Source organism: Ranitomeya variabilis, chromosome 4 (assembly GCF_051348905.1).
Source record: "Ranitomeya variabilis isolate aRanVar5 chromosome 4, aRanVar5.hap1, whole genome shotgun sequence".
Classification (NCBI taxonomy): domain Eukaryota; kingdom Metazoa; phylum Chordata; class Amphibia; order Anura; family Dendrobatidae; genus Ranitomeya; species Ranitomeya variabilis.
Genome location: NC_135235.1, coordinates 547,643,191 through 547,770,302, shown reverse-complemented (window position 1 = coordinate 547,770,302; position 127,112 = coordinate 547,643,191). Strand labels below are relative to the sequence as shown.

Sequence of the window (127,112 nt, the reverse complement as noted above, 5' to 3'; positions counted from 1 at the left end):
GTGGGAGCGCAGTGTCTGTACAGTGCGTCCCACATATTGCAAACCACAACTGCATGTGATGACATATACAACATGATCACTACTACAGGTGAGTCTTTGTGGGATATCAAAGACATCACCAGTATTATTGCATTTGATATTTTTAGCTCCATGATCTAGGATCCCACAGGTACAACATTTTTTGGAGTTACATTTGAAAACTCCAGTGCCTTGAAGAACTCCACATAAAGTTTGATCCTTATTTTTATAAATGTTTTTTCTTTTTGAATCCAACTGTTTTTTTAAAGTCCTCATCGTCACTTTCTAAGCCTGTTTTCTATGACAAAATAAAGCTTTATAAGCGCTTCATAGATGATCTGATTATCATATGGAAGGGGACAGAGGAGGAAGCGGCACAATTAATAAAGGAGCTCAATAATAACACCTGGGGGATTACGTTTACATCACAAATTAATAAAGAAAAAATGGTATTTCTTGATTTAGAGATCAGCCATAGTGGGAAAAAAATCATCACGAAATCCCACTTCAAAAAAGTGGATTCAAATGGCTTTTTAGATTTCAATAGTGCACACTACAAGAAGTGGAAGGTTAATATACCCCACAGCCAATTTTATCGCATCAGAAAGAATTGTACGAGAGAATCTGATTATGTAGCTCAGTCTAAAATTTTAAAAAGAAAATTTAAGGAAAAAAGATACCCGAAAAATTTGATAAATGGTGCATATAGGGACAACAAAATAAAAACACAGGAGGAATGTTTAAAAGGAAAAACCAGGAAGGGGGATACTTTGACTACTGGTAAGGAAAAAAGTGATGATCGCTGGAAATTGAATTTTGTGACAACATTCAATAGGGGAAATAAAGTCATAAGAACTGTGCTTTCTAAATATTGGTATATCTTGAAGCGTGACCCTGTCTTGGGAAAACATCTCCCTGATAAACCAGGGATTACATATAGAAGGGGGAAAACTTTGAAAAATTTGGTGGCCCCCAGTAAATTAAAAAAACAGTTGGATTCAAAAAGAAAAAACATTTATAAAAATAAGGATCAAACTTTATGTGGAGTTCTTCAAGGCACTGGAGTTTTCAAATGTAACTCCAAAAAATGTTGTACCTGTGGGATCCTAGATCATGGAGCTAAAAATATCAAATGCAATAATACTGGTGATGTCTTTGAAATCCCACAAAGACTCACCTGTAGTAGTGATCATGTTGTATATGTCATCACATGCAGTTGTGGTTTGCAATATGTGGGACGCACTGTACAGACACTGCGCTCCCGCATTAATGGCCACAGAAATAGAGCAAAAAATGGCTTTTTAAAACATAGTCTCTCAAGACATCTGCTACTTAAACATAATAAAATTTTTAACATAAAAGTAACTCCAGTGGAGCAGATACCCTCTGGGGTTGCAAACAGGAATTCTCTTTTAAACAGGAAAGAAATGTTTTGGATATATCGTTTGGGAACATTATTTCCAAATGGATTGAATGATATTATAGAGAGAGTGTAAAGGTTGCTTTTTTTTTTTTTTTTCCCCTTTTGGGTTTTTATTTTATTTTATTTATTTTTTTTTTTCTTCTTCCTCTTTCTTGCATCAATGTTAACAAGGCTGTATCAATTAGTGGGTGTTTTCCTGAACTTGGTCCACACCCCAAATCAAGTTTCTGAGGCTGGGATAAAAGGTTTGATACTATATATAAGTGTAATTGAATTTTATACTAGTAGGATTTGTACTGTGTTTTTATGATACCTGAAGAAGGATATATACTGTATCCGAAACGCGTTGTATCTCTTATATTTTAAGTTATGAAATAAAAAAATATGAAATATCATCTTTGAATGTGAGTCCTGGGAAGCGCTGCCATTCATGGGCTGGATGTGCTTTTCTTGAATTACTCATCCTGTGTGAGCCTTACTCTGGCTCTTTCACTTGGATCCACCCGAGGCAAGCTGCAAGCCCTGTATATTGAAAAGTATCTCAGAGGGAATTCTGAGGATACATAATCTAAAGCCATTTCAGTCTTTTATCAGGTGAGTGCATAAAATTGTGCACCCTTTAAAGACTATAATATTGTGTTTACGCACTTAGGGCGCCGCGATTTGTCTGTTCTTCTTTCCCAAACAGGGTTTTTTTGTATATTGTTACCGAAAGGAGTTCTTCCTAATCGGTTGAAGATCGACACCCCAGACAACAAAGGGGAGCGAGCAGCCTGGAGTGAAAATGGAGTATTATAATAACAGAATTGAGAGGAGAAAGGAGCTGTTATCATCCATTAAGAACATGACTAATACAAGGTTGGATAATTCTTGTACTGAACCTGTGATTGATATTGAGACAAAAAGGACCATCACTGGTCTTTTTTTGGACTTTGAAAAACATATGAAGATGGAAATAAGACATCAGATTGATGCAGAATTTCTAGGTATTTGTATTCATCAAAAAATTGTTCCAAATGGTTTGAAGATACATTTTAATAGTACTTTTCCAGATGACAGTAATTTTACCAATAATTGGAATAATATTTTAAATGATTGTTCTTATAGTCTTATGAGTTTGTTAGTGGAAAAACGTTCTGAGCTAGCCAGTAAAGCTGCAATGATTTGTGAAAAGAAATTACTTGAACTTGAAAATTTTAAAAATTTGCATTTTTTTAATTTGGTGAACGATGACATTACTAGGAAACTCAAAGTATTTGAAAATGATCTGGTAGATGTAAAAATAAAAAAATTTCGTAGGGATACTGTTAAAACTAAACCAATGTCAAAGGAACCAATCAGGAATAAAAACCTGATAGGTATCAATGAACCAACAAAGAAAAATCCTGGTAATTTAAGAACAGAAGTCCGGGTCCCACAGGAATTAGGTTTAAAACAAACAAGGACTATAATTAATTCAAATATAAAAAATATGCATGATATTGAAACAACTATATCTCAAATTAAATTACCTCTAAATACGTCTACCCCCGAGAATATTCACACCATATTTAATAAAAATGCAAAGAAGAAAAAACCTCCACCCATTGAAAAAAACATTCCATTAGAGCCCAGGATCATTATAATGAAAAATGCTCCAACATTACCTCTCCCTAATCCTGGACTTCCCCCATTGGAAATTCCTACTGCTTCCCACAGGTTGGAAATTTCCAATGTTGAATTTGATATAAATGAACTAACTATCCATGATCACACGGAATCCTCATCTACATTTACCACAGTATTACAAGCACCCACTCCATCACCATCCTCAGTAATATCCAACATCTCTTTTTTAGAGATAGGTCCCACACGTCCAAGTGTTTCAGAAATAATTTTACCACCACTAATCAGTTCTTCACAAACAGCTCAAATTTTAAGTCCAATACAAAAGAATCCTATTACAAATTACTTTGCACCAACGGTAATATCAAGATCCAAAAAAAGAAAAGTAGAGCAAGAGGAAAAAGAGGAAAGGGATCTAATAGAAATCTGAGAATATGTAAAAAAACAAGGAACCCTGAAACTAATAAACAACTAAATCCGCCTCTGGTTAAAATATTTAATTTATCATCCCATATTTTATCCTCCTCAGAAATGGAAATTTTAAGTAGGGGACTAAACTTCTGCCCTGCTCAAGATATGAATGCATTTGATCTTTTTCTCGATTTAAATGCGTACACTCGCAAACTCACTCTTAAAAGGCATTTCTTGTTGAACGAAAAAAATGGGGACATTGGGGATGCAAAAGAAATATTGATCCCAATAGAGACAAACAAAGAAAGGGAATATATCCACAAGGAGGTACACCCAAAATCTCTATTTAATCCTCATCAACACAGAGGACCAAATATAGACACTTTTTTTTCATTAGTATCTGAAGAATTTAGGAAATGGGAAAATAATAATAATAAACATAAAATCCAAAAGCATGGAATTGGAAAAAATAAGATAAAAAAGGAGAACAATATCTCTAAAAGAGAAAAAATAGCATTGGAGGATTTGAGACAAAATACAGATATAGTAATAAGGCAGGCTGATAAAGGGGGGGGAGTAGTTGTGCAAAACAGATCTGACTATATAGAGGAAGCTTTGAACATATTGTCTGACATGAGATATTACAAAATTCTAAAAGAAGATCCTACACAATCCTTTGTTCGGGACTATCACCATATGATTAAGGAAGCCTATGAGAGGAACATTCTCAATAAAACAGAAAAAAGGTTTTTATCAAATCCTGCGCCAACCATGGCGTTATTTTATCATTTACCAAAAGTGCATAAGAACTGTGAAAAACCACCTGGCAGACCAATAATATCAGGAATAGGGTCTTTAACTTGTCATCTTTCTCATTATATTGACTTGTTTCTACAAGATCTAGTAAAGTCTCTTCCTTCATATTTGAGAGATTCCACACAATTAATCGAGGAACTGAGGGATATTGAATGGGAAGATAACTATTCCTTTATCTCATTGGATGTAAATTCATTATATTCCAACATAGATCACGAAATGGGGGTAAATGCGGTGAGTTTTTATTTAGCAAAGACAGAGATGCTCCCCGAACAAAGAGATTTTCTGCTAAAGGGTCTGAAATTCATTCTTGAACACAATGTGTTCATTTTTGAAGGCATACTGTACTTACAGTTGCTCGGCACCACGATGGGGACTCGGGTCGCGCCAAGTTTCGCAAACTTATTCATGGGGCGATTCGAGTCCTCATCGTCACTTTCTAAGCCTGTTTTCTATGACAAAATAAAGCTTTATAAGCGCTTCATAGATGATCTGATTATCATATGGAAGGGGACAGAGGAGGAAGCGGCACAATTAATAAAGGAGCTCAATAATAACACCTGGGGGATTACGTTTACTTCACAAATTAATAAAGAAAAAATGGTATTTCTTGATTTAGAGATCAGCCATAGTGGGAAAAAAATCATCACGAAATCCCACTTCAAAAAAGTGGATTCAAATGGCTTTTTAGATTTCAATAGTGCACACTACAAGAAGTGGAAGGTTAATATACCCCACAGCCAATTGTATTGCATCAGAAAGAATTGTACGAGAGAATCTGATTATGTAGCTCAGTCTAAAATTTTAAAAAGAAAATTTAAGGAAAAAAGATACCCGAAAAATTTGATAAATGGTGCATATAGGGACAACAAAATAAAAACACAGGAGGAATGTTTAAAAGGAAAAACCAGGAAGGGGGATACTTTGACTACTGGTAAGGAAAAAAGTGATGATCGCTGGAAATTGAATTTTGTGACAACATTCAATAGGGGAAATAAAGTCATAAGAACTGTGCTTTCTAAATATTGGTATATCTTGAAGCGTGACCCTGTCTTGGGAAAACATCTCCCTGATAAACCAGGGATTACATATAGAAGGGGGAAAACTTTGAAAAATTTGGTGGCCCCCAGTAAATTAAAAAAACAGTTGGATTCAAAAAGAAAAAACATTTATAAAAATAAGGATCAAACTTTATGTGGAGTTCTTCAAGGCACTGGAGTTTTCAAATGTAACTCCAAAAAATGTTGTACCTGTGGGATCCTAGATCATGGAGCTAAAAATATCAAATGCAATAATACTGGTGATGTCTTTGAAATCCCACAAAGACTCACCTGTAGTAGTGATCATGTTGTATATGTCATCACATGCAGTTGTGGTTTGCAATATGTGGGACGCACTGTACAGACACTGCGCTCCCGCATTAATGGCCACAGAAATAGAGCAAAAAATGGCTTTTTAAAACATAGTCTCTCAAGACATCTGCTACTTAAACATAATAAAATTTTTAACATAAAAGTAACTCCAATGGAGCAGATACCCTCTGGGGTTGCAAACAGGAATTCTCTTTTAAACAGGAAAGAAACGTTTTGGATATATCGTTTGGGAACATTATTTCCAAATGGATTGAATGATATTATAGAGAGAGTGTAAAGGTTGCTTTTTGTTTTTTTTTTTTTTGTTTTTTTTCCCGTTTTGGGTTCTTATTTTATTTTATTTTATTTTTTTTTCTTCTTCCTCTTTCTTGCATCAATGTTAACAAGGCTGTATCAATTAGTGGGTGTTTTCCTGAACTTGGTCCACACCCCAAATCAAGTTTCTGAGGCTGGGATAAAAGGTTTGATACTATATATAAGTGTAATTGAATTTTATACTAGTAGGATTTGTACTGTGTTTTTATGATACCTGAAGAAGGATATATACTGTATCCGAAACGCGTTGTATCTCTTATATTTTAAGTTATGAAATAAAAAAATATGAAATATCATCTTTGAATGTGAGTCCTGGGAAGCGCTGCCATTCATGGGCTGGATGTGCTTTTCTTGAATTACTCATCCTGTGTGAGCCTTACTCTGGCTCTTTCACTTGGATCCACCCGAGGCAAGCTGCAAGCCCTGTATATTGAAAAGTATCTCAGAGGGAATTCTGAGGATACATAATCTAAAGCCATTTCAGTCTTTTATCAGGTGAGTGCATAAAATTGTGCACCCTTTAAAGACTATAATATTGTGTTTACGCACTTAGGGCGCCGCGATTTGTCTGTTCTTCTTTCCCAAACAGGTTTTTTTTGTATAAAATACTTAATAAGTAACATTTCCCACATGTCTACCTTACATTAGCACAATTTTGGAACCAAAATTTTTTTTTGTTAGGGAGTTATAAGGGTTAAAAATTGACCAGCAATTTCTCATTTTTACAACACCATTTTTTTTTAGGGACCACATCTCATTTGAAGTCATTTTGAGGGGTCTATATGATAGAAACTAACCAAGTGTGACACCATTCTAAAAACTGCACCCCTCAAGGTGCTCAAAACCACATTCAAGAAGTTTATTAACCCTTCAGGTGTTTCACAGGAATTTTTGGAATGTTTAAATAAAAATGAACATTTTACTTTTTTTTACAAAAAATTTACTTCAGCTCCAATTTGTTTTATTTTACCAAGGGTAGCAGGAGAAAATGGACCCCAAAAGTTGTTGTACAATTTGTCCTGAGTACGCCGATACCCCATATGTGGGGGTAAACCACTGTTTGGGCACATGGCAGAGCTCAGAAGCGAAGGAGCACCATTTGACTTTTCAATGCAAAATTGACTGGAATTGAGATGGGACGCCATGTTGCATTTGGAGAGCCCCTGATGTGCCTAAACAGTGCCTAAACAGTGGAAACCCCCCAATTATAACTGAAACCCTAATCCAAACACATACCTAACCCTAATCCCAACGGTAACCCTAACTACACCCCTAACCCTGACACACCCCTAACCTTAATCCCAACCCTATTCCCAACTGTAAATGTAATCCAAACCCTAACTCTAACTTTAGCCCTAACCCGAACTTTAGCCCCAACCCTAACTGTAGCCTTAACCCTAGCCCCAACCCTAACCCTTGCCCTAACTCTAGCCCTAACCCTAGCCCTAACCCTAGCCCTAACTCTAGCCCTATGTTATGACCCCAATGGCGAGGGTCTCAGAGAAATAGGTAAGTCTGCGAAGTACAAAAATCCAGCTCATAGGGCAGTGGTAACTGGGTTGACCATATATCTACTCCTAACGCCAACACTAGAAGTAGCCGGGGAACATGCCTACGTTGGTCGCTAGATGTCTCGCGCCAGCCGGAGAACTAACTACCCCTAGAAGAGGAAAACAAAGACCTCTCTTGCCTCCAGAGAAAGGACCCCCAAAAGTAGGATACAAGCCCCCCACAAATAATAACGGTGAGGTAAGAGGAAATGACAAACATAGAAATGAACTAGGTTTAGCAAAGAGAGGCCCGCTTACTAATAGCAGAATGTAGTAAGATAACTTATATGGTCAACAAAAACCCTATCAAACATCCACGCTGGAAATTCAAGAACCCCCGAACCGTCTAACGGCCCGGGGGGAGAACACCAGCTCCCTAGAGCTTCCAGCAAGGACAGGATACAGATTAAGTACAAGCTGGACATAAATGCAAACAAAAACAAATAACAAAAAACAAGAAAGCAGACTTAGCTTAATCTAGCAGGAACCAGGATCAGTAGACAAGAGCACAACAGATTAGCTCTGATTACAACGTTGCCAGGCATTGAACTGAAGGTCCAGGGAGCTTATATAGCAACACCCCTGAACTAACGGCCCAGGTGAGCATACAAGGGATGACTGACATATCCAGAGTCAAATCACTAGTAACCACTAGAGGGAGCCAAAAAGCAAATTCACAACAGTACCCCCTCCTTAGTGAGGGGTCACCGAACCCTCACCAAGACCACCAGGGCGATCAGGATGAGCGGCGTGAAAGGCCCGAACTAAATCGGCCGCATGCACATCAGAGGCGACCACCCAGGAATTATCCTCCTGACCATAGCCCTTCCACTTGACCAGGTACTGAAGCCTCCGCCTGGAGAGACGAGAATCTAAGATCTTCTCCACCACGTACTCCAACTCGCCCTCAACCAACACTGGAGCAGGAGGCTCAGCAGAAGGAACCACAGGCACAACGTACCGCCGCAACAAGGACCTATGAAATACGTTGTGAATGGCAAACGACACCGGAAGATCCAGGCGAAAGGACACAGGATTAAGGATTTCCAATATCTTGTACGGACCAATGAAGCGAGGCTTAAATTTAGGAGAGGAGACCTTCATAGGAACAAATCGAGAAGACAGCCATACCAAATCCCCAACACGAAGTCGGGGACCCACACCGCGGCGGCGGTTGGCAAAACGCTGAGCCTTCTCCTGTGACAACTTCAAGTTGTCCACCACATGATTCCAGATCTGCTGCAACCTATCTACCACAGAATCCACCCCAGGACAGTCAGAAGGCTCCACATGTCCCGAGGAAAAACGAGGATGGAAACCAGAGTTGCAGAAAAATGGCGAAACCAAGGTGGCGGAACTAGCCCGATTATTAAGGGCAAATTCAGCCAACGGCAAGAAGGTCACCCAATCATCCTGATCAGAAGAGACAAAACACCTCAAATAAGCCTCCAGAGTCTGATTAGTTCGCTCCGTTTGTCCATTAGTCTGTGGATGAAAAGCGGACGAAAACGACAAATCAATGCCCATCCTACCACAAAAGGATCGCCAGAACCTGGAAACAAACTGGGATCCTCTGTCCGACACAATATTCTCAGGAATGCCGTGTAAACGGACCACGTTCTGGAAGAACACAGGAACCAGATCGGAAGAGGAAGGCAGCTTAGGCAAAGGAACCAAATGGACCATCTTGGAGAAACGATCACATATCACCCAGATGACAGACATGCCCCGAGACACCGGAAGATCAGAAATGAAATCCATAGAGATGTGTGTCCAAGGTCTCTTCGGGACAGGCAAGGGCAAGAGTAACCCGCTGGCACGAGAACAGCAAGGCTTAGCTCGAGCACAAGTCCCACAGGACTGCACAAAAGACCGCACATCCCTAGACAAGGACGGCCACCAAAAGGACCTGGCCACCAGATCCCTGGTGCCAAAAATTCCCGGGTGCCCTGCCAACACCGAGGAATGAACCTCGGAAATGACTCTACTGGTCCACCTAGCAGGCACAAACAATCTGTCAGGTGGACAAGAGTCAGGCCTACCAGCCTGAAATCTCTGCAACACACGTCGCAGATCCAGAGAAATAGCTGACAAGATAACTCCTTCCTTAAGAATACCCACAGGTTCAGCGACTCTAGGAGCATCAGGCACAAAGCTCCTAGACAGAGCATCGGCCTTCACATTCTTCGAACCTGGTAAATACGAGACCACAAAGTCAAAACGGGAGAAAAACAATGACCAGCGGGCCTGTCTAGGATTCAGGCGTTTAGCAGACTCGAGATACATCAGATTTTTGTGATCAGTCAAAACCACCACACGATGCTTAGCACCCTCGAGCCAATGACGCCACTCCTCAAATGCCCACTTCATGGCCAACAACTCCCGATTGCCCACATCATAATTTCGCTCTGCAGGCGAAAACTTCCTAGAGAAAAAGGCACAAGGTCTCATAGTAGAGCAACCAGGACCTCTCTGAGACAAAACGGCCCCTGCCCCAATCTCCGAAGCATCCACCTCAACCTGAAAGGGCAGTGAGACATCAGGCTGGCACAAAACAGGCGCCGAAGTAAACCGGCGTTTCAACTCCTGGAAAGCCTCCACGGCAGCAGGAGCCCAGTTAGCTACATCAGAGCCTTTCTTGGTCATATCCGTCAAAGGTTTAACAACGCTAGAAAAATTAGCGATAAAACGACGGTAAAAGTTAGCAAAACCCAAGAACTTCTGAAGACTCTTAACTGACGAGGGCTGAGTCCAATCATGAATAGCTCGGACCTTGACTGGGTCCATCTCCACAGCAGAAGGGGAAAAAATGAACCCTAAAAAGGGAACCTTCTGTACACCAAAGAGACACTTTGAGCCTTTAACAAACAAAGAATTTTCACGCAAAATCTTGAAAACCATCCTGACCTGTTCTACATGCGAGTCCCAATCATCAGAAAAAACCAGAATATCGTCCAGATAAACGATCAAAAATTTATCCAGATACTTCCGGAAAATGTCATGCATAAAGGACTGAAAAACTGAAGGCGCATTAGAGAGCCCAAAAGGCATCACCAAGTACTCAAAATGACCTTCGGGCGTATTGAATGCGGTTTTCCATTCATCTCCTTGCTTAATGCGCACAAGGTTGTACGCACCACGAAGATCTATCTTGGTGAACCACTTGGCACCTTTAATCCGGGCAAACAAGTCTAACAACAGCGGCAAAGGATACTGAAATTTGACAGTGATCTTATTTAAGAGCCGATAGTCAATACAAGGCCTCAAAGATCCATCCTTTTTGGCCACAAAAAAGAATCCCGCACCAAGAGGGGAAGAAGAAGGACGGATATGCCCCTTCTCCAGAGACTCTCTAATATATGAACGCATAGCGGTATGTTCAGGTACCGACAGGTTAAATAATCTTCCCTTAGGAAACTTACTGCCTGGAATCAACTCTATTGCGCAGTCACACTCCCTATGAGGAGGCAGTGCACTGGACCTGGACTCGCTGAAAACATCCTGATAATCAGACAAATACTCCGGAACTTCCGAAGGCGTAGAAGAAGCAATAGACACGGGCAGGGAATCCCCATGATTTCCACGGCATCCCCAACTTGACACTGACATGGCCTTCCAATCCAAGACTGGATTATGGGTCTGCAACCATGGCAACCCCAAAACAACCAAATCATGCATTTTATGCAAAACAAGAAAACGTATAACCTCCCGATGTTCAGGAGTCATACACATGGTAACCTGTGTCCAAAACTGCGGTTTATTTTCTGCCAACGGCGTAGCATCAATACCCCTAAGAGGGATTGGATTTTCTAATGGCTCAAGAACAAAACCACAGCGCTTGGCAAATGACAGATCCATAAGACTCAGGGCAGCACCTGAATCTACAAACGCCATGGCAGGATAAGATGACAGTGAACAAATCAAAGTTACAGATAGAATAAATTTAGATTGCAAATTACCAACGGTGACAGGACTAACAACCTTAGTTAGACGTTTAGAGCATGCTGAGATAACATGTGTAGAATCACCACAGTAGTAACACAAGCCATTCTGGCGTCTATGAATTTTCCGCTCATTTCTAGTCAGGATTCTATCACATTGCATTAAATCAGGTGTTTGTTCAGACAGCACCATAGGTGAATTTGCGGTTTTTCTATCACATTGCCTTAAATCAGGTGCCTGTTCAGACAACACCATAAGGGAATTTGCGGTTTTGCGCTCCCGCAACCGCCGGTCAATTTGAATAGCCAGGGCCATGGAATCATTTAGACCTGTGGGAATAGGGAAACCCACCATCACATTCTTAATGGCTTCAGAAAGGCCATTTCTAAAATTTGCGGCCAGTGCACACTCGTTCCACTGAGTCAGCACGGACCATTTCCGAAATTTTTGGCAATACACTTCAGCCTCGTCCTGGCCCTGAGACATAGCCAGCAAGGCTTTTTCTGCCTGAATCTCAAGATTGGGTTCCTCATAAAGTAAACCGAGCGCCAGAAAAAACGCATCAATATCCGCCAATGCCGGATCTCCTGGCGCCAGCGAGAAGGCCCAATCCTGAGGGTCGCCCCGTAAAAAAGACATAACAATTTTCACTTGCTGAGCGGAGTCTCCAGATGAACAGGGTCTCAGGGACAAAAATAATTTACAATTATTCCTGAAATTTCTAAACTTAAATCGGTTTCTGAAAAACAATTCAGGAATCGGTATCTTAGGTTCTGACATAGGATTTCTGGTAACATAATCTTGTATGCCCTGCACACGAGCAGCAAGCTGGTCCACACTTGTAATCAAGGTCTGGACATTCATGTCTGCAGCAAGCTTGAGCCACTCAGAGGTAAAGGGGAAAAGAAAAAAAAATGAGAGAGAGAAAGAAAAAAAAACTCAGAATTTTCTTTCTTATAATCCCGCTTCTGCAATGCATTTAACATTTAATACTGGCCTGGCAAACTGTTATGACCCCAATGGCGAGGGTCTCAGAGAAATAGGTAAGTCTGCGAAGTACAAAAATCCAGCTCATAGGGCAGTGGTAACTGGGTTGACCATATATCTACTCCTAACGCCAACACTAGAAGTAGCCGGGGAACATGCCTACGTTGGTCGCTAGATGTCTCGCGCCAGCCGGAGAACTAACTACCCCTAGAAGAGGAAAACAAAGACCTCTCTTGCCTCCAGAGAAAGGACCCCCAAAAGTAGGATACAAGCCCCCCACAAATAATAACGGTGAGGTAAGAGGAAATGACAAACATAGAAATGAACTAGGTTTAGCAAAGAGAGGCCCGCTTACTAATAGCAGAATGTAGTAAGATAACTTATATGGTCAACAAAAACCCTATCAAACATCCACGCTGGAAATTCAAGAACCCCCGAACCGTCTAACGGCCCGGGGGGAGAACACCAGCTCCCTAGAGCTTCCAGCAAGGACAGGATACAGATTAAGTACAAGCTGGACAAAAATGCAAACAAAAACAAATAACAAAAAACAAGAAAGCAGACTTAGCTTAATCTAGCAGGAACCAGGATCAGTAGACAAGAGCACAACAGATTAGCTCTGATTACAACGTTGCCAGGCATTGAACTGAAGGTCCAGGGAGCTTATATAGCAACACCCCTGAACTAACGGCCCAGGTGAGCATACAAGGGATGACTGACATATCCAGAGTCAAATCACTAGTAACCACTAGAGGGAGCCAAAAAGCAAATTCACAACACCCTAACCCTAACCCTAATGGGAAAATGGAAATAAATACATTTTTTTAATTTTTTATTTTTTCGCTAACTAAGGGGGTGATGAAGGGGGGTTTGATTTACTTTTATTGCGGGTTTTTTAGCGGATTTTTATGATTGGCAGCCGTCACACACTGAAAGACGCTTTTTATTGCAAAAAATATTTTTTGCGTTACCACATTTTGAGAGCTATAATTTTTCCATATTTTGGTCCACAGAGTCATGTGAGGTCTTGTTTTTTGCGGGACTAGATGACGTTTTTATTGGTGACATTTTCAGGCACGTGACATTTTTTGATTGCTTTTTATTCTGATTTTTGTGAGGCAGGATGACCAAAAACCAGCTATTCATGAATTTCTTTTTGGGGAGGCGTTTATACCGTTCCGCGTTTGGTAAAATGGATAAAGCAGTTTTATTCTTCGGGTCTGCACGATTACAGCGATACCTCATTTATATGTTTTTTTATGTTTTGCCGCTTTTATACGATAAAAACCATTTTATAGAAAAAATAATTATTTTTGCATCGCTTTATTCTGAGGACTATAACTTTTTTATTTTTTCTTTGATGACGCTGTATGGCGGCTCGTTTTTTGCGGGGCAATATGACGTTTTCAGCGGTACCATGGTTATTTATATCCGTCTTTTTGATCGTGTGTTATTCCACTTTTTGTTTGGCGGTATGATAACAAAGCGTTTTTTTGCCTCGTTTTTTTTTTTTTTTACGGTGTTCACTGAAGGGGTTAACTAGTGGGACAGTTTTATAGGTCGGGTCGTTACGGATGCGGCGATACTAAATGTGTGTACTTTTATTGTTTGTTTTTTTATTTAGATAAAGAAATGTATTTATAGGGACAATATACACTCACCGGCCACTTTATTAGGTACACCTGTCCAACTTCTTGTTAACACTTAATTTCTAATCAGCCAATCACATGGCGGCAACTCAGTGCATTTAGGCATGTAGACATGGTCAAGACAATCTCCTGCAGTTCAAACCGAGCATCAGTATGGGGAAGAAAGGTGATTTGAGTGCCTTTGAACGTGGCATGGTTGTTGGTGCCAGAAGGGCTGGTCTGAGTATTTCAGAAACTGCTGATCTACTGGGATTTTCACGCACAACCATCTCTAGGGTTTACAGAGAATGGTCCGAAAAAGAAAAAAAATCCAGTGAGCGGCAGTTCTGTGGGCGGAAATGCCTTGTTGATGCCAGAGGTCAGAGGAGAATGGGCAGACTGGTTCGAGCTGATAGAAAGGCAACAGTGACTCAAATCGCCACCCGTTACAACCAAGGTAGGCCTAAGAGCATCTCTGAACGCACAGTGCGTCGAACTTTGAGGCAGATGGGCTACAGCAGCAGAAGACCACACCGGGTACCACTCCTTTCAGCTAAGAACAGGAAACTGAGGCTACAATTTGTACAAGCTCATCGAAATTGGACAGTAGAAGATTGGAAAAACGTTGCTTGGTCTGATGAGTCTCGATTTCTGCTGCGACATTCGGATGGTAGGGTCAGAATTTGGCGTAAACAACATGAAAGCATGGATCCATCCTGCCTTGTATGGAGCATCTTTGGGATGTGCAGCCGACAAATCTGCGGCAACTGTGTGATGCCATCATGTCAATATGGACCAAAATCTCTGAGGAATGCTTCCAGCACCTTGTTGAATCTATGCCACGAAGAATTGAGGCAGTTCTGAAGGCAAAAGGGGGTCCAACCCGTTACTAGCATGGTGTACCTAATAAAGTGGCCGGTGAGTGTATATTTTTTTTTTGAATTTTTTTAAATATTTTTTAAACATGTGAATATTTTTTTTTTTACACTAACATTGGGGGGGGGCATCATGTTATAGTGTAAGATCGCTGATCTGACACTTTGCTGTGCACTGTGTCAGATCGGTGATCTGACGTGCACAGCTCCTGGAGGCTTCCCGGCGCCTGCTCTGAGCAGGCGCAGTGAGGCCACCTCCCTGCAGGACCCGGATGCCGCGGCCATCTTTGATCCGGGCCTACTGCAGGGAGGGGGAGGTAAGAGACCCTCGGAGCAACACGATCACATCGCGTTGCTCCGGGGGTCTCAGGGAAGCCCGCAGGGAGCCCCCTCCCTGCGCGATGCTTTCCTATACCGCCGGAACACTGCGATCATGTTTGATCGCAGTGTGCTGTGCTGGGGGTTAATGTGCCGGGGGAGGTCCATGGCCGATCCTGGCACATAGTGCCGGATGTCAGCTGCGATAGTCAGCTGACACCCGGCCCCGATCGGCCGCGCTCCCCCCGTGAGCGCGGCTGATCAGTGATGACGTACTATCCAGTCAGTGGTCATACGGGCCCACCCCACCTCGACGGGATAGTACGTCTAATGTCAGAAAGGGGTTAATGACCTGGCCGTTTTTTGCAAATCTGACCAGTGTCCCTTTATGAGGTAATAACTCAGGAGCGCTTCAATGGATCCTAGCGGTTCGGAGATTGTTTTTTCGTGACATATTGGGCTTCATTTTAGTAGTAAATTTAGGTCGATAATTTTTGCGTTTATTTGTGAAAAAAATTGAAATTTGGCTAAAAGTTTGAACATTTCGCAATTTTCAAATTTTTTATTTTTATTCTGTTAAACGAATGAGTGTTATGTGACACAAAATAGTTAATAAATAACATTACCCACATGTCTACTTTACATCAGCACAATTTTGTAAAAAATTTTTTTTTTTTGCTAGGAAGTTATAAGGGTTAAAATTTGACCAGCGATTTCTCATTTTTACAACAAAATTTACAAAACCATTTTTTTAGGGACCACCTCACATTTGAAGTCAGTTTGAGGGGTCTATTTGGCTGAAAATTCCCAAAAGTGACACCATTCTAAAATCTGCACCCCTCAAGGTGCTCAAAACCACATTCAAAAAGTTTATTAACCCTTCAGGCATGGGCGGACATACCGCCGGTTCAACCGGTGCGGCTGCACCGGGGCCCAGAGGCTCTGGGGGGCCCTGCAGGGCGGCTAATATAGAGGGCAATCTGGCCAGTCTATCCGGCCCTGAGGCTCCGGGGGCCCCCTGGCCAGATTGCCCTCATGTGCGGCAGGCAGGGAGCAACCCCTGCAGCTCCGCTGCCTGCAAGAGAAAATGGCAACGGATCTGCAGGGAATGAATCCATCCTGCTTCCTTTCTCACACAGACAGCAGCGGCTGAATGACATCATCATTCCGCGCTGCGGCTGGGCGAGACAGGAAGCTGCCGGCGTGCAGCTTCAGGGTAGGATCCGTGCGCAGAGGTGGGACATCTCCTGTCTTCTTCACAGCTGATCACCCCCCTTCTCCCTGCACACACTTCCAGCCTGTGCAGAACGGCGTCTGCACACTCATTGCTGGAAGGAAGCTGCAGCTGTGTGCAGGACCTCAATCACCCCCTGAACAGGAGGTAAAGAACGGTCTGAATGTGACGGATTGTTTGCAGAGTAAAGAGGGGAGGCAGGGGCTGCAGTCAGAGACTAGAAGCAGTGATTTACTGACTGTGACCCCCGGAGCTTTGTGTTCTCTGGTCAGTGTAGGATTCTCATCCACACACAGCAGGGACCAGAGAGCTCAGAACTTGGGAACACAGTCACTAAATCACTGGGTCTATTCTCTGACGGGACCCCAGTCATCACTGCAGTGTCAGATCCAGGCTGGGACTCACTGACCCCTGAGCCCATCCCCCAGTGAAGACTTTTTCACATATACTGCATCTGTTGCATTAAACACACAGGTACAATACATAGACACATATAAGGGTATGTTTCCACTGTCAGTAAACTCTGCGGATTGGACGCTGTGTACATCCGCAGCATCCAATCCACAGCAGCCGGATGTTACAGCATAGTGCATGAGATTTCAAGGAATCAAATGTCCACTATGTATGCAGCGGCACCCGCAGCTTCCCTGCGGAGACGGACATGCGGCGCATCTTTCTAGACCGTAGCATGTCTATTTATCTTGCGGAGACGCTCAGTCTCCGCAAGATAAATATCACTGTCCAATGTATAGGATGCGGTGATTCCGCATGGTTCAATGAACACATGCAGAATCATCACTCGTACAAAAGTCGGCAGCGCTTTGGACCGAGCGGACATGTGCTGCATCCAAAGCGCTGCCGATTCCTGACCGTGGAACCATACCCTTATACATTAATGTATAGTATGTCACATGTGCAGTATACACAGGTGTTTATTATACATGGGCATATTCTACAGTATATGTATGCATTTTATATAGGTATGTACTATGAGTGCACTTCATATATATAGTTATACACTGATGCATTGATATACTGTAGGCAGCTACATCATTTTTGCCTACTACTAGTTTTGAAAAATCTCCCCAGACTGTATAAGCCCTTAACGAAATATGACATACTGCATACATCATATGTTGCCTTCCTGCCTTCATGCAGGCTCGCAAGCTGATCCCGCATATTTCCTGACAAATGATGGCAGTGATATTCAGCCATCATCTGTCACTAACAGCCACTGTTCACCTATTAAACACCGCTGTGGATCTGTGACAGCAGCATTTACAGCATGTCGGCAGGGGAGAGTGTTGATCAATGCATCCATTGGGACTCTTGTGACATGACGGTGGGGAGCTGATGGGTTGCCATGATGGCCAGAGGCCTGTTGACAGCCTATGCCTGTCATGACAAATTTCTGTGAAAACCAGCCTGCAGCTGAGGACGTGGTGCAGAAGTGGAGTTTTTCCAAGAGTGGGCAATGAGACTGTGGAAGGTTCGAGACACCATCACCTGTTTCTCAACGCAGTGATCCAGAACACTGCCCCCATCCCTAATGGGAAATATGCAAATGCATGTAGAAAAGCTGCGGAGACACCATCACGTGTTTCTCAACGCAAGCAGTGAATAGCCAGGTCTTTCACCGGGAAGGAACAACCACGGGAAGGGCAGCATCCAATAAAGGAAAACCACCTATGCCAAAACATGTTATCCATTCACAGACAGCTGTTTCGGGGTATTTGCCCCTCATCAGTGTGGAGTAGGAAACTGGCTATTAGGAGCAGTGCCTAGTGAAAAGGCTATGAACATAAGGATGAATGACCTCGAGGAGATCAAAACATCCAACACCGCGGAGACACCATCACGTGTTTCTCAACGCAGTGATCCAGAACACTGCCCCATCCCTAAAGGGAAATATGCAAATGCATGTAGAAAAGCCGCGGAGACACCATCACATGTTTCTCAATGCAAGCAATGAATAGCCAGGTGTTTCACCGGGAAGGAACAACCACGGGAAGGGCAGCATCTGGATCACTCCGTTGAGAAACACGTGATGGTGTCTCCGCGGTGTTGGATGTTTTGATCTCCTCGAGGTCATTCACCCTTATGTTCTTTTATTACATAGTCCCCTCTCTTGTTAGATATAAAATGACTACTGATGGAGGAGCCGGTGACCAGACTACCAGTCCATCAGCTCCTCCTTTAGAAAAGAAGCTTTCTTATGCTCCATCAGCCATCATTGCATTTTACAGCTAACAAGACAGGACGGTATGTAATAAAAACACAGGGCTCTATAAAATCCAATATGTAAGCGACGGTGCAGTACATACAATACACAATAGGAGAGGGCACTGTATAATAAGGGACGGCAATATACATAATAAAGGATTGGCTATATATATATATATATATATATATATATATATATATATATAAATATATACAGTATATATTATATTATGTAGCTTTGTCGCCTTTAAAGGAGGGGGGCCCAGACACATTTTCTGCACAGGGGCCCCAAGCTGTTTGTGTCCGCCCCTGCCTTCAGGTGCTTCATAGCAGCAGAAGCAACATGGAAGGAAAACATGAACATTTAAATTTTTAGTCACAAAAATGATCTTTAGCAACAATTTATGTATTTTCCCAAGGGTAAAAAGAGAAACTGGACCCCAAAAGTTATTGTACAATTTGTCCTGAGTACGCCGATACCCCATATGTGGGGGGGAACCACTGTTTGGGCGCACGACAAGGCTCGGAAGGGAAGGAGCGCCATTTGACTTTTTCAATTAAAAACTGGCTCCAATCTTTAGCAGACACCATGTCGCGTTTGGAGAGCCCCTGTGTGCCTAAACATTGGAGCTCCCCCACATGTGACCCCATTTTGGAAACTAGACCTCGCATGGAACTAATCTAGATGTGTCGTGACCACTTTAAACCCCCAAGTGCTTCACAGAAGTTTATAACGCAGAGCCGTGAAAATAAAAAATCATTTTTCTTTCCTCAAAAATTATTTTTTAGCCCGCAATTTTTTATTTCACAAGAGAAGCAGGAGAAATTGGACCCCAAAAGTTGTTGTCCAGTTTGTCCTGAGTACTCTGGTACCCCATATGTGGGGGGGAACCACTGTTTGGGCACACCAGGGCTGTGGAGTCGGAATCGGAGTTAGTTTTGGTTGGAGTCGGAGTCGGTAGAAATGTACCGACTCCGACTCCAGCTTTAAAAAAAATGTATTAATATTTCATAATTGAACTTTCATATGAATTTTATAAATGTTACTCAAATATATATGTTCTATCAAACTATGAACAACAGTGATAAGCAGTTCTGCTGGAGATAGAGACATTTCTTACTTCATGTGTGTCACTGTTCTCCACTGCCCTTATCTAATCTTATACTTGGTTAACCTCATGGTGCCCCAACCCCCCTACTTACAATGTATGAAACTGAAAGTGAAAATGCTTTGCAAATTCTTAGTAGTAAAGCTCCTCCTCTAGACTAGATGTTTACTAGGTGTGCGTCTTCCAAGCATCTCACAGCTGCTACTCAGAAGAGGAAGACTGTAAGAAGTATTATCCTTTCAACAAACATTGCATCAGTTAACTGTGAGTACATGAGGAATAACAGTATTACTGACCACTATATCAGTTGTACGACCTGGCAATAATTTTGTACAATTGTTTTTAGGAAAAACAATTGTCATTTGGATTGTGAATGCAGAATTAAAAACCTGAGAATGTCAAAGAAGCGTCACATTAAATCAGCTGTATTTGAACATTTCACCATCACTCAAGATAGAAAACATTATCTGTCAGTGTATGACAAATGATCCAGATGAAAACAAATGCTGTGAAGCCAAGATCAGTGCATATTCAGGCAAAGATAAAAATGCTCCTACCAGAGCTTCTAATCTAAAGAGACATTTACAGCGCTTTCATCCTGAAGTACTGAAAGCAGTGGATGAGAAAGACTGCATCCAAACCAATGAACCAGTGCCCAGCTCTTCCAGCCAAAGGAGCAGAGAACTTTGCAGCCATCAGTTGCAAGATATTTTGTCAGTGACAAAGTTACTGTGACAATGACAGTAGATACATTTAAAAAACAGATCATAGAGCTTGTTGTAAAGGATAGTGTGTTAGGGGTCGAGTTCCTGCCTCTGCACAGGGGGAATCTCAGGCCATCTCCGCTGCGGTCTCCCATTCTTCTCCTGCCGCAGTGGAGCCTGCTCAGCAGAGACGTTAGTCCCAGCATCTCGCTCAGTGTGACTCTGTACAAACGGTTACTGCTGCTTTTCCAGCTTCTGCCATTGAAGTCAGTGCTGGGCAGCGGTGAGCAGACGCTTCTGGGACTAAGTCCTGCTTTTCTCGTTCTGAGCATGCCCAGAGTAAGATCTCTCAGTGGAGATCGAGGGTCACATGTTCAGATACTGCAGCTAAATCCATTGGTCTTCCAGGAAGGTCCTGAAGGTGCTCAGGCTCTGTAGCAGCCTCTCATTGGTCCTTCTAGGAAGGTCCTGTACTTGCTGCAGCTATTTAAGGCTCTCATGACCGCACGGCCATGCGCTAGTATTGAATCTGTTACGTGCATGCGCCAGTGTGGTCATTTATGTGTGTTCAGGGAATCGGCTGAAATAAGCCCCTAGAATGGAAAGTGGTGACCACGGCACTCAGGGATTCTTGGGAGGTGCTCAAGTTGGGGATCCAACCCGTAATATGCGACTGAAAATATACTTGGCACTCAAGAGAAATTTGTTGCAAGATTCAAAAGTAGATTTTTATTTTGGTGCATCCAGCTCAACATATAAACGTTTTCGGTCTCGACAACTGAGACCTTCATCAGATATAGTTGTCAAAGCTGCAATGTATATACAAAAAAAACAAGAGAAATGCTTTTAAATAAAGAGAATACTGTTGCACAATAACACATGAGAAATAAATGACAAATTTTGCGATCCATACTGTATTATTAAAGAGACAGTCTGCATAAAATACAAGTGATGGCATGCAGCACGGGTTGCGGAATGGGTGGATCCGGCCTAGACCAGCGTGAAGCGTGAGTCCTGTTCAAAAAGTGCTGGAGAGTGTACACGTGTTAAGGTTATGCTAGGTGGAAGAGAACATGAAAAGGTAACATTAAAAAGGTAACATGAAGGACTTAAGATATGACCTCGTGGTGGGTCTAACATTACGTCAAAAGCACTATCCTAGGTAAAGGATACGGGAAGTGGAAAACCCTCCACTAATGGGTGTGGGGATATGCGACTAAGGTGCACAGTGGGCTACCTGTAAAAGAGAGAATACGCATCAGAGCATTAAGACCAAAGAGCTACACAGTGAAGGGGCACAAAATGCCCTGTGGGATACATGCCAGAGAGTCTAACGGGGTGACCACCTGATAACCCAGACAACTAATATATGGTATAGGGTATAGGGCTGGACACGGCCCGAGGAGGAATACCTGGAGACCATGGGTGGTGTGTGTGGGTCACACACTGGGTGTATAGCCAGGGAGCGGGAGCGCAAGGCGCCTGTAGGATGGAATGAAAATACATATGACAGCTGCAGGGCTATAAGGAAAGGCTGTCCTGAACCTGGATGTCATACCTGAGACAATGAAGGGCAGTATGAGGCGCTTGTAGCAAAGCGAGGTACTCGCAGGGTGAGGAGCGCTGTGGACAACAGGTATGGGCAAAGGATTAGTTGGACTGGAGCCAGACTGGAGGTAAGGCAGAGCCAGCGCTGGGCTGGGACCGGCTGTAGTATTTTACCTGAACGATACCGCTGCCAGGGGTGAAGTAGACGCTGTGCTGCTGTGCAGGGAGACGCTCCCGGGGCTGCTAGGAGCGCAGCACTTCCGGGTATAAGAGCGCGCTGGGGTGCGTCACCTGACGCCCGACGTCATCGGATCATGTGACCGGAGGAGCCGGCGCATGCGCAGGAGAGCCGATGTGAGTGCCAGTAGGGATAAGCGCAGAGAGAGCCGGCGCTTGCGCAGTGGGCCCCAGGGAGCAGAGTAAATGGATATTGGGCTGCATCGCAGTACATAGGAGTGTACAGGCTGGATAAAAAGGGCAGGGGACTACAACTAATAAGGTGTTGAACACCCCAAGGGCATCTGGCAAAAGCCCCTAGAATGCCGGCACCTCTGGTGAGGAGATTGTGTGCATGGATTTAGGGCCCCGGCTGAAATAAGCCCCTAGAATACCGGCTCCTCCGGTGAGGAGATTGTATGTTTGCATGACCACTGACTGCTCTCTGATGGGCAGTTAACCTGTGCTCCTGTGAAGTCTAACAGGGCGCAGAGCTTTCCTTTCTTGGCTACTCTGTGAGGTAACAGAGCTAGTCTATACCGCCAAATAGTGCCACCATTTACTAGCAGCAGGTTCCCCTGCATGGTGGACCCCGGGCTGCGAACGCATCAATAATAATAAACATCTATATTTACTCGGTGCGTTCCGCTAGCCCTAACAGAATACTAGTGCCAGGGTCTGGCTAGTAAATGGCGGACATACAGCAGTCCTTGCGGTACATCCAGCAGCTGGAGGGTAGGTTGGCGGCTCTTGAGAGCACAACCTCAGCTGTGGATGTTACCGCAGTTGCTGTACAGGCTGCTAGCGTGGCTGCAGCAACCTTGTCCATTGCCACCCCTGTTCCGACATTATCTCGCCTCCCGCTGCCAGAAAAATTTTCTGGAGATAGTAAATCTTGTAGGGGTTTCGTGAGTCAGTGCTCTATATACCTCGAGCTCCTGGCTGCACGTTTTCCCACAGAGCGGGCAAAGGTGGGATTTATTGTGTCTCTCTTGTCGGACAGGGCGCTGGAATGGGCTACGCCGCTGTGGGAGCGTGGCGATCATGTGGTGCAGAGTGCTCCACTGTTCCTGAGCACTCTGAAACAGGTCTTTTTAGGACCTCGAGTCACCCATGATACGGCGTTCCAACTGCTGGCATTGACTCAGGGTTCGTCCTTGGTCAGCCATTTTGCCGTCCACGTCCGTACCCTAGCATCTGAGCTGGAGTGGTCAGATAAAGTCCTTATCCCCATATTTTGGAGGGGGCTGGCTGACCACGTGAAGGACACTCTGGCAACTAGGGAGATTCCCACCACACTGGAGGAGTTGATAGCTGTCTCCACTCGTACTGACCTCCGTTTTAACGAGCGGAGGTTAGAGCGAGCCCAGTTTAGGCAGAGGTTTCGGTTGGCTCCCACCTTCACCAAACCTCTGGAATCTCCGGTCCTGGTCCCTGAGTCACATGAGGCCATGGAAGTGTCACGAGCGGGATCCAAGTCCCAGACCGCTTGTGCACACAAGGTCTGTCATGTTTGCCAGCAGTCAGGACATCTTGCCACCAGATGTTCCCAGCGGTCGAGGAAACGTCAGCATCTAGTGATAGTAGGTGGAGGTACACTAGACATGGCGACGTTTGCCTCCAAATTGTCCTTTAAGGGGATAATTACTATAGGCTCATCCACCCACTCGGTGGAGCTCTGCATGGATTCTGGGGCGGAGGGCAATTTTATGTCTTCTGCCTTCGCCCAACGTCACGCAATACCCCTGGTGATGCTAGCTCAGCCAGTGACGGTACGAGTGGTGAATGGGTCGACACTGCCCTCACAGATAACACACCAGACCATCCCTTTTACTCTGTCCATGTCGCCATCCCATCAGGAGATTATATCTCTGCTCGTCATTCCTGAGGGAATTGATGAGGTCCTGTTGGGGATACCTTGGCTACGGTACCACTCTCCTCATATCGAGTGGTCCTCGGGCAGAATTCTGGGATGGGGTGAATCTTGTAGGGGTAGGTGGCAGAGAGAATGCGTTCAGGTTGCTACTACTGAGGTACCCGCAGATCTATCCTCTCTCCCCAAGCAATATTGGCCCTATGCGGACGTGTTCTCCAAAAAGGCGGCGGAGACCCTTCCGCCCCACCGCCCCTATGACTGTCCTATTGATCTCTTGCCTGGTGCTGAGCCTCCCCGGGGTCGAGTCTATCCGTTATCTCTCCCGGAGACGGAGGCAATGTCTCAGTACATTCAAGAGAATCTGGCAAGAGGGTTCATCAAGAAGTCAGTGTCACCTGCAGGGGCTGGGTTCTTCTTCGTACAGAAGAAGAACGGGGAACTATGTCCATGCATAGATTACAGGGGTCTTAACGCCATCACCGTTAAGAATAAGTATCCTCTGCCCCTGATATCGGAGCTCTTTGATAGGCTTCAGGGAGCAAGGGTATTCACAAAATGAGATCTGCGGGGTGCTTACAACCTGATTCGCATCCGTGAGGGGGACGAATGGAAGATGGCTTTTAACACCAGGGATGGGCACTATGAATATCTGGTGATGCCCTTCGGGCTCTGTAATGCCCCAGCCATTTTCCAAGACTTTGTTAACGATATCTTTCGGGATATGATCTCCACTTCGGTCGTTGTCTATCTGGATGATATTCTCATCTACTCTCCAGATATTGACTCCCACCGGAGAGATGTTGCCTGAGTCTTCGACATCTTACAAGCAAATTCCCTCTATGCAAAGTTGGAGAAGTGTATGTTTGAGCAGGAGTCTTTACCTTTCCTGGGCTATATCATCTCTGCCCAGGGATTGGCTATGGATCCTGCCAAACTACAGGCTGTGATGGACTGGCAAGAACCCCATTCTCTTAAAGCAGTGCAGCGCTTTATGGGGTTCATTAATTACTATCGCCAGTTAATTCCCTACTTCTCCACTTTGGTAGCTCCCTTGGTAGCCCTCACCAAGAAGGGAGCAAATCCCAAATTGTGGTCTGAAGAGGTCTCCAAGGCCTTCTCTTCTACTAAGCCGTACTTTGCTAGCGCTCCCATCCTACATCGCCCCGATGTAGATAAGCCATTTATCATGGAGGTGGATGCCTCATCCGTTGGTGCTGGAGTAGTCCTTTTCCAAAAGGATGCTCAAGGTCGGAAGCATCCTTGCTGCTTCTTCTCCAAGACCTTCACACCAGCAGAGAGGAATTATTCCATCGGGGACAGGGAGTTGCTAGCCATTGGCTTTCTCTGAGTGGAGACATCTCTTGGAGGGGGCTCGCTTTCCCTTTCAAGTATTCACACACCACAAGAATTTGGTTTATTTATAGACCGCCCAGTGGCTAAATTCTCGCCAGGCCAGATGGTCCTTGTTCTTCTCTCGGTTTCATTTCACCCTCCATTTTCTTTCTGGGGAGAAGAACATTCGTGCCGACGCTCTCTCTCGCTCCGTGGTATCATCTGAGGAGGAGGAAGAGGTGCCTTGGCTTATTGTCCCTTCCGAGAGCCTGAGAACTGTGGCCCCGGTTTCGCTAGAGTCTGTGCCTCCGGGCAAGACTTTTGTACCATCCAATTTGCGTCCAGAGGTTCTCTCTTGGGCTCACTCGTCTAGGGTGGGTGGACATTTCGGGACCAAAAGGACATCTGAGTTACTGGCGAGGACATATTGGTGGCCTCATATGGTCCGTGACGTCGCAGATTATGTTCGGGCATGTGTCTCCTGCACCAAGAACAAGTCTCCTCGTCAATAGCCAGCTGGGTTGCTTTACCCTCTGCCGGTGGCAGATAGGCCCTGGGAGATGGTCGGAATGGATTTTGTGGTGGGCTTACCCAAGTCTCGTAGCTGAACCATTATTTGGGTGATCACCGACCATTTTTCCAAAATGGTGCACTTGGTGCCTCTTCCACGGCTACCTTCTGCACGGGCTCTGGCGGCGTTGTTTATCAAACACATATTTCGTCTACACGGTATGCCGGACAAAATTGTCAGTGACCGGGGTCCCCAGTTTGCGTCTCGATTCTGGAGAGCTTTGTCGTCTACTCAGCATTGAGTTGTATCTCTCCTCAGCATATCATCCCGAGACGAATGGGTTGGTAGAGAGGGCCAACCAGACCCGGGTCACATATCCGCGACATTTTGTCTCTGCCAGGCAGGATGACTGGGCATCCTTGCTATCGTGGGCGGAGTTTGTGCTTAACAACGCTGTAGCCGACTCCACCGGTCAAACTCCTTTCCCCCTTAATTATGGCCAGCATCCGCGGATTCCTGTGCCTATGCCCATGTCTTCTGCTGACTCCAGGGTGGCAGACTGGGCAGTGGAGGCACGAGACATTTGGGACCGCACTCAGGATGCCATCCGGACCTCCAAGGAGAGAATGAGGTCCTCCGCCAATGCACATCGGCGCCCTGCTCCGACCTTTGCTCCTGGCGACTTAGTGTGGCTCTCCCCCCGTAACATCAGGCTGCGTGTTGAGTCCACTAAGTTTGCACCTCACTACTTGGGTCCCTTCAAGGTCCTCGAACAGGTTAACCCTGTGGTCTACCGTCTGGCCCTTCCTCCACGCCTAGGTATCACCGACACCTTTCATGTGTCTCTCCTTAAGCCTGTATACATGTCCCGGTTTTCTGAGTCATCTGCTGGGACATCGGGTTCATCTACGGACGATTACGAGGTGAACGCTATTTTGGGGTGCAAGGTGGTACGTGGCAAAAAAAATTATTTGGTGTACTGGAAGGGTTATGGTCCTGAGGACAGGTCCTGGGAGCCTGCTGAGCACATTCAGGCTCCGCATCTCATTGCTGCCTTCGAGCCTAGCGAGGCCCAAGGAGGGGGGGGGCCCTGGGGGGGGTAATGTTAGGGGTTGAGTTCCTGCCTCTGCACAGGGGGAATCTCGGGCCATCTCCGCTGCGGTCTCCCATTCTTCTCTTGCCGCAGTGGAGCCTGCTCAGCGGATACATCAGTCCCAGTGTCTCGCTCAGTCTAACTCTGTACAAAGGGTTACTGCTGCTTTTCCAGCTTCTGCCATTGAAGTCAGAGCTGGGCAGCAGCGAGCAGACGCTTCTGGGACTAAGTCCTGCTTTTCTCGTTTTGAGCATGTCCAGAGTAAGATCTCTCAGTGGAGATCGAGGGTCACATGTTCAGATACTGCAGCTACATCCATTTGTTCTTCAGGAAGGTCCTGAAGGTGCTCAGGCTCTGTAGCAGCCTCTCATTGGTCCTTCTAGGAAGGTCCTGTACTTGCTGCAGCTATTTAAGGCTCTCATGACCGCACGGCCATGCGCTAGTATTGAATCTGTTACGTGCATGCGCCAGTGTGGTCATTTATGTGTGTTCAGGGACTCGGCTGAAATAAGCCCCTAGTATGCCGGCACCTCTGGCGAGGAGATTGTGTGCATGGATTTAGGGCCCCGGCTGAAATAAGCCCCTAGAATACCGGCTCCTCCGGTGAGGAGATTGTATGTTTGCATGACCACTGACTGATCTCTGATGGGCAGTTAACCTGTGCTCCTGTGAAGTCTAACAGGGCGCAGAGATTTCCTTTCTTGGCTACTCTGTGAGGTAACAGAGCTAGTCTATACCACCAAATAGTGCCACCATTTACTAGCAGCAGGTTCCCCTGCATGGTGGACCCCGGGCTGCGAGCGCATCAATAATAATAAACATCTATATTTACTCGGTGCGTTCCGCTAGCCCTAACATAGTGTGCCTATTTCATTAATTTCACGACCAGCTTTTATGTGTCTGAAAGGGGAAATGGCCCGCAAGCTTGGTGTTTCTCTGGAGAGAGAGAGAGTGTATTAGAAAATTAGTAATCAAAGAAGCTTTTAAACAAAAGGAAGAACTTAAAAAAAAACTCTCAAGGGACACTTTCTGTTTCTTAAAATGGATGCCTGCACACGTTACAGTGAACTATTTTGCCATCAATGTCCGATTTGTTTGTGACAAAAATGAAATAGTTACCAAGACATTGGCAGTAAAAGACACCAAAGCTCATCACACCAGTGAGTTTCTCCAGGTCTTGGTGGAAAAGGTTCTGCAAGACTATGAACTTAAAGAGCAAGTTCTGTCGTAACTGACAATGCTTCAAATATGATAAGTAGTGTTGAGCGATACCGTCCGATACTTGAAAGTATCGGTATCGGAAAGTATCGGCCGATACCGGCAAAGTATCGGATCTAATCCGATACCGATACCCGATACCAATACAAGTCAATGGGACTCAAGTATCGGACGGTATTCCTGATGGTTCCCAGGGTCTGAAGGAGAGGAAACTCTCCTTCAGGCCCTGGGATCCATATTAATGTGTAAAATAAAGAATTAAAATAAAACATATTGCTATACTCACCTCTCCGACGCAGCCTGGACCTCACCGAGGGAACCGGCAGCGTTGTTTGCTTAAAATGCGCGCGTTTCCTGCCTCCCGCGACGTCACGGCTTCTGATTGGTCGCGTGCCGCCCATGTGGCCGCGACGCGACCAATCACAGCAAGCCGTGACGTAATTTTGAGGTCCTGGAAGCCTAATTCTAGGCATTCAGGATTTTAAAATTACGTTCCGGCTTGTGATTGGTCGCGTCGCGGTCACATGGGCGACGCGACCAATCACAAGCCGTGACGTCACGGGAGGCAGGACACGCGCGCATTTTAAAATTACGTCACGGCTTGTGATTGGTTGCGTGCCGCCCATGTGGCCGCGACGCGACCAATCACAGCAAGCCGTGACGTAATTTCAGGTCCTGAATGCAGAAATAGGCATACAGGACCTGAAATTACGTCACGGCTTGCTGTGATTGGTCACGTCGCGGCCACATGGGCGGCACGCAACCAATCACAAGCCGTGACGTAATTTTAAAATGTGCGCGTGTCCTGCCTCCCGTGACGTCACGGCTTGTGATTGGTCGCGTCGCCCATGTGACCGCGACACGACCAATCACAAGCCGGAACGTAAATTTAAAATCCTGAATGCCTAGAATTAAGCTTCCAGGACCTCAAAATTACGTCACGGCTTGCTGTGATTGGTCGCGTCGCGGCCACATGGGCGGCACGCGACCAATCAGAAGCCGTGACGTAGCGGGAGGCAGGAAACGCGCGCATTTTAAGCAAACAACGCTGCCGGTTCCCTCGGTGAGGTCCAGGCTGCGTCGGAGAGGTGAGTATAGCAATATTTTTTATTTTAATTCTTTATTTTACACATTAATGTTGTATTGTACACATTAATGTTGTTTCGATACCGATACCCGATACCACAAAAGTATCGGATCTCAGTATCGGAATTCCGATACCCGCAAGTATCGGCCGATACCCGATACTTGCGGTATCGGAATGCTCAACACTAATGATAAGTACTATTAAGCTAATGAATGAGAGTAATGATGGTGACCAGCAGCTAGAAGAACATTCTGGGTCCACAGACACAGAAATGTTTGAAATAGAGGAACACAGTATTGTAACTGAGGAGCAAACTGAAGTTGCTTCAGATGAACAGCAACATGATAGTTTAGATGATTTTGTTGAAACTGTGTCAATACGTTCTTTCATTCATCACATGCGCTGTGTTGTGCATACGCTACAGCTGGCTATAAGAGACAGTCTGCAAGGACATGCTGCTGCACTGATTGGCAAGGTGATAAAATTGGCTACTGTTGCCAGAACCCCTAAAGTTGACTCAATTTTGAAGAGACGTGCTGGAAAAGGGGCAATTATTGATCAAGCCACACGATGGGGCACTACTTAGTGATTCAGCGCTTGGTTGAACTGAAAACCTTTCTAGTAGGCATGGCTAACCCTCAACTGACGCTAAATGAAAGTCAGTGGAATCAGGTGACTGAGCTGGAAAAATTACTAGAGCACCCATTTACAATGACTAAAAAATTACAAGCAGAGGACTTAACTCCAGGTATTTTCTTAAAGGAGTGGAAGAACCTGATGTTTCGCCTGTCCCAAAGAGGAGGGTTAATTGCAACTGGCATTGCTACATCAATGAAACGGAGAGAGGAGCTACTATTACAAAATAACATTCTTTTGGCAGCTGTTTATGTAGACCCAATGCATTGGATTCTTCTAGATGATCAACAGCTAACTAAAGGAAAAGAAGCTCTGTTTGAAATAGCAGTAAGGGTGAAAGGGTTGCAGAACAGTCAGGAGGAACAAGAAGAATTTGGTTGTCCTGCCACATCTTCACCCTCATCAACTGATGAAGAATTTAATTTCGAAAAATATTTGGATCACAAGGACTGTGCAAAGCGTTCCCGCATAGAAGAGTCATCCCCATCAAAGAACACAGCCAGTACATTTCAGCAGAATTTTTCATGTGCACTAAAAGAAATTGAGAAATTTGACCGTTCATCAAATATAACAGTGCAACAAGCGATTCCTCTGTATCCTGACATTGTCAGAGATGTTGCCCGAGTGGTTACTGCTTTGCCACCAACCCAAGTTAGTGTAGAGAGGTTGTTCTCTGCTCTCAAAATAATTAGATCAGATTTGAGGGCATCTATGAAGGAGGATCTGACAGAGGCAATACTTTTTCTGAGGACAAATTTATAGATTTCTTCTTATTAACTGCATAACAGTGTTTATTGCATATTTACTTACAAGAGTTTAGAAAAGTTTATAAAAGTTATTTGCTATATTCTAATTGTATTCTAATAAATATAGTTTTTGCTCTAAGTGGTCTGATTACTTATATGATGGTGAGAAACTGAATAAGCACGATGTTAATATTTTACAACAGTAAATTTATTGTTACGAATTGGCCATTCATGAAGGAGTCCGAGCTGAAGTCGGAGTCAGAGCCGGAGTCGGAACCTGATAAAATCCAGGAGTCAGAGTCGCAACTGTGGCTTACCGACTCCACAGCCCTGGGGCACACGACAGGGCTCGGAAGGGAAGGAGCGCCATTTGACTTTTTCAATGAAAAATTGGCTCCAATCTTTAGCGGACACCATGTCGCGTTTGGAGAGCCCCTGTGTGCCTAAACACTGGAGCTCCCCCACAAGTGACCCTATTTTGGACACTAGACCCACCAAGGAGCTTATATAGATGCATAGTGAGCACTTTGAACCCCCAGGTGCTTCACAAATTGATCCGTAAAAAATGAAAATACTTTTATTTCACAAAAAAATTCTTTTAGCCTCAATTTTTTCATTTTCACATGGGCAACAGGATAAAATGGATCCTAAAATGTGTTGGACAATTTCTCCTGAGTACACCGATACCTCATATGTGGTCACAAACCACTGTTTGTGCACACGGCAAGGCTCGGAAGGGAAGGAGCGCCATTTGACTTTTGAATGAAAAATTAGCTCCATTGATAGCAGACACCATGTCGCGTTTGGAGAGCCCGTGTGCCTAAACATTGGAGCTCCCCCACGTGACCCCATTTTGGAAACTAGACCCCCCAAGGAACTTATCTAGATGCATAGTGAGCACTTTGAACCCCCAGGTGCTTCACAAATTGATCCGTAATAATGAAAAAGTACTTATTTGTTTTCACAAAAAAATTCTTTTAGCCTCAATTTGTTCATTTCCACATGGGAAATAGGATAAAATGGATCCTAAAATTTATTGGGCAATTTCTCCTGAGTACACTGATACCTCACATGTGGGGGTAAACCACTGTTTGGGCACACGACAGGGCTTGGAAGGGAAGGAGCGCCATTTTACTTTTTCAATGAAAAATTGGCTCCAATCTTTAGCGGACACCGTGTCGCGTTTGGAGAGCCCCTGTGTGCCTAAACATTGGAGCTCCCCCACATGTGACCCCATTTTGGAAACTAGACCTCCCAAGGAACTAATCTAGATGTGTGGTGAGCACTTTGAACCCCCAAGTGCTTCACAGAAGTTTATAACGCAGAGCTGTGAAAATAAAAAATCATTTTTCTTTCCTCAAAAATTATTTTTTAGCCCGCAATTTTTTATTTTCCTAAGGGTAACAGGAGAAATTGGACCCCAAAAGTTGTTGACCAGTTTATCCTCAGTACGCTGGTACCCCATATGTGGGGGGGGGGGAACCACTGTTTGGGCACACATCGGGGCTCGGAAGGGAAGTAGTGACGTTTTGAAATGCAGACTTTGATGGAAGGGTCTGTGGGTATCACGTTGCGTTTGCAAAGCCCCTGATGTGCCTAAACAGTAGAAACCACCCACAAGTGACCCCATTTTGGAAACTAGACCCCCCAAGGAACTTATCTAGATGTGTGGCGAGCACTTTGAACCCCAAAGTGCTTCACAGAAGTTTATTATGCAGAGCTTTGAAAATAAAAAATAATTTTTCTTTCCTCAAAAATTACGGTATGTTTTAGCAAGCAATTTTTTATTTTCGCAAGGGTAACAGCAGAAATTGGACCCCAATAGTTGTTGCCCAGTTTGTCCTGAGTATGTTGGTACCCTATATGTGGGGGTAAACCACTGTTTGGGCGCACGTCGGGGTCGGAAGGGAGAGAGCACCATTTGACTATTTGAACGCAAGATTGGCTGGAATCAAGGAATCAAAGGTGGAGCCATGTTGCGTTTGGAGACCCCTGATGTGCCTAAACAGTGGAAACCTCTCAATTCTAACTCCAACACTAACCCCAACACACCCCTAACCCTAATCCCAACTCTAGTCATAACCCTAATCACAACCTTAACCCCAACCCCAACACACCCCTAACCCTATTCCTAACCCTAACCCCAACACACCCCTAACCCTAACCACAAGCCTAATCTTAACCTTATTTCCAACCCTATCCCTAATTCCAACCCTAACTCTAATTCCAACCCTAAGGCTATGTGCCCACGTTGTGGATTCGTGTGAGATTTATCTGCACCATTTTTAAAAAATCCGCAGGTAAAAGGCACTGCGTTTTACCTGTGGATTTACTGCGGATTTCCAGTGTTTTTTTGTGCGGATTTCACCTGCAGATTCCTATTGAGGAACAGGTGTAAAACGCTGTGGAATCCGCACAAAGAATTGACATTCTGCGGAAAATACAACGCAGAGTTTCTGCGCGGTATTTTCCGCACCATGGGCACAGCGGATTTGGTTTTCCATACGTTTACATGGTACTGTAAACCTGATGGAAAACTGCTATGAATCCGCAGCGGTCAATCTGCTGCAGATCCGCAGCCAAATCCGCACCATGTGCACATAGCCTAATTCTAACCCTAACCCTATTTCTAACCCTAGCCTTAGCCCTAACCCTAGTGGAAAAATAAAAGTAAATATATTTTCTTTATTTTATTATTGTCCCTACCTATGGGGGTGATAAAGGGGGGAGGGGTTCATTTACTTTTTTTTTTATTTTGATCACTGTGATAGGTTTTATCACAGTGATCAAAATGTACCTGGAACTAATCTGCCGGCCGGCAGATTCGGCGGGCACACTGCGCATGGGCCCGCCATTTTGGAAGATGGCGGCGCCCATGGAGAAGACGGACGGACACCGGGATGCTCGATAAGTATGAGGGGGTGGGATCGGAGCACGGAGGGGCGGACAGGACTGGGGAGGAGATCGGTGGCAGTGGCAGGGGGGCAGATCAGGGTTTCCAGCCATGGCCGATGATATTGCAGCATCGGCCATGGCTGGATTGTAATATTTCACCACTTTTCATAGGTGAAGTATTACAAATTGCTCTGATTGGCTGTTTCACTTTCAACAGCCAATCAGAGCGATTGTAGCCACGGATGGGGGGGGGGGGGGGCGAAGCCACCCCCCTGGGCTGAAGTACCAATCACCCTGTCCCTGCAGATCGGGTGAAATTGGAGTTAACCCTTTCACCCGATCTGCAGGGACGCGATCCCTCCATGATGCCGCAATATATATATCCTTAAAAGGTATTATTCTTAGGGCAAAATTTCACACAAAAGAAAAAGTGCAAGGTACTTCGGACAAACAACACTAAAACATAGTGCAGTGCACATAAAAGAGTAGGGTAATCTTATGTATCGGAGACCCCTAAAGGCTTATACAATAATAGGTTCTTCATAGATAGGATCAAAGAACCTACAGTCCCTACAGAACTATATACATATACGATGTTCGATTCCGAAATAGAGGAACCAGACTTTGGAGAACAATCTCACAGCACAGTGGCTCAGTGGTTAGCACAGCAGCCTTGCAGCGCTGGAGTCCTGGGTTCAAATCCCCCCTTGGACAACATCTGCAAAGAGTTTGTATGTTCTCCCCGTGTTTGCGTGGGTTTCCTCTGGGCACTCCGGTTTCCTTCCACATTCAAAGACATACTGATAGGGAATCTAGATTGTGAGCCCCATCGGGGACAGTGATGATAATGTGTGCAAACTGTAAAGCGCTGTGGAATATGTTAGCGCTATATAAAAATAAAGATTATTAAAGATTATAACATATACAAATTCGACCAATTCGTGCAGACTCCACATTATTATATTAGTCTGAAAACCTCAATAGGAAGGCTATATAGACAATACATCAAACAGTATCGTTCACCTGGAACTCCTGCCCCGATGTAGGCAAGTATGACTAATACATCTAGTGGATCCTTTTATAGAGTCTCAGGACCGTCTACTTGCCACAAGATAGACCCTCTCTTAAAATCATGTCTAAATAGCCGGACATGCAACAAAACACCAGGGTCACCTATGACAGCAACCACTATCACAAAAAGGTATCACCTATTGATGCAGCATTTTTTGTCGGTGCATCCTCTCCGAGGTGAACCTCACTCCTATCCCTCTCTCAGGAGGGGATCAATGCAATATGAAAAATTGCCATACTTCACAAATTGGAAAGGTCTCACAAATTATGGAAGGAGCCAAACATTACGACTATGAGCGAGTATACTCGATGCTGGGGTTTTCCCAAGCACGCTCGGGTGGTCTCCGAATATTTCTAACTGCTCGGAGATTTAGTTTTCCTTGCCACAGCTGCATGATTTGTGGCTACTAGACAGCTTGATTACATGTGGGGATTCCCTAGAAACCAGGCAACCCCTACATGTACTCAGGCTGGCTAGCAGCAGTAAATCATGCAGCTGCATCAACAAAAACTAAATCTCCGAGCAGTCACAAATACTCGGAGACCACCCGAGCAACGAGTATACTCGCTCTTCACTAATTACGACCCTACATCCAGGTTCAGCAGTGGACACTTTCCCCCCTTCTCCCGACGTGTTTCATCATGCTCATCAGGTGAGTGCCATGGGGCCAGTATAACCATGTCATCAAAGACGTTGCAGTTATACGTGGACAAACCTGTGTCATCCGTCCTTATATTCATGCCCTGCTGTGAAATACACAGGTACTTCCGGCTTCCGTCATGTGAAGGTTCCGGTGTTACTTTCTGTAGCATGTCAATTCTTTGTGTGGATTTTTAGTGTTTTTCACCTATTGACTTCAATTGAGTCAGTCAAATCCGAAGCAAAAACGTCGGTATAAAAATGTTTGCAGATTTTTTTGCTTGTGTTTTTACTGGCTTCCTATGGTGTTTCCCATGCTGTCATCTGTCGGACAGCATGGGAAACACCGGCGCGGTGATTCTTATCGGTGGTAAAGTTACCGCCGGTAAGACCGTTTTGTCAGAGCGCCGTTTTTGTCAGACATTTGTCAAATGTCAGCGTGATCCCGCAGAGATACTGTGACCTGCGGGCCGGCCTCCGTGACTGAAGACCAGGTATTTCTGACAAATTAAAAAACGGATTATTTCTCTAGTTACAGCACCCAGAACTAAAAGAGCCACCTTGTCAGAATGCAGCATTACTGCTGCACAAGGTGGCTCTTTTAGTTTGAAACGACTGGGAGGGGGGGTGACAGGTTCCCTTTAAAAAAAAAAAAGTAAAATAATTGAATACATATTCAAATAAAAAACACATTATACTCACCTAGTACCAAATCCCCAATGCCCTCGTCTCCTATAAGTAATGTAAAATAAAAAAACATATACTCACCTTAAAGCCTAATCCCGATGCCCATGTCTCCTAGAAAAAATAATAAACCACCATCACCTGTCCGCCGTATTCCACATAATCCTGAGTGTCCTACAGCAATCTCATGTGTAGAACAGTCACGCCGGTGATACACTGACAGGAGGTAATCGCTCCCGCAGTGTATCACTGAGCTACCGTGAGACAGGTCACAGGAGTTCATCAGCTCCGATGCTCTCACTTATGGCACTGCTGCGTGAGAACTTTCTCACGGCACCTCAGTGATACACAGCAGGAGCGATTATCTCCTGTCAGTGTATAGCCGGCTGCCTTTGAGAGCAGTCACATCAATGACTGCTCTCAAAGTCATCAGGATCGTCATGGGACATTATGGATTATCTTCTCTGCAGACAGGTGAGGAATATCATGGTTTATTATTTTATTTTTGTTGCAGGAGAAGCTGGCTTTGATGGCTTAGGTGTTCGGTAAGTATGGTTTAATTTAGATTCAGTGAAGAAGTCTATGTCATTATTTCAATTAAAGGACTTTATTCTGGATGTTTTTTTTATAATATCACTATGGGGATAGTAACAGGGGCGTCGTATAGATGCCTCTCCATTATTAACCTGTGGGATTGATGTGATGTCACCTGATGATACAAAGGTGACATCAACCCCCCTCCAACCATTACCCCACTTGACACCTCTACAGTGCAAGTGGGAAGAGCAAAACTAAGTGCATGCGTCTTTTCTGGGGCGGCTGAGAGCTGATGTTTTTAGTTTGGGAGGGGGCCAATATCCATGGCCCTTTCTTAGGCTATTAAAATCAGCCTGCAGCTGCCTGCCTAGTCTGTGCTGGTTAGATTTTTCTGTGGTCCTCCTGTAAACTAGCCAGTAACGGCTGTGAGCTGATATTAATAGCCTGGAAACCTTTATGGGTATTGGTTCTGTCCCAGAATATTAACATCAGTCCTCAACTGTTGACTTTCCCTCTGCTGGTTATTAAAGTAATGCGGGAGCGCACGCAATTTCTTTTTCATGTTTTTGTATTATTAATAATGTTATAGGAGACAGGGTGCACTCTAGCCGTATATCAGAATTAGTTTTACGGCGTGCAGAGCCAAGTCCAATAATATGTAACCTGAACTGAAAAAGGAAGAAAAAGAATGGACTACAAAATGGCTCGCACAACCATGTATAATATGAAAATACACAAAATGTTTATTCAAAACACCACAACACAACAAATAAAAACATTAAAAACACACAGTATCTTGTATAAATCACCCACATATAGTTATATGCATCAAATAGGAAAAAAGATCCCAAATAGCCGTATCACAAATATCATGCCACGGACTCAATTAGACACCAGGTATAATACCTCAAAATGTCATGGCGGCTAAATAAGACAAGCCCCCATAAATATAATCATGCATAATGGCGAAGATACCCCTAAACTAGAGTCTGGATGAGAAGCTGAACAATAATAAGATGTAGATCTATACAGACCTAAGGGGTGAAAGAGCGCCAAATAGTCAGCAGATATAGCTAAATAGCACAGGAGCTAAGCCGTCACCCAAGCCTCAACAAACCATGAGGTCCTACATAGGAGTCCAAGTCAGATGTCCGGCATGTGGATACGGAAAAGTCAGGTGATAAGCAAGCACCCCACGCGTATCGCCGCCGCAGCGGCTTCGTCAGGGGAAGTAGGTGTAGTGGTGGTCAGAACCTTCATATATACAGACCAATCAACATCCGGAGTGTATGCAGCTGGATCGCCGCCATGCAGGAGGCGGAAGTAAGGAGGTGTGCGCTAATCGCATGAAGGCAAGGACAGACGCCGGAAGTGTAAGGGGTCTCCATGGAGATAAACGGCGTCTGCGCAAAGCCGACTCAATAGTGAGTCGCATTGCGCAAGCGTCAAAGGAACCATGCCCGGACCCAGGGAGATGGGCCGACCAGAAAGGTGAGAAATAAAAGATGAAAAAATGAAAAAAGGAGACTATACTATATCGTTCGAGTAGACATCCCTTGAGGGCATACATCAATTGCAAGTCTAGGGATGTCATCTATGCCCTCATTTGTTCATGCAAAATGATATATGTTGGACAGACGTCACAGGAACTCAGGAAGCGGGTCCAGAAGCATATATCTACGATACATTTAGCGGCCGCGGACTTAAGGAAAGGAAAGACCCTCACTCCAGTGTCTGAACACTTTTTGGAACACCATAGTGGTTCCTCTGCGAATCTACGGGTGGTTGGTTTACAAAAGATCACCCGTAATGAGAGGGGAGGGGACAAACATAGGAATCTCCTACAAGTAGAATCTAGGTGGATTTTCCTATCACAAACTGTGGCCCCCCTTGGACTCAATGAGGAACTTCTCTTCACGGGATTCCTCGGCTGTTGATTTATGGTCTTTTTCTTATTACTATCCCTTGTCCTGGGCGGTTAATGTATGTGATTTATCTGTAATTATCTTTTTCCTAGGATGGTGCAATTGGCTGAGATAGTTCTCGTCACCTAAAAATTATTTTTCTACCATCTGGGAATTTGTTGGACTGCCATCTGAGTATGTGTCTGGACCCTGCAATGGGAGGAGGGATTGTGGACTATGCGACAAGCTACCTCTTCACCTCTGGATGGGATTAAAATCTCTACATCGGGACGCCATATTTGTGGAATCGGGCCGGACACTCCTTTCATGTACATGACCTGATTGGCATGATATTTTTTTCTCTTTGATAGGGTGCATTATCTGCAGCGATCAGGCGTGGCGATGGGCGCGAAATGTGCACCAGCCTATGCGAACATCTTCTTGGGCTGGTGGGAGATTTGTGTTTACCCGTCACCCGCATTCGCGACCCACGTACACGCCTGGTTTCGCTTTATAGATGATGTTTTTATTCTGTGGAAGGGCACTGTAGAGGAGTGTGTGGATTTTTTTAATCATCTCAATTCCAATCCCTATAACATCTATCTCACATATTCCTTCTCTACTAGTGAGATCACCTTCCTGGACTTGAAGATCTTTCCTCAGGGGAATGGCTTGGCGACGAGCCTTTATCGCAAGCCAACTGCAACGAATTCGTTACTGGCATTTACAAGCTTTCACCCCTGGCATACCAAGGTGGGTGTCCCCACAGGACAGTTTTTACGTGTCAGGCGTAACTGCACTCGCGACTCTGATTTTTTGATCCAGGCTCGGGATCTAACGGATCGCTTCCAGCAGAGAGGTTATCCGAAACGCGTTATATCCACCGCCTATCAAAGAGCAAGAAGCCAGGATCAGAGATCTCTTGTGACCCCCAGGCAACGGTGTCAAGAGACACAAACCAGATTCATTACTGACTTTAACAGTAGTTGGACACAGGTCAGTAACATCTTAACTAAACACTGGCAAATTCTACGAGCAGACTCACAAACAGCAGAAATCACTAGTGAGCGACCCCTCATGACAGCAAGGCGGGATCCAAATCTAAGGGATCTAATCACTAGAAGTCACTTCAGTAGACCTACGACGAGGCTTAATAGAGGTATTATCATTAGGGGTTCGTTTCCATGTGGGGACTGCAATGTCTGTCCTCACATGGCAGTTACACGAGACGTTTTTGTCCATCCTACTCGTTCGAGTAGACATCCCTTGAGGGCATACATCAATTGCAAGTCTAGGGATGTCATCTATGCCCTCATTTGTTCATGCAAAATGATATATGTTGGACAGACGTCACAGGAACTCAGGAAGCGGGTCCAGAAGCATATATCTACGATACATTTAGCGGCCGCGGACTTAAGGAAAGGAAAGACCCTCACTCCAGTGTCTGAACACTTTTTGGAACACCATAGTGGTTCCTCTGCGAATCTACGGGTGGTTGGTTTACAAAAGATCACCCGTAATGAGAGGGGAGGGGACAAACATAGGAATCTCCTACAAGTAGAATCTAGGTGGATTTTCCTATCACAAACTGTGGCCCCCCTTGGACTCAATGAGGAACTTCTCTTCACGGGATTCCTCGGCTGTTGATTTACGGTCTTTTCCTTATTACTATCCCTTGTCCTGGGCGGTTAATGTATGTGATTTATCTGTAATTATCTTTTTCCTAGGATGGTGCAATTGGCTGAGATAGTTCTCGTCACCTAAAAATTATTTTTCTACCATCTGGGAATTTGTTGGACTGCCATCTGAGTATGTGTCTGGACCCTGCAATGGGAGGAGGGATTGTGGACTATGCGACAAGCTACCTCTTCACCTCTGGATGGGATTAAAATCTCTACATCGGGACGCCATATTTGTGGAATCGGGCCGGACACTCCTTTCATGTACATGACCTGATTGGCATGACTTATGTGCCTTGGACCTTTCTCGATGTTATTTTGGACTATGGATGAATTGATGAAGGGCTTCCTTTGGGACAATATTTATGGATTACTTTTGTATTATTTTGATTGGACAACATGAGATAAATATATATCACCCATGTTCAGTTGCACTGTGGATATGACGTAAGATACAATTGCATGTGATATGTGCTTGGTATGTTTATTCGTACACATATATTTATCTTATGTGGATTTGTATCCCGTCTGTATCGGGATATATTTATTTCCGGGGTTTATTCTTTTGCCTCATTTGTTGCATAGATTACTTGTCTGCTTTATATCTATAGACTTTCATTTCTATATATATGTATATGTTCCATTTGGTATGTGTTTTCCATCTAACTTCACTTTATTCCTTAGGTGCCCTACCGATTCTACTGCTACATTGTCCCGTGGGTTTCCTTTCCAGCTACTATAATACCCATAGTCCCCACGTATTTGTTATAGTCTCCTTTTTTAATTTTTTCATCTTTTATTTCTCACCTTTCTGGTCGGCCCATCTCCCTGGGTCCGGGCATGGTTCCTTTGACGCTTGCGCAATGCGACTCACTATTGAGTCGGCTTTGCGCAGACGCCGTTTATCTCCATGGAGACCCCTTACACTTCCGGCGTCTGTCCTTGCCTTCATGCGATTAGCGCACACCTCCTTACTTCCGCCTCCTGCATGGCGGCGATCCAGCTGCATACACTCCGGATGTTGATTGGTCTGTATATATGAAGGTTCTGACCACTACACCTACTTCCCCTGACGAAGCCGCTGCGGCGGCGATACGCGTGGGGTGCTTGCTTATCACCTGACTTTTCCGTATCCACATGCCGGACATCTGACTTGGACTCCTATGTAGGACCTCATGGTTTGTTGAGGCTTGGGTGACGGCTTAGCTCCTGTGCTATTTAGCTATATCTGCTGACTATTTGGCGCTCTTTCACCCCTTAGGTCTGTATAGATCTACATCTTATTATTGTTCAGCTTCTCATCCAGACTCTAGTTTAGGGGTATCTTCGCCATTATGCATGATTATATTTATGGGGGCTTGTCTTATTTAGCCGCCATGACATTTTGAGGTATTATACCTGGTGTCTAATTGAGTCCGTGGCATGATATTTGTGATACGGCTATTGGGGATCTTTTTTCCTATTTGATGCATATAACTATATGTGGGTGATTTATACAAGATACTGTGTGTTTTTAATGTTTTTATTTGTTGTGTTGTGGTGTTTTGAATAAACATTTTGTGTATTTTCATATTATCCATGGTTGTGCGAGCCATTTTGTAGTCCATTCTTTTTCTTCCTTTTTCAGTTCAGGTTTTATTATTATTAAGAATTGCTGTTGGCTAGAGCTTATGTAAGTTTGTTCTGTTAATGCTCCTACCTAGGCTGGTGACAATGTGTGTTTATGTTTGTGTTTACTTACCAGCTCAGTAATGAGGGTGTCTGGCTGACACCTCTTCATTACTAAACCTAGAGCTCGGTGTCAATGACAGCTGCTGACACCAAGCCCTAATCCCATTACCCTGATCCCACTGCACCAGAATGAAAAAGGTCGTGTTCAAACAAGAAATGGCATCACAAAACTTTTTTAAAATTATATTTAGCTCAAAAAAGCCTTCATTGCTGTACAAAAACGCATGAAAAAATACACGTTTCTCTACAGCGTTTTTACAGCCAAGAAATGCAGAAATTTCTGCACCCACATACTCACCGTGCGCACATAGCCTTACACTATTTCACCACACTGGGAGTTTTTTCCTGCTATTCAGGAAGGTAAAAGCAACTCATCCTGCGAAAACAAGGTCTCCCACGGGCATGTCTGAGGGAAAATAATACGTTATGGAGAAAGACGAGGCGAAAACATAAACCTGTCCGGTCATGAAGGGGTTAGCGAGGAGCTGTTCTCCCACCAGAGTGTTAAAAAATAAAAGCAGGCGAGCTGTGAATGCAATGTCCGCGCACTGCGGCTGCGCACGGCCCGGGGTCACGGGTACAGCACACGTCACCTTTCACCTTGGTAATAAACAATGAGATTTGCTTCGTAAACGTCGGGTCGGATTAGGGCACGCTATGGATTATCGGCTGGCGGATTATAGGGCTGTTCCAGGCTGGGCCCCACGTGACACGGCTCTTCCGGCACAGAGCCATTAGCACTCGTCGCAGAAGCCAGGGTAGTTCTGCCCTCGTCAATGTCATGACGTCAGAGCGCTGCTGCAGCCTGTGGGCGGGGCCCTACGTATGACATGGGTAGACTTAGTACGTGCTCCCGTCGTGTGGGCGGGGTTATGCTGTGCGTCTTGCAGCGAGTGGGCGGGGTTCTAGAGAGGCGACAGTCGCTCCCACAGTCGCAAGAAGATGGCCGCGGATAGATTCTCCCGGTTTAACGAAGACCGAGACTTCCAGGTGCGGGAGGAGGTTGGTGGGCGGGAGTGAGAGCGAGTGTGGTGGTCTTGTCAGACGGCGAGCGCTGCATGTAGCGGGGTTACCGAGGGCTCGTCACCTGTCTGTGTGCGGGGAGCCGGTCCTAGCTGCGCTCCGTAGTGCTGCGCCCCCTTCCCGTACCTCGGCCATGGCGTTACCTTATACGAACTCACAGTGTCAGCTCCTCCGCGGCTCCTCCCATCGCACCAGTCCGTCCTCCATTGCCCCGGCTCGGGTCGTCCCCAGCTTCTGCTACGGCTGCCCCCTGGCGGGATCGCCCGGTGTTGTCCCCAGCTGCCCCTCAGGAGAGATCATCCGGGATTGTCCCCATCCCCCCTGCATTATCTCTAGCTGCCCTCCCAAGGGGAGAATTGCCCCATATTGTCTCCCCCATCTGGGGGAGTCGCCCGATACTGTCCCCAACTTCCCCCCTCAGGGGAGATCTCCTGATATTACTCCCATCTGGGGGCATTGCATGTATTTTTCCCAGCTGCCCCTCTCAGGGTGCATCGCCCCCAGCTGCTCCCCCCCCCCAGGCAGGGATCGCCCCGTCTCGCCCCCAGCTGCCCACCTCAGGGTGCATCGCCCCATGTCTTCCCCAGCTGCCCACCTCAGGGTGCATCGCCCGTTATTGTCCCCAGTGTTGTCCTGTCCCTGAGGTCGGTGCTGCCATCGGAGCCCGTACCATGGTAGCCGTACTCCCCAGCAGTGCCCGCTGCCTCCATTCTGTGGCTCCTGCTCCCGTTATTTCCCGTGTTGATGCTTGGTGCTTCCGCCGTCCCCCTTATGTTTATCTCATCCTTTCCTATGAGTAATTTTTCATGCCATCATTGGATTGACTTTGGCTCCAGCTCTAGTGTTCACCCCCTGCGGCCGGCTCCTTCCAGGTGTCCTCTGCTCCATAGTAATGTTTACAGTCCTCCCAGCGCCGTCCGCAGTCTCCTGGTTACTGTTCCCTCGCTGCCGTCTCAGCACATTCGGCCTTTGGTCCTCTCTCCTTCTAATCCTGGGAATCTTCTCAGACCGCTCGCTGCCAGCGTCCTCGGCTATTTCTGTCCCCGCGCAGAGCTGACTCCATACATTGGACTATTTTTAGGGGGTCACTTCCTGTAGGAATATAGGGCTGTGGACGCTATGTATCGGGTAATGCATTAGGAATGAGGCTTTTTTTTTTCCACATTGGCAAATACAGATTCATTGACATCAGGACAATATTGTGCCAATTACAGAGACATTTCTAAAGTAGTGGGCACCATCAAATGTTAATGGGCTCACCTAATACATACTAAATATACATGACCAACCAAGAAAAAAGGTTATGCAAGAAACAGGGATCGCCAGAAGATATACATCTTTATTAATGAGGTAAACAAGCAGAAGTAAGATTAAAAATACTTAACAAAAAAACCCCATGGCTATAAAACCATATCCGAATAACCCATGATGGGGTTATATTCAATCCCTGCTATCCAAGTGAATATTTCCGCTCACCTATAATGAGGGTATCAATATAGGGTCATTCCATATCAAGTGATCCAAATATGAATATTTTTTTTACCTTACGTCTTTAGATTTTTTTTATTTTTTGTTTTTATGAAGTACAACTTTAGTTAATTACAAATTAAAAGTTTAAATTTTTTTTCTTCATCAGTTAATTTTTTACAGATTTTTAAAGTTTTGAAAAAGCATGGATTTTGGCCTGGTATGGCTTTACATTTTTTATCATATCTCGGGCTAGAATTAAGATATAGAGGTGGGAGAGGCATCATTTTTCTCAGAACGGTACTGGCTTTCATTTGATATGTCACAAGACTATGTTTCTTTATATTTTGTTTTGGAGAAATCAAATTAAAAATTTTGATGCGCAATTCTGAAAAAAACGTATGTTTTAAAATTGTGAAAACATGCATGTGTGTTACTTGTGTCCTTGTTTATATTTGTACATGGATTCAACTTGGGATCTATCACATTTGTATTTTTTTTTTTAAGCCTTGAATCATCTGATTTTATGTTTGTGTGAGTTTCTTCCTTTTTTCTTTTCAAATTACAACTTATTGCATTCAGCATTTATATGTAACAATAAAGAAACAAAAAACAAATACCGAAGTGCCAGAATAAATACATCTAAGGGTATGTTTCCACGGTCAGGAAACGCTGCTTGTTTGACGCTGCGCAGAGCTGCAGCGTCAAACAAGCAGCGTCCAGATGTTCCAGCATAGTGGAGGGGATTTTATGAAATCCCGTCTCCACTATGCGTGGAAACCCGCACGCGGCGGTCCTGCGACTCCGGACATGCTGCGCGTCTTTTCAGATCGCAGCATGTCCGTACACCTTGTGGGGACGCAGCGTCCCCGCAAGGCATATCACAGGGCGCTATGGGAGAGAGCGATCATCCCGGATGTGAAGAGTTAACACATCCGGCATGATCGCGTCCCAGAAAGGGGGCGGGGCTTAGCGCCGAGCGGCTTTGCCGCTGCGGCGATACCGCCGGCCATCCTGACAGTGGAAACATACCCTTAGGGTATGTGTCCACGTTCAGGATTGCATCAGGATTTGGTCAGGATTTTCCATCAGTATTTGTAAGCCAAAACCAGGAGTGGAACAATTAGAGGAAAAGTATAATAGAAACATATGCTCCACTTAAGCATTTATCACCCACTCCTGGTTTTGGCTTACAAATACTGATGGAAAATCCTGACCAAATCCTGATGCGATCCTGAACGTGGACACATACCCTTAATCATCATAACAACTTGCTCAGCATTTTCAACCTGAATTCATTGAACAAGCCAAAAGATAAAAGGTGATCACATCCTCAAGTGTGATTTTCTAAATACAGTCTCGTCCTAATTATGTTAAAAACAAGATTAAAAGAACCAATATTTTTACCACCTATTTATACATGGAACAATTTTTTTTCTACTATATCACTAAACATGTCATTTCTGAAGTGTTTAAGAAGAATAGTCCAGTAGTTAAATCCTCGTACTATAAAATATGAACTAATCAAACAATTAATAGTAGATTTTTACACTGGCCTGTTATCATCAATGTGTCCCTTCTAGTGGGTGAAATGTCATCTTGTCCATAAGCGCTCACTAGCAATGGCCGTTTCCTTCTGTGTCAGAGTATGTGCGGCTGTCATGGTGCTCGGCTCCACCTGAGTTAATATCTGATTTTTGTTCACTTTTACAATGTCTGATTTTCTTGGATAGACATAGGACGGCGCTGGACCAGAAGGTGCAGAAAAGTCACTTCTATGTCTAAATTTTCACAATCTTTGGAGAGTCCAGTAGCCGCCAGCGCCGATCATATTCACAGGTCACATCACCAGTTATGTCATCCATTGCCGATCTTGTGCCGCCTTCTACCACGTCATGGACGTCACTGTCTTTATTTCCACTACATGGGATGACAGTCCGGTATTGCGGAGTCCCTGTGATGGGTTCTGCTTCCTGTAACCGATGTTATAACAAACTCTCCTCCTCCCCGTAGTCCTGGTTTGTACAATACATGAACTGGACGTTAAGAGTATTTTTCTCCCTCCATTTGAGGAGTTGCCTGGGTGATAAGATTTGGTGTGAATATGGCCTCTGGAGGCCCGAGCTGCCGGCCTGTCATCTGCTCTGCAGTCACCGTCTACCCCTGGTCATTCTCAGCCCTAACAAAGCTTCTCCTCTGTCCTCTCATGCTTCTATGTGGTAACATAATAAAATAATACAGTAATATCTAACAATCATGGATTATTTGGTAAATCTAGACCCCACACTGTTAGACCACAGGCTGAACAGATCTGAAATCGAGATTTTTGAACTGACACTGTAATAGTTTTATTTTTTAAAATATGATCCCATCATGATCCCATCTTGTATTTTGGTACAGATGTGAATAGGAGCACAGCAGGGACATGTGCAGTTTTTGAAATTTTTAAATTAAACGTTTTTTTCGGAAATGCGTTTTAAAGTTTTGCGCCTGTGTTCGCATAGGTAAATTATTATCAAAGATACTCTTGTGACATATCTGGTGAAAGCCTGTACTGTTCTGAGTAGAATTGTGTTTATTTTGTTTCTCTATCTCTTTTCTAGCCTGAGTTATGGGGAGAAATGTAAAGGCAGGCAACACCGAAATTCGCACTTTTTCCGAACTTTGAAAATCAATAAAAAATAAAAAAAAAATCTAGAATTTTTCTTTCTTCGCATTTTGCATTCTCTGACACACTATTACCAAATAACAAAATCTCAAAAGAATTAAAAATATAGTGGTAAAAATCATTGGTTCACTTGACATGGAATGACCCTATAGTGAACGCGCAACTTGCCCAAAACACAGCGACTAAGGGTACTGTCACACTCTGCAACTTTCCAATGATCACGACCAGCGATACGACCTGGCCGTGATCGTTGGAAAGTCGTGTGGTCGCTGGGGAGCTGTCACACAGACCGCTCTCCAGCGACCAACGATGCCGAGGGCCCCGGGTAACCAGGGTAAACATCGGGTTACTAAGCGCAGGGCCGCGCTTAGTAACCCGATGTTTACCCTGGTTACCATCGTAAAAGTAAAAAAAACAAAAACGTACATACTCACATTCCGGTGTCCGTCAGGGTCCCTCGCAGTCTGCTTCCCGCTCTGACTGAGTGCCGCCGTAAAGTGAAAGCAGAGCACAGCGGTGACGTCACCGCTGTGCTCTGCTTACTTTCCGGCCGGCAGTCAGTCAGAGCGGGAAGCGGACTGCGAGGGACCCTGACGGACACCGGAATGTGAGTATGTACTGTTTGTTTGTTTTTTTTACTTTTACGATGGTAACCAGAGTAAACATCGGGTTACTAAGCGCGGCCCTGCGCTTAGTAACCCGATGTTTACCCTGGTTACAAGCGAACGCATCGTTGGATCGGTGTCACACACACCGATCAACGATGACAGCGGGAGATCCAGCGACGAAAGAAAGTTCCAAACGATCTGCTACGACGTACGATTCTCAGCAGGGTCCCTGATCGCTGCTTCGTGTCAGACACAGCGATATCGTATGGATATCGCTGGAACGTCACGGATCGTACCGTCGTAGCGACAAAAGTGCCACTGTGAGACAGTACCTTTAGGGTACTGTCACACAGTGCAATTTTGATCTCTACGACGGCACGATTCGTGACGTTCTAGCGATATCGTTACGATCTCGCAGTGTCTGACACGCTACTGCGATCAGGGACCCTGCTGAGAATCGTACGTCTTAGCAGATCGTTTGAAACTTTCTTTCGTCGCTGGATCTCCCGCTGTCATCGCTGGATCGTTGTGTGTGACAGCGATCCAGCGATGCGTTCGCTGGTAACCAGGGTAAACATCGGGTTACTAAGCGCAGGGCCGCGCTTAGTAACCCGATGTTTACCGTGGTTACCAGCGTAAAAGTAAAAAAAACCAAACCGTACATACTCACCATCTGATGTCCGTCAGGTCCCTTGCCGTCTGCTTCCTGCTCTGACTGACTGCCGGCCGGAAAGTGAGAGCAGATCACAGCGGTGACGTCACCGCTGCGCTCTGCTCTCACTGTACGGCCGGCAGTCAGAGCGGGAAGCAGACGGCAAGGGACCTGACGGACATCAGATGGTGAGTATGTACGTTTTTTTTTTTTTTTACTTTTACTCTGGTAACCACGGTAAACATTGGGTTACTAAGCGCGGCCCTGCGCTTAGTAACCCGATGTTTACCCTGGTTACCCGGGGACTTCGGCATCGCTCCAGCGCCGTGATTGCAACGTGTGACCGCAGTCTACGACGCTGGAGCGATAATCATACGACGCTGCAACGTCACGAATCGTGCCGTCGTAGCGATCAAAATTGCACTGTGTGACAGTACCCTTAGATGTCACATAAGATCTGTGTATACACAGAAACCACTTTATAAACAAACAGTCAATTTAAAGGATGCGCTGCCAGCACAGTGCATGCTAATAAGGTAAGTCACAAAGAGTATTCTAAGGTGCGAGAGGACCCGAATAGGGCAATTACATGGCGGCAGAACCATTCGCATGGCTAAAGGAGGGAAGGATAATACTTAGCAATCCAAGGTGGGGGTTCTCATGGAGCATTATGCGCTCCCTGATATCATCTAATAGCCATGGGCTTTTTAAACTGTCATTAATCTTGCTTCTGCTCTATTATATTTTTGGTGATTCCCTGTTTCTTGCATAACACTTTTTTCGCGGTTGAACCTTTATTACATAGCAGCGTCATATGCTCTCAGAGAAATCCTTCAAAAACTGGCGCATGTGAGACGTTGCCACTCAGCATGGCTGTTGGCTACTAATAATGATGGCGTAAAGGGCATATTTGCACCTCCTGTTCACATCTTCACGCAGGAGCTGCATACAGTGAAACGCATGGCAGGAACCACCCAATATTACAGAGCAACATAGTGGCCCAATGGTATGTTTTCCTGTACCAGATGGCTTAGGTTTGTTGCCTGTGAGCAATAACCATGCATCAATGCCTATTATTTCCGTGGTATTTCTGTGCTGTTTTTGCTCAGTGACGACAAACTACACAGAAAAACCCATATAACGTGTATATAGTATGGCAGCTTTTGTCTGCCTTGCATACTAGTAGTGCCATACAGCAGATCAGAATACACCTTTCACACATCCATCTTTTGCTGAGTACAGACCTGTAGTGCACAAACTCGCCTCAGGTCCCCTGACCCGAACTCAGTTGCAGACTGCAGCGCTTTGCTTTTTCCATCACTTATAGTGAATGAATGGAGCAATGGTGCACATGCTTGTCCACCATCCCATTCTTAGCAGTTGGACCCTTGTCAATCAGCAAGTGTCTAAATTACATGTGTGATTTTCAAATGAATTCCCACACGTTTGATCATTGACTAAGGGTCTGTTTACACGGAACAACCAGCAGCAGTGAACTTTTACCATTTGGCAGTCATTTAATAGCCTGCTTACACAGGCAGACCAGAGTAAACGATGCGCACTGAGCAATCTGTATAGAGCGCTCAGTGCGCGTAGGCTGCCACTGTTCTCTGCAGCGCGAGTCCTATTTATATAGGACGGTGCACCGCTGAGAATGATTTTGTGCTGTATGAAGCACCATTTCACCCAATTTGCGAGCCAATTTTGCTTTTTCTTTTTCTTTTTCACACAGAAAAATTACCGTGACATGAGCACTCTTGCCTATTGTGCACAATCTTTCAGTGTAAATGCCTTAGTCACCCCATTTAAGGTCAAAGGGTCTGTGGAAAACAAAGTAAAGTTGGATGGAAAGCAACTGCTTTTGACTCATAAAATGCAGTCATAATATAAATCCATGTGGATTTGCGAATATGAAATCTACCCATGGTCACTGCACTGGCGATGTGGATGACGCTTTCTCAGATGTTAAATCTGCAGGTTTTTGGGCAGGTTTTTCCGCCCTGTGTGGACACAGCCGAATGCCTCATTCAGAAAGTCTATTGGGAAGATTTGCACACTTTGGATGTTTTTGGCTTATGAATACTAATGAAGGATTCTGCTTGGGGCTAGTCTCGCTGGCTGATTGTGGCTTATCACCCTACTGACACTACAGGCTCAGTGGCGGCTCATGTGTTAATATAACACACTTTCACTTGGCAGAAGCTGCCCATTTTGCTTCTATTTGAGGCTCTTAGCCCTCAGCTGTTCACGGGTATGTCCCCTTTACCAGTAATAGTTTTGTGCTTTGACTTGTCAAGTAAATGAATGTCACAAGAGCTGGCGATGACCTGCAGTGTAATCTCCCCAGCCAGTGCCCCCTGCCATGCAACCATCTGTATAGTGGGGGGGCGGCGATCTGGTGGCCACGTTCCTCTATGTACAACTGTACTTTCCACCAGCTTATCTGCTCCATGGTTAGTGGCTAGTTCCTCTATGGAGCTCCAATAATGACAGCCATCAGCAGTTGTAGCTGTTTCTAGGGACTTGAGAGCCCTAGAGTGCTGTTTTGTGAGCACCGCGCACTCCAAAATTATGCAGTAGAGCGTGAGTAACCACAACCTCACTCCCATGTTTTCCAGGAGGTTCTTTTTAACATGAAGCCTAGCATTGCCACACTCCTGTCACATCTGTCCCATCCAGTGTGTACTAATCTTACACCGGTATCTAGGGGATGCAGCTTTGTTTATAAGAAGGGCCGAATCTCTCCACGAAGGGCAGCAGATGGCAATATTTTATCGGGAAATTGGTAGCGCAGTTCCCTATTGTGGCACCCAGAGTGATGGTTCCTTATGTGCTAGTGCCTTCAACCCTCTTGGTAAGAACCTGCAATATGTGCCAGAGAAATGGCCATTGGCCTCCCATTTATACCTGTTGTATGGGCCGCCCCAGAGTAATAATTAGGTTTCATTCTGAGCATTTTAAGACTTGGCAGTGCTCACTTGGTATTTTAGGCATGTAACACTAATGGTTACAGCAGGCGTCGCCTCTAAATGACAAAAAGTCATTGTTACATGGACCTGGCCGAGAGAAATCTGTTCCCTGTTGTTCTAGACACTGGAGCAGCTTGTGCTGTGGGCCGTGCATATGCGCTGGATTCCATAATCCTGTGGATTATATGAGCTTGCTTATTGAGCAGATACTCCTGCAGTTGGCCACTAATATGCTTTAAAGCCACTGGATTTCATACTAAGTAATAACCTTCCCCCATATGTGTGTGAGGGGTGGCCGTCGGATAATACATACATGGATATATAATTTTTTACTGGATTGAAATAAACTTAGGCTGATATATCTCGCTTCTATTTGCAGCAGAAACCCCTTTTTTTCTAGCGAATGGTGGGGGGCCACAGAGTCCACCACTGGTGATATCTATACTTGTATACTTGCTCTTGTTTCAGAGGATGCTTTGCTTTTTTCTTTTTTTTTATTTGACACTAATCTAATGCAGCTGGTGGCTTTATGGGTCACAGTAAGGAACTTATGAGTGTGAATGGGAGGTAGTGCTGGTTTGTAGTGCTACCTCCTGTACATTTTCAGGATCAATGGGGGTCAGACTACCTCCAATCCTAAAGTATTGGTGTATACTTCTGACAGACTCCAACTTAAGGTGAATCTTTCTGTAGGACCATCCCTCCTAAGCCGTCTATATTAGCATGTAGGTTATAGGAAGCTGAATAACATGATAACCTTGATATATGGGAACCAATGTCTTCTTCCAGAGAAATCCACTTTTTTTCATAATATATAAATGAGCTGTTAAAGGGAATCTGTCACTTCATTTTTCGCACATAAGCTGTGTTCACCTCCATTAGGGGCTTATCTATAGCATTCTGTAATGCTGTAGATAAGCCCCCAATGTCACCTGAAAGATAAGAAAAACAAGTTATATTATACTCACCCAGGGGCGGTCCCGGTCCGATGGGCATCACAAGTCCGGGTTTTGTTTTTGTTATCTTTTAGGTTACATTGGGGGTGTTTATCTACAGCATTACAGAATGCTGTGGATAAGCCCTAATGGCGGTGACCGCAGCTTATAGCGGCAAAATGAGGTGACAGACGGACACTGATGTCCCTGAGAATCTGCCTTCAGAGGTTATTATAAACTACATGGTATCCCGATTCTAACGCATCGGGTATTCTAGAATATGTATGTCGTTTATTTATGAAGATTTTAGAATAATACATTGAATACACAGGATTCGGCCGGCCGCGACCAACTGCACCTGTCTGCTGATTGTTCGCGGCCGGCCATGTAGTATATAACAGCCCACGCAGTATATAGCACAGCCCACGCAGTATATAGCACAGCCCACGCAGTATATAGCACAGCCCACGCAGTATATAGCACAGCCCACTCAGTATATAGCACAGCCCACGCAGTATATAGCACAGCCCACGCAGTATATAGCACAGCCCACGCAGTATATAGCACAGCCCACGCAGTATATAGCACAGCCCACGCAGTATATAGCACAGCCCACGCAGTATATAACAGCACACGTAGAATATAACACAGGCCGCGTAGTGTATTGCACAGCCCACGCAGTATATAACAATGTGGGCATCATATCCCTGTTTCAAAAAAAATAATTAAAATAAAGAATAGATATATACTCACCTTCCGTTGGCCCCGGATCCAGGCGAAGCGTTTACCGACGCTCCTCGCGCGCTCCGGTCCCAAGAGTGCATTGCGGTCTCGCGAGACCGCTACGTCATCCTCTCGCGAGACCGCAATGCATGGAGCGGTCACTGGGGCGTCGCGAGGAGCGGGAAAGGCCGGTTCTGGATCCGAGGGGCCGACGGACGGTGAGTATAATATAACGATTTTTATTTTTTTTTAATTATTTTTAACATTAGATCTTTCTACTATTGATGCCGCATAGACAGCATTAATAGTAAAAAGTTGGTCACACAGGGTTAATAGCAGCAATAACGGAGTGTGTTACACCGTGGCATAACGCGGTCCATTGCCGCTGCCATTAACCCTGTGTGAGCGCTGACTGGGGGGGGGGGGGTTTGGAGCGGATGCCGGGCACTGACTGTGGGGAGTAAGGAGCGGCTATTTTGCCGCCGTACTGTGCCCGTCGCTGATTGGTCGTGGCCGTTTTGCCGCGACCAATCAGTGACTTGGATTTCCATGACAGACAGAGGCCGCGACCAATGAATATCCGTGACAGACAGACAGACAGAAAGACGGAAGTGACCCTTAGACAATTATATAGTAGATGAAAGGGGGTGTTACTAGCATGAGACACACAGATCAGGAGAGTAGACTGTCAATCATTACATGTTTCAAGTGGTAACGCCACCTTTCATTTGAATTAAACCCTGAAGGCAGATTCTCATGGAAATCTATGTCTGGCCCATAGATCTTTAGGGTATGTGCACACGTTGGATCCGCCGCGGATTGGCCACTGTGGATTCGCAGCAGTTTTCCATGCGTTCTACAGTACCATGTAAACCTATGGAAACCAAATCCGCAGTGCACATGCAGCGGAAAATACCGTGTGGAAACGCTGCTGTTTATTTTCCGCAGCATGTCAATTCTTTGTGCGGATTCCGCAGCGTTTTACACCTGCTCCTCAATAGGAATTCGCAGGTGTAAAACCGCAGGTGAAATCCGCACAAAAAACGCAGGAAATCAGCAGTGAGGCTACGTTCACACTAGCGTTGTGCGCCGTTGCGTCTGCGACGCAACGCACAACGCACGCAAAATCGCGTCAAAACGCACGCAAAAACGCTGCGTTTTGCGACGCATGCGTCGGTTTTTGCCGAAAATCGGACGCAAGAAAAATGCAACTTGTTGCGTTTTCTTGGTCCGACGCTTGCGGCAAAAAAGACGCATGTGTCCCCCATGTTAAGTATAGGGGCGCATGACGCATGCGTCGCCGCTGCGTCGCCGACGCAAACCCGACGCACATTAGCTTAACGCTAATGTGAACGTAGCCTTACTCCGCAGGTAAAACACAGTAAGTTTTGCCTGTGGATTTTTTAAAAACGCATTTTTCAAAATCCGCACACGAATCTGCAACGTGAGCACATAGCCTTACAGCCAACTTAGGCTACTAATGTGCTTGCAGGATGCGTGTTTTGCCCATAGACTTGTATTAGTGACGGATGGGCACACGTCGCATCCGTCGTCTGAACGGATCCGTCGTGTTTTGGCGGACGCGACGCACAAGAAAACGTTCAATGTAACTTTTTTTTTTGCAACGTGGCCGCCGTTTTCGACCATGCATGTGCGGCCGAAACTCCGTCCCCTCCTCCCCGCTCACCACAATGGGCAGCGGATGCGTTGCAAAACGGCATCCGCTGCCCACGTGCTAAATTTAGCACAACGTCCGTTGGGCCGACGGTTTGCGACGGCCCCGTACCGACGGAAGTGTGAAAGTAGCCTTAGGGTATGTGTCCACGTTCAGGATTGCATCAGGATTTGGTCAGGATTTTACGCAGGTAAAATCTGCACCTGAGGTCACTGGCAGGTCACCTGCGGTGTTCTTGCGTTGTTTGAGCATTGTAAGGACATGCTGCATTCTGAAAAGACGCGCCGCATGTCCGTTTCCGCGGGTCTGCCGCATGCGTCTTTTAATGCATAGTGGAGACGGCATTTCATGAAATCCCCTCCACTATGCTGTATCATCTGGACGCTGCGTGTTTGATGCTGCGGCTCTACGCAGCGTCAAACACGCAGCGTTTCCTGACCGTGGAAACATACCCTTACATGTCAAGTGAAGAAAAACTGGGATTTCTCTGAAATAAGACATCCGATCGCAGATATAATTTTATTCAGCGTCCTATGACCTGCATGCTCATATAGACGGCTTAAGGGCTCATACTCACCTGCGAGAAACTCGGATGAGTCTCGCACGGCAATACCCGGCACTGCACGCGGACAAATTCCCTTTTAATATGCAGGTTTACTTTTCAGCTCAAAACTTCTTTAGGCGATATGCCACATCAAAGGGGACGGACTCTCCAAATGGTAAAGCAAAATTGTATGGAAGCTTGGAAACCCCTCTGAAAAAGTTGCGCACAGCAGTCTTTTAAGCACTATTGGCACTTATTTAGTGATTGGTGGGAATGGCAGCATTGGCCACCCCCCTCTCCTTCTATCGATTAGATATTGGTGGCGCAACCTAGAAAGATGAACCCAGGCAGGCTGGCTTTTGATAGGTCGTTCAAGGACACACATCTGCTGATGGACTAATAGTTGCATTTTTGATTCTCCCATGTTTTGTTGTTTTCTTATTGGATCATTCCTGCCCCTAAAAATATCAATTAAAGTAAATAATTCTTAGTGCACTGCTGTACATGCAGCTCCCTTGTATTCGCCGACCAGTCTTTCTGCGTCAGATATTGCTGCATTCTCTCCCTCTGCCTTTCCTGTTTTTCTTTCCAATCCTCCTTGTGTGGTATCATTTTTCTTGTCAGTATGCTCACCGGGGCCAAGTAGTTTCCTATGGGTGTAGCCCTGATCACGGAAGTATTTGGCAGCCACTGACCTACTTATTTCTTGGAATCTAATTGAGCCAAAGCTTTAGCACACAACCATAAACATCAGATGTGTCAGATCTTCACTCCTGCTCCAATCAAGGCTTTCTGTAAAGTAAGCAGTGTATGTACTGGATGATAATCTACCATTACGTGTAGCGCTATCTGCTGTGGCCGTAAATCAGAAGCTTGGATTTCATTGTCAGGGTGCACATTTATTCCATTGGCGAAGGTGACGTCCAGAGAAAACCACTGAGCCTTGGCCACTACTGGTTAGGGGCGCATAGAGGGAATACAAAGTGTCTCCAGTAGGACGTCGACTTCATGAGTATTTTTATTGTTGAAAGTTATTCAAAAGTATAACAAAACGACAGTGGCATAAGGTCCGTGCCACCCCTAAGGACCACGGCTCTGCTGCAGGTGGGCACTTTCATGGAGCTACAATACATCTTGATTTTATTTAATTTTTATAGGAGGCGCCATGTTTCCTTTCTTTCCCTAGCCCATTGTATTCCTTTTATCACAGGTTCGTATATAGAGACGCACACCGTGTCCGCTTTCTAGACATTTTACCTGCCAAAATAATAACCCTTTTGACAGACTCTACCAATCATAGAAAATTATACTCCTTGAGGTATCAGGCGTTTTTATATATTTTTGGCCTGCATACGCCTCCGTTTGTTTTAAATTTTGTCCTTTCGTGTTTTATGTTTGTGTAGCCACATTATTTTTCCCATTTTTGGGGAACTTGTATTGACTCATTTGTGGTAGTCCTATGTAAATCGACGTAATTTTCTTCTAAGAATTTTGTTAGCTGATTGTAGCAAATCTTTGTGTACTTGTGCGCCGTTCTGTGTGTGTAGCGGACCTGTCTAGAACAAGTACAGGCATTACAAATTGTGTCCCCACCTGATACAAGCAGCAATACTTTAGTCATTCGCTCACTGCAGATACTTTCAGCTGAGGAAATGGCTAGAAATCTTTGGAAAATCGTGTAAAATGAGTGTTTTCACCTTGTGTGACTATGATTCTGTAATAATCTTACATACTGTACGTTATACATTACTTTTAAAGCAGATTTTCATGTTGAACATGTGGCAGTCATTACACTTTTAGCCCTTGTAGACCTGCTTTTGTGGCTGTGCGAGGTCCTTAGGCTGGGTGCACACAATCCGGAAGTGGCAGCGCTTGGAACGCAGCGCATGTTCACTGTGTCCAAAGCGCTGTAGTCTATTGAACGCAGGTAAATCCGCATGTGTTCACTGAACCCCGTGGATTCACCGCGTCTAATACATTCTTCTGCAGACTGGAGAGACACACCACATGTCCCTCTCCGCAGGTGAGCCACGTCTGATTTCTTGAAATCCCATCCACCATGCTGTAACATCTGGACGCTGCACAAGTACGGAGTGTCCAACCCGTAGCGTTTACTGATCGTCTGCACATACCCTTATGCTTTCTTACTGTGCCTTCTCACTCTGCTGCCGTCTATAGCCTATGTACCGCATTGCAGCAATCCAGATTACAAAAAAAAATTCACATAGGATTTAACTAAAATTTTTAGTCTCCAAATAATTTTATACATGAACAAACGTTTTAATTTCATAAATCAATAGTACATATGAGCATAAGCAACTTTACCATTACTAAGATATGAGATGGCAGGTGCTACAGAAAGGATTCTATGTAGACAGGAGAAGGCAGATACACTTTTTTTTTGCAAGTTCTGAAACAGTTAGTTCTCCATAGAACTTTGAGCACCAACCGTCATCTCCTATCTCAGTAATGGGAAAATCTGTATTCACTGAAGCCAGTGTGAAATCCTATGCCAATATATTGCACTTGCAGCTCTCCTGCCCTCCCCTCCTATTCACCCTCCGCGTCCTGTGTCTAAGGCTTCTTTCACACTTCAGTTGTTTGGCGTCAGTCTGCTCCGACATAGTGACGGATCGACGGATCTGTTACTTGGGGGTTGTCTGGGAAAAGTATCTACTTTTTGGAGCATGCGCAATTAAAAAAGCGGATTGGGGCGACGGATCCGCCAAATGACGGTCGCGAGGTATCCGTCGCCCATAGGCGGCGATTCTATGGAATGGCGGACGTGACGGATCCGTCGCGAACCGCCATTTTGGCGCAGACAAAAAATGTTATAATGTCCGTCAATGTCTAGATGACGTCCGCCAAATCTAGGCGGATCCGTCACATGGCGGATGGAATGGACGACCATCCGCCACAATCCGTCGCTAATGCAAATCTATGGGAAAATAGCGGATCCGCCCCCAAAAAATGGCGGATCTGCTATTTGACAAAAACGGCGGATTCAAACTGACGCCAAAAGACTGAAGTGTGAAAGAGGCCTTAATGGACAGGTCACTGTTGTTTCATTGACCAGCTTTCCCCTCTCAGAGATCTCATGTAAGCTCCTTTAGTGCCCGGGAGGAGGCACATGCTCATTAAGACCCTCATGACCTTGCAAGGCCCAGTGTATCGATTTGCACAAGCACTGCCCCAGGAAGTGAGATCTCTGTAGGGAAGTAAAAGTAACCTGTCAGACTGACATCGAAAGTGGGAGGGAAATGAGGGGGTGGCAGAAGAGCTGCAAGTGCAGTGTCCCACCCTGAAGCCCTTGCACCTCATTAGCATATGATTTCAAGGCTTGGTTACTATAGTCTGGGTAAGGCTTCAATCCGCATGAATCCCCTGTACATACATCCCATCAGATTGAGGTCCCTTTTGAGGGAACCGGTCATTAGATTAATCTAATCTGGACCACGGACAGCATGAATCAGACCTGACTGCGCAGTTACAGACAAGTACAGTGGGGCAAAAAAGTATTTAGTCAGTCAGCAATAGTGCAAGTTCCACCACTTAAAAAGATGAGAGGCGTCTGTAATTTACATCATAGGTAGACCTCAACTATGGGAGACAAACTGAGAAAAAAAAATCCAGAAAATCACATTTTCTGTTTTTTTATCATTTTATTTGCATATTATGGTGGGAAATAAGTATTTGGTCAGAAAAAAACCAATCAAGATTTCTGGCTCTCACAGACCTGTAACTTCTTCTTTAAGAGTCTCCTCTTTCCTCCACTCATTACCTGTAGTAATGGCACCTGTTTAAACTTGTTATCAGTATAAAAAGACACCTGTGCACACCCTCAAACAGTCTGACTCCAAACTCCACTATGGTGAAGACCAAAGAGCTGTCAAAGGACACCAGAAACAAAATTGTAGCCCTGCACCAGGCTGGGAAGACTGAATCTGCAATAGCCAACCAGCTTGGAGTGAAGAAATCAACAGTGGGAGCAATAATTAGAAAATGGAAGACATTCAAGACCACTGATAATCTCCCTCGATCTGGGGCTCCACGCAAAATCCCACCCCGTGGGGTCAGAATGATCACAAGAACGGTGAGCAAAAATCCCAGAACCACGTGGGGGGGACCTAGTGAATGAACTGCAGAGAGCTGGGACCAATGTAACAAGGCCTACCATAAGTAACACACTACGCCACCATGGACTCAGATCCTGCAGTGCCAGACGTGTCCCACTGCTTAAGCCAGTACATGTCCGGGCCCGTCTGAAGTTTGCTAGACAGCATTTGGATGATCCAGAGGAGTTTTGGGAGAATGTCCTATGGTCTGATGAAACCAAACTGGAACTGTTTGGTAGAAACACAACTTGTCGTGTTTGGAGGAAAAAGAATACTGAGTTGCATCCATCCAACACCATACCTACTGTAAAGCATGGTGGTGGAAACATCATGCTTTGGGGCTGTTTCTCTGCAAAGGGGCCAGGACGACTGATCCGGGTACATGAAAGAATGAATGGGGCCATGTATCGTGAGATTTTGAGTGCAAACCTCCTTCCATCAGCAAGGGCATTGAAGATGAAACGTGGCTGGGTCTTTCAACATGACAATGATCCAAAGCACACCGCCAGGGCAACGAAGGAGTGGCTTCGTAAGAAGCATTTCAAGGTCCTGGAGTGGCCTAGCCAGTCTCCAGATCTCAACCCTATAGAAAACCTTTGGAGGGAGTTGAAAGTCCGTGTTGCCAAGCGAAAAGCCAAAAACATCACTGCTCTAGAGGAGATCTGCATGGAGGAATGGGCCAACATACCAACAACAGTGTGTGGCAACCTTGTGAAGACTTACAGAAAACGTTTGACCTCTGTCATTGCCAACAAAGGATATATTACAAAGTATTGAGATGAAATTTTGTTTCTGACCAAATACTTATTTTCCACCATAATATGCAAATAAAATGATAAAAAAACAGAAAATGTGATTTTCTGGATTTTTTTTTTCTCAGTTTGTCTCCCATAGTTGAGGTCTACCTATGATGTAAATTACAGACGCCTCTCATCTTTTTAAGTGGTGGAACTTGCACTATTGCTGAATGACTAAATACTTTTTTGCCCCACTGTATGTTTTACTCTGAAACTCTTGAGCATTTATTTCAGAGAACACCTAGTTTGAAGAGGCTGCTGAGGACTATAAGGAGAAACCTGACTAGTCCGATGTGGCCCCGCTACAGCTGATTGATGGGTTTCTCCATTGTGTGTGCACATCCCGGCCTCTGCTTCATGTTACCCGTTCTTCAGGCAGAATGAATCTAGCGACAGGTTGCCTTCATTACACCTGGGTTGCACGGGTGTAACATGTTACATCTTATACCTGAGTTATAGTGCTGTTATACCTGGGTCATGGGGTACTTATATTATGCTTCTTTATATCTGGGTCATGGAGAAAAGTCTGATTATAACATGAAAACAATCCCAGGTGGTATAGCTATGTATAACGGACGCAGTATAGGAAAACGTCCATACAGCTGCTGTTGTGTGAAGAGATTTGTTCACCACTCTACTTAAAATATTAACCCCCGGATAGGGGAACCTTCACTCCAAAATAAGTCTAGACACACCTGTGCCGATTATATGCTTTTCTAACCGAGGATGTTGTAATGGTGGATAGTATAGCAATACCCTTCCCTATTAGGACATGGAAGCAATAGTGTATAATGTAATTACCCCGCTCCCCCATGATACAGGTATTCCTACTTACAGTAGCTGTCCTCTGCGGTGTCCCTGGTTACTCATGTAGTAAAACTAAATATTGTGTTCAGGCCACTCCAGGCCTTTGTGACCGTCACATGTTAGGCCCATGGTGACCTCTGCCACTGTCCTCTCCCAGGGGTTTACTGTAGGTCACAGTAAAGATGTTATGACCCATCAAAGCCCATAAGCTGTGCTGCACTAATGGAGCTCTGCATTACTTGCTCCCACTCTGCTACCTGCCCGTGTCTGCTATGCTGAAGCTAGGAGCTATGCCACATACCCATTACATCCAGTTTAAAACCACAATGTGTGAGTAAAATGTCACGAAGCATTGCTGGGGGAGAGCACAAACCTCAAAAGATCTGGCGCTCCTGTGCACACACCTGTGTTAGGGTTCATGTGAGCGCAGAGGACAGCGCCTGGGATGCACATTTGGAGATCATAAAACCAGAGCTCAGTGTAACATCTAACCTGGGAGGGTTTCGTCAAGGACCTATTGTGTATGTGCACTTTTAGGATGGTTTTGTGCAGTCTTAACCTATGAAATAATGTTAAAGGGAACCTGTCACCCCAAAAATTGTATATGAGATAAGGCAACCAGCATCAGGGGCTTATCTACAGCATTCTGTAATGCTGTAGATAAGCCCCCGATGTATCCTGAAAGATGAGAAAAACAAGTTCGATTATACTCACCCAGGGGCAGTCCCACTGCGGTCCGGTCCGATGGGCGTCACGGTCTGGCTCCGGCACCTCCTATCTTCATTCCATGACGTCCTCTTCTTTGCTTCCTGCCGCGGCTCCTGCGCAGGCGTACTTTATCTGCCCTGTTGAGGGCTGAGCAAAGTACTGCAGTGCGCAAGCGCCGGGAAAGGTCAGAGAGGCCAGACACCCATCGGACCGGACCGCCCCTGGGTGAGTGTAATCTAACCTTTTTATCTCATCTTTCAGGATACATGAAGGGGGGGGGGGGGGGTTTGGGGCTGGGGCGCTTATCTACAGCATTACAGAATGCTGTAGGTAAGCCCCTGATGCCAGTGGCCTTATCTCATATACGATTTTTGGGGTGACGGACTCCCTTTAACCTCTTGCATGACTGTAGTTCTTGTCTTAATGACCAGATGTGATGAGATTTTTGTTTGCTTTTTAGTTCATAAAATGTGGACCTCATTTCCACTTTATATTTTCTAGTAGTTTGCCTATCTTCATGTAAACTGGTGAGGATGGCTTCATTATGTTTCACCTATTTATTGCATGATCCAACATGGCAACTGGATAGGCGATGGCTACTGTAGTCATAATGTGACCCACTACACAGAAGACCATGCCGTATAGGCGCTCAGTGTTAAGCCTCACACTTGCTGACATGTTACAAGTAGTCTGTAATATGACTCGCTGTACATCTGATTGTATAAGGAGGCAGATGGAAGTTTTCCTTAATACGTGCCCCCAAACAATGAGAGCGTGGTCTTCCTGATGCTTGTTTGGCGTGCAGTGATCGCTCCTGAATCTTCAGCCTGGCTAAGTGGGATTCGAATGAGATCTTTTTGGCAGTGGCTTATCTCGTCCGAGATGAAAATGGCATGGTATTTGGGGGAGAGAAATCCTTTTCTCCTCCACGTCGTCTGTCATGGAAGGGTTGGGAGGCCACCCAATACGCATAGAATGGTTGGCCCGACACACCAAAATCAACTAGTTTAGCCAGCTTTCATCTGATGTATGAGGGGACTTACAGCATTCTCTGCCATATGCAATATTATGAAGACCGTCTTAGTCAGTTTGAGGTAATTTTCGATTCTCTACTACCTTTTATAATTCTATATAAAACCAAGGCTGTGGAGTCGGTAAGGCAAACCTCAGACTCCTCAATTTCCCTGACTTCCTGACTCCATCTCCACAGCACTGGTCACCACGGAGTATGTACATAAAGTGCAGCACAGATTCATCTCAACTAAAAGCCGAGATCCTTGGATCAGGAACAGAACTGACATTTATAGGACATTTCATAACTTTCACAAATTATGAAAATATTTACAGCACATCCTGCATTGTACTACTGTACCCAATTTATTATATATTTTCTGAGTTGGAATTGGTCCATATTTTATACTGAATCCAGTGCCACCAAAATGGATATCCGACGCCACAGCCCTGTACAAAACCATTAAAATACTTACAAATGACCATGTTCCCCAGTTTCCAGCGTCGCTCCGGACCTGTCTTGTATTGCCGACTGAGACACAGGGCTTACTGTGTGGGGCGTTGTAGCTTTCCTATGTAAGTCTATGATTTTACAGGATTTTTGGAGTATGCTTGAAATGCAAGCCCTACTCCAAAGATAAGCCCTAGTTACAGTCAGGACCGATGTTAGGAAAACGGGACCTGGGTGCCTCCACTCTCTTAAGACCCCCCCATCATTTCTACTCAGTTTGACTGCTCAAGGACCTTTGGTGACATCACGGTCATGAGTCCATGTCACTACAGATCCTTTAACTGTGGGAGTCTGGAGGAACTGAAGAGTTGACAGGCTGGTGTGTGTATATACAGTGGTGTGAAAGTGTTTGTCCCCTTCCTGATTTCCTATTCTTTTGTGTGTTTTTCACACTTAAATGTTTGAGATCACCAAATAAATTTAAATCTTAGACAATGATTACACAAGTAAACAGAAAATGTTGTTTATAAATGGAGGTCTTTATTATTGAGGGGGAAAAAATCCAAACCTACAGGGCCCTGTGTGAAAAGTGATTGCTCCAGACCCCAACCCCCCCACCCCTTTATGACATAAATTAACTGTGGTTTATCACATCTTTGGGAAGTGGAGTACAATTCCCCTAGCCACACCCAGGCCTGATTACTGCCACATCTGTTCTCAATCAAGACATCCCTTAAATAGGACCTGCCTGTGAAGTGGAAGTAGACCAAAAGATCCTCAAATACTAGATATCATGCCGCGATTCAGAGAAATTCTGGAACAAATGAGAAACAAAGTAATTGAGATCTATCAGTCTGGAAAGGGCTATAAAGCCATTTTTAAAGCTTTGAGACTCCAGCGAACCATAGTTAGAGCCAATATCCACAAATGGCAAAAACGTGGAGCAGTGGTGAACCTTCCCCGGTTCAGCCAGATGACCAAAATTACCCTAAGGGTATGTGTCCACCTTCAGGATGGCCGGCGGTTTGGACGGAGCGGCAAACCCGCTCCGCCCCCTTCTGTGACGCGATGATTCCGGATGTGTTCATTGCACACATCCGGCATTATCGCACCCCACACATAGGGCCCTGTGATTTACCTTGCGGCGGCGCAGCGTTGCCGCAAGGTAAGCGGACATGCTGCGATCTTAAAAGAGGCGCCGCATGTCCGGAATCGCAGGGCCGCCGGGTGCGTGTTACCACGCATAGTGGAGACGGGATTTGATAAAATCCCATCCATTATGCTGTAACATCTGGATGCTGCGTGTTTGACACTGCGGCTCTGCGCAGCGTCAAACACGCAGCGTTTCCTGAACGTGGAAACATACCCGTAGAGTGCAGCGACGACTCATCCAAGAGGTCACAAAAGACCCCACAACAACATCCAAAGAACTGCAGACCTCATTTGCCTCAGTTAAGGTCAGTATTCATGACTCCACCATAAGAAAGAGACTGGGCAAAAATGACTTGCATGTCATAATTCCAAGAAGAAAACCACTGCTGAGCAATAAGAGCATACAGGCTCCTCTCAGTTTACCAGACTTTTGGGAGAATACTGTGTGGACTGACGATACAAAAATTGAACTTTCTGTAAAGTAATTACATCTGGCATAGAAGTAACACATCATTTCAGAAAAGTAACATCATACCAACAGTAAAATATGGTGGTAGTGTGATGGTCTGGTGCTGTTTTACTGCTTCATGATCTGGAAGACTTGCTGTGGAACTATGAATTCTGCTGTCTACCAAAAAATCCGGAAGGAGAATGTTTGGCCATATATTTGTGACCTTAAGCTGAAGCACACTTGGGTTAGGCTACTTTCACACTAGCGTTAACTGCAATACGTCGCAAATGCGTCGTTTTGCCGAAAATACGCATCCAGCAAAAGTTCTTGCTGGATACGTTTTTTCGTCATAGACTAACATTGGCGACGCATTTGGAACGCATTGCCAAACGTTGTGTCCGTTTTGCGACGCTTGGGCGTGTGGTAGCGGACCGTCGGGAAAAAAAAACGTTACATGTAACGTTTTTTGCTCCCGACGGTCCGCTTTTTCCGACCGCGCATGCGCGGCCGGAACTCCGCCCCCACCTCCCCGCACTTCCCCGCACCTCACAATGGGGCAGCGGATGCGTGGGAAAAATGCATCTGCTGCCCCTGTTGTGCGGCGGAGACCACGCTAGCGTCGGGAACGTCGGCCCGACGCACAGCGACGGGTTGTTCCCGACGCTAGTGTGAAAGTAGCCTTATGCGCAGGACAATAATCCAGAACACACCAGCAAATTCGCCTCTGAATGGCTTGAGAAAAACAAAATTAAGACTTTGGAGTGGCCTAGTCAAAGTCCTGACTTTAACCCCTTCCTGACATCAGACGTACTATCCCGTCGAGGTGGGGTGGGCCCGTATGACCACCGACGGGATAGTACGTCATACGCGATCGGCCGCGCTCACGGGGGGAGCGCGGCCGATCGCGGTAGGGTGTCAGCTGCCTATCGCAGCTGACATCCGGCACTATGTGCCAGGAGCGGTCATGGACCGCCCCCGGCACATTAACCCCCGGCACACCGCGATCAAACATGATCGCAGTGTACCGGCGGTATAGGGAAGCATCGCGCAGGGAGGGGGCTCCCTGCGGGCTTCCCTGAGACCCCCGGAGCAACGCGATGTGATCGCGTTGCTGCGAGGGTCTCCTACCTCCTTCCTGGCTGCAGGTCCCGGATCCAAGATGGCCGCGGCATCCGGGTCCTGCAGGGAAGGAGGTGTCTTACCGAGTGTCTGCTCAGAGCAGGCGCTGGTAAGCCTGCAGCCCTGCACAGCAGATCGTCGATCTGGCAGAGTGCTGTGCACACTGCCAGATCAATGATCTGTGATGTCCCCCCCTGGGACAAAGTAAAAAAGTAAAAAAAAATTTTTTCCACATGTGTAAAAAAAAATAAAAAAAAAATTCCTAAATAAATAATAAAAAAAAAAAAATATATTATTCCCATAAATACATTTCTTTATCTAAATAAAAAAAAACAAAACAATAAAAGTACACATATTTAGTATCGCCGCGTCCGTAACGACCCAACCTATAAAACTGCCCCACTAGTTAACCCCTTCAGTAAACACCGTAAGAGAAAAAAAAAAAAAAAGAGGCAAAAAACAACGCTTTATTACCATACCGCCGAACAAAAAGTGGAATAACACGCGATCAAAAAGACTGATATAAATATCCATGGTACCGCTGAAAACGTCATCTTGTCCCGCAAAAAACAAGCCGCCATACAGCATCATCAGCAAAAAAATAAAAAAGTTATAGTCCTGAGAATAAAGCGATACCAAAATAATTATTTTTTCTATAAAATAGTTTTTATCGTATAAAAGCGCCAAAACATAAAAAAATGATATAAATGAGATATCGCTGTAATCGTACTGACCCGAAGAATAAAACTGCTCTATCAATTTTACCAAACGTGGAATGGTATAAACGCCTCTCCCAAAAGAAATTCATGAATAGCAGGTTTTTGGTCATTCTGCCTCACAAAAATCGGAATAAAAAGCGATCAAAAACGGTCACGTGTCCGAAAATGTTACCAATAAAAACGTCAACTCGTCCCGCAAAAAACAAGACCTCACATGACTCTGTGGAGCAAAATGTGGAAAAACTATAGGTCTCAAAATGTGGAGACGCAAAAACTTTTTTGCTATAAAAAGCGTCGCTGGTTTCACACTTGCGTTTTTGTCTGCAGCGTTTTTTGCACAAAAAAACGCATGCGTTTTTTCCCTATATTTAACATTGAAAACGCATGCGGTTTTTTTCTGCATGCGTTCATTTTCAGAAATACAACCTGCAGTATTTTCTTGCGTCTTTAAGCACATGCGTTTGTTTGCATTAAAAACGCATGCATTTTTATCGAAAAAAAACAGAAAAGCCACCCACCATCAAGGTGATAAAGGGATCCTAACCCTAACTCTACCCCTAACCTCACCCCTAACCGTTTAATGAACATTTTCTGACAGTCATAGTGCCACGTATTTCAGTGCCACGTATTTCAGTGCCACGTATTTCAGTGCCACGTATTTCAGTGCCACGTATTTCAGTGCCACGTATTTCAGTGCCACATATTTCAGTGTCACGTATTTCAGTGCCACGTATTTCAGTGCCACGTGTTTCAGTGCCACGTATTTGTGCCACGTATTTGTGCCACGTATCACGTATTTCAGTGCCACATATTTCAGTGCCACGTATTTCAGTGCCACGTATTTCAGTGCCACGTATTTCAGTGCCACGTATTTCAGTGCCTCGTATTTCAGTGCCACGTATTTCAGTGCCACGTATTTCAGTGCCATGTATTTCAGTGCCACGTATCACGTATTTCAGTGCCACGTGTTTCAGTGCCACGTATTTGTGCCACGTATCACGTATTTAAGTGCCACGTATTTAAGTGCCACGTATTTAAGTGCCACGTATTTAAGTGCCACGTATTTAAGTGCCACGTATTTAAGTGCCACGTATTTAAGTGCCACGTATTTAAGTGCCACGTATCTCAGTGCCACGTATCTCAGTGCCACGTATCTCAGTGCCACGTATCTCAGTGCCACGTATCTCAGTGCCACGTATCTCAGTGCCACGTATTTCAGTGCCACGTATTTCAGTGCCACGTATTTCAGTGCCACGTATTTCAGTGCCACGTGTTTGTGCCACGTATTTAAGTGCCACGTATCACGTATTTCAGTGCCACGTATTTCGGTGCCACGTGTTTCAGTGCCACGTGTTTCAGTGCCACGTGTTTCAGTGCCACGTGTTTCAGTGCCACGTGTTTCAGTGCCACGTGTTTCAGTGCCACGTGTTTCAGTGCCACGTGTTTCAGTGCCGCGTGTTTCAGTGCCGCGTGTTTCAGTGCCGCGTGTTTCAGTGCCGCGTGTTTCAGTGCCACGTGTTTCAGTGCCACGTGTTTCAGTGCCACGTGTTTCAGTGCCACGTGTTTCAGTGCCACGTATTTCAGTGCCACGTATTTCAGTGCCACGTATTTCAGTGCCACGCATTTCAGTGCCACGTATTTCAGTGCCACGTATTTCAGTGCCACGTATTTCAGTGCCACGTATTTCAGTGCCACGTATTTCAGTCACGTTTAGGGTTAGGGGTAGGGTTAGGGTTAGGGCTAGGGTTTGAGGTAAAGTTAGGGTTGGGGCTAAAGTTAGGGTTGGGGCTAAAGTTAGGGTTAGGGTTTGGATTACATTTACGTTTGGATTAGGGTTGGGATTAGAATTATGGGTGTGTCAGGGCTAGGGGTGTGGTTAGGGTTACCGTTGGGATTAGGGTTAGGGGTGTGTTTGGGTTAGGGTTTCAGGTAGAATTGGGGAGTTTCCACTGTCCAGGCACATCAGGGGCTCTCCAAGCGCGACATGGCGTCCAATCTCAATTCCAGCCAATTCTGCGTTGAAAAAGTAAAACAGTGCTCCTTCCCTTCCGAGCTCTCCCGTGCGCCCAAAAAGGGGTTTACCCCAACATATGTGTTATCAGCGTACTCGGGACAAATTGAACAACAACTTCTGGGGTCCAAGTTCTCTTGTTATCCTTAGGAAAATAAAAATTTGGGGGGCTAAAAATCATTTTTGTGGGAAAAAAAAGATGTTTTATTTTCATGGCTCTGCGTTATAAACTGTAGTGAAATACTTGGGGGTTCAAAGTTCTCACAACACATCTAGATAAGTTCCTTGGGAGGTCTAGTTTCCAATATGGGGTCACTTGTGGGGGGTTTGTACTGTTTGGGTACATCAGGGGCTCTGCAAATGCAACGTGACGCCTGCAGACCAATCCATTTAAGGCTGCATTCCAAATGGCGCTCCTTCCCTTCCGAGCTCTGTCATGCACCCAAACAGTGGTTCCCCCCCACATATGGGGTATCAGCGTACTCAGGACAAATTGGACAACAACTTTTGGGGTCTAATTTATCCTGTTACCCTTGTGAAAATACAAAACTGGGGGCTAAAAAATCATTTTTGTGAAAAATAAAAAATAAAAATTTATTTTCACGGCTTTGCGTTATAATCTGTAGTGAAACACTTGGGGGTTCAAAGCTCTCAAAACACATCTAGATAAGTTCCTTAGGGGGTCTACTTTCCAAAATGGTGTCACTTGTAGGGAGTTTCAATGTTTAGGCACATCAGGGGCTCTCCAAACGCAACATGGCGTCCCATCTCAATTCCAGTCAATTTTGCATTGAAAAGTCAAATGGCGCTCCTTCCCTTCCAAGCTCTGCCATGCGCCCAAACAATGGTTTACACCCACATATGGGGTATCAGCGTACTCAGGACAAATTGCACAACATTTTTTGGGGTCCAATTTCTTCTCTTACCCTTGGGAAAATAAAAAATTGGGGGCGAAAAGATCATTTTTGTGAAAAAATATGATTTTTTATTTTTACGGCTCTGCATTATAAACTTCTGTGAAGCACTTGGTGGGTCAAAGTGCTCACCACACATCAAGATAAGTTCCTTAGGGGGTCTACTTTCCAAAATGGTGTCACTTGTAGGGGGTTTCAGTGTTTAGGCACATCAGGGGCTCTCCAAACGCAACATGGCGTCCCATCTCAATTCCAGTCAATTTTGCATTGAAAAGTCAAATGGCGCTCCTTTCCTTCCGAGCTCTGCCATACGCCCAAACAGTGGTTTACCCCCACATATGGGGTATCAGCGTACTCAGGACAAATTGTACAACAACTTTGGGGGTCCATTTTCTCCTGTTACCCTTGGTAAAATAAAACAAATTGGAGCTGAAATAAATTTTGTGTGAAAAAAAGTTAAATGTTCATTTTTATTTAAACATTCCAAAAATTCCTGTGAAACACCTGAAGGGTTAATAAACTTCTTGAATGTGGTTTTGAGCACCTTGAGGGGTGCAGTTTTTAGAATGGTGTCACACTTGAGTATTTTCTATCATATAGACCCCTCAAAATGACTTCAAATGAGATGTGGTCCCTAAAAAAAATGGTGTTGTAAAAATGAGAAATTGCTGGTCAACTTTTAACCCTTATAACTCCGTCACAAAAAAAAATTTTGGTTCCAAAATTGTACTGATGTAAAGTAGACATGTGGGAAATGTTACTTATTAAGTATTTTGCGTGACATATGTCTGTGATTTAAGGGCATAAAAATTCAAAGTTGGAAAATTGCAAAATTTTCAAAATTTTCGCCAAATTTCAATTTTTTTCACACATAAACGCAAGTTATATCGAATAAATTTTACCACTAACATGAAGTACAATATGTCACGAGAAAACAATGTCAGAATCGCCAAGATCCGTCAAAGCGTTCCAGAGTTATAGCCTCATAAAGGGACAGTGGTCAGAATTGTAAAAATTGGCCCGGTCATTAACGTGCAAACCACCCTTGGGGGTGAAGGGGTTAATCCGATTGAAATCCTATGGCATGACCTTTTAAAAAGGCGGTTCATGCTTCGAAACCGTACAATATAGCTGAATTACAACAATACTGCAAAGGTGAGTGGGCCAAAATTCCTCCAGAGCGTTGTAAAGGACTCATCGCCAGTTATCGCAAGTGCTTGATTGCAGTTGTTCCTGCTATTGATGGCCCAACCTGTTATTTGGTTTTGGAGGCAATCACTTTTTTTACACAGGACCCTGTAGGTTTGGATTTCTTTTTCCCTTAATAATAAAAAGCTTAGGTTAAAAACTGCATTTTGTGATTACTTGTTATCTTTGTCTAATATTTAAATTGGTTTGGTGACCTGAAACATTAAAGTGTGACAACCATGCAAAAGAATAGGAAATCAGGAGGGGGCAAACACTTTTCCACACCACTGTATGTGTAAAATATATATTATACACGTATATGTGCAGCATGTATATTGCACATTTAAGTGTGTGTGTATGTATGTGTGTGTATATATATATATATATATATATATATATATATATATATATATATATATATATATATATATATATATATATATATATACCTATATACCGTATGTGTGTGTGTTTACATGGTATATGAATAAATGTTGATTGTAGTTAATGGAAAATAGACAGCTTACCTTTCAGAACAAAATCTAATTTAAAACTGGCTTATTTTAGGGGAAACATAGTAAACATTTGTAAGAGATTAGGGAAATTTAAGATGGGAGATCTACTTTAAAAGCCTGTGACTGGTGCTATACAGTGGCACATAAAGGGCCTATAAATAATGTGTGCCACCTTACAGTCACTGTGCATATTGCAACACGAATAGGATTAGATGATAATCCATGAGGAGCTTCTGTGAGAGAGGATTCTTCCCTTGGATACCATATTATCATAACTCCCCTCCCCCGCTCACCTCTCCATCATTCTTTCAATTATCTCTCAGAACTTGATTACTCTACCGATCATCTATTACCCAAATCAGTCCAGCTCATAAATGTAATAAGTGTGTGGGAGGGAATCGCAGTATGCAAGTAAACTCCGACCCATTTCACTTGTGACCTAATCTGTTGTTTTGTTCTTTGACAATAGTTATGATCATTTGTATAAAACTGTTTTTTTCCAGAAGCCTTCGCGCTCCTGTAGTGTTGGTGTGCCATTTACGATAATGTGTTCTCCCATAGCTCTTGTCGTTTCTTCTCTGGGTCCTCAATCGACTCCAGATTGTGAACATGCTGAAACCATCTGTAGACTTTTGTCCTGAACGTCTTTTGGAAAAATAGCCTCTTTCGTGTTGTTTTTAATTGCTGAGTAGGAGGCTGAGCTCACATGCTGTGCGCAGGCAAAATATGTATCCCAGCTGCCTCATCTTCGCAGGGATCCCACTCATGGTTTGTGCACAAGAATTATCCATGCCAATGGTCTTTCCTGCTTTTGCAGGTTGTCCTATTGGTATTGGCCAAACCTAGTACAAATAAATTGATACTCAAATATTTCTGCTACTTGGAAACCTCAAAAGCTGCCCTTTGCCATAAAACATCCACCTTTATCAAATAACTAGATGGTGGCCCGATTCTAACACATCGGGTATTGTAGAATATGTATGGCCACGTAGTATATTGCCCGGCCACGTAGTATATTGCCCGGCCACGTAGTATATTGCCCGGCCACGTAGTATATTGCCCGGCCACGTAATATATTGCCCGGCCACGTAGTATATTGCCCGGCCACGTAGTATATTGCCCGGCCACGTAGTATATTGCCCGGCCACGTAGTATATTGCCCGGCCACGTAGTATATTGCCCGGCCACGTAGTATATTGCCCGGCCACGTAGTATATTGCCCGGCCACGTAGTATATTGCCCGGCCACGTAGTATATTGCCCGGCCACGTAGTATATTGCCCAGCCACGTAGTATATTGCCCAGCCACGTAGTATACAGCACAGAGCCACGTAGTATACAGCACAGAGCCACGTAGTATATTGCCCAGCCACGTATGATACAGGTTAAGAAAATAAAAAATAAACATACTCACCTTCCTCAGGCGCGTTGTAGCTCTGTGGCCTGTGTGGGGTGCAGGCGGCAGCTTCCGGTCCCAGGGTGTGATGACGTCGCGGTCACGTGACCATGTCGCGGTCACATGACCGTGACGTCACGGCAGGTCCTTGTCGCGCAGGACCTGTGATGACGTAGCGGTCACATGACCGTGTAGCAGTCACATGACCGTGACGTCACGGCAGGTCCTTTCCGCGCAGGACTTGTGATGACGTCGCGGTGTGACGTCATGGCAGGTCCTTCTGCCACACCATCCTTGCCACTGGAACGTACCTCTTGCATCGCGAGGAGCGGGAAAGGCGGTGTAGGTGAGTGTATAATCATGTTTTATTTTTATTATTTTTAACATTAGATGTTTTTACTATTGACGCTGCTGTAAAAAACTTGGTCACACAGGGTTAATAGCAGCGGTAACGGAGTGCGTTACCCGCGGCATAACTCGGTCCGTTACCGCCGGCATTAACCCTGTGTGAGCGGTGACCGGAGGGGTGTATGCGGGCGCCGGGCAGTGAGAGCAGGGAGTAAGGAGCGGCCATTTTCTTCCGGACTGTGCGCGTCGCTGATTGGTCGTGGCAATGGTCGTGGGCGTTTTGCCACGACCAATCAACGACTTGGATTCCATGACAGACAGAGGCCACGACCAATGAATATCCGTGACAGACAGACAGAAAGATGAAAGTGACCCTTAAGACAATTATATAGTAGAAGGTGCGAGAATATGGAAAATTCTCGACAGACTTCCTGCAAAACCCCATTGTGTGACAGCTCTAGAAAGGAGATAAAGGATGCCAAACATGGTGGTCCTTATTTCTATCAAGTTCTTTCAAGACATGAAACTGTTCTGGGTATGTGAGCAACTGAGCACTGCCAGTCTTAGGGTACGTTCACACAGGACTTTTTTGCTGCTTTTTTTTTGCTGCTTTTTTTTATGCTAATTTTCAGCTGCTTTTTACAGTACCAGTAAAGCCTATGAGATTTCAGAAATCTCATGCACACACGTTGGTTTTTTGTTTGATCAGTTTTTTCTGCTTTGCTGCTTTTTTTGGACATAGGGCATGTCACTTCTTTCAGCGTTTTTGCTGCGTTTTTGCAGCGTTTTTTCACCCATTGACTTGAATGGGTGATGAAAAAAACGCTGCAAAAACGCATGTAGCATTATTTGCTGCGTTTTTTGTGCAGAAAATCATGGCCAGCAGGAAGGGATCTCACAGCCAAGAGCTTAGGGGTGTGGTTAGTGAGGTGTGAAGAGCCATTGTGAGCCATGGTGAGGTGTGAAGAGCCATTGTGAGGTGTCCTGATTGTGATCTATTGTGAGGGAGTTCCTGGTAGTAAGGTGTGAAGAGCCATTGTGAGGTGTCCTAGCAGCTGAAAATTGGCATAAAAAAAGCAGCAAAAATCTGCAGCAAAAAAGTCCTGTGTGAACGTACCCAAAAAACGCACCAAAAACGCACCAAAAAAACGCACCTAAATTAGCATAAAAAAAAGCAGCAAAAAAGTCCTGTGTGAACGATGGCAGTTTCATGAGTACAAGTACATGAGTTGCTGTATGTGGGCCAGCCGTCATGACTAGGAATTTCTCATTTAGACTACCTAAATAATGATTCCCACTTATCCCGAGGGTGAGGTTGTATTCACAGAGTGCAGTCATATTGACTTTTCTCCTTTGACAACTTCGACTTGGGATGGGGTCAAATGTCCATTCACTCTCTGGTCAATTGAACATAGAAGTTGACTGTGTTCCCTCTTACTTTCAATAAAGGGTGATGGTAAAATTATAACCACTTCTACTCAGAAAATGGAGATCAGATACTTTGTTTTAATTAGATGATCGGCCATCTGCTTGTCAGGAAAGAGCATGACCTTGTTGAGAATCGGCCAGTGTAAATGAACCCTAATGGCTCATTCGTGCGGCCGGTCCAATCGGTCGTAGCATGGACCGTTAATGCACAGCCTGGCTGCTGCTCTTCCAGCCCAAGTATAATGGCTCCATATATTTCTATGAATGCTCTGATCAGGAGACCCACAGCCAGTCCATGTATTGCATCTAAAGGATTTGCACAGACGTCTGAATGAGCCTTTAGGTTATGCGCACACAGTTTTTTTTTAAGGAATTTGTGAAGCAGAAACTGACCATAAACTCTCCAAACCTTAAAACTCCCCAAAATGCAGTGGTTTCCAAGGGCTAATGGGTTAAGAACTGACAGGAAGTTTCTAAATACCTGTCTATTCTGCCCATCTTGGAGCGGTCACGTACTGCTTCTCCTGGTTCCTGTCAACAACAGAGCAGCTTTTCTGTGCTGCACTATTGGCAGGGGTGACTGCCGATGTCATGACTGACAGTTGGCTCTCTGCAGGTAAGCAGCGGGGAGTCAGCTGTCAATCAGTATGACATCGGCAGTCACGCTCCGTCGACAGAACAGCAGTTCTGTCAATGTGATGTGACTGTAAGCTGCAGAATTGCTGACTGGAGTGGTCCATGACTGCTCTGTGGTGACAGATCAGCCAGGCACAACAGGCAAGTAGTTAGCAACCACCCCTGCCCCTAAGCTCTTAACCCAATGAAAAAAAAAAAAGTCCTGAATAACCCTTTTAACTTGGAGTTTCCGCTCTGAAAACTGAGCAGAAAGACTGTGCATGTAGTGGGTATGTCCACACTAGTCTTTTTGCTGAGTTTTTGGAGCAGAAACTCCAAGTTAAGTTATTTGAGTAGTTTTTGAGGAATATTTTGACGTTTCAGCTAAAAACAAATCCTCAAAAAGATTGTGAACACATATTTTACCATCGTCTTGCTTTTGTCTTTAGGGTAACCACTTTGACCAGTATGAGGATGGACATCTGGAGATTGAACAAGCCTCCCTGGACAAGCCCATAGAATCGGTAAGAGGCGGCACTTTGGGCAGGCGTTTATAGCTTTGTTCCTTTTTGTTTGCCCCACAAGATAAGATCTAGAATTTAGGAGATGTAGGTGTTAAGCACTTTAACCAGATATTGATGTTTTTTTATTTGTTTTTTTATTTTGTTTTGCTATTTGATCTTCGTATTGAAAACACTTTGCATTGTCTTGAGAGGCTAAGGGGCATGCTGATTATTTATTTTTTATTTTTATAATTTAGGATAGCCCAGGGAAAAATGGGTTACATTTAGCCCAGTCTGGCAAAATCCACTTCTTGATTTACAATGGGTCTATCACCTATCCTCGGCGGATGCGGACAGTTTACGTGTTTCACAGAGACTCCTATCACCGTCTGAAGAAGGCGTATGTTTCTTCTGAGATTACATGGTGGCTAAGCCCAAACAAATGTCCGCTTCCTCCTTGTGTATGTGATAGGCCCACTACAAGTGAAATGCACATTGACCCTCAGCATGGCCACACAGTCTGAACCTGTGACTTACTTTTTAACCTCTCGATCACTGGCTCAAATGGCCAGTCTGTTTCACATACAGGGTGCAGTATACTTAGGAAGTGTATGAATCTCTGGTCACGCTTGAGTCCTCTTCTGGTTCATAGGTGCTCCACAGCTTATAATCACAGCACTGTGCAAGGCCTCGATCCCAATTTTGTTGCAGATAGGTTTTTCCAAAAACCTATCTGTATTAGAAGGCTTATCCCAGAGCTGCAACACTGGCTAAGGAACAATGTGCATCTCCCTGCTGAAGTGTAGGTCTGTGTTGTGTTTGTGTGTGTGTCTGTGTAGATGGTAATACAGAACTTTACACAACTTTGGCCCTATCTGGCCTTTCTCTTCCACAGCAGTTGATCCCAATATTAGCTAAGCTGCTCATGACCTGGTTTGTATTGCACGCTCTGCCTTTTTAATTTTTTTTCCTTTTTTTTTTTCCTTATATATTTCTATATATTTATACATTTCCTTTTTATTTTTTTCCCTCTAACCACTCACTGCTAGAGGGTCTGGCAATATGGGGTATTGCTTCTCCTCCCAGCAGTGACGGGGTTAATACTCTAGGACTACTTTCCTCCTCTCTTCTACCCTTCTCCTTTCTGTTATGGTCCAGTGAACACCACGTATATATTTGTGTGTATATATTATCTCCCCTTTCTCTGCTATGTGCTGGCATGTTGCTAGCTAAAGTGCGCACAAGGTAATGCTGCAGAGGAGGACACCGCTTCACACAAGGCTTTAGGGCAGACACAGGCAAGGATTAGCATGCACCAACTACAGAATCCTGAATAGTGCTTGTTCCCTGGGTGGGCATTGTAGCATATACCTGCCTTTCATGGTATTACATTACTAGCACTTATTTAAATAGTCTTGCAGGTGAAACTGTGGTAGTTTTAAAACCATTCCTTAATATGAAGTCTAAAATGTAGGAAAGTGAGCAGTGGGATTGTCTAAGCTTATGATATTGATGGCCTAAGATTGGTGGGGGAATCAAACTTCCGGCACCCATACAGTCTGATTTGTTTATTTTTTTTTTCATTTTTTTTCGATAGCCGGATGTAAATACTAAGTGGTCAGGAATACCACAGCTCTGTATACTGTGTAGTGTCCATTGGTGTAAACCTCAGATCATCTCCTAGCAGGATCTTGCTTAATCTGACAACAGCGTAATGTAGGAGCGGAGAGCCTGATTCCAAGGATGTGTCACTTACTAAGCTGTGTGATGTTGTTTCAATACAATCAGTGTTTTATCAGAAGGAGATTATCACCGCCCGGACCAGGTCACAAGTCAACCACTCTGACTAATCTGTGTAACCCCGCGCCCACCACTGACAGCTTGCTGGCAATGTACAGCATATGTAGGAAACTGCCCAATCAGGGGTGTGGGCGGGGTTATTCAGAGCTCAACATTCTGACCAAAGAAAACAGTAATTGTATCAAAACTGCACCAAGCAGCCCAGTAAGTGATGCATCACTGTAATCACGTGCACAGCCACTACCTCATGCTGCTTTTAGATTAAATAGCAAAAGCCTGACGACGTATTCCCTTTTAATAGGTTTCTACAATGGTAACTGCAGTGTACAGAGCTGTACTGTTCCGGATTTGTTCATTTTTTTTTTTTGTCTGGCTGCTATCAGAACTGAAGATTGTGTAATCAGTGCGAGTCTTAGGTTATCAATGCAAGTCATATAAGTCTGGCCTACTGCTTTAAGGTTCCCATGTGGCAGGTTTGTTGCAATATTGTTTTCCATTGAAGTTCAGTTAATTTAATCTGAATAGGATTGTTTTGGCAGCAATACATGAACCTCTGCTAGCCCCTTTCCAATAAATAGGACAGTCGCAGATTTTTTATTTATTTTTTGTTGCAGTTAATCTGCCATATGTAAATATACACTAAGTAGTACAGCTAATGTCTCCGATACAGACTAGAAGCAAAATAATGAACACCTGACATCCCTGCCAAGAAAATAAAGTATATTCTCTACTGATTACAACTGAAAAATAATGTGCTGGTAACACTGGATTAAGTTGACTGTTTTCTCTTGCCTATCCCTGACTGTCAACCAGCCTTTAAAGGGTTATTCTCATGTTATGAAGTCATCATAGTTGGGTACAATGTCTGAAAATAAGCAACTTTTTAATTAATGGGGTAGTCTGGTACTTTTATAAATTCCTTTATAAATACCTATCTTTAATCCCTAACCACTTTTGTAATTAGCTTTATTATTACAGTCCCCGCACTTCTCCCTGTCCTGCTATTTCCTATATGTGTATTTTTTTTTATCAGATCTTTGATAAGATAAAATATATAATATTACAAGCCAGTCAATTAATAACATTGTTATAATTACCGTACATGACAGGCCATCACAGTATTGTTATCCATTACATTTAAGCATTATCCAGTTATATAAACATCTTTATCTCTTATTTATTATTCATTATAAAAATATAAACCAGTGGCTCTCCCCAACCTCCCCTCCGATAACATATGAGAGCAAACTACATACATATTTCAATATACCACATAAGGTATACCCTAAATTGATTGACATTCAAGAGTCAGCCCTGAACGTTATGACCTAAAGCAACCCCTTTGACCATTACCCGGGAATACTGTAACATTCTAACCTGGAACCAATAACTGCCATAACCTATGTCTCATCAATGCATCAGAAGATCGGCCTGGAACATTCAGCCAGGGTGCCCATATATTTTCAAATTTCTTTTTTGCTTTTCTCTTTATGCCACCTTTCCCAGCTATGTTATCATTTATTCTATTTATTCATTGATTGAGGGAGGCTGAGCCTTCAACCAATGCAGTTATCTTGCGGGTTTGGTATAGTATTCGTGATAACTGTGTATTTTTACTTTTCTTCCGGTGAGTGGCATCTCAAATGGGACATCACAAAAAGCTGGGCCTGCACTCTCTACTTGGTTGGGTAGCATTCCTGAAACAGGACTTTATCAAGGTGCAGTTCTGCCGCCACTTACGATAGCCCCTGATGACCTCCTGGTTCAGTAGATGTGATCGAGATGTGACCACCTCGTTTAGTTGCTGTCATCAGTCACTGCTTATGACACCGCAGCCTCTTTTCCCTAACATGAATCGTCATTGGGGGGTTGGGCGGTGATAGCAGTGATTGACACCAGTGACACTCCTTGATGATCCACTTGAGGGCGGTGACAGAAGCAGGGTAAGTGACTGCAACTCCAACCCACAGCTTCTATCACCGCCCTCAAGTGAACTGATTAGATGGGTGCGCTGGTGTCGCCCACTGCCACATGATGCCAATTAGTTTTAGGGAAAGTGACTGTGACGGAAGCAACTCAATATGCGGTCACTTCTCAATCACCTCTACTAAACCAGCGTGTCATCAAGGGGCGGTAGTGGCAGTAGCTGTGGTAAGTGACCACAGCACTGCCCCCTGATGACACGCTGTTCTAGGAGCGGACACTGCTGAGAAGTGAGTGCAGCCCCAGCCTCCTGTGATGTCCCATTTGATACTCCCAGGGAGTGAATTAGGAAATGGCAGGATAGGCAGAAGTATCGGCAATTTAATTAAGCCATAACCACTTTTGTAATTTGCTTTAAGATACATTTAAAGCCCTTTAGACTACCCTTTTACATGAATCTTCTAGGTTGTACCATTCTCCTGATACTCGTTTTTGTTTTACTTTGTACAGCTTGTTGCCTAGGGGAATGACCGCCAGGAGGGTGGCTGAACATACGCTGTTACATCATAGCATAGGGGCCGGCCAGGATCCTAGGAGTGCGCATTTATAAGCCATAGCTCCAGATCTGTGCCGGCTTTCTAGCAACAGACCACCTCCATCTCCTCCTCTCCCCTGATCGGCTGTAGGGAACATCAGATGAGTCTGCTCCTGGTGCTCTCTGCAGCGATTGCTGTTGTGAGGCTCTCCCCCTGTCTACAGTGATGGGTCAGATCACAGTCTGATTCCCTCTGCTTTTTATCACAATGTAACTGCTTACATCTGAACATGCAGACCCAACTGATACATCTGCATCTGGAGCGTGCATGCTCAGCTCAGCAGCAATTCCCATGTACGAGAGCCTGGGGAGAGATGCACTACTCAAGTCAAATTAAGAACACCCCTTTAAAGACATGGTTTCCAGTCATATATCAGATTGACACATCTACCGTATATACAATGTCATCAGTAAGATGCATTTGCAAGGTACTGAGCTGCAGGGGGCGCACTATAGTGTTGATGCAGGGAGGGTGTTTGTGGGAGTGTTAGCTGACCTCTGCAGCAATACCTGTGAGGAAGAGTGCAGGTTTGGGCTATGGCTCTTCTGCTCCAGGAGTCTACAGATCCTAGCCTTGGGCTCAGAGCCAGAGAATAATGAGAGACCATGCCTATCCTTATGATTTAGAGTGCCCTCTTTGCCCATGTGTAAATTTCCTGTATGTATATAGTGTGTCATCTCTGCAGCCCCCTCTGATGATATCTTGGAAAGGATGGCTATCGTTGATTATATGTATGTATGTATATGAGTCCAGATCTCCTCATGGGAATGCCTCACTAGCTTTGGGTCTTAATTCTAGCAGAAGCTGGTGATCACATTGGACTCTCTGAAAAAGCAGTAAGCCAATAGAGCATTCCCCATTCCTTCCTGGGTAGCCTCCCAGAGGAATTGGTATTGTATCTGCTCAGCTGGAGGGAATGAATGGGAGGTCATCAATTGACTTCTGAGTGCAGCTGACAGGATCTGTGGACTCTGAGACCAACTGGCCTCAACTTGACCGGTTTTAACCCTTCTACTGCCTGAGGCTCTTGCCAGCACTTACATTGAGTAGTGAGCCAACCGGCAGTAAGAAAGATTATCTGCGCCAAGCTGGGTGCCATTTGGCATAGCCTAACGCCACTGCTTCCTCTCTGTCCGGCCTTGGTGGTGTCAACTTGTAGTGAGCTGCAGGGTTTGGTTTTGAGGGGCTGATCAGGGTCTCTCAGCCCTGCAATATGCATGAGAATCCCACAGTGAGCATTTAGTACTTACTACAGAGCACGCTAAGCCGAACTTATCGCCCACTCAAGAGCTGATGGGGATGGAGTGAGGAGTGCAAGATCGAGGTGGCATCTGTTCACTTGCAGTCTGATGTCTCCTTCCAGCACTTGGCCTAAATACATGACCACACAGCTGCCATTTATCTGATGGTGCCGGTGCATTTCCCTGGTGACTATTGAGTAGTCGCAGCTGCCCTTCATGGTCTGCAGCCAGTAAAATTCCCAGCCCCCTTTACTGTACGGTATTGTTAGAAAATCCAGCCACTGTATTGTATAACAGTAGATTTATTGTACTGAGTGGCTCCATGTGTGATGATGGCACACAATGCATCCCCATTGTAGCTGCCACCCCAGCAATAACCAAGAAGTCATTATGTCCGGGACTGTGCCACCATTCTACCCCTTCACAGTCCGAGCTCCACATCAGCCGTGCTGCTGAACAGATTCCTTTCCTCCGGCTGGGTCTAATACTGAATAATGGGTGGGGTGGGACGGGACTGTACTGTTAGCAGCAGGCGTTATGGCTGTATCCCTGTTTTCCCAGCAGCCTTTGCTCTTGACTGGCTCTGTAAGTGACGCAAATGTCTGCCCAGTGCATCCGTCACCCCTCCGTGCCATCTTTTCTTTTAACTTCTCCATTTTTCCTGTCTTTTCTTTTAAACCCCTCTCCTCTGTAATCGCCAGCACTCAGTACATCCCTCCGATTTACCAAGTTATTTATTTATTTATTTTTTTTTACAATTATTTTGTCTTTTCATTTCACCTTCCTGCTTTCACCTATCTTATATATTAAGCCTTTAACTTGCAAGCAGTGGCTTGGTGACAATGCAAGAAAAAAAAAACTTTAAAAATACAAAAATAAAACAAATCTGTGTTTCTTACTGTGTTACATTTAATTGTTCCTTTGACAGCCCTGTTTTTAAAGCCAGGTTCGTATTTCCACTCCACTTGTATTCTCTTTTGGAAACTAGCAATGCTTCCCCATTTTGTCTGTCTTTTTTTAACCTTTCTTGTAGAAAATTCATAGTACCCTTTCCTGTGCCCAAGCAGAGTGCCTCCCCTCCTCCCAGCAATCTGTCTATTCCTGCCACAGGTGTACCAGTATTGTGCACAAATGCCCAGCTCGCTCATTAAGGGGGAAGTTGCTAATTTCTCAGCAGTTTCTAGATCCTCTGCAAAGATAAAGCATTAAAGGGGCTGTCCACTTTGGCTTTATTTTAACAAATGGGTTGGGCTTTGTGGCACTTGCTAATCTAGAAATGCCAATCTTCGCCTTTAATGAAGCGTCGTTCGCTTGTTAGTGCAGCCTTCTTTACAGAGCTCTCCTGGTCTTCATGTATCTGATGGACAGGTCTGTCTCTTGGGGACCGAAGAGCTGCGTATTCATGTGCCCTGTAAGGAAAAGTGCAATTTCAGTCAGGTTTTTAAAGGGAAGGTAGTGTCAGAAAATTACTTATGGTTTATTTTACTCACCTATATAGCTCAAGCTTGTTCCACAGCTCTTGACAGACACCATCCATGTCCCCATTGGGGCTCCCAATCTAAATTCCCTCTCAGTATGTCTTTGGGGTGTGAGATTGAAACTGGATTACCTAGCGGAAACCTACGCAAACACACGGGAAGCACTCCTTGTAGATGTTGTTATTGGCAGGAAACATACACACTTTTTTGGCATGTACAGTATTTTTAACGCACTTTTTCTCCCCTCCCCGTTTTTGTGAAAAACGCTGAAAGAGTTGATAATGTTGTAAAACTGACAAGTTTTTGCTGTGGGAGGGACAAAAGCACAAATGCAATGTGTGAAATATACCTTAACACAGTTTGTATGTTCTCCTGTGTTTGCATGGGTTTTCTCCGGGTTCTCCGGTTTACTCTCACACTCGAAAGACATAATGATAAGAATCTAGATTGTGAGCCCCAATGGGGACAGTGATGATAATGTCTGTAAAGTGCTGCAGAATGAGATGGCGCTATATAATCAGAACATAATAAATAAACACAAACTGCTTTAAACAATGGTTTATTTTCTGATATCTTAATTTTAAAGGGAACCAGACAGCTGATACATGCCGCCTGTGGATTGGCCTCAGGTCTCTCCCTGTGCGTGTTTATGGAGAGCACTGTCACTCCAGGGCAGCAGGCGGGGGAGAAGCTGCTGGGACCGCTGGTGCGACTAGTCTGCTGTCACCCAATCCCCGGCTGCTTTTAAAGTGTTTCAGAGTCAAAGCTACCTGGCTGAAATCATGTAGCCAGTGCCCTGATACAAGCTTTTTCTTGAAGATTGTTACCGCTGCAGGAAGATTGTGTGCTTTCCCCCATTATTGCTGCCCTTTCCAAATGCCCCTGTCCAGGTGCTCTCCTATCATATGAGCGCTGTGCTTCTGTAATATTTGTATTTTTGCTCTGTGTGCACCATTCTGGTCGCCTGTTTATAGGATTACGCTTTGTATTCTGAGCAGTAGGAACTGTTTGAAGGGTCTGATTTAGCCGCACCATTAAGCCATTAGATGATTCCCAAACCGTTGTGGTGTTATTAGTGGGGACTTGTCAGCACCTCCCTACTGCCGGGCTGCAATGCGCCTTTGTGCATAGGAATGCAGAAGCAGACTCCCTTCTATGTCCTGCTATGTTCCACCCTGCAGTATGAGTCACCCATCTCCCCTCCCTCAGCCTTCCTCAATTGTTTCCCTCCTCCCTTCCCTGTGACTTTTAGTGCCTCCCCTTCATCATTGCTCAGAAATGATGTCTGCGCTGTGCTCTCCACACTCAGTATGCATCTGACATATGCCGAAATGCATTCAGGAGTAATGAGCACGTCTCCCTGTCCTAAGCCACCGATGGCCAGATACCTACACTTAGATTTCATGGAGACGTCTTCCCCAATGGGCTGTGTTCCCTCCGACTTGTGCATTTTCCACACTGAAGGTCACTTCAAGGTCATGTCACTTTTAGCCATCGATTAATTGTGTAAAAAGGGGAGATGAGACACTCTGCTGGGCCCCCCACCTCTCCTCTTGCCTCTGTTTTGCTTTATCATTTGCACTTGAACGTCCTTGGCTGTTAACCCCGTTCTAGTCCTGTCTCACCCGATGCATTAGGTGCTATGCAATCATTCATGATCCTCATTTCATAAAGCCAGACCTGCAGGTGTATCTCTTCCGTTTACTTCTCCCCTCCTCCCCCATGATTATTATTACTCTACCTAAATAACACTAACACAATGGTTTCTTCCGAAATCTCAATAATATCGTTTTGCTGCATGCTTTTAGTTCCGTCTGAGTTAAAGAGCATTGTAATAAAGGAATCTGGTTGGGACCCAACTGGTATCGACCTCCGTAATCTACTCTGCTACTATGGCTTCTCCCACAATCGTGTTTGTTTGGATATGTCCCAGGAAATCGAGTGCTGCCCCATGGAGTGCTACCGAGAACCGCGCTCCACTTCTGATCACTCTATCGATCACATTTCCCTCCTCATTTTGTCACCAGCAGAAAGGATTATGCAGCATTGCCTTGGCGTCCTGTAGTGCCAGGCTTGGCCGAACATGCCAGGGCACGTCATTATTGGCTGCAGATCTCCCATCTAATATAGATCCAGCTTTGATTTGGGCACTAGCCCCGGCCCCCGCGCCTTCTCGTTGGCTCTCTGTGGGATAGCACCTGCCTTGCGGTCCAGGTGATGGATAGATGTTTGTCTTATGCTCTGTGTTTTCTCAGTTCCATATTGGATTCATATCCACGTATGTTCCCACCACAAGCCACAACCTTTTATTATGTGTTTTTCAGATGACTTGCCCCCAGTCTGACATAGCTGGAGGGTCACTAGGAGTGCCACCATTTTATGAGAATTCCATAGTGTAGGGAGCACAGTGTTTTGTCACCATACACTAGATTTTCTTTCTTTTTTTTTCTTATTTGCTTTGAAATTGTAAAGCTACCTGTTTATTATATATCCTTTTTATCGCATGACTCAGTTCTCACAAAACTCGGTCACTGGTGGAGAGTCAATGACAGCGGGAAAGGGGGGGTCAATTTTATTACTGGAATATTTTCGTGTTTTTTTTCTCCCCCTCCTTCTCTCCCCAATCCATCAGGATAACATCGGACATCGCCTGCTGCAGAAGCATGGGTGGAAACTTGGCCAGGGCCTGGGGAAAACTCTTCAGGGTAAGTGAAATGTCAGCGTAGACTTCACTGTCTTCTGAAATGTTTATCATTCAGTCTTCATGTGCTTCCTGCACTTTCCTCTTCTCGCCTTTTTTTGCTTTTCCACTTCCCCCTTCTGTTTTGCAACTGCAAGAGGTGCTAAATAACACAGACCAGGGACTTGTTGGAAAGCCTAATTCATATGAACCCCTACGTTTCTTATAAATTGTAGTGCGGAAATGGACTGGTGTTGTCTGCTGTGCGTTTTGTGCTTTATGCTCTTGGTGATGACTTTCCAGTGAACATTGCATCTAGTCTACGTACGGAGTCTGCAAGAATTAGAGAAGAATAAAGTCTATTTAAAGGGATTTCTGAGAATTCAGTATCGTTGAGCTATCCTTAAAGACCATAACTACTAGATCCATGTGGGTCTGACTTGCCGTACCCCCACCTTCAACAAGCGCTAGATCCTCTTCATTGTTTATGCAGGTCCATACTTTGACTATCAGCTGTTCTTATTATTGTGGGTCACTGCAGCTAGTGAAACGGAGCTCCAATATCTGGCCCATCCACTGCTAAGCGTACTTACTGACCTGGAAAAAGAAAGGAATGTGCATTAGTTTCAATTGATTGGCAAAGTGCTAATAGTCTGACCCCAACCCCACTCCTGGAAATCCCATTTATCACCTCACCGCTGTGTCATTTACCATTACATCATGCCCGGTAGTACTTTGCTATAATAGTACACCAGGGACGGTGTGGGAGTCGGCTGTAATATACTGCCTGATTTCTGCTGCAGCAGCCAAAATCGGAGCTTTGATCACCGTCCTTGCAGTTAACGCTCGCATTGGCAAGTAAGTTAGACAGTGAGGGGGTCTCACACTGCCACCCAATCAGCGCCGAAAGGTTCTCATCTGTCTCAACAACCCACCTTTGTTTCCCAGGGCTGCCATTTAACTAGCACAGAATAACTGTTCAAGCCAAGTACAGGCGCTTGGGGCTTCATTGCAGACCAATCATTTATATACACCTTCCAAAATGCTTGGTTTCCATCTGTCTCCTCCCTTCTCTGATTCTATGAAGCCAGAGCTGTCAATCAAATAAGGGGAGTAAAGATAGAGGGTAAAACTGCTTTGACGGTGTGTTAATGATTGACCCCACTTTGCAGTAGCGAGCGCCTGTGAACAGTCACTTTGCTGACAGTCCCTTTAAATGCACCTTTCCACCTATGTGTTTTCCACCCCTCTCAATCCTTTTCTCAATCCTTGGCTTTATAATGCCAATCAAAGAAGGAAAGTATGGGATAGAAAGAACAAGCAGGTGGGAAGGTGCACGTAAATGTTTGGCCTGCCATAATGCACCGATCCCCTGTACTTGGTTCGAAGAGTGTACTGACGAGAGTCCCTTTATGCATTGCCACATCAGAATATTAGGGTACCCATAATTGTCTGCCAGCTGAACATCCCACACTATGATCATCTTGTTGTGTGGAAAAAATAGATAAAATACCCAAGTGAGAATTGTTTATCCTGACTCCCAAAAATAAAAAGGAACAAGAAAAAAAGTAGAATGGAATAAAAATCTATAAATAAGTTGTCTGTTCCTCAAATGGATACCATTAAAGACCTTTTCCTTCAATCTCACTGTAAACATAAAAATCAGCTATGGATCACAAAAAGCAAATGTAATCATATTGCCCCTCCCTCGTGTAAAGCGTCATGGAATAAATGGCGCTATAAAAATGAACAATAATAATAAAATCTACTTCCCTCCATCACTGGGTAATGCGAGCATCACAAAGTACAGTATATCTGCAAATTTGAAATACTTTTCATTAAAGAAACCACCGGTTCATATTAATGGGTGGAGTTGGTAATGTGTAGTATGGTGGACAAACACAGGAGCGTAGGGCAGGAGACCTACTTTCCAAGTTTAATAATGACCTAGTGAGAATCTAGAGGATCAGTGACTGGTGTTTGGGGGGATAACGTGCTCACGTAGGGTCCTATTACATGGTAAAGAGAACTTGTGTTGTGCAGCTCCTCTCACTGAGCGGTCATATCTCTACTCACTTTGCTTTTCTTCTACGTTGTAGCCAGCTCCTGCAAACTAGTGATTGGAAAACGTCCTAAGATCTGACCGAAACATCACATTTTTAGATTGCTGAACTATATCTTGCAACTTGAAAAAAGTTCCAAGTTCTTTTTACCATGCGTCATTGGGGGATCGGGACAGAGCACCCAACTAATAGTGACTGCTGAACGTATGAGGACCTATAGGACCATTCACTGTCTTTAGCATGTGGGGTGCGAACAAGTGTTTAAATAAGATGCCGATCATGCAGCCGTCACCATTTCCTTAACGACTTGTATCCCGTCATGCTGGCAGTCTGCTCTAAAAATTCTCCCTGCTGAATCATAAGTGGTGAAACGCGTTGGAGTAATGCGAATAATTAGGGATGTTGGCTAGGACAGAATGGGAAGTATGTGAAGGAAGACTGGAATAATCACGGCGTGAAAATAAAGTATGGCTCAATACACTACATGAACAGGATAAGTAACGGATCAAAGAACTAACACAACAGTGAAACGTAACGTGGGTGATTGGTGTATGAGGGGAGGGTAACATTATAAGCCCTCGGCTACAGACCCTATGAACGAATGAGGAAATAATAGCCAAAAATAGTGAAAAGATAAATACTTGGGGTAAATGAAGCTTTAAACCCTATAATAAGCATTTGGCAAAGAAAGCAAAACAAATGTAATTCTCCACAGAAAACACACTATATGATGTAGATTTCCAACAATCTGATGCCACTCTCCACAGCAATTTCTGGACAACTTGGCTGCATGACAGCGAGTTGCATACAAGTTGGCGGATCACAAAATATGTGTAAAGTAGCTATTTAGCTCTGGCCTGGGTTTGGCATCTGAGTGTTTTTAAAGTGTTTGGTTGTATTGTGTATGAGAGTGTCTTCCAGGCCCGGAGGCAGTCCATTATTCTGTACATTGACCACCATGGTGGAGGCAGGGGCAGCACATCGATTTGCTGCAATATAGTCTATTAAACGGCAAAAGAAAATGAGTTGGGGAAGAAATCACTTTATATTTTAGCTCAGCCTTTTACCTACTGGCATTACAAGAATGGTGAATTATCAGGCCTTGGGCCCGCAGTTCTCATGATTAGTGGAGGTCCGAACTTTGAACGTCCCAGAGGGTATACATTTCCCATCTATCCCATGGAAGGTGGAATAACGCCTTTAATGGCAGCTTGTATTCTGCCTTGATTTTCGACAGAAGGGGAGTGGTGTGCAGCAATTTCGACACCCTCATGGAGATCACCATGCAGAGTACAGTTGCCTTCTCCCATCGTCCTGCACGGTTACCAGGATCGCTCTGCGAAATGGTTAAAAAGTGGGATTAGATGCTATAAGTGCATAGTGGTTTTTAATCTTTGCTGCTATCGGACGGCTTTAGTGTAATTACTTCCTAAGTATGCACTACCTTTGGACACAGAAACCATTAGCAAGTCCTTGTGTGCTAGCAGCAGGATCTGAGAGAATGGTGGTCTTATTGGATAAGGTTTCTCAAGCCCTCCAGCTAAAGAAGCAGCCGAATAATAGACATTTCATAAATAATTTAATCATGTGACAATTTCCTGGCACTGTCTCTGCAGGCTCTGGGCACATATCCAGCCCTTCTTGTGAACAAACAAATGGCTTCTTTTGGTTTTGTACAGGCAAGGATGTCCTTCCCGACTTTTTAGGGTATGTTACCGCGGTGGGGTGTCATCTGCATGCACATTATTGCTGCTACATATAATTTCTAAGGCTCACATTAGTGTTATGGTTTTTGCTCATATTGACGTTGTGCCTATCAAGAGGAGTTCTCGCTGACCTTATTGGCTTACAATAGGATTTTTTTGGTTTTCCACCGTTAAAATACCTTTATTGGCAAGGCTATGCTATTCCTGATGTCAAAATCCAATATAGATCCCTGAAAATGCCAACATGGACATACGTCTAAAAATAGCATTGTAGTAAAAATACAACCTATATAGTACTTGAGTAGTCAATGCATCCATCAGATGAAGGCTGCAGATCGTTTTCCTACAATGTAATAGGACACCCCTAATATCCCATGTGTGTACTAGACTGGTGTGCATTGCCTTGTAACGCTTCGTGCAGCCCTGCCTGACCCATCTGGAATATTCATGGCCTGAATGTAACTCAATACTTCTATTATATATTTAAAGCTTTTGTCTTTTACACAGACCTCACAGGGTTAGGTTACCTGGCATCTCCAGACATAAAGGCTTGTCAGCTGGAAAACAGTTATGGGAGGTTGTGTAGGTGAAGAATTGGACTCCTAACAGGCACCTGAGCTGCTCACATTTTACATAAATCCTATACATATGAGGTCACATCAAGTTAACACGGTGTAAAAATGACTTAACTTGTCTACATGATAAAATGGCAATACATTAAAGGGGGTGTCTGGTGGAAAAATAGTAAGGTATTTAATGTGCTGATGTAGTTCTAATAGGTCAGGTGACCCCATCTCTGGGAAGTCACTCCATGCCATGGGTCGCCCACCTTACTTCTGATTCTGTGCTTGGCACAGTTTGGCATTTCCTGTGTCTGCTCCATATTGATGTGTGGAAACTCCTTGCTTTCATAGCTAAGCCAGCCCCCTTTACTTGCAACTATTTCTCTAAGAGTGATTGCCTGCACAACTGGCAGTAACACAGTACAGGACATTTAGTCACGTGATGCCCGTTGAAGCAATAGGCTGCCATCTAAAATATGGTTGTGTGGCCATTAGAGTTATAGCTACCTTTTTGGACCTGCTCTCATATATTAATGTCCATGTTTGTGTGCTGGCTTGATAGGATAGATGGCTACAAACAAGAAAACACAGCAGCACTCTGTAAACGCTATGATGTGTGCAAACACTGAATAAGGCTACTTTCACACTAGCGTCGGGCTCGGCCCGTCGCAGTGCGTCGGGCCGAGGTCACCGGCGCTAGCGTTGTCTCCGCCGCACAACGGGGGCAGCGGATGCATTTTTCCAGCGCATCCGCTGCCCCATTGTGAGGTGCGGGGAGGTGGGGGCGGAGTTCCGGCCGCGCATTCGCGGTCGGAAAAAGCGGACCATCGGGAGCAAAAAACGTTACATGTAACGTTTTTTGCTCCTGGCGGACCGCCACAACACGGCGCAACCATCTCGTGACGGTTGCGACGTGTGGCAATCCGTTGCAATGCATCGCTAATGTTAGTCAATGGAGAAAAAACGCATCCTGCAAGCACTTTTGCAGGATGCGTTTTTTCTGCAAAACGACGCATTGTGACGGATTGCAGTTAACGCTAGTGTGAAAGTAGCCTAAATGAAATCTGAACTGCATTATTGCTATATAGCAGTGTTCCCCAACTCCGGTCCTCAAGAGCCACCAACAGGTCACATTTTCAGGATGATTATTATTATTATTTATTTATATAGCATCATTAATTCCATGGTGCTGTACATGAGAAAGGGGTTACATACAGGGTTATAGATATCGTTTACAGTAAACACGTTTACAGTGACGGACTGGTACAGAGGGGCGAAGACCCTGTCCTTGCGGACTTACATTCTATGGGGATTTCCTTAGTATTGCACAGGTGATAATAGCATCACCTGCACAGGCAATAATTCCATCACCTGTGCAATACTAAGGAAATACTGAAAACATGACCTGTTGGTGGCTCTTGAGGACTGGAGTTGGGGAACACTGCTATATAGAATGTACTTACAGAAGTGAAGGTTCTTAGGGCATAAATTGGCTAATGCATGTGTGCCCATCAACCACAGCAAGGTGACCTTGATTTGATGGGTATCTAATATTTCTCAAACATGACTCTGCTGTGCTATAAGCCTACATTTAAATGGGCAGGTAGGATCTAACACCAATTAAAGACACCCTTGGGCTCATGGGAGGAGGGCACAGTCAGAAAGGAAGACAGTCACAACCTTCAATAGCAAACTACAAAAAGCTGACTGCTATCTGCCCATTTAAATGTAAGCTTATTTCCTGGAAGAGACATGTTTGATAAGTAATACGTTAGGTACCCTTCAAAGGAAGGTCACCTTGCTCTGGTTGATGGGCACACATGAAATGGCCAATTTATGTGCTTAGAACCTTCATTTTTGTAAGTACTTTTCTATTTAGAAATAATTCAGTTTTCGCCTCCTATTGTGTTTGCATACATCTTGTCACTTACAGAGGCTGTTGTGTTCTCTTGTTTATAAATTGTGCTTACATTGCAGCTTGCACCTGTTCACACTATCTTTATTCTGTAAGGAGGTGTTGGTCAGTTTTTTTTGTAGGTAGATTCTGAGAACAGGGGTGCCAGGTCTTTTCCAGGGATGGAGTTCCCATTAGTGATCTGCTGCTTTTCGTCGAAGTGAATGATTTGACAATACTACATTCCTTGGACCAGATGCCCCCGGGGTCAGACACAATCTGATCGCAATTTTATAAAATGTCTTGTGCGTGTGACACGAAAAAATGTTTTCAGAGCTAAACAAAAGAGGCACAGATCAAAACAATACAATAGACAAACTGAGATAAATCCAGAAGCTTTTTTTACAAACGGCACATATAAGACCAGACACTTAAAAACAAGTATGAAGAGCGCATATGGTCACCTGGTAAGTACTGGTAAGGGGCGAATTCGCGGCCGGACTGTGCCTGTCCGCGACCAATCAGCGACGCGGGATTTCTGAGACAGACAGACAAACAGATGGAAGTGCCCCTTAGACGATTATATATATAGATTCTGACATGGATTTTTCATCAAGCCCATCAGTGTGATCATTGTTTAATAATGTATACCGTTTGTTTTCTGGTGACAGATCCACATTTAGTGATATATCTGCTTTCTGAGGCTTCACTTTGTAGCAAGTTATCTTAGTGCTGTTTATCAGCCAGCGCCCGGTAATGATGGCGGTCGCTGTTGCCGGAGGTTAGCCCATGACATCTGTCTTTTTTTCCATCTTTCCATCATTCTGTGGCTTTCCTCTCTCCCCATCCTCTATGGTGAAGGACACAAGCTGTAGAGACCTCTTGCTATTCTTCCCTTCCTTCCCTGAAGAAGCCTTGTCTTCCTGCTCGCCACCTCCCACCCCCTCACCTCGTGATCGCTGCCTAACCAACCGTGTTTCTTTTTTACAGCATAATACCCCTGGACTTGTTGTGGTGATGGTAAACTTAGCCGTGGTAATTGAAACTTTCTGTTCAGACTGACTACCTTTTTGTCATCAGTGCACCAATGTTAGGCTTCCTCTCTTTCTGTTCTGTCGTAGCGTTCATATATTGCTTGGACCGTCCTTTCTTCCTCTGTCTTTCCATGCACACGTGTCTGGTCCTTGTCCATTATAAGGGACATGTTGAAGGGGTGTTTTTTTATTTTATTTTGTGTTTCCATTAAAATAAATAATTGCAGCCTGCCCTCCACCCTTCCTGACCTTTCCTCTTCTTCTTCCCTTTTCCCTTCAGTTTTCTCAACGTTAGCTGGAGGCCTGTGGGAAATAAATTATAAATGACTTTTCAGAAATTCTAACACTGTTCAATGTGGATTTTGATTATTTATTTTAATTTGTTTTTGTTTGCGCCACACGATTGAATACTAGCATTCGCTATAAGTGGGTAATGATAGGATGCAGGTTGTGGCTCAGAACAGAGGCAAAGGACTAAAGGTGTTTGGAAACCAGGCTTTTAAAATTGAGGAACAGCAAGGCTTGATACACTATGATAATGAATAAATGCAAATGTTCAACTTTTTTTAAATTTTAAATATGAATACCATAGCTTATACCGTATTTCTCAAGCCATTGTAGAATCTGCAAAATGTTATGTTAGGAACAAACCGATGTGTCAGTAAAAGCAAAAATTGAAACTCTAGCCAAAACATATTCCCTTAAATTGTATATTCCTGGACCTTTATAGTATAATATAGTTAGAGTACACATGTAAAAGACAGTTTAAGTAAATAAAATGGAAGGTGCGAAAAGTCTGGTACCTGGCATCCAGCTAAAATGGATATAATAATAATCTTTATTTTTATATAGCGCTAACATATTCTGCAGCGCTTTACAGTTTTGCACACATTATCATCACTGTCCCCGATGGGGCTCACAATCTAAATTCCCTATCAGTATGTCTTTGGAATGTGAGAGGAAACCGGAGAACCCGGAGGAAACCCACGCAAACACAGGGAGAACATACCAAGGACTCCAGCGCTGCAAGGCTGCAGTGCTAACCACTGAGCCACTGTGGATATGAAGGAAGAAGTCCTGTCCGCTGCTCTCACCTATACTGAGTAATTTTTTGTTGATGCTGAGAGTAATGTGAAATCTACACTGCAACCCTCTTTCCTTTCAAAACTTGGTTGTAAGAAGTCACCTGCTCAACAGTAGTAACATTTCAATGGATATTTTTTTTGTTTGTTTTTTATTTTACACGGAGTACATCCTCCAGTTGGTGCTTCTCCACTGATTCTGGAACAGTGTTCCTTTTTCTTCTCTATCCTTTAGAGAATCCCCCATAAAGTAAAGGTGCAGAGCTTTTCCCATCAAGCAACTGGGCATATACCTCCATATATTCTCTGTGGATGTGGCCATGTTTTGATTGGCTAGCATTGGAAGAGGAGAAAAAGCAAACGCCCACTGAGAAGTTCTGTGGTATACACCTAGTTGGTTGAAGGGGCAAAATGTTTATATTTTGGGGGTTATAACTTAGGAATAAAGAGGCACAGAAGGGGAAAAACCCATTCCAGAATCGGTGGAACAATACCAGTTGGAGAAGCTGTTAAATATTGTTTAAGATGATAATGAATGGCCCTTTTTAAGCTATCCTACATCAGAGATTGTGGACCGCCAAAAAAGGTTACTTTCTCCTGACCACCTGCATTTTTACAACAAATGTGGTAAAAGCTGGCCAATGGCAGAAAACTGTAGAAAAGTTGATCTGCCTTGTTCTATATATTTTTTTATGGTCAAGTAGTGTTGTCGAAATCGTTCATACTGAGCCACAGATTTGCATCCCATCAATGGGATCGTGACGGATATTAACTGGTGATTTATCATTTTAAATTATGGCATTGTCCTCTAATACCACAACTTTCTCAGTACAATTACTATTGAGGTTTCCTGAGTTATTGAAGCAGATACATGGACAGGCCTTTTGTTACTTAACACAGGCACCACGTCCACCTTATAAAGTCTGATTTTTCTCTTTACAGTGGGGAGTGGACGGCCTCTACAATAATGTGATATTGTACAGTCATGCCTAGTGGCCTCCACTCTGCTGTTGCTTTATCAGTTTGGGAAGTGTGCTCAGTTTCTTCATGTCCAAAGTGTCTTCTACGGAAACATGGGGACAGCTGTGGGAAGTCTGAACCATGCTTCTCCATTGGTCTGGGATGGCCCAGTGAAGGGTTGTGCTGTGGTTCATCTTGGGCATGAGAAAGGCACAGCGCTTCCCATGTGTTTTCAGTGACTATTTTGGACATGGAGAGTGCGCACCAGCCAATACGTTAGAATTACATAATATGGGGTGTAGGGTTACTTAAGATGTAAAAATGAACCCCCCAAAAAAGTTGAACATTTTCATTAAATTGTCATTTTTGTGAATTTTACCTTAAAAGGGTTATCTCATCAGGGAGCTGTTTTAGATGCATCTACTGGGGCAATCACCTGATTTTTTTTTTCAGGTCATGCTTTTGGCATCTGGCAAATGCGATGTTAATGGGGCATGCCAGGCATTTTCCCTGTGAAAGTGTAATACTATATTTACAATATTGTATCATTAAGAAGAATGATAATACATATATTAGGACTACTCAAGTCCTCCCTATCTGGAGCCTCAAGCAAGAAAACGCCCTTTATGATGTCCATATACCCTAATCGGACATATGGACCAAGGTTGTCCTCATGAGACAACCCTTTTATTATGGGAAGGTGGTGGGCTTAAGAGATTTGGCTATTATGGGTGTAAATGTCCTAGTAGGAAGCTTGCGATTTCCAGCTAAAAATGGTATTCCACAAGAAACCATTTTCAGACACGGCGCACTCTTCAGTCCTTTCCCTTATGGCGTGGCCACTGCTTTCTCTAAATTATACCATTGGGCTTATAGATTTGTATCCTGTAATATCTGCCGTCTGCCTTCAGCCTGTATGCCAAACCATCCATTCATCCATCCATCCATGTGTAACCTTGAGAACCAAGACCTATGAGGCTCCAAACTAGGAGAATGTATTAGTGGTGCAGTCCTGAATCCTCACTGGCCACATGTTATATGCCCCTATGGTAATTGTTATGAGAAGAGCAAAATCAACCCCCAAGCTTTTTTTTTTTTTCCCCCACTGGGTGAAGTTTACTTTTTAACTGCGGAGAGTCTCTTGTCGGCTTTGTGTCCACATTTATGAAATATTGAACTCCCTTTAAGTACAGTTTGCCTACAGATGAGGAGCACTGCCAGCCATCATGTCATCTTAACAAAGCACAAATGCCATTAAATAAAGGAAAATGCTTGGAGTAGAGAAATGTATGGCATGTATCAGAGTAGTAAATCTGATTTCTGACCCTGAATCACTGTTAAGTTATGTTAGTATATATCTATATATGTAATAAAGCACTACTTCAGGAAAGCTTCGAAGAAGCTTTAACTCTTTCATTCACCTTTGTGTTTTCTGTGTCCCCATGTGTAGGAAATAAACATGCAGATTATATATAAAAGGGAAACAAGGTGCTAAATAGCACAGTAAAACCAGGATAAACGGCAAGGACGGGGTAACAGCTAGAATGCTCCCCCCAATGGTGTGCAAGTAACAGGTAACGCCAGGGACGCCAGCTCCTGCTCCATAGCAGACAGATCAACCACCACCTTCATAGAGTAGATCACAAGGTAAAGTTGAAATGTGGACTTTGCTGGTAGAGAACATCCCAAATTCAAGAAGAACATCTCAACTTTTGTCAGTGAAACATATTAAAAGTTCCATCAAACTGCCTGATGAGGGCATTGGTCCAGTGCTGAACACACTGCTTGCCTTTTAGCGACTTAAAACTATTTGGATAGCGCCTTTGACTTTTGGCCACGACTCAGCTTTACCCTGTGGAATCGCCTTGGGCACTGTCGTGTAGGTGTCGGCTGTTGTATACATTTTGCATAATCAATGCATATTCTATCCCTATATGAAGCCTTTGGAAACTTATTGACTAATCTCATTAGCCCCATGAGGCTGTCCACCCGCTTCAGGCCCCCAAATTCTGATTACAGGTGTCTGAATTACTGGACTACCACTCCCTCCCATACCTAGTGCGGAAGGGATGTCAAGGCTGACAGTCACTTTAATTGTTGAGTGTCTTATTGACAGTACATTGAGGACTGCACCACAGAATCTAAAGCTGCCTTTTACCCAAGGCCTACATGTACAGCCTACTAGTAATGCCTCTGAATGGACATTGACTGAGAACAAGCCCAATGGTATAATGTTCAGGTGTGTGCCACATGCATACCAGGTACCTGGGCAACCACATATTAACAGTCTGTCTTTTTACACAAGGTGGGTATCCCATGCAGGTAAGTCCCCCTCCCCGTGTCCCAGACGTACATCCCATTGTGATGTAACCTAAAAACGGAATCTGCACCAGTCTGAGATCAGATGCGGTAGCGAGTTGCCTCTCTGCTCTTCCCTAATTGATCCCATCCCCGCTGCCCCATTCCCATTCCTGCTTTGGCTGGTTCTGAGTGGATTTCGGATACTCTTCGAAGCGAGAAAAACAAAATAAAATTCAATCTGCTGCTAGTTTGATTTAGATGAGTCAATTCTTTATTTGCATCTGGTCTTTTTCACAGCTTACCAGGCACGCATGAGCCGTTCAGCTAGGGATATTTGGGTCAATTATGCCTTCCCTTTTATCATGCACTTGTAGTGTATTGCTGCTTGCAGCAAGTAGTCGTGTGCTTTTTTCTTCTTTTCCTTGTGCATTTTTGTTTTATATATCCAGAATGTTAATCCAATAGTACATTATGGTATATATCGGAAGGGAAAGGCCATCCCCTGATTGACCTATATGCCATCATGGGTGCCAGCTGGGCAAGCTGTGAGAATGACTATTGTTTGGTCCACTGTAGCTTTCTGGTCTCTGCACTTCAAGGCAAATTGTCTAACCACCCAAACCCATTGAATAACCAATTCATCTCATCGTTTCACTGTTTTTAACCTTCATCTTTAACTGTTTCTTTTTCAGGCAGAACAGATCCTATCCCTATCGTGGTTAAATATGACGTAATGGGGATGGGACGTATGGAAATGGAGGTGTGTATTCTTGTTAATGGAAAATAATCACTGTATGGAATAAACCAGCCCAAACACCGCTTTAATCTGTTATTGTCATTCTTCGGAGCTACAGCATTTGTTATAAAGAAAAATATTACAAAAAAGCCCTAAAAACTAAAGGAAATCACATTTTAGGCAGCTTATCTGCTGTGAACATTCCTATGTGGTTGGATGGTTCCCCCAAGAGGGTCCTGCTGCCAAGACCTTCAGCAACCACAAAGTTAGATTTTCTGCAGCGCCACCATACGGCAAAATAGGCATTACAGCGGGGCTGTTTAGACCAATGACTGATCTGTGTACTACAAGGACGTACTAGGTTCTGTATGAGATTTTTTTTTTTTTTATACTGGCTCTTTGCTCTGGGTAATTGATGACGGTCCACAACTGTGTACCCCTTTAGTTCCTAATTGATACTAAGGCTGTGTTTTAAAAAAGAATATTTAAGAAATTCCAGGTTTTTTTTTTCTCCAATTCTTAGAAGTTTTAATGTCTTTACATATAATCCACTCACATTTCAGTTGGACTATGCAGAAGATGCCACAGAACGAAGACGTGTCTTGGAGATAGAGAAGGAAGACACTGAAGAACTAAGGCAAAAGTATAAGGTGATTCTCTCCACTAAATATATTACCATTAGAGAATTGGCGGTAAGTAATTGCTGGGGCACTCGCTGCGCTGCGGCTAAATGTGTGGTGGAACCACTGATGAGCTGTATACAGTCCATAAAACGAATGCTGCTGACTACATGGGCTGCACATTCACACTACAGAGCCATATGCATGTATGGTGCATCAGTTCAGCACCCAACTGCGAAGAAACTTCTGTCCTAGGACTAAAGTCTAGTTGACGTGTATGGTTTTCTCTTGCAGACCCATCTTTTCCTTCAGGTGTGTTTTAGTTGTCCGCTTGATTCACTAAGTATGTGATGGGGTGTCCACAACTAAAGTCCAACCAATATACATAAGATTAATGTCGTCCAAACCTGCTGATATTGGTGTGTTCAGACTTCATTCTAATGCGTATGGGGGCCCAGGGTGATTTGTCAGTGACTATTTCTCACTGCTGATCCTTTTTGTTGTTCCCCGAGATGAGCCTATGGCAGAAAAGCCTGGAGGTGGCAGTTGGCTCATAGAGCACAGGAGCGCTCCACCAGACAGCAGCCATCTAATATGTATGCTTTACATGCCAATGATCTAGTCATAGGATTGGTCATCAATATAGGATGTACATACCCCAACAATCGGTTATGCGCTCAATACTTAAACAATATATGGCCACTAAACCGTTTATGGAGTCTTAGTGCTTCGGCTCTGTATGTTGTTTTACACTCGGTTGGAGGAAATAACAGCTGATTGTTGGGACGTCGTGTGTCCAACTTCCACCTTGTTGATGTCCTGATCTAAGTTAAATGAATTTGTATCCACTGTCTTGCATTAAGGTCCCTACTTTTGATTTTCCTTATTCTTCCTAGTTGTAATAATATGGTTTTCTAAATGTTTATATACTAATTGGAGATGTGTCTGCAGGATTTTGTGGATAAGGAGAAAGCCATTGCGAAAGCCCTGGAAGAGCTGCGGGCTAACTTCTACTGCGAGTTGTGTGACAAGCAATATCAGAAGCACCAGGAATTTGACAACCACATAAACTCTTATGATCACGCTCACAAACAGGTGAGGAAAGGTGCACTCTATCAATAGAGGTCACAGCACTGTCACCCCACTGCCCCTAAACATGCTCACACAGCCATATGTCCTCTCCAAACACCTCTGGCTGCCGTTTATCACTTTGGGGAATACTAAAATTGAGTAATGTTCATGTGGCCTCTCTGGCCCAATTGTTGTGGGCATTTAAAACAGTCTTGACAAAATGAGTTTGGCAATAGCCTACACCACTCATCCCATATAAAAAGTGATAAAAAAAAATAAGACCTCTTACTAATCAGATTGGCAAGAGATCTGGCAGAGAACCACAGAAATTCATACAGCAGATATTGTAGATTTGTGTCTCTGGATTCCAACTATACTCCTCAACTCTCTTTCTAGACAGATGAGAGGAGCATGGCTAATTATATGCAACGAATGAAGGTAGCAGGACATAATTCTCCAGGGACATTGTTTATTTGATTTGCTTTAAGACTTTGCTTAAAGAAGCACTCCCATCAATGTTTTTGTCCTCTTAATATATTGCAGGCATCATATTATATAGGACTGTGCACTTACAATTGCTCATTTTGCCCCTCAACCCAGTTACTTCTTCTCTTTTCTCTGCTGTATGTAGAAACATGAAGTCTCTTGTCCCTGCATTTATCATTCCTCAACTCTTGACCCAGCTGATTTGCCCCTCGCCCTGTCAGACTTTTGCAGTGACTCATGACTTGTGCAGAGAAAATTGACCTCCCGTTTCTACATAGAGCTTAGAAGGATTCAGCTCGTCAGTTTTTAATCACTTGATGTCATAGACCTATTGGAAAAAGGGAAGAATTGGCTGGTTAGAAAGACAAAAATGAGCAAATGTAAGTGCACAGTGCTACATAATATGATGATTGCAATATATTAAGAGAATACAAATTTTGATGGGAGTGCTTCTTTAATATGGACATTTTTGAGAATTAATGTTGATAAATGTAGAGTAATTCACCTGTGATGGTGTAATCCTATTGCTGCATGTACATTAAATGGAAGTATAGTCAGGACTACAGAACAGGAGAAGGACTATAGGGTATTCTGGTTACAGTTAGCTGAGCAGCAGTACTCAATGTCGGGCAGCAGACGCAAAAGCAGACAAGATTTTAGGGACTGAAGGATGACACCAGAGAGGTTACACAAAATCCCTCCGCTGCCACCCCTTGTGAAGAATGACATCAGAGAGACCACGCAGAATCCCTCTGCTGCCACCACACGTGACGAACCCGCACCTCGCCACCCCGACTGACGTCACTAAAAAAAGATAAAATCTCAACTTATTGTTACCCCTTTATAAATCACTGGTGAGGCCTCATGTAGAATATGGGATCCAATTTTGGGCGCCACATTTTAAAAAGGATATTCAGAGGTAGGTTAGTTCAATGACGGACAACTAGATTATTACAAGGGATGGAAGGCCTCTCCTATGATGAAAGGTTGGAAAAGTTGGGCTTGTTTAGCTTAGAAAAAGATTACTCATAGGGGATCTCATTTACATGTATAAATGGCACATGCCTTATTCCTTACGAAGATCATAGTAAAGACCAAGGGGCACTAATTAAGGGTGGAAGAAAGGTGAATCTGGCAGCTAAGGCTACTTTCACACTTCTGTCTTTTCTGATCCGTCACAATCCGTCGATTTTTGAGAATCCATGATCCTGCAAAAAAATTTGCAGGATCCTGCATTTTCCCATAGACTTGTATTAGCGACTGATTGTGACGGATGGCCATCCGTTTCATCCGTCGTAAAATAGCAGTCTGTCGTGCAGAGAAAACGTTCATTGTAACGTTTTTTGTGCACGTCGGAAAATCGGTCAGCGACACATCCTGCACGGCCCGTCGTCGGCCACAATGGAAGCCTATGGACGCAGGACCCGTCGCTGACCGTCACACACAGGAATCCAGCAACGGATCCAGTTTTTCTGTCTGTCTCTCTCACGACGCATCGTCATTTCACAGGAGCCGTCGCAGACGTTTTTCAATATTTTCATGACGTCCGTCGGTACGTCATTTCACTGCACTTCGACGGAAAACAAAAAACGGAATTGTGAAAAGTAGCCTTATTAGGAAAGGGTTCTTTACAGCTAGAGCAGTCAGACAGTGGATTTCCCTACCACAAAAGGTAGTAAGGGCAGACACTTAAAATGGCTTTTAAAAAGGGCTGGATGATTTCCTCAGTACACAAAACTTAATATTATTATTATTTATTTATATAGCACCATTAGTTCCATGGTGCTGTACATGAGAAGGGGTTACAATATAATATAATATTGTGGGTTATGGATAATTTGGTGACAAAAATGTATAATTAGTGGAGAAACGTTGAACTTTATGGACCTAGGTCTTTTTTTCAATCTATGTAACTATGTAAATATACAAAAAAATATAAAATGCTGTCGTAATTTTCCTTATAATGCGAAGTATAACTTCCTTAAAAAAAAAACAAAAAAAAAAACCTTTTTGTCTTTGAGAGGTTTGATGCTTCTTCTGGAAAAGTATATGTTCAGTGATGTGAGAATCATTCAGATTCACATCGGTAACCACATCGAAATCTGGAATATAGCTAGTGGATACGATTTACAAACCCTATTCATGCAGGGAAATTCAGAAGACTTTAGGGCATGCTGTATGTTTACACTCTCGATCCCCTGTAAATCTTGATTGCCATATTTAACCATTGCAGGCGATGGAATCCCTTTTGTGGTGGGCACACTTTATTATTGCATTTATTTATATGCCCACATGATGGTTGGTATCCCAGAATAACTCAGACATCACAGCCAGATTAGCAGATAAACCTTGGTCGGGAGATTAAACCTGGCTTTACGTACCTAAATCTGTGTACCAGGAGGGCCTGCCTGAGGGCTACAAGGAGAATTTCACTATAAGGATTGCGAACTGAGGAAAATAACAAGTTGAGAGATTTACTTTATAAATAAAAAGAAAAACACGGGATAATTCATGAAAGCTTAAAATGTCTGTGGGTCAAAAGCAACTGATGTGGTATCTGTAGTGCTAAGAAAAATACTTGGTGATACAATATACTAGCTTCCCTTCATTAAGGTACCTTCACACTAAACGACTTTGCAGCGATAACGACAGCGATCCGTGACGTTGCAGCGTCCTGGATAGCGATATCGTTGTGTTTGACACGCAGCAGCGATCAGGATCCTGCTGTGATATCGCTGGTTGTTGCTGAAAGTTCAGAACTTTATTTGGTCGTCAGATCGGCGTGTATCGTCGTGTTTGACACCAAAAGCAACGATGCCAGCAATGTTTTACAATGGTAACCAGGGTAAATATCGGGTTACTAAGCGCAGGGCCGCGCTTAGTAACCCGATATTTACCCTGGTTACCATTGTAAAAGTAAAAAAAAAAAACACTACATACTCACCTTCTGCTGTCTGTCACGTCCCCCGACGTCCGCGCTGCTGCTCAGAGCTTCCTGCACTGAATGTGTCAGTGTCGGCCGGAAAGCAAAGCACAGCGGTGACGTCACCACTCTGCTGTTAGGGCCGGCGCTTACACAGTGCAGGGAAGCGGACGCCGGGGGACGCGAATGTAAGTATGTAGTGTTTGTTTTTTTTACATTTACACTGGTAACCAGGGTAAACATCGGGTTACTAAGCGCGGCCCTGCGCTTAGCAACCCGATGTTTACCCTGGTTACCCGGGGACTTCGGCATCGTTGGTCGCTGGAGAGCTGTCTGTGTGACAGCTCTCCAGCGACCACACAGCGACGCTGCAGCGATCGGCATCGTTGTCGATATCGCTGCAGCGTCGCTTAGTGTGAAGGTACCTTTAGTCTGATCGGTTTTCCACAATCACAGCATGTTCCCCATGTCTTTGCTAATCATTTCTAAGGCTGCTGCAGTCTCTTTACTATGAAATCTATGGATTTTTATTGTTGGAAAAAAATTTTTTTGCCTATCACACCTTTTTTATGCAGAGGCTGAAGGACCTTAAACAGAGGGAGTTCGCCCGAAATGTTTCTTCTCGGTCACGGAAAGATGAGCGCAAGCAGGAGAAAGCTCTGCGACGTCTTCTTGAATTGGCAGAGCAGAGGAGGCAGTCTGAAAGGTGAATAGGAAATGAAAAAAAAAATGTTTTGTTTTTTTTTCTACTTACTGTTTTTATCTCAAAATTTTATATTTATCTTCATTTTATATTCAGTGCTGAAATGGTATCTGAAGAGATCAAAACTACATATTCGGATATTACAGCATGGTGTACATTTTTGTTATAATTTAAGACACTTATGTGGAGTAAATAATGAATTGGCCAGGCGTGCTTGGCCACACTGTTAAATGGCAATCTACTCACCATCTCTTACCATGTCTTATTCTAGTTGCATATTGGACATTGTTTTCAAGGTGACAGGTTCACTTCAAACAAGTATGTGAACAGCACACAATTGCTCACTAATTTTATTTCTCTTTTTTTTTAATCTATCCGTTTTAGCAGTGCTCCTGGCAGTGGTCCCATGTTCAAGACAACTACTGTTGCCCTTGATGATGACTCTGTGGAAGATGATGATGTTCCAGTCAGTACATGCTCAACCTTGCAAGACAGCCCTAAACTAGTCCAGGAAGAAACCTTGTCCCAACCTGTCAGCACTGCACCCACGCAACCCACTTCCCCAGCCATAACTTTTGGTTTCAAAAGCTCTTCTGGCCCATCCTCGCTTCAGAAAGTAGGTTTCTCCTTTTCATTTGCCAAAAAAACATCTTTGAAGTTAGAGTCCTCTGCCGCTGTCTTCAAGGACCATGGTGAAGAGGTGGGATCAACAGAGGAGGAAGAGGAGAAGGTACTAGCTGATCTTATATGCTCTGTAAAGCCAGTAGAAGGAGAGATCAGCAAAGAGAATGAAACTAAAGTGGAAGAGGAGGAAGGTCAAGAAGATAATGGCGCGTCCCTTGCAAGCACTTTATCAAAACTGAAGAAGATGAAATGTGAAGAAAGGGGTACTCATGCTGGTGAACCAGAGTACTATCACTATATGCCGCCTGCTCACTGTAAGGTAAAACCCAACTTCCAGTTTTTGCTATTCATGAGATCCACAGAGCAAACAAAGGTGGAAAACGTGCAGCAGAAGAATGAGAAAAAAAATGCTGTTGTTACCAAGGCTAAGGCTGTCAAACAGACTGAAAATAAAAGTGAAAAGAATACTGTTGGTGATGGCAAGGCTTCTGTGTCTCAGTCAGTTGTAAGCAATTCTTCTCCAGTTTCATCCAAAGTTGACAAAAAAGATGATGTGGTAGACAAAGATGCATCTAGCGCTGCAAATGAAGAGTCTCCCAAAAGTTCCCCCACACCAATGAAAGAGCTGCAGGAGAGGCCCAAGCACCCAACAGGTCCTTTTTTCCCAGTCCTAAGCAAGGATGAGAGCACAACTCTGCAGTGGCCCTCTGAGCTTTTAATATTCACCCAAGCAGAACCTTCCATCTCCTATAGTTGTAACCCGTTATACTTTGACTTCAAACTTTCCCGAAATAAAGATGGAAAAGCCAAAGCTGTGGAGAAGCCCAAAGATAACCCAGGTACAAGCCAAGATGGTGCAACTGTTGCTGATTCAAACACAGAGCCGAATGTCACAGTTAAAAAAGAATCTGTCCCAGTGGTACATACTTGTGGAGCACAACCTAAAGTTTCCACTGCTACTTCTAGTGATGTAAAATCTGAATCTCTTGAAGAAGGGAACAAAGGTGAAGCTACGCGGAAGTCTCATAAACAGAAAAAAAAGAAAAAGCACAAGAAGAGCGGCAAGCGAAAACGGAAACCCAAAGAAGGAGACGAAGGTACAGAACCAAAAATGAAGAAAAGGAAGAAGCATAAGCACAAGAAGTCAAAGGTTTCTTCCAGAACAGTGTTGAAGGTAGAAGATACAGAGCAAAGTACATCTCCTGCATTGGCAGGTCGCTCAAAAGATACAGTGCCTCTAGGAAAGCTGCGGACTAAAGAGACTAAAGACGACAATGTGGGTAATCCTAGTAATAAACAGGACCTTCATGCTTCCTCCAAAGAGCCGGAGAACAAAAAAGTTAAAACGGAGCCCAAGCAATCACTTTTACTTCCTGCACAACCAACATCTTCCTCTTCTCTCAGAAATACGCCCACCAAGGCCAGAAACCGCCAAAGTAGTGCAGAGTATGATAGTGAGGATAATGCCAGTGGGAAAAAATCCATGTCTAGGTACAGTGATGAGTATGAGTCTGCAAGTGACCGGTCAAGAAGTCGGTCAAGATCTGGAAAGAGGCGACGGTCTTATTCTTCCAGTTCAGAAGGGTCTTCGGATAGAAGCCGATATAGTCATGATCAGAGTTATTCAGATAGTGATTACAGTGACTATAGCAGTGGATCAAGGAGGCGGTCTAAGCGACGGTCACCTGGTTCAGATTCAGACTCTGTGGCTTCTAAGAGACATTCCACTAGACATAAATATTCGTCATCTGATTACAGCCGTAGTCGTTCTAGGAGCAGAAGTCGCTCAAGAAGAAGTAGAAGTCGGGGTAGAGGAAGATCTAGTAGTAGTAGCCGAAGTCGGAGCAAAAGGAGCCGCAGCCTAACTGGTCACAGCTGGAAGCGCAGCCGTAGCTACAGTAGGGATCGGAGTACAAGTGTTCGCAGTCATTCTGGAAAAGGATCTCATGGGAGGGATAGTGTAGATAGCCGTAGAAGTGGTAGACGGGATTTTAATCGCTCTAAGATTTATCGCTCACAATCTCCACATTATTCACGTTCTGGTAGCCGAAGAGAGAGCAGCCGAGCATCAGAAACCAGAGGAGCAAGTGGCACTAACATCCCCCGCATTAGCACTGAGAAAGATACAGGGAGGTGTTCCTTAACAGCAAAACAACTCCTAGAAAAAATCCAGTCTCGACGTTTAGGGAAGGCAGCAAGCACTACAGATGATGGCAACTCAAAATTAGGTTCAAAAGTAAAAGACCCACCTCAGGGATACTTTGGTCCAAAGTTGCCACCTGCTCTTGGTACTAAAACTACTCCACTCCCATTAATAGGCAAACTGCCAGTGGTTTCCAAAGGCACCGTGCATCAGAAAGGTGAGAATGAGTCTGGAGAGACATCAGTTTCCTTAGAAGGGGAGCAGGGGAAAGAAGAGAAGGCCTCCGTCCAGGTTGATAATGTTCCAGAGTCTGAACCTCCTGCATCTGTAGCGGAACCTCTGTCCAAAGAAGATTCTGTTTTCTGTGAGCCACCTGCTGAAAACCTCGAAGAGGGAACCGTATCTAACCCTTTGGGTAACGGAAGTCTTCCATTTCCACATCTCCATGGCAGAATGATGCCTCCACCACCCGATTCTGAATTTTTTCATGCTTCAGCTTATCCTCCTGCCACAGTTGATCCAAATTCTATTCGGCCAGATGGGGAAGATGAGGAGGAAGAAGAGGAGGATGAAGAGGAAGAAGGCTCATTAGCACCTTTAGAAAGCCAGCCCATCACTTTTACTCCAGAAGAAATGGAAAAATATAGCAAACTACAACAAGCAGCTCAACAGCATATACAACAACAGCTGTTAGCCAAGCAAGTTAAGAATTTCCCAGCAGGAATTATCCCGCATGCCCTGCAGTCTGTTACACCAGCCCTCCAGCCTATACATATTCAGCAGGCACCAACCCCAGTATCTGCTGCCTCTATTACCACTGTACAGCATGCCATCCTTCAGCATGCGGCCGCTGCAGCAGCTATTGGTATCCAACCTCACCCGCAATCTTTAGCACAGGTCCATCACATCCCTCAGCCACATTTAGCTCCCTTCTCTCTTTCTCACCTTACCCACTCTCTAATTCCAGCCCACCCTGCTGCTTTCTTAGCTAGTCATCCAATACACATAATTCCTGCCTCTGCCCTACACCCTGCTGGCCCTCTGACTCTTCATCATGTCCCCCATGCTGCTCTTTACCCAACTCTGCTTGCTCCACGGCCAGCCACAGCTGCTGCTGCCACAGCTTTACACCTTCATCCTCTCCTTCATCCCATCTTCTCAGGCCAAGACCTGCAGCACCCACCTAGCCATGGGACTTGATCTGATCTTGGAGTATGCACTATTACCTGACAGATTATGGGGCAATAGAAGGTGATTGGAGCCTGCCCAGACTCGCCTGTAGTGGGCAGTAAAGGAAGATGCCCTCCAGTCACCTGTAGCTGAATGGAGGAAATTATCCAACTCTTCTGGGTCATTTTCATAACTCTATCTTCCAGTTCTTCTGTGCTTCATTTGATTTTCCTGGCCCAGTTACGTTTTAACAGTTTTGGAGACATAGATTAACTAAATGGTCAAGTTGTATGAAAGAAAATTACACATGAAGGTGAATATTACTTTTATACCCTGCCCAAAATTCTGTATTATATGTATGAAACCAAGCTTTTACCACAAACAAAAATAAGACTGGACTTTTCCCCACATTTGGGGAACGAAAAGATGTCAATTCGACTAACAATGATGTGGGCCCCTCCATGTCCACAATGGATGGGGGTCTTGTGAGACATCTGCACTTTGTACCATACTTGTTTTTCTTGCTGTAGTTGTATAATAATCTGAATTGCAAAACTATAGTTTTCAGCTAGTTTGCAACAAAATGTATTTCTGCTGCTGTGGCATGTATATTTTATCAGAATCTTTTTTTTTTTGTTGAGGTTTATGTATGATACAATGTACAAAAAAGTAATAAAGAGAAAACCTTTCAGGATTGCAGAAAACATGTAATATTATAAAGTGTAATAAAAAGAACAAAAGGTTTGTGTTACATTAGCTGTGGTGTTATTTTATCCAGGAGGGTTAATCCTGCCTTGGGCCATTTCTGTGAACCTTGATAATTTTTAGTGAATCATTCGGAATAATAGAAATGGGAAATTAATGATTATGGACTTTGTTGCAGATGTACTTTTCAATACAGTTATATGAAAAGGTTTGGGCACCCCTATTAATCTTAAGCTTAATGTTTTATAAAAATTGTTTTTTTTACAACAGCTATTTCAGTTTCATATATCTAATAACTGTTGGACACAGTAATGTTTCTGCCTTGAAATGAGGTTTATTGTACTAACAGAAAATGTGCAATCTGCATGCAAACAAAATTTGACAGGTGCATAAATATGGGCACCTCACCAGAAAAGTGACATTAATATTTAGTAGATCCTCCTTTTGCAAAAAATAACAGCCTCTAGTCGCTTCCTGTAGCTTTCAATGAGTTCCTGGATGAAGGTATTTTTGACCATTCCTCTTTACAAAACAATTCCAGTTTAGTTTAGTTAAGTTTGATGTTCGCAGAGCATGGACAGCCCTCTTCAAATGATCCCACAGATGTTCAATGGTATTCAGGTCTGGGGACTGGGATGGCCATTCCAGAACAGTGTAATTGTTCCTCTGCATGAATGCCTGAGTAGATTTGGAGCAGTGTTTTTGATCATTGTCTTGCTGAAAGATCCATCCCCTGCGTAACGTCAACTTTGTCACTGATTCATGAACATTATTGTCAAGAATCTGCTGATACTGAGAGGAATCCATGCGTCCCTCAACTTTAACAAGATTCCCGGTGCCGGCATTGGCCACACAGCCCCAAAGCATGATGGAACCTCCACCAAATTTTACTGTGGGTAGCAAGTGTTTTTCTTGGAATGCTGTGTTTTTTTGCCGTCATGCATATAACGCCTTTTTGTATGACCAAACAACTCAATCTTGGTTTCATCAGTCCACAGGACCTTCTTCCAAAAAGAAATTGGCTTCTCCAAATGTGCTTTTGCATACCTCAGCCGACTCGGTTTGTGGCGTGCTTGCAGAAACGGCTTCTTTCGCATCACTCTCCCATACAGCTTCTCCTTGTGCAAAGTGCGTTGTATAGTTGACCGATGCACAGTGACACCATCTGCAGCAAGTTGATGCTGCAGCTCTCTGGAGGTGGTCTGAGGATTGTCCTTGACTGATCTCACCATTCTTCTTCTCTGCCTTTCTGATGTTTTTCTTGGCCTGCCACTTCTGGCCTTAACAAGAACTGTACCTGTGTTCTTCCATTTCCTTACTATGTTCCTCACAGTGGAAATTGACAGGTTAAATCTCTGAGACAGCTTTTTGTATCCTTCCCCTGAACAACTATGTTGAATAATCTTTGTTTTCAGATCATTTGACAGTTTTTTGAGGAGCCCATGATGCCACTCTTCAGAGGAGATTCAAACAGGAGAACAACTTGCAAGTGGCTACTTTAAGTAGCTTTTCTCATAATTGCATACACCTGGCTATGAAGTTCAAAGCTCAATGAGGTTACAAAACCAAAAAAAGTGCTTTAGTAAGTCAGTAAAAAGTAGGTAGGAGTATTTAAAACAAGAAAATAAGGGTGCCCATACTTATGCACCTGTCAAATTTTGTTTGAATGCAGATTGCACATTTTCTGTTAGTACAATAAACCTCATTTCAAGGCAGAAACACTACTGTGTCCAACAGTTATTAGATATATGAAACTGAAATGGCTGTTGCAAAAAAAACTATTTTTATAAAACGTTAAGCTTAAGATTAATAGGGGTGCCCAAACTTTTTCATATAACTGTATATTATATAAGTGTTCAAGACTGGAAAATGAATAGGAGTTCTAGTTTCGATGCAGACATCTTCCTCCAATAAAGTAAAAATATATATATATTTTTTTTTTACCATTTGAAAAAAAAAACCTCGAGTGACTACTGTCATGTTAGAAGGGTTTTAAATGCTTTAACGATTGACAGTTAAATTTTACCCTTTGACATACATTTACATCTTTCCAGGCAGATGGCTGATTTACTTAGCTATCATGTGCATTTAATAGCCGCTGGTGTAGCGGAGCTCTACCCGCAGCTGTTAAAAGGAATATCCAGAACTTAAAAAAACATGTAGTAGCTAACGGAGGCAACTACCTGGCTTTTATACCTGGCACTGGTATGACTTGCGTTTTATTTGTGAAAAAAATTTGGCAAAAATTTTGAAAAATGTTGCAATTTTCAAACTTTGAATTTTCATGCCCTTAGATAAGTTATGTCACACAAAATACTTAATAAATAACATTTCCCACATGTCTACATCAGCAGAATTTTGGAACCAACATTTTTATTGGTTAGGAAGTTATAAGGGTTAAAAGTTGACCAGTGATTTCTCATTTTTACTGCTTCACATATGGCCTATACCTATATGATAGAAGATGCCCAAAAGTAACACCATTCTAAAAACTGCACCCCTCAAGGTGCTCAAAACCACATTCAAGAGGCTTTTTAACCCTTCAGGAACTTCACAGGAATTAATGGAATGTGGGGGGGAAAAATGGAACATTTAACTTTTTTTTTCAAAAACAATTTACTTCAGATCCAAAATTTTTTTATTTTGACAAGGGTAACAGGAAAAAATGGAACCCAAAATTTGTTGTGTAAATTCTCCTGAGCATGTCGATACCCAATATGAGGGAGAAAAACACTGTTTGAGCGCACTTCAGAGCTTGGAAGGGTAGGAGCGCCATTTGACTTTTTGAGTGCAAAATTTGCTGGAACAATTTGCAGATGCCATGTCATGTTTGGAGAGCCTCTGATGTGTCTAAACAGTGAAAATCGCCCACAAGTGACACCATTTTGGAAACTAGACCCCTCAGGGAACTGATCTAGGTGTGTGGTGAGCACATTGAACCCTCAGGTGTTTCACAAAAGTTTAGAACGTTGAGCCGTAAAAATTAAAAATAATTTTTCCCAAAAAATGTTTTTAGCACAAAATATTGCATTTTCATAAGGGTAACGGGAGAAATTGCACCATACAATTTGTTGTGCAATTTCTTCCCCCATATGTGGGGGAATACTACTTTTGAGGCACAGTGAAAAGCTCAGAAGGGATGAGGTGCAATATTCAAGTTCAGATTTTGCTGGAATGGTTTGAGATTGCCATGTCACATTAGCAGGGTGCCTGAACAACAGAAACCCCCTATATGTGAACTCATTTTACAAATTACACTCCCCAATGAATTAATCTAGGGGTGCAGTAATCATATTGATACCATATGTGCCTCACAGATTAGTCAGCGTAGGGTATTATTCACATAAGTACAAATTGCCTAAAGCAAAAAACCCCTAAAGACCCTAAAACATAACTTTTAATAAGATTAAAAGGGGAATCAAAGTTAAATCTTCCACCTGTCAGTTTATATAAATAGGATGACCATATAATGCTCTAAGGCCAATCTTATAAATAACAAGCGATCCTAATCCTACACAGTAACAGTATTCGGGGTATGGTATTTGGTGCGGCCTCTACCTATATCCACTCATTCCCCTTCCACACACACTGTCAAGTGATTGTTAAAACTAGCCCCTAAGCCTCCCCAACATGTTTCACCATCGGACTGGCTTCATCAGGGGGTTGTGGATACAATGAACAAAAAAAGAGGGTGCTGGCTCTTTTAAGACCTAGATTGGTTGACCCCACTTCTAACATCACAATCACCCCTCACATACGGATGGCCAATCCTGGCTCCTGTTAATTTTTTACCCATGTCTGGGTGATTTATTATAAACGCACAATATCCAAAATAATCTGCCTCAAGTAACCATACTAGTCCAATTATCCATAACTTAATTTGGTGCAACAGGAGTCTGGCGCAGATGATTTAACGCAATATTCCACTTCCATAATGCTACTCGCCTCCAATCAGAGCTACATTGTGGGGACATAGAAAAGTGCTGCACACATATTCCTCCAATCAAAATTAACATCCTCCCGGTGCCTCCGCCATGTGGGACGCTAGGGAAAAACAACTCCAGGTCAGTGCTATGACGTGTCCGTAGTTGCGCAGACACATCGAGCAAAAAGAGATACATTGCGCATGCCCAAGTAAATATCTCGCAGCAGTGATGCCACGCATGTCTAAATCTCAAAATTCCTGTCTACCGGGGTTAACAATACTTCAAGCAAAAGCTCGGTTACACAGCGCTCATAATATTACTCTCAGACATACCCTTAAAGGGATGAATGCATAATCCTATATACTACAAAAGAAGGTATGCAAAATTATGTAGCGCTCACTAACTATAAGAGAGTTTATAATATATTTTATGTCACAATCTTATGTTAAAGTACAACTACCATCCTATTAAACTAATTGAATTATTCAAACATTTCATTATCATTCAATACAGGGTATATCCCTTTTCCCAATAAAGCAACAAATATTAACAATTCATATCAAAAGATCCAGCTAAACCTCAAAAGAAAAAAAGAATGAAACCCACAGTCATATTATTGACTGGAATTCCAGAATACATAAACCCATCACATTATTCCTAAATTCCATCATAAATAAGTCGAGAGGGAATATATTCCCATTTAAATTAGAAAAAACAAACACAGGCGTTAGACCAAAAAGACATGCAGATGGTGGGGATCGGGGGGCCCAGCCTTTCCCTTCCCCACCGCAAGTTATCTGCTGCTGATGCCTGCCATGGGGGTCCCTCAGCCTCCCCAGTGTAGCGCTGCTCCTGGGGTAGGGTCCGCTTCCTCCGTACAGGGGGCTCTCTGTCCCGGGTGTCTGACTGATGGGGGGTGAGTGCGGCAGTCGCTTTCAGCTCAGCGTCCGATTCCCAGCATGCGGCCGCTTTCTTCTCCGGAGACCGCTTCCATCAGCGGCAGCAGCCACTTCCTGGTCCAGGGGCCGCATCACTTCCGGTCGCGGCGAGCACCGGAGCGTGGGACGCCAGCCTCAGGAGAGGCCTTAGAGCACGGTCAGCCGCAGGGGCGCGATGGGCAGGATAAACCAGGTAAAACCTATATAAACATTATAGGGGGGTCTTTATGCCGCCGGCCATTCTGACAAGGAGCACTCGGCTAAGCTATCTCCGCTATGGAAGAGACAGCCAGACCTTGGGGTCAGATCAACTACAGGGGCACGTGAGTGGGCTAATCGAAGCCATACCACAATGCTTCTCACCCCTCCCCCTACTTCCCTATCTACACTGGTATCTATGTATTCTAGGCAGAGCCCATCCCTGCACCTGAAAGGAAAAAATCCAGGAAAAGTAAATGCCCTATTTGTGCTGCTAAATTCCCAGAAAATTGGCAAAAGCCACTATGCAAGTCATGCACATCTAAAATTGTGGGTGATGAACAGACTGCATCATTAACCAGTATGAGAACAATGATCCGTCAGGAGGGCTCGAGCCTGAATCTTCCCCAGACAAGTCAGACAGAACCGCAAACATCACGGAAAAGACCAAGAGAGTCTAGTCCTTCTTCCGAGGAAGAGGATTCGGAAGAATCAAACCAGGAAGGGAGAGACGAATCGTTGGGTAGAGGGAAAAGATATCTCTTCTCGGCGGCAGATACAGATGAACTTCTTCATGCAGTTCGTAACACCATGCAGTTACTGGACACGCCAGAGGAAACCTCGATTCAGGATGAAATGTTTGACGGTTTACATGCTCAAGTCACAAGTATTTCCAGTCAACAATCATATTCGTTCCATGATTTTGGAAGAATGGCAGGAAGTGGAGGAGAGACTAGTAGTGCCTAGAGACTTCAGTCTCCGTTTACCTTATAATCCGGAGGATATTAAAGTGGGATGAAGTTCCCAAGATTGATGTTCCATTGGCAAAGACATCAATCCCATTTGAAGATTCCTCCTCTTTAAAGGTTCCAATGGATCGCAAAGCAGATGGACTGCTCAGGAGAACTTGGGAATCCTTGGCAGCAATAATACGGGCCAATATAGCGGCAGCATCGGTAGCCCGGTCCATGCATTTGTGGATAGACGATATGGAAGAACATCTCTAAGCTAAGACTTCCAGAGATGTTATTCTCAAATCCCTTCCTTTACTAAAACTCGCAACAGGCTTTATGGCGGACGCTTCAGCAGAGTCTGTACGCTTCGCCGCCAGAAGCGAGTCTTTGTCCAACACGGCCAGAAGGGCTATCTGGCTAAAGACTTGGTCAGGGGATATCCAATCAAAAAATAAACTGTGTGGAATCCCATTCTCAGGGAGTAAAGTATTTGGGCCTATTCTAGATGACATTTTAGAAAAAGCCTCAGATAAAAAGAAAGGGTTCCCTGAGGAGAACACAAAAAAAGTTCCAGCCCTTTCGTAGATCCCGACCTAGTCAGAAGACAGACTACAAAGGGAAAGGGAAGTGAAGGAGGTGGTCTTATCCCAAGGGTGGAAAGGGTAGAGACTCCATCTTCCCAAATACCGGTGCAGGAAAGCCAAATAAATGACATCAAGGTGGGAGGTCGGTTACAGAAATTTCTAGGGGGTTGGCAGAAAATTTCCCAAAATCCTTGGATTCTGCAGGTAATTGCTCAGGGGTACAAACTAGAGTTCTCTGGCCATTCCCCAGAAAGATTTGTAGTAACCAGACCCTGTCCGCTCTTAGACTCCCCTATGTGGACAAACATCCAGGAGTTGTTAGAGGCAATCATCCCGGTACCCGTCTCGGAAAGAGGCAAAGGCCATTATTCTCACTTGTTCTCAATAAAAAAAACCTTCGGGAGACTCCCAAACGATCATAAATTTAAAACCCTTGAACAGGTGGATCAGGTACAAAAGATTCAGGATGGAATCTATAAGGTCAACAACGCCTCTCATAGACAAAGGCACGGTGATGTGCACCTTAGATCTAAGCAATGAATACTACCATGTCCCAATACACGCTTCCTACCAAAAGTTTCTAAGATTCGCTCTGATGAACAAAGGAGTAATGTATCCCTTCCAGTTCACGAGCCTCCCCTTCGGTCTTGCTTCAGCACCCAGAATATTTACCAAACTAATGTCAGAGGTAGTAGCCTATCTAAGGAACCAGAATAGTGCCATATCTGGATGACTTTCTGATAATGGCGAGATCAGAGAAACTTCTCAAAATAGACTGCAGCTACACACTCTCCATTCTACAAGATCTGGGGTGGATTGTGAATTGGAAAAAATCATGCCTAGTTCCAAATTTATGAATGAAATTTTTTGGGGTCATATTAGATTCCAACGCCAGAACATCTTTTTTACCAGAAGACAGACAAAAGGCCTTGATCAGGCGCATACACCAATTCAGAAAGAGTACTCCGTCCATAAGAGAAGCAATGAGGATTCTGGGCTTAATGACGGCATGTATACCCTGTGTGAAATGGAGCCAGTTCCACTCGCGAGGGTTACAGAAAGAGATTTTGAGATCTTGGAACAGGAGGCAGGTATCTCTGGAGAAGAAAATGATTGTATCTCCGTCAGGAAAGAAATCTCTAACCTGGTGGACCATACCGGAGAACCTAAAGGTGGGGGTTCCATGGGTCCTATATCCCTTTGTCACTGTTACCACAGACGCCAGTCAGTTCGGATGGGGCAGACATATAGAAAGGACATACTACCAGGGGGAGTGGAGTCCTCAGATTTCTGCAAGGTCGTCAAATTTCAGGGAGCTGTATGCGATTTGGGAGGTGCTATACCAAGCCCAGTCACAGGTCAGAGACACGTAAGGATACTGTCCGGCAATGTGACAGCAGTAGCATTTCTAAGACACCAAGGAGGTCTGAGACATCCACCGCTGCAACACCTAGCAGACCAGATCTTCAGATGGGCGGAGAAATCTGTTAAATCCATCTCGGCAGTTCACCTGGAAGGCGCCAAAAATCAAATAGCAGACTTCTTGAGCAGAATGCCTGTAGATCCCGGAGAATGGGAATTAAATCCAGAAATATTCAGCAGTCTGTGCCAGCAGTGGGGAACACCTCAGGTGGATCTTTTTGCCACCAGGTCAAATGCGAAGACCAGAGCATTTTTCTCTCTCAATCCTCTAGATGGAGCCACAGGAGTCGACGCTTTGTCTCAGTATTGGGGAGAAGGTCTCCTGTACGCATTTTCGCCTCTTCCTCTGATACCGAAGACACTCAGGAAGATACGGAACGAAAGAGCAACAGTAATTCTGGTGGTTCCTTTTTGGTTCCTTTGGTTTTCTCTACTATCCAGAATGTCAACAGAGAAACCAATCTTACTACCGAAAAGGCAGGACCTTCTACAAGGGCCGGTGTTCCACAGAAATCCAGACTCTCTACACCTATCTGCTTGGATCCTGAATGGCGAACCCTAAGATCCAGAGGCCTGTCAGAGGATGTCATTACCACACTCCAGGCAAGCAGGAAGCCGGTGACCTCAGCGATCTATAACAAAATCTGGAAGCGGTATTGTTCTATCTTTGGGGAAGTTCCTGTGGATACTTCAAAACCCGACATTCCCAGAATCCTCGACTTCCTACAACTTGGTTTTGAAAAGGGCCTCCGGCCTAGTACGTTAAAAGTACAGATTGCAGCGCTTAGCGTCTTTTTTGATATGTCACTAGCCTCCCATCCTTGGATAGCAAGATTTTCCAGAGCCACACAGAAAATGAGACCACTTGTAAGGAAATCAACTCCTCCTTGGGACCTAAACTTGGTCCTTAATGCCCTGTGTAAAACCCCGTACTTGTTATCAGAAGATATGGACATAGCCAATCTCTCCGTTAAAACAGCCTTCCTAATTGCCATCACGTCAGCTAAAAGATTGGGGGAGATGCAGGCTCTATCCATTCGGGATCCATATCTTCAGATCTTTGATGACAGAATAGTCTTATGACTTAACCCAGCCTTCCTCCCCAAGGTAGTGTCCTCAACAAATATAAATCAGGAGATAATTCTTCCCTCATTCTGCCAACACCCTAGAAACACGAAGGAAAAGGGGTCTACCATAAACTCGACGTTAGAGAGACTGTTCTAAAATACCTGGGGGCGACTGAAGGTTGGAGACGGGACACTAACTTGTTCATACAGTACGGGGGTCCAAATAGAGATTGTAAGGCAGCAAAATCAACCATTGCTAGGCGGATTAAAACCATGATAAACCTAGCGTATACAGACCAAGGGAAAGATCCCCGGATATTCTTAGAGCCCACTCAACTCGAGCTATTGCTACATCATGGGCAGAGAAGAGGGGAGCCTCCGCAGAGCAGATTTGTAGGGCAGCGACTTGGACCAGTCTTTCTACCTTTGCCAGACACTATAAATTAGATGTCTCATCAGATCAGTTAGCCTTTGGTAGAAAAGTATTACATGCAGTAGTCCCGCCCTAGTTTACTATCCTTTGGTATTCCTCCAATGGTGCTGTCAGGTGGTGAACTGAAAAACGGTAATTAGACTTACCGGTAATTGTAATTCCAGGAATCCATCCTGACAGCACTACTAGTTCCCTCCCACTGCAAGTTTGTATTATAGACTAATGTGATGTAACATTGGTGTATGACTGTTAATAAACTCTCTTTTTGGACCCATCCAGATGTGGTACTTAGAAAATCACTGGTGGGTGGAGTGGGGAGGGTCCTTTTAACCGCTTGTTCCTGTCCCACTGAGGGTAAGAAGGACGTCCTCCAATGGTGCTGTCAGGATGGATTCCTGGAAATACAATTACCGGTAGGTCTAATTACCGTTTTCTCATATGCTCTGTCATTGGTGTATCTATGCCCGTATTAATCTAGCTAATGTTTGGAAAATCAATTCCTGTATCGTTTTGCTCACATACAACTTTGGGCAGGGGCATCTTATCGCATAGACTAGACCCTTTGTCTTACAGTTGATGTCATCCATTAAATAGTATTCCCTATTATCCACAGGATTAACAAAATTGTTAATTCTCGGTAAATATTTGTAAAAAGAACAAGAACCACAGGGGTATGAACCCCTATTCAAACTTCTTCCCTTTTCGTGTGGATCCTTATGTGTGGTGAAGTAACTGTCAGCCCCTTAGATTCATCCCCTACGGTAAGTAACCGAGGGATGTCCACCAATAACATCTCTCAAGTCCGGGTCAGCTCTTAATACTGGCCAGTATTTGCGTAACACCCCAACTGCAATAGCTGCTTTAGCATCAAATATGCCTATAAATCTAATGGTACAATCCTTCTCCCTCTGGGAAGCCCCATCCACAAGTGTATCTCTATTGGTTACCTTCGCTCTGTTAAAGGCCCTATATAAGACCTTCCTTGGGTAACCTCTTGCCATAAATCTCTGGAATAAATTTTGTCTCTCCAAAGAAGGAATCGTTAGAACAATTACGCCAAGCTCGAAGGTACTGCCCAACCGGTATACCGGCCTTTAAAGACGGAGGGCCCCAGCTTTCCCAGTGCAACAAAATTATTAGTAGACGTTGTTTTCCTGTATATATTGGTATGGATATCACCATTCATATCGAATGATATAGTCAAATCAAGAAAGTTAATTTTCTTATGTCCAATTTCCATGGTGAAATGCATACCAGTGTTATTGTTGAGGATAGATACAAAATCAAGAAATTATTGTTTCCCCATCCCAAAAAATCAAAACATCATCTATGTATCTACCCTGTTGTGAATCCGCTTTTTGGGCTCCCCTGGTGGTTGCTGGTGGTACTGGTGACTTGTGTGTGCTTTGCTGTCTCAGGTCACCTATTCCCATCAGTGTTTGGGAGTTTCCTATTTAGCCTTGCTCTCCAGTCATTTCCTTGCCGGTCATCATTGTAACCAGAGCCTTCGGTTGCATGTTCCTGCTACTAGTCTGCTGATCAGCTAAGTGGACTTTGTCCTTTTGTTTTGTACCTTTTGTCCAGTTTGCAGTTTTGTTATTTTCTGTAGCTGGAAGCTCTTGCGGGCTGAAATTGCCACTCCTGTGTCATGAGTTGACACAGGAGTCTTAAAGTAATTTCAGGATGGTTTTTTGAAAGGGTTTTCAGTTGACCGTGAAGTCCTCTTTTGTATCCTTCTGCTATCTAGTAAGTGGACCTCACTTTGCTAAATCTACTTTCATACTGTGTATGTCTTTTCCTCTTACCTCACCGTCATTACATGTGGGGGGCTGCTATCATCTTTTGGGGTATTTCCCTAGAGGTAAGCCAGGTCTGTTCCTTCCTCTACCAGGCGTAGTTAGTCCTCCGGCTGGCGCGTGGCATCTAGGAAGTCGTAGGTATGCTCCCTGGCCACTATTAGTTGTGTGGTAGATTTAGCTCACGGTCAGCTCGAGATTCCATCACCCAGAGCTCGTCCGTTATTTTTGTGTTCTGATGTTTCCCTGCCATTGGGAATCATGACACTACCCCAAAATAAAATATGACTGGTATAAAAAGATTAATCCTCACAGAAAACGTGTATGTCTTCCCACCATCCTAAACTCAAATTTGCAAAAGTGGGTGCACGAGAAGTACTCATAGTGGTACTCCTTATCTGATGAACAAAGGTACCGCTAAAGGTAAAATTGTGCGTAAGAACAAAGCACAATAGTGTATACAAAAAAGTATTGTGCTCGGAAAATGGTCTACAATTGGTGGAAAGAAAATGTGATACCTAAGTCATTGTCTATATTGCTATAAAAATCCTCTATATTAAGACTCATGAGTTTGGTGGTGTCGGGGACATTAAGATCTTTTCACTTCCGAACAATATCTTTTGTATCACGAATGAAAGATGATAATGACTGTGCAAAAGATTTTTATACCACTGCGTGGTGAAGAAAGAATAAATTACATTTTCTACCACTAAAATGTTGTTTTAGCCCTAAGTTTTTAATTTTTCTAATAGGAAGTATTTTTATAACAAACAGAGGTCCATTTTTTCCTGAGTGCGCCAATACCTTACATGTAATCGGGAAATATTTTTCAGGCACAGTGCAAAGCTCAGAAGGCAGAGAGCTAGATTTTACTGTTATGGTTTGCAGGTGCCATGACCCACTGGAAGAGCCCATGAGGTGCCAGAATAGCAGACCCCCCCTATAAGTGACCCCATTTTACAAACTACACCTCAATTCAACTAGGAATGCAGTGATCATATTGACACCATGGGTGTGTCATAGAATTTTATACCATTGGGCAGTGAAGGAAAAATAACTACATTCACCACCAAAATTTTGTTTTAGCCCCAGATTTTACATTTTCACACAAGAAGTGGGTAAAAATGGCACCAAAATTTGTCCCACAATTTCTACTGAATGTGGCAATACCCAATTTGTGGCTGTACTGTACTACTTAGCCATACGGAGAGACTCTGGAGGAACGGAGTGCTATTTGCCTAGTGGAGCGCACATTTTCCTAGAACAGTTTGCGGACTCCATATACAGAGCACCTAATTGCTAAAAGAAAAGAATTCCCCCTCAAGTGACCCCGTTTTGGAAATTATACCCCTTTGGGAATTTATCTACAGGTGTAGTGACGATTTTGACTCCATGGGTATTTTCCAGAAACAAGCAGCTATGAATACTGCAGAGTGAAAATGGCAAAATGTTGTTGTAGTGACCAGTACATTGCAGTCACCAGTACATTATCCCCAGCCCATGCTTCTGGAGGCATGCAGCCGTAAGTTAGGCGGGCTCTCATCACTTAAAAAATGACAAATATGGATGCAGTATGTGGTTTAGTTACACTGTGGGGCTCAGAAGGGAGGGGGCATTTGGATTTGGGAGCGGAGAATTTGCTGAATGTCTTTTGCAGGGTGAGGAGCCATTTTGCTTTTCCAGAGACTTTGCTCTACCAGTCACGTGGAAGCCCCCTATATTTCCGTTAACAGATGACGGACCTGAGTGGGGACTTGCTTTTTTTGTGGATTGAGTTGAACCTTTTATTGGGAACATTTCACATAATGTTTGGAATCACATTTTTTCTCTTCGCCACGACAGCACCCACTGAGAGAGGGGATCCGCCCCTAGGAACAGGAAACCCTACGGAGAGATAAAAGGGGCGGTCCCCCTCGCTCCCACAGTTTGGTTTCCTGTTCCTATGGGAAATCCACGGAGAAGAGGATGCCTAGCCTGGATGCCGCTTGCGCGGTTTACCTGTGAGGACGGCAAGGGCTCCAGAGCTGGAAGCAGCGTCGGGGGTCCTGGTGTCAGCTTCCCCCCTCTGCTGGCAGACGCTGTGAGGCCAGGGCTGGAAGGTGGCTGGCTCACAGAAAGTCATCCGGAACGTCTGCGGGGAGTTAGCGCTGTAATTGGGAACGCTGCGCCGTCCTCGGCGAGCGCTTATACGGCGTGGAGCCCCAGTATGCCCCCCGGAAGTATAAGCTGAAAAGCTTCCGAGGAGAGGGAGGAGACGGCGCTGGTGCCGGTGACAGCGCGGGCATATGGAATATGGCCGCGACCCGGAAGTGATTAGCACTTCCGGGTTCAACAGGAAGAAGATGGCGGCCCCCATGTGAAAAGGACGCCGGCGGTAACGCTCCGGCGTCCAATATGGATTCGGCACAGGACCCTGCGATGTCTTCTATTGAGGCCACCGCAACTACTCCTCGCAGCCATGCCAGCAGCAGCAGCCGCTCCAAGCGGAGTGGATCTTCTAAAAAGAGCAAGCCTCTGCAGTCTCCTCCCCGTCAGCCGGTACCTTCACAGACGCTTCACTGGGGTGAGTGTACATCTACCCTATTAAGCTGATTGCTGTCCCCTCTTCTCTAACACTCTAGGCAAAATGTACTGAAAAAACGAAACACAAACAGTGTGCGATATGTCTTCAGCCCCTTCCGGATAGTTACACAAAGAAACTTTGTAAACCATGCATTGATTCCACCTTACGGGAAGAGGCCTCGGTTAAATCTGAGGACATTAGAGTGTTGATTAGAGAAGAACTACAAGCCCTGCATAGTTCGGGAAAAGAAACGCGTCCTAAGGGGACAAGAGAGTATGTTTCACCCATATCTGACCAATCTTCCGAATTAGAGAATGCAGATTCGGATGTTTCTAGGGATTATGTTTCCTCGGATGAGGATCAAGATACGTGCTTCCCCACCGACAGTATAGATAACCTGGTGAAATCCGTCTGTAACACTATGGGCATCGAGGATTCTAAGACCCCTAAAACACAGCAGGACATAATGTTCGCTGGGCTGTCCGAAAGGAAAAGACCCTCCTTTCCGGTAATAGCAGCAGTTAAAAATTTAATTAAAAAAGAGTGGGAAAGCCAGGGGCAGAGGGGACTACCACCATCTTCAAAGAGACGTTATCCCTTTAATGATGAGGAATTCTCGACCTGGTCAAAAGCCCCGAAAGTAGACGCAGCAGTGGCTTCCACATCTAAAAAATCCCTGCTACCTGTGGAGGATTCAGGTTCACTACAAGATCCTTTGGACCGCAAAGCCGACTCTCTCCTTAAAAGAGCGTGGGAATCTTGTGCGGGAGCCCTAAAACCGGCTGTGTCAGCTACATGCACCGCTAGGTCCATGCTAGTCTGGCTAAATGACTTGGAAGAAGGACTTAAAAACGGTCTCTCTAGAGACAAGTTGAGAGCCTCTATACCTTTAATTAGGGGTGCTACAGCCTTCCTGGCAGACTCATCTGCTGACTCAATACGATTAGCGGCCAAGTCGGCGGGGCTGACTAATGCAGCACGTAGAGCCCTGTGGCTTAAGGGCTGGAAAGGCGATCCCCAGACAAAATCCAAATTGTGTGGTCTTCCATGTCAGGGTGAGTACCTATTTGGTACTAAGCTGGACGAGATCCTGACCAAAGCAGGGGAGAGGAAAAAGGGCTTCCCTAATAATAATTACCTTCCATCTTATAGGAGGGCGTTCCGAAAGCCCATGTTTAACAAGAGGAAGGATTTCAAGAGCCAAGATCGCTGGGCCACTAGAGACACCAGACAGAGAGGAGCACTTTTTGGGAAGCGCCCTTACAAAACTGAGGAAAAACCCCGTTAGAACAGATCTGCCTGTCGGAGGTAGATTGTCTTCCTTCTCAGATCAATGGCAGAAAATAACTTCGAACATTTGGGCAAATAGTATCATCGCCTTCGGCCTAAAATTAAAATTTTCCCGAGTCCCGCCGGACTCATTTCTATTGACTTCTTTAAAAACCCAGTTACAGCAGGAGGCTTTGGAGCAGGAGGTATTGAACCTTCTAGCCAAAGGGGTTTTGGTGGAAGTCCCATTTCTTCAGCAAAAAAAGGGGTTCTATTCCCCTCTATTTTTAATCCCAAAGCCAGATGGATCTTTCAGAACCATGTTGAACCTTAAAAAATTGAACACCTTTTTGCAGAATCAAACCTTTTAAAATGGAGTCTATCCGATCCACCATAAAACTGTTGTCTCCCCATTGTTTTATGACGGTACTCGACCTAAAAGATGCGTATTACCATCTGCCAATTTTTATAGAACATCAACAATATCTCCGCGTGGCGATTGTGTTGAATGGACGTATACGACACTTTCAGTATACAGCAATGCCCTTTGGACTATCAATAGCTCCAAGGGTATTCACTAAGTTAATGTCGGAAGTAATGTCATACCTAAGAGTAAAAGATACCCTCATAATTCCGTACCTTGATGATCTTTTAGTGGTAGGAAGTTCCCCGTCACAATGTCACCAACGATTGTGTAATATGGTCTCGTCCCTGCAGAGGCTAGGGTGGTTGGTGAATTGGGAAAAGTCTAGACTTCTTCCAACTACTCGACAAACATTCTTGGGGATTATAATAGACTCCATAAGCCAAAAATGTTTCTTACCACAATCCAAGCAATTGACAATAAGAAATAAGGTACAGTCGGTAATAGATAAACCTCTAATATCTTTAAGACAAGGCATGTCCCTCCTTGGCTCCTTCACGTCATGTATCCCAGCAGTACCATGGGCCCAATTTCATTCAAGGTGTTTACAATATGCAATTTTACATGAGGAAATAAAATTACAAGGTCATCTAGACGGTAAAATTTCCCTTTCTGAAGACGTAATTAAATCTCTATCCTGGTGGCTAGAACCAGATCACTTGGTTAGTGGGGTCCCCTGGGTAGTTAAACCTTCAAACACAATATTCACGGATGCCAGTCCTAGTGGTTGGGGAGCACATATGAGAGATCAGGTAGCCCAAGGTCTATGGTCGGTTACGGAGTCAGACGACTCGTCTAATATAAGTGAGCTGAAAGCTATCCATCACGCTCTTTGTGAATTCCTTCCGCAGCTACACGGAACACATACAAGGATTCTGTCAGACAACATGACATCAGTAGCGTATATCAATCATCAAGGAGGAACAAGATCAGGAACACTCATGTCTATAGCCGAAGACATCCTAACTATAGCCGAGAAACATCTACTGTCTCTATCAGCACTACATGTCAGAGGAGTGAACAATTCAAAAGCGGACTTCCTCAGTCGCCATACCCTCCACCAAGGGGAGTGGGTTTTAAATCATCGAATCTTCAAAATGATAACCGTAAAATGGGGTTTACCAGAGGTAGATCTCTTCGCTACAAGAGACAACAGGCAATTAAAAAAGTTCGCTTCAATGTTCCAATCCGACAAACCCGATTTTCTCGATGCTCTCCAGGTACCCTGGACATTTCAGAAAGCGTATGCCTTTCCTCCTCTGATACTTCTACCAACAGTAATCAGGAAGATAAGAGAGGACAAAGCCAATATAATCCTGATTGCCCCATTTTGGCCAAAGAGACCATGGTTCTCCCTGCTCAGAGCTATGTCCATCTCAGATCCATGGATTCTCCCAGAGGATCAGGATCTTCTTTTCCAGGGGCCATTCAACCACCCTCATGTGAAGGGTCTACGGTTGACAGCCTGGAATTTGAGAGGCAATTGTTGAAATTAAGGGGTTTCTCTGATCAAGTAATTAATACTCTATTATTAAGTAGGAAAAGATCCACTACTTCTATATATGTAAGAGTATGGAGGAAGTTTCTAAGTCTTTATCCATTGGCCTTGTCAAACAAAATTCCTATACTTAACATTTTAGAATTTCTCCAGAAAGGACGTGACTTAGGTCTTTCAGTTAATACCTTAAAAGTACAAGTCTCTGCTCTAGGGGCATTGTATAGTCACAATGTAGCGGGTGATAGGTGGATAACTAGATTTATTTCAGCCTGCCAGAGGTCAGAACCAGTTCAGATTCCCCGCATACCGCCTTGGGATGTTAATCTAGTCCTTGAGGCCTTGACAGGTCACCCATTTGAGCCACTACACTCAGCTCACATTAAACACGTTACTCTCAAAACTACTCTTCTTGTCGCATTAGTATCGGCAAGAAGGGTAAGTGACATGCAGGCACTATCAGTAGATCCTCCCTTTCTGTCGATATTTCCAGATAGAATCGTCCTGAAAACAGACCCTTCCTACCTACCTAAGAGATGTACTAAGTTTCATAGATCTCAAGAAATTCTTCTTCCTACTTTTTATGATAATCCTACAAATCAGGAAGAGGAGAAATACCATACCTTAGATGTGAAAAGGGCTGTAATGACTTACTTAGACAGGACTAGCGCCTGGAGGAAGAGCAGGGCTCTCTTTGTTTCCTTCCAGGGTCAAAGGAAAGGAGCTGGTGTCACAAAAGGCACATTATCTCGATGGATTCGGGAGACGATATACCTGGCCTATTCATCTAAAGGGGAAGATCCACCCGAGACTGTAAAGGCACACTCAACCCGGGCAATAGCATCATCCTGGGCAGAGCGAGCAGAGGTTCCAATAGAACTCATATGTAAGGCCGCAACCTGGTCTTCGCCTATTACCTTCTATAGTCACTATAGATTAGATCTATCTGCTTCCACTGATTTGTGTTTCGGTAGATCAGTTCTTAACACGATAATCCCCCCCAAATAGCTATCTCTGAAAGTCTCTCAGTGGGTGCTGTCGTGGCGAAGAGAAAACACCGGATTACGTACCGGTAATGCTCTTTTATAGAGCCACGACAGCACCCCTTCACTTCCCTCCCTTATATATTAGTTTACATATGAGCACTGATAAGGGTGATTGGTTCTTGTAAATATACGTGATTAAGTCAAAGATGAAATGTTAATATAGAATGACCTACTAAAACTTGTGGGCGGTTCCTCGCAATCTCTGTAACCCAAACTGTGGGAGCGAGGGGGACCGCCCCTTTTATCTCTCCGTAGGGTTTCCTGTTCCTAGGGGCGGATCCCCTCTCTCAGTGGGTGCTGTCGTGGCTCTATAAAAGAGCATTACCGGTACGTAATCCAGTGTATCCATCGCTTTACACTGAGCACTTACTTTGGGTTTCCATCTAAATCTCTGAGTGATGGGATTCAGCTGAAACCCCCGAGGGATCCATTCACTATAATGAGGCAGCAGAGTTGCTCTGAATTCCATCTGGCCTTTGAGGTGTCCTTTCAGAAGTGCACAAAATCACCAGATCACAGGTCCGCCTTCATCTGCCTCATAGGGAATCTTCCGCCAGAGGTTCCATTGAAACACGTAATTCAGAGATTAACACGGAAACCCGATGCAAACGCTCAGCGCAGAGTGCAGTATAAATGTGATCTGAGCCTTACTGTGATCTTTGGGAGGCAGAATGAAAAAATCAACAGCAGGTGAAGAATTGGTTTTATTTATTTTTTACGCTGTTCCTCGTGCGGTATAAGTGATTAGTGGACTTTATCCTTTGGGTCGGTGTGATTACAGCGATACCAGATTTATATCTTTATTTATTTTTGGCTGCGGTCATGCACTCTAAAAGATGCTTTTTATTGTGAAAACTAGTTTTTGCATCACCATATGTTGAGAGCTATAATTTTTTCATATTTTGACCGAGTCATGTGAGGGCTTGTTTTTTGGCGAGGCGAGCTGATGTTTTCATTGGTACCATTTTCAGGCACATGACATTTTTTGATCACTTTCTATTCTGGTTTTGGAAGACAGAATGAACAAAAACCATCAATTCAGGAATTGCTTTTTTTTTTTTTTATACCGTTCCGCATATGGTAAAATTGGTAAAACTGCTTTATTGTTCGGGTCAATACAATTACACCCATACCTAATTTATATAGTTTTTTTTATGTTTTGGCGCTTTTACACAATAAAAACTATTTTATAGAAAAAATAATTATTTTTGCATCCCTTTGTTCTGAGAGCTACAACTTTTTTATTTTTCTGCTGATGGAGCTGTATGG

At 44.2% G+C, this 127,112-nt stretch overlaps 1 protein-coding gene across 7 annotated transcripts; it reads left to right on the top strand.

The window, feature by feature from the left end:
* Nucleotides 1-42,783: 42,783 nt before the first annotated feature.
* GPATCH8 (G-patch domain containing 8) lies at nucleotides 42,784-107,999 on the top strand. 7 transcript variants are annotated; one of them, XM_077252595.1, is made up of 10 exons: nucleotides 42,879-42,925; nucleotides 75,393-75,467; nucleotides 81,935-81,952; nucleotides 85,117-85,189; nucleotides 92,381-92,425; nucleotides 97,460-97,527; nucleotides 98,067-98,153; nucleotides 99,075-99,218; nucleotides 103,179-103,309; nucleotides 103,691-107,999. In XM_077252595.1, the coding sequence occupies exons 6-10, from the start codon at nucleotides 97,501-97,503 to the stop codon at nucleotides 107,271-107,273; spliced, it is 3,972 nt and encodes a 1,323-aa protein (XP_077108710.1). In that variant the 5' UTR covers nucleotides 42,879-42,925; nucleotides 75,393-75,467; nucleotides 81,935-81,952; nucleotides 85,117-85,189; nucleotides 92,381-92,425; nucleotides 97,460-97,500; the 3' UTR covers nucleotides 107,274-107,999. The 7 variants fall into 7 exon arrangements, with proteins under 7 accessions (XP_077108707.1, XP_077108706.1, XP_077108708.1 ...); XM_077252593.1 differs by lacking the exon at nucleotides 81,935-81,952 and having other exon boundaries at nucleotides 42,837-42,925; XM_077252594.1 differs by lacking the exon at nucleotides 92,381-92,425.
* Nucleotides 108,000-127,112: the final 19,113 nt, after the last annotated feature.

Bases quoted from the DNA above. Each gene is read 5' to 3' on its own strand.
- GPATCH8 (XM_077252591.1), top strand. From the start codon at position 42,878: ATGGCCGCGGATAGATTCTCCCGGTTTAACGAAGACCGAGACTTCCAG. The intron at 75,468-85,116 runs GTAAGAGGCGGC...CCAATCCATCAG, and splicing joins TGGACAAGCCCATAGAATCG to GATAACATCGGACATCGCCT. The intron at 99,219-103,178 runs GTGAGGAAAGGT...TTTTTTATGCAG, and splicing joins ATGATCACGCTCACAAACAG to AGGCTGAAGGACCTTAAACA.